Raw genomic sequence first — 139070 nt, forward strand, 5'->3', positions numbered from 1 at the left:
CTCTCATCGCAGCGACCTCCTTCCTTAGCTCCTCCACATTAGCATTCGCCACCTCCTCTTCCGGCTCCTTTTTCACCTTGTCCACATTTTCCCCCACATTGTAGAAGCACAACTCCTGTCCCTCCATGTATAGGAGCCCCTTTTTGAAAAAATATTCCACTCTAAACAGCTCTGGGGGCTTGCACATCGTCACGCTGGGCTCCGCCTTTCCAATTTTCATCACAAAGTTGCGTTCTATGTAGGCGCTCAGGAGATGGCAAGTATACATGTGGCGGGAGGGATTGGTTGTCATCTGGTGGCAAGCTTGGGCCAACCAATAGCCGAGGTGGACCTTGTTGCGCTTTGACATACACCATGTGAAATAGAGCTTAGTGGTGGTGAGGCTGGAACTGGCAGTGCCCATCGGGTTGTAGCCAATGAATTCTTGTGCAAATCGGAGGAGGTGATCAGTGATATGGATTCCTTTGACACACTTGTCTTGAAGGTTCCACTCCTAGCGTGTGTTATAGACTCCCATGCTGTTTGCGGTGTGAATCCAGACGTGTTTCTTGGCAGCCCGTACACTCTGTCATCCCAAATGTCCTCTTCGTCTTCAGCATTTGTAAACAGTCCCATTCTTAGGGACCACTCTCTGACACTCATTGTGTGCTCAATGTTAAAGAGGTGGAAAGAGGTTGAGTTTGCGTCTGGGTCGGTGGTTTGCTTGAAGGGAAAAGTGGAGAAGAACTCTCGTGCTGCATCTACTGGCACCTCCTGCTCGCTGTGTTTTAGCAGCCACTCGAAACCGATATCCCTGATGTGGTCGAGGAACTCCTCCTCCGACTCTATCTGCTTCAGAGAATCTGGGTCATATCGCTTCCCAGACGTGACCAGCTTCCCCACTGCACTCCTGTAACGACCCGCCATCCTAGGGTACAATAATAATGGCGATCGCTATCTAGGAAGACTTAAATGCAACAAAGATCATAGGCTAGGGTCTCATTTAAAGGTAATTTACCAGAGCATTAAATGAACAATTAAATGGGAGAAGAATGATTCCTTAGCAATGAAATCCAACAAAAGGCTATCACAATAAATGGTCCAAAATAGCAAAGGTTCCAAAATAATCTCATCTGTTTCATATCCAAAATATTCCCACGAAATAAAAGTATTCAACCCAACCAAAAGATCACAAGTTTTCATAATATAGCGGAAGCGACCAAGAGAGAAGTGAAGCTATGTATGGAGACATAACGACACTTAAAGTTTCAACAGATCACGTTATTGTTTCCTACTCAACACCGCCGCCCGCTCGTCACCGCTCAACCTGCACATAGGGAAAACATATGCAGGGCTGAGTACTATAATCATACTCAGTGGACTCATTGCCGAAAACAGTTTTATCACAAAAGTAGTTATCATGCCATTTTCAAGTGTCCATCGGGGTTTTATCTTTAGAAAGGCCTGAGGCACCACAATATATATTCTTTATCAAATATCACGGTTGCGCAACCATTTTTCACATCGACGTTTACCATATCCTCATTCTACATGACAAGGAATGCGGCCGCAATCCAGGTCACTAGACCGGCCGACCCGTACGCCAACACTCGGTCTAACATTGGTGTACACTAACCCAAGTAGAGTTTGCGGCTCTACAAGGATCCGAATTCGATTAAATCAATAGTGGCATAGCCATGAGGGATAGACACGACAAAACAAATCAAGGCATGATAACACATATCTCATTCTCATCAATATCAGTTTAGGACAATGTCCTTATTTTAAAAGAAAGCCCACCTCGTCGGCTTAGCTCAAAAGTATTCTCTTCTCCTCGTTTATCACGCTGAGAGCGCGAAGTATCACCTTTAAATTAGGCGTATCACAAATCAGTTTCGAACATTGATTTCAAATCATGCATGTTCCCACATTTCCCTTTTTCCCATCGATAAATCTTTAATATCATCATCCAAAATCAAGATACGATTATCATATCGTTTTTATTCACACAACAACTCCAGATTTATCCTCAAAATATGTCACGCATGAGTGTTTCACCACGCGCATCACACGCACACACCGCACACATGCACGCACGTCGAGGCGTGCGCACACACACACTTATATGCATCCCATTCATCCATTAATTTCCCCTCCACTCAATCTAAATGCATGTGGACTCAAGAACACCGATTGATCAGTAGAAGAAGAGAAGATCAAAATTAAAGTACCTTTTCCAAAAGAACGAACGGTAGAAACAAGTTATAGCCATGATTTTTCAATAAATTCTTGAATTTCAACTTGGATTCTTCTCAATTGATGAAGAAATCTTGAAGAAAGTAGAAGAAAATTTTGGAGAGAGTGGGAGATTGATTTTCGAAAATTTGGGAGGAGTGGGGCGATTTTTATCTGACTCTAGGTTTAGGTTTCTCTCTTATTTATAGAGTGCCAAAATATAATATCTTTAATTAAATAAATTAAAGATTTGGAGAGATCTTAGGGGAAAGTGGCGTTAATTCTAGTGAGAATTAAGGGGGATTCGAAATTTAGGCTATATTAATTAGCTTATGATTTAATTTGAATATTTCACGGAGTAGAATAATATATCACGGAGCAGAATAAAATAATAAAATCCTCTCCAAATAATAGTAGTAGGCGATTTTTATGCCTCTCCCACAAGGAATTTAAATTCAAATCCTAATTTAATTAGGATATGGCAATATCTTCTTAGATATGGCAAGATATGGTAAGATATTCTAGCATATTTATGTTTATTCATGGAAGAGAATAAATAAGAGATCAAATAATATAGTAAATAATTCCTTCTTCCCTAATATATGAGATTTTTGAAAATCTCAAGGAAAGGGGATGGGTTTCGAAAATTCCAAGGTGGAATTAAAGTATAATTGGACTTTGGATTTAATTCGGATAATTATCCCAAGCAAATAATTAAATCCAAGAAAAATAGGATTCCTTCTCCAATAATAGTGATGGTCGAATATTTCAAATAATTGGGTAGGATATTTATGAAAATCCTATTTAATCTATCTCACTCAACCCTTGGGAAAATAATTCACCACAATTACATTACTCCGCATCAAATATTCACATATTCGAATTTTACTTCCACTTCACATTTTCCACGACTTTGACCATTCCGCGACCATGTCATATTTTCCACATCATTGACTTTTCAACGCCACGTCATATTATCAACAAGTTGACTATTCAACTCAATCTCAACTCCCATAAACAATTAGGTCACAAAAACATCATGTAATTAATCACTCATCAATTAATTCACATATCATAGCATTTAAGGCATTTCATGCAAAAATTTTATAACCCGAAAATTAGAGTTTGAAAAAGTGGGGCGTTACAACTCCGGTCCTTGTGTGTCTGTGCCCGCCTGGAGTCATTAAATTTAGCCATAGATCCCAAGAGTTTCTTGGTAATCCAGATTTCTTCCCGTTAGAAATTGGGGACTTCCTCTTCTTCCTCCGACTCTTTCCCTGACTCGCTCTCAACATTACCAGGTCCAGAATATTTGGGTAGTGTACGAGGAGATTCCCTGACGGAGGAGGTTCTCTGTGACTTCCTGTTCTGAGGAGTGGCTACCTTCTTGCCCTTCCTCTTGCGTTCCATAGCCACTCGACGCTCCTCGGCAGCGTCTACCTCTCCTTCTGACCCAGGTGTCTCTCCCTCCTGCACACTCCCTGCCCTCGGGGCAAGGAATCCCGATTCCCTGGACTGTTCTCCGTCGTCCACCTCATCCAGCGTGCTCCTCCGCGCCATTCTTCTTGATGCCCTTGGTTTCACCGGTGAGTATTCTGGTACCTCGTCCAGATCTACAATAATGGGGACCTCATCCCCTCCAGACTTTTTAGGGATTTTTCCCTCAGCAAACATGGTCGGGGTTTCCCCCTTAGATAGTTTCGGAGTCTCCTCCTTAGTGTTATTCGGGGTTTCCCCCTCAGATATTTCAGGGATCTCTCCCTCAGCAGACATGGTCGGGGTTTCTCCCTTAGATTCAAACGGGGTTCCCCCCTCAATATACAGACTCGGGGTTTCCCCCTCCACAGACTTCAACACAGGGGTTCCCCCCTCAACAGACTTCACAATAGGGTTTTCCCCCTCAACAGACTGTAATACAGATGTGTTACCTTCCATCGCAGCTTCATCCACAGAGTAGTCCACCGTCATCCTATCAATCTCGTCCACAAAACCGCTGACGCTCTCCTCTTCAGGTCCGCCACCACCCTTTCCCTGTTCTCCGATGTCTAGGCTCGGCCCCGTCTCTGCATGTGCCCGATCTAGGGTTTGGGATCCCTCTGAGTGTGAAATAGGCGGCTGCGCTGTCGATTCGTCAGGAATCATCTGCGGTTGTTGGCGGAACGCCAAAAAGCGGGAAAAGAGTTTCATGGCCTCCTCTTTACTGTCAAATTTCTCCTCCAACTCCTTCAAGAATGCCTCTTCTTCAGGGTTTCTGATGGTAGGGGGTTCTGGAACGGAAGACGAGCGCCACTCCGAGCGTATATCTAGGACTGGAAAGGCCGCCAGAACCGGCGGGTGTTTGGACGAATCGTCGGACGGTGGTTTGGTGGCGGGGTTTTCCTTCCTCGCAGTAGGGTCTGTTGGGACTACCGCAGCGGAAGACACGGAAACCAAACAGGTCCTAGACCGGATCTCTCCCTCGTGCAAAGGCACGAGAACAGAGGCAAGAGGGGAGAGAGAGAGCGCCGGTTATGGCGGCTAGGGTTAGGGTTTGTGATGTGTGGAGTGCTTACTAGGGTTTCCCATCTCTACACTATTTATAAGCATGGACTTGTTGGGCTAGGATGGGGATCCATGGAATGACTTAAGTGTTGGGCTCACCCATTAGATAAATTACTAATTAAATCAAATGACCCATGATTTAATATATTATCAATGGAATATTATTTTATTTCACTAAAGAATAATATTGCACTCCCACTTAAATCACCAAATTACAAATAACTTGGGTCCATTTTATTTTATAATATTTCCCGCGTTTAAGATTATCTTGATCCATCAATTTAATTCTTTTGTCTGCTATGTGACTAGAATTAAATTAATTCTCCAAAGAGTTTTTCTAGTTTGAAACTTTATTTATTATTCGTGGAATAAATTCCAACTGCGCAGATTTCTGAATAATAAATTCCTCTTTCAAACACCTCATTGGGGATCACCCTTTTAGGGATTTAATCATACCACACTGGGCACGCGAATTCTATGAAATAATATTCCAATACCTTCATGTTATTCAATTACTACCACCCAAGATATCATGAACTTGAGTTACGTACAAACTCTCACATATTGATAAGTCAAAATGGCGTTTGATTGAATAAACAATATTGATATTAATATCATAGACTAGAAAATACTAAACATTCTTAAATATATTCTTTCAGTAGATAGCAATAAAGAATACATTTCGGATTAGATCCTTTCAATGCTTTACCACACCGGTGTTACTAATCTCTTCTTAGGTAAGAGAGAATTATCACAAACACCGCAACCGTACCAATAGGTAGCCAAAGCCTATCTAGGTTGTGAATACGTTTTTCTTCTTACTAGATCTGGCCAAGTCCCCTACTGGAAAACTCATGAGGAGATTCATCGAATTTCCCTACTTGACCTTCTTAGTAAAAAACCTTAGACTTGTTTATCATATTTCAATAATAAACCATTATATCATATTATTTATTCTCATAATTAGGTAAACAAGTGGACGTGGCGTTTCTCGTATACATGCACAAGCTGACTATACAAAGGCATGTACGCTCGAAGCATCTTTTAGTATACAAACCCCAACAGGGTCTTGTGCTTTTTCCATAGTTTCTTCCTGCACAACACTCGCAAAACCTAGGGTAAATTCGGGTTAGGATTTCAGAGAATTGGGGGAAATTAGAGAGAGTTTTGAGAGTAGAGAGAGAAAAGTCGGTTGAATATGTGATGTGAAAGGGAAGAGTAAAGGCGATGGGCTTTTCAGGATGGGCAGGCGAACGGTTGCATGGTGATGTAAGCAACCGTACGCCCCCTAGAAAAATGAATTTTGAATTTTGAATTGTAACCATCTTCCCTCCAAATTCTCACTTGTGAAATTTCTTCCTCCCCCTAGCAACTCACAATTCCATAAGAAAAAAAACAAAGGTGAAACACCAAATTCTCGGGGCTAGGGGTATGAGTGAAAAAAATTTCCCGAAGAGTTTAGTGTTTCGAAAATATTTTTGGAAAATTAAATTTTTTCTTTGTTTGGATTTTTTTTTATATTAGAAAGAACTTAAACTATTTACACTTGCAAACGAGTATTCTCAAGATTCCCTAGGTCAGTGTACAGATAAACTTTCATTCCCCATTTTACCTGACCTAGGAGTTCATTGAGAATAGCCATTTGCCTGACCAATTAGGAAATAATAGCAGATGCATGCAGTGGAGTTTCTTCCACCACATGCAGATCCGCATTATCCCTATATACCTTCACCCTGTGTCCATTGACTAGGAAAGGAACAGAATTTGGGGCGCTTCCTTGGATCTCAACTTCCCAGGCATCAGCTTAAGCGGAGATTGAAAAAGAAGTAATTTCTGCCCTACTCGTAGTTCCTTGACCCGGAGGTTTTTATCATGCCAGAGCTTTGTCTTTTCCTTATACCACATTGCTGAGTCAAATGACTCTAGCCTTAGCTCCTCCAATTCTTGTAGTTGCAGCTTCCGTTCTTCTTCACAGGCCGACGCCCTCATATTCATCTCTTTTATGGCCCAGTATGCCTTGTGTTCCACTTCCATGGACAGATGGCACATTTTCCCTGTTGAAAATGCCTTCAGAAATTTAGCTACTTCCTTCGATTCACAGGTGGGTGTAGTCTTTGCCTCTATCCATTTGGACACATAGTCCACTGCAACCAAGATGTAAGTGTTACCATGAGAAGATGGGAACTGTCCAATAAAATTCATTCCCCAGACGTTAAAAATTTCACAAACTATTATTGGCACTTGAGGCATCTCATCTCTCCTTGAAATCCCTCCTGTCTGTTGACATCTTTCGCAAACTTGACAGAGTTCGAAAGAATCCTTGTTCAGGGTTGGCCAATAGAATCCGCTATCCAAGACCTTTCTGGCAGTTTTCCTGGGTCCAAAATGACCTCCACACGCCAGGGCGTGACAATGGTTGAGCACATCCCTCTGTTCCCACTCTGGAATGCATCGTCGAATTACTTGGTCTGAGCACATCTTCCAGAGGTAAGGATCGTCCCATAAATAATATCTAGCCTCACTCCTTAGCTTCATCTTCTGGGCCCGGGAAATTTCTTGGGAACCTAGCATTTCTCCTGTGACTAAGTAATTAGCCAGATCAGCGAACCACGGCTCTGTATTCAACGGATGCTTCCCTTTGTCTGATGTTCCTGGACCTGTTACCGCCAACACTGCTTCCCAGTTGATAAGTCTAGCAGATTTCCATAGATAATAAAGATGCTCCTCGGGGAAGGCATTAGATATAGCTTCGTCTGTGTCCCCTTGAAATATTCGACTTAAATGATCTGCAACTTGCAGTAGTAGCACCCACCTAATCAACCTTGGTTTAGACTTTCTCTTGGCCAGGAGATACTTAATGGCTGCGTGATCAGTGTAGACTATCACCTTTGACCCTAGTAAGTACGGTCGAAATTTCTCAAATGAGTATACCACGGCCAAAATCTCATTCTCTGTGGTATCATAGTTCTTCTGAGCCTGGTTGAGGGTCTTCGAGGCATAGAAAATGACATAACTTTTCCCGTCGATCTTCTGACACAGGACCGCTCCTACCGCAAAATCACTTGCATTGCACATTACCTCAAAAGGGTGATTCCAATCTGGTGCTCTAATTATTGGTGTCGAGACGAGTTTATCCTTCAGCATTTGAAATGCTTTCTTGCAATCTTCATTAAAAATGAACTCCACGTCATTGTGCAAGAGATGAGTGAGCGGTTATGCAATCCTCGCGAAATCTCTGATGAATCTTCTATAGAAGAAAACACAATTTCTCATTATTGTAATTTTCGAAAATCCCTCTCCTAAGCTGAGGAGAATTTCGAAATCCTCTCCTATTCCAAAAAGGATTTCTTCTGTCTTCTTTATTTAAGTCCTAGTATTCTAGTAAGATCAGCCCACACTGATATTGGAGTACAGTTCGGGAACCAGAGAGAAGATTTGTGGTCTAGTACTCAAAGCATCACGTGGAGAAGTAGCTAGCCATCTTCAATTCTTTGGAGAATTAATTAGGTATTTTTCTACTCCGTAGAAAAGCATGTTTTAGGTTTTCAATATTCTTAAAGCATGATTAATTCAAGTTATGAGCATGATACATGTGATAATTACGCGAATAGATTTTGTCTAAATAATCTGCTAAATAGATCTGATTATTATGTGATTTATTATGAAACGCACGCTTCCGCTGCCGGCACCAACATCTTCTATAGAATCCTGCATGCCCCAAGAATCCTCTAACCTCCTTCTGATTCGTGGGGTAGGGTAACGTCGAGATCACATCCACTTTAGCCTTATCCACTTGAATTCCTCTCTCAGAGACCACATGACCTAGGACTATTCCTTCTGCCACCATGAAATGGCATTTCTCAAAATTTAGGACTAGATTCTTCTCCTGACATCTTCTCAGTACCAGATCTAAATTGGCCAAGCACGAATCAAAAGAATTTCCATACACCGTGAAATCATCCATAAAAATTTCAATACACACTTCCAGCAAATCTGAGAAGATGCTCATCATACAACGCTGGAATGTGCCCAGTGCATTGCATAAACCAAATGACATTCTTCTGTATGCATAAGTGCCGAATGTACAGGTAAAGGTTTTCTTCTCCTGGTCTTCAGGATCCACATATATCTGGAAGTATCCACTGTATTCTTCTAGGAAGCAAAAGTATTGCTTTCCATTCAATCTTTCCAACATCTGGTCAATAAAGGGTAAAGGAAAATGGTCCTTCCTGGTGGCTTCATTAAGCTTTCGGTAGTCAATGCACATCCTCCATCCAGTCACCAATCGAGTAGGTACCAACTCATTCTTATCGTTCTCTATCACTTGTATTCCTGACTTCTTTGGCACCATGTGAACTGGGCTGACCCATTCACTGTCTGGAATGGAGTAAATAATACCCAAGGACGGCAACTTCAGGACTTCCTTCAGAACTTCCTCCCTCATGTTTGGGTTCAGCTTACGCTGCGGGTCTCTATGAGCCTTTGCCACTTCTTCCAGTCTGGTGTGATGCATACAAAGGTCAGGGCTGATTCCCACCAGGTCTGAGAGAGTCCATCCAATGGCCATCTTGTTTATCCGGATTACTTCCAGTAGATCTTTCTTCTGCTCTGCTGTCAAGTGGTTGTTGATTATCACTGGGAACGTTTCATCTTCCCCAAGGTAGGCATACTTTAGGCTCTCGGGCAATTTCTTCAACTCCTTCTTTGGTGTGATGGCTTCTTGGGGCAGGGGATTTTTCTCCAGGCTCCTGGTTGCCATTTCCCCCAAGTCAGTTCCCTTGTTTGGGCTTCTCACTTGAATAGACCCCGTCCACTCGAATGACAGTGGTTGGTGGCAGAATGTCGTGATCGCTTCATTGATCTGCTCGTCTGTCAGGTTCCGAGTTAATAGGGTTTCACACCACCCTGCTACCTCCTTGTCAACAGACTGACTCAACTACGAATTGTTGAACTGTTCCTGCATTAATTCAGTTTCAAGGTATTCCTGGACCAGGGGGTTAACAACATGCAAATTTTCCACATCCAATGGTTTCTTCATGGCTTCATCAATGATAAAGGTGTATTTCTCCCCATGGTAGTCTAGGCATATAGTCCCGTCAAACACATCAACAATAGTCTTAGCGGTGCGTAGGAATGGTCTTCCTAAAAGCAAAGTGAACATACATGGGTCTGTGCATTTTGATGGCATTCTCCTTTTCTGTATCACAGCTGACACATTTTCTCCAATTACTATCTTCCCGTCGGGTTTGGTTTTTCCAGCTATGAACTCCTTGATGAATTTGCTGAAAGTAGGTAGCTTCAAAGCCTGTAGGAACGGTAAGTTTATTTCCAGTTTGCCAAAGATCTCCATGAAGTCTTTAGTGTCATCCTTATTCTTCTTAGCCTCCCCTCGGTGAGGAAATGGCTTCATGCGCTTCAACGTTCCTGCTGGACCCCCGACTGAAGATTCTCCGATTTCTTTTCTTACTTCGTCAATCTCCACTTCAGGCTCTGAGTCCAAGAAAAATGGATCAGCCATACGAGGTAGTGGCTTCTCCAAATCACCTTTTTGAAGGCCATCATCTACCCTGATGTTCCTTATCTCAGTGTCCCCTTGATCAGTGGTTAGTTTCTCATCTTCCTTGCTTGTCACAGGAGGTACACTCTCATCATCTTTCATCACTGGACCCTCATAGCCCCGTCCTGACTTCAGAGTAATCTGACTGATGTTTGCCCGATCAGGTGGTTTCACTGAAGCTGGTATCCTTCCCTCGTGTCCCCTCATCTCATTCAACAAAGTGGCCAATTGCGACATTTGCTTGGCTAACATATGCATGGCAGACTTTTGCTCTTGTTGTGCATCTTGAATTTTGTGTACCACATCATTGTTCACCTGCATTTTATTCTGCATATGTTGTTGAGAGCTGACTAGGTCGTGTACCATATCATCCAAATTCCTCTGAGGCTTATAGTTCGGCTGATTGAAACTCGACCCTTGATTATGGCGCAGTCCACTCCCCTTATTTGGGCGATAGTTCCCTTGACCTCCTTGATTGTTGCTGAACTGACTCCCTGATCCTTGATTTCCCTGGTGTGTATGCTTAGAAATTCTGATTGTTTCCCGTGGTGTTCCTCTGGTGTGGTGGCACATAAGAACTCTCTTGATTACTCTGGTTCCTATTGTTCCAATTGGGTTGGTCCCCTTGATTGCGATAACTCCAGTTGTTTGGCCCTTCCTGATTCTTCCCTGACCAGTTCGAATTATGTTGTGGTCCTTCTTGACTACGGTTAGGTCAATTCTGCTGGGCTTCTGCTGGACCTAGGTACTGTAGTTGGAGCTGTTGGTTCCCATCGACCCACCTGAAACAGGGGTTGTCTCTCCATGGTGCCTCCTTAATCTTCCACCGATTCCAACTTGTATTCTGATTATTCTGATTTCAATTCCCCACTGCATTCACCTGGGCTTGGAATTCTCCATTGGGCGGTGGACCATAATAGAGTTGGAGTTGATTTTCCTCTGGACCTGGAGGTTTCTCTTTCTCCTGCTAGGTAGGGGAATTCTTCTTTTTAATTGCACTTAGAAGTGCCTTCTCCAACCGATCTATCCTGTCCCCGACTGCTTCTCCTTCTTGTTCCTTTACTGCATTAGCCGAACCTCTCCTCATGATAGCACGTGGGTTATCGTACGCCTTCTTTGCATCGATCAGCCTTCCCAAAATCTGACGTGCTTCACTTGCCTTATTCTTAGTAAAACTCCCCCTGCTCGAGGAATTCATTCATTAGGACAAGCGTCGAGCAGCCCCTTAAACCGAGACCAGTATTGGCCCAAGGACTCATCGTAGTCCTGCTTACATTCCTGAATCTCCTTCTTTAAGGCACTTGTTTTGTTGGACGGGAAGAAATAGTACAGGAATTCCAGTTTGAAATCCTTTCATTTGTTGATCGAGTCGGGTGGAAGCCTCAGCAGCCATGTATTGGTCTCCCCTTTTAGGGCAAATGGGACTGCACGCAGGCGGTAGTCCTCCTCAGTGGCATCGTTGGGCCCCTTTTGGATGCTGCACAGCTTACTAAACTCGTTTAGGAACTCGTAAGGACATTCATTCCTCCATCCAGAAAATGTAGGTAAAACGCCCAACACGTTTGTCTTAATATCAATAGACCTCTGTCGCTAATTCGAGACTATGACATGGGCGGGTTCACCATCCAGATACGCGGTGAGTGAACCGATCTCTGGATCAGGGTCCACTAAGAGTGCCATATCTACGTCTGTCTCCTCCCTTGCTTCGGAGTGCTCTGTTTCTGAAGACGACTTCGGGTCCTCTTCTCCTGACGAATTCCACTCTTTCTCACTTTCTGATTCAAAAGGAAATGGATCTACTGTTGTAAACCATGATCTGGTGGTGACTGTGGATACTGATTCCTTGACCTGCCACCTGACTTGAGCATTCCTCGACCCAGACGGGTTACTCCAGTTTCCAAACCGTGAGCCTCTGCTCATAAACTGTCAAGAAAAATAAATAAAAGAAGGTTAAAACTATATACGTCAAAGCTCTAAGCACGTAAACAAACTATGCCATCCATCCCCGGCAACGACGCCATTTGAAGTGGTGCGAAGGGTGAGAGTTGTGTGTTGCTGTGTAAAATGAAACTTCCCCGATCCAGAGAATCCACTAGACACTGGGTCTAGGAACTCAGAGAATCTCGGGTTACCTGTCGTTGGGCACACAATCACTTCCTTCTCCCTTCAAAACCCTCAACCCGCTATGCTAAAATGATTAGTACGGGGAAGCAGGGATCGAATCCACAGAGACAGATGCGTAAATAAACATGCTGAAAGACTTGGAAACTATTTTTGGTTGCTGCCACGCAATTTTCTCGGGGTTGAGAGTTAATTCCTAGACTCTGGAAATAAGATGACCTATCCTAACAGCTAGATCTAGGCAGAGATATCAGAACATGCATAATGGTGATCGAATAAGCTTGAAATCACTACTAGATGGGGTAAACGGCTTCCTAAACTAACCTAGACACAGGAAAACTCAGCATGTGGGGATCATTTCCCTAAACGGCATAGTACGACGGAAAAAAGTTGCAGATTAACCAACTAAAGGACTAACTAACAGCGACATCATCTTCTCTAACTTTTATCACGAAATAACAGATGAAAAACAGAGCAAAACAAGGATCGGAAGCAAGGCAAACAAAATTAAACTGATTAACACAATTAACTACTGAAACTAAAGCAGATCTACAATTTCTACACGTGGTAAACAAGTAAACAGAATTTAAATGTCACAACCATGCAAACATGAACAGATCTACATGCTGGATGCTTCATCCACTCCGGATCCAAGCCATCTACAACAATCCAACACAATTTCTGTAACATCCCTAACCTAAAAATATAATTTTGTAACAACTTATAACTACTACTATTGCTATTAGCAATACAACCACATTTTTCGGATATAATGGAAGATGTTTTATTCAATCATGGAGAATAGATATAATTGTACGTAGCATTCAAATTATTTGAGAATAGATATAATTGTACGTAGCATTCAAATTATTTATCATAGTATGTATTTACATGTGATCAAAACAAAAATATGGACTATTATATATATAGACTATGAGGTAGGGGAGTGATCAATTGTTAACTCATCATTTAATTGTTAACTACAACTAATTTAAGGCCACATGATTTTAAAAAACGTATGGTCTACAATTTGCCACGTGTAATTTTTGTTTTTATTAATTAAATCGAAAAAAATTAAAAAAAAAAACGCCAAATTAGGATTTTGGATGAAAATGTCAATATAGTGTTTCGAAAATATCAACACAATGCTTTGAAAATGTCAACACAAATTTAGGATTGACATTATATATGTTTTATATTGACATATTATCTTAGCTGTATTGACATTAGCATGTGTACGAAAAATACGAAAATTCTAAATTTTTTTTTTCAAATTTTGACGTCGGAACATATGCATGTAGTATATCGTTAGAATCGTTATAAAATTATCTTTAATTTGATATATGTTATATGAATTTAAAATTTTGGGATCTCTTTTAAAAGTTAGTTATAACTAACTTGACATTAATATCCCTATTGATTTTTATTGGAATTAATCCTATAGCTTTATTGACGTTTTTTGTTGATCGTATTGATATTTTGTGGTTAATAATCTAGGCCTTTAATTTGAATATCTAATAGCTATTATTGAGTTGTAATTAGTAATTAAGCATTGAGTTAGCAATATAACACTTCCCCTATGAGGTAACTAGTTTAATTATAATGATTATATATGGATAAATATAGTGGTGCATGCATGGAAATTTGTACATAAAACGTGTATATTTATACACGTTGGCCTTACTAGAATAGGAAATTATGACATGCTTTAATATAGATAGTATACGTGTTTAAAGTAAAATTCATACGTGTGTTGTATGCATGAGGTGTCATTGTTAAAGATAATTTCAAAATATTTAAATTGGTATCAAAGTATAGATAATTGAAAATATATAGATATATATATGATCAAAAAAAGTGGGGAAAAGGAACCGACTTGGGATAACTTCACCGTATATTACATAATCAGACGAAAGGAAGGGGAGGGAAGAAAAAAGCAAGTGAAGAAAGGAAATAAAAATTACGAATATAGACGCAGTTGTAATATACGCATGAAGGTGGTGGATAGAAGTAAGAGTTTCATTTAAATATATCGTAGTATCACTCTTTAATTTAATATGATGCCTTATGTGTTTATTTGTTATATATTCAGATAAAGTGAATAATTGGATTATATGATATGAAAAATATGATAGACACGTATGATTGATGCAATTGATATGTTTTATATATGATTTTGAATTATATGAATCACATGATTAAAGAGGATCTGTAACAATTTTGCCTTGGATCTGAAATTACAAAGGGATCTTCGGATCATAGAGGGACCTATGAGTCCAATACAGAGGGACCTTCGGGTCATAGAGGGACCTGTGAGTCCAATTCAGAGGGACCTTTGGATCATAGAGGGACCTATGAGTCCAATACAGAGGGACCTTCGGGTCATAGAGGGACCTATGAGTTCAATTACAGAGGGACCTTTGGGTCATAGAGGAATCCCGGACAGATACCAGGCTTGATGTGTCACAGAATAATAAATTGATCAGAGAGGCATATGCATATGGAAATGAAATTATTATTTATGATATATGCTTTGTATTGTGTATGATTACATACGTTATTATAATATGGATAAATATAGTGGTGCATGCATGGAAATTTGTACATAAAACGTGTATATTTATAAGAATAGGAAATTATGACATGCTTTAATATAGATAGTATACGTGTTTAAAGTAAAATTCATACGTGTGTTGTATGCATGAGGTGTCATTGTTAAAGATAATTTCAAAATATTTAAATTGGTCTCAAAGTATAGATAATTGAAAATATATAGATATATATATGATAAAAAAAAGTGGGAAAAAGGAACCGACTTGGGATAACTTCACTATATATTACATAATCAGACGAAAGGAAGGGGAGGGAAGAAAAAAGCAAGTGAAGAAAGGAAATAAAAATTACGAATATAGACGCAGTTGTAATATACGCATGAGGGTGGTGAATAGAAGTAAGAGTTTCATTTAAATATATCGTAGTATCACTCTTAAGAGTTTCATTTAAATATATCGTAGTATCACTCTTTAATTTAATATAGATGCCTTATGTGCTTATTTGTTACGTGTTTAAATAAAGTGAATAATTGGATTATATAATATGAAAAATATGATAGACATATATGATTGGTGCAATTGATATGTTTTATATATGATTTTGAATTATATGAATCACATGATTAAAGAGGATCTGTGACAATCTTACCCTGGATCTGAAATTACAGAGGGACCTTCGGGTCATAGAGGGATCTGTGAGGCCAATACAGAGGGACCTTCGGGTCATAGAGGGACTATGAGTCCGATACAGAGGGACCTTCGGGTCATAGAGGGACCTATGAGTCCAATACAGAGGGACCTTCGGGTCATAGAGGGACCTATGAGTTCAATTACAGAGGGACCTTCGGGTCATAGAGGAATCCCGGGCAGATACCAGGCTTGATGTGTCACAGAATAATAAATTGATCAGAGAGGCATATGCATATGGAAATTAAATTATTATTATGATATATGCTTTGTATTGTGTATGATTACATACGTTATTTTGTGGTTAATGAAGAGAGAGAGTAAAGTAAGTTAAAGGAAAAAGTAGAGATGATATTGTTTTTATATTTATGAATTTTGTTTATGGAACAGAAAGAATTTTTTTTTATTACAAATGTGTACGTCAGAGGGATGAGGTGGGACAATTTCCATCTCCGATCTTCGCAGATTCAACCGGATTCAACCGATCAACTACAAATCTCCATGCAATTCAAACTCCACCCCAGATTAATCAACAATATCCACCAAAAACAAACAGATAATGCAACAATATCATAACAGAAACCAAAGTAGCAAATTCCATAGCAAAATACGCAATATCCAACGAGAAAGTAGCAAAACACGACCGAGCTTCGAACAGCGAAGACTCGGAAAATCCAAAACACAAACAAAACAAATGAAGGATTGTATCTTCGCCTCCCTTGGAGACGGTGTTACACAATGACGGAACTGAAACGTAAACCCCTAAGATGATTCCCCTAAAAGTGTGTGTAAGAGAAAATGGAAAAGTTAAGCTAAGAGATGATGATCAGAAAGTCTGTTTCATGTTGAATACGTGCTCTTATTTATAAGGGCGGGGCTTCTAGGCTCTTCCTGGTGTTTTCCATTTTGCCCTCCTTGTGGATGCTCCTTCGTCTAGTAAACTCTTTCCTTTTTCTGCTCACTTTTCCCGCCAGCTTCTTCCTCCAGGTAATTCTTTCTTTCTTCCTGGGGCTGACATTTTCTCTACACACCTGGCTTATAAAACTTTGTTAGACCCAGAAAATCACAGAACATAACCAATGCATGAAATTAGCCTTATCAAGTTGTTATCCTCTATTTTGGTAGCTTTCTTCATTTTTCATTTCTCTTTTCTTTTCAAATACTCACTTAAAACCCTTTCTTGAAGTACAAAGCGTGCACATGCATGTTGCAACAGAGTTCGATAATGTTATTTTACAAATCTGAAATTACTTTACAACATTACAGATATTGATATGAAAGAGATATCGTCTCCAACAAACTAGAGATACATCTCTAGTGCAAAAAAAGAAGAAGAAAGAGAAACAAGGAAACTTATGATCAAACAACTTTGACATTTTTTAAGACCATGCTACTTAGTTTTATTGCCTACATACATAAAATAGTAGCAACTACTATTACACACTTATAATATTTTGAGGTTTTGTTTTTCAAGGAATTTCATCTCCAATTATACCAGTGCCCTCTCTAACTCCCCCTTCATATCTGTAACCACTCTCTTCACCAATTCCTTCACCAATACCTTCACCAATTCCTCCACCAACATATGGATCCTGAACTATAACCACGTCCTTTTCGTCGTTGAGGTCAGAACCACCAAGCTTTCTTGCAGTGGAAGCGCAAACAAGAGCACACATCACAACAAAAATAAGAACCATCTTTGAAGCCATAGTTTAGATGTAGTATATAGTAGTAGTATAATTTTATATATTGTTACAAGTTTGTATTTTCTCTTAAATCTTTGATGATGGAAGAGTAAATGGGAGATTTTATTTATAGGCAATGAAATCTGATAAACGAATTATTATTGGATAATTGTGTTAAATAATGCAAAATACACTTGTTGGGATTCTAGTGATGGAGGTGATATATAGCCTAGCTAGGGTTAACTTCTTGAATTCTATGACTTCATTTAGATCTTTAAAACTGCAAGAGAGATTACGGCCTTAAATATTTTTGCTAGTTCTGTTTAAAAAGTCAATTTGGTGATAATTCAAATCATTATCAGCCATGTATTTGTTTAAAAATTCAAAGTTTGGCACCGAAAATGATAATATATGATGCAAGACGCCGCCTTTGAACCCTAGGGTTTAAGGCTTCACGGCTTCACCTCTCTCTCGCTCTCTCTCTCATTTGTTAATGGTATTCATCCATTTCTTTATGTTCTTATCCATAGATATATCACATATTTTAAATTATATAAATAAAAAAATGTTTTGGTATATGTGATGTATATTTTCGAATTAATTCTTGATATTATACACTGTCTACGTCGAAGAAAATTTAGTGGCACGATTAATAATTTTGATTAATTGTTTTTAGTAAAGAAATTAAGGATCCCACATTAATTATTTATGTAATATTGAGTGATGTATATGATAAATTTATATCTATAATCCACATTGGATTCAGTTGACCAGCTACACACTCTACTCTTTCTACCGATTTGCATATTTTTTATGAATAAGAGATATCAAACAACATCATTTTGAGATTATTTTATAAAAAACTTATATCATATGTCTGACAAGCATACTGAGATAATCAAATGTTGAGAACAAACAAAACAATTGGGTTAATATAAATTAATCATAAAATTAAAGATATACTTATATTCTCATTGACTATCTTGTATAGCAATCATTTTTTTATATTCGAAAGGTGAGCATTAACATCTCAATGCCAAACTTCGAATTTTTCTACACATATTCGGGGCTCATAATTTTTCACGAATTTTTATGGACGAAGGTAGTACTATATACTACATCTAAACTATGGCTTCAAAGATGGTTCTTGTTTTTGTTGTGATGTGTGCTCTTGTTTGCGCTTCCACTGCAAGAAAACTTGGTGGTTGACCTCAACGACGAAAAGGACGTGAAAATAATCTCAAAGTGATGTTGTTTGATATCTCTTATTCATAAAAAAATATGCAAATCGGTAGAAAGAGTAGAGTGTGTAGCTGGTCAACTGAATCCAATGTGGATAATAGATATAAATTTATCATATACATCACTCAAAGTTACATAAATAATTAATGTGGGATCCTTAATTTCTTTACTAAAAACAATTAGTAAAAGGTAGGTAGAAAAAAGTTATGAAATATAGGTCTCACTTGTATATATTAGTTTTAAATGAAACGTGAGTGGAATGAGTTAGTGGAAGGTGGGACCCTATTACCATTTATGGTAAAAGTAAACCAGGACTCCTATTCGCGGATAGACTAAAATGGAAAAATGGGACTCCTATTCGCGGACGGAAGGAGTATATAAATGGAAGACACATTCCACTAACTTATTCAATCCACTTTTCTTTACATTTCTTAAAACTTGTGCTCAAACCAATTCCTATTGTGGGGCGGAGGGAGTAGTTTTTAGGTCATTTTATAAAATCCAGATTTAAGATTATTTTTAGATTATCTAGGTCAGGAAAATGATTAATACTACAAAAATTGATCTCAATACCAAATCCAGACCAAATCATGACCAACTGATTTGGCAATCTAATGGTCAACAATCAAACAAAAACACGGAGGGTCATTATAAAGCAGTTTTAGGTCATTTTATTAAATTCGTGTTTAAGGTCATGTTAAGATCATTTTATGTCATACTTACTATAATGATCTAAAAATAAGCTACCAATGACCTAAAAATGACCTCTATATACTTGGTTTTGTACTCCCTCCGTCCCGGCTAAGATGACACATTGCTTAGCCGGCACGGGATTTTAGGAGTTATTGGTTAAAGTGTTTAATTGGAGAGAGAAGGTGGATGTAAGTATTAAAGTAGAGAGATAAAGAAAGATGGATATTTTAATAGAAGTGAGAAAAAGTGGTTGAGTGTATTAATTGGAGAGAGAAAGTTACCAAAAAAGGAAATGTGTCATCTTAGTTGGGACAAACTAAAAGGGAAAATGTGTCATCTTAAGCGGGACGGAGAAAGTATTTTTTTTTATTATTAAGAATGAGTTCGCATAGATCTAAACCCATCTAGGTCATCTTTAAAAATTAAAAACAAACTTACAATGACTTCAGTTATATCTAAAAATAGCCTCCATAATTTTGAATTAGTATTTTATAACAAGATTGAATTTTGCATGGATCATGACCCCTAATACATATGTTTAATTAATATAGGGAGTATTTGATTTTAGCATGTTTTACTCTAGTAGTATATGGAGTACTAAATCTTGAATGATTTTAGCATGTTATAGTTTTGCACAAATTAATAATGCATTAATAGTCACTATTCAATAATTGATGATCGATGATCTTTACAATCTCCCATTAACTCTCATCATTAATACATATGGGGCAAAACACATTCTTAGATCCTTACACTTTAATCAAAATGTTCATTAGGTCCTCGTACAATTTTTTTGTTTTAATAGGTCCTTATACCTTTCTCATAAATTTCATCACATCTTCGTACAATTTTTTCGTTTTAGTAGGTCCTTATACTTTGATTATAACTTTTATTAGGTCCTTATACAATTTTTTATTTTAAGATATTCTTTTACTTTTATCTTAGATAATAATTTATATTAAATTAAATTTAATGAATCTTTTATTTTTATTATTTAACTTATCTTATGATTATAAATATTGGGAAACGTATCTTTCAATATAAATATAAATAATCAATTGAAAATTCGGATAGTTATTCTGAAAAAAAAAACTTTGATTGTAATCATGAATCATCACGGTTAATCTTTTTATTATTCTCTACAAGTTATTGAGATAATTGGATAACAAGATGATATTATCTTTATAGACTATGCTAAGTTAAACAATGGAATATTAAAAAGATCATTAAGTTTAATTAAATTTAGATTATTATCCAAGATAAATGTAAAAAAAGTCCCTAAAATAAAAGATTGTACAAGGACCTAATGAATGTTATAATAAAAGTATAAGGACCTACTAAAACAAAAAATTGTACGAGGATCTGATAAAAATATTGTGAAAAGTATAAGGACCTATTAAAACGAAAAAATTGTACAAGGACCTAATGAACATTTTGATTGAAGTATAAGGACCTAAGAATGTGTTTTGCCATACATATGGCTTCAAAGTTGTTTCTTGTTTTTGTTCCGTGCGTTCTTGTTTGCACCGCTGCCGCCGCCCGGAACCTCGGTGGTTCGGACAGCGGTATTTCTGTCGGTGACAAAAAGCTATAGATTGTGGAGTAGTATGTTGTATGTAATAAAAGTAGCATGGTCTTAATAAAAGTAAGTTACACAGTTTGTTTGATAGTTTATGCTAAATTAATAGTAGTACTATATTTGTGTGTTACTCTAAGTGTTGAACAAGGCTGGAAATTATGGGTTAATGATGACCCAATTAATAGTTTATAAGCATATTATAATATATGAAAATGTTTTGGTGTATGTGTGAATCATGATATGATATCAATATTCTCAAGCTCATGTTGGAATTAATACATTGATTTTTGTGGTATTAATTCTTGATATCAATACGTTGAAAGATTTAGTGGCACGATTAATAATTTGATTAATTGTATTTAGTAAAGATATTAAGGATCCCACATTAATTAGTAACTTTGAGGGATATATGTAGTATATGATAAATTTATAAATACAATCCAAACTAAATAATTATTTAAATTTGAATTTGTTCGACCTTCTTATTCGAAAAAAATTAAATGTACTTAAACCTTATTGATTAAGGCTTTAAATGTTTTTGCTAAATTAGTTTTAAGAAGTGATATAATTTGGTGGTAAGTCAACTCATTATCAGCCTAAAGTTATAAAAAGTGAATTTGGTGGTAAGTCAACTCATTATCATCTAGTTTATGTTAAATGTTGTACTATGAGCTAGAATCTTACTCATATTAAAATTCTGGATATAAAAAATTAGGGGAATATACTATTTTTATGTATTACTTTTATAACAAATATTAATAGTGAGAGATCTATTATTACAATAATAATAAATTAAACAATTATTAATAGATAGACCGAAAGAATGAGACAATATTCACTTACAAAAATGTACTACTGTATAAAAAGTTCTTTAACTATAAATTAACTTCACCTATGCACAATTACTTTAAGCATAAAAATGTAATTCAATAACCTATAATTCTAGCCAAATCCACAATAAATGCTTCTTCAAAAATTGATGGTCGATGTCTATAAATACTGCATTCTCTCAATTAACACTCGTCACCAAGACTTGTTTGTAAAATAATCTCTTTAATTTTTCAGCAAATGGCTTCAAAGTTGGTTCTTGTTTTTGTTCTAAGCATTCTTGTTTGCACTGCCACCGCCGGCAGGAACCTTATCAGCGTCGACATCGACCTTGGCACCGGCCTGGGCGTGGACCTGGACTTCGGCGACCCTAGTGGCGCCGCCAGGAGCGGCATTCGCGTCGACACTAGCACCAGCATAAATGCCGGACTGGGCGGATCAGGAATTCCATGAAAAGATGAAGCTATATATACACACTGTATGATGGTAATAAATAAATATATGATCTTGATAAAAATAAGTTATTTCAATTAATTTTAAATTATATGCCGGAAATTAAGTTTCAAACATAGTTGGAAATTAAGGGTTTATGATTACACTAATTAATAGTTTAGTATAGTATATAAATAAATGAGTGAATTAATAATCAGAAGTAAAAATCATGAATTTCGGTCAAATTTTGATCTCAGGCCATAATTTTTTAAAATCAGCCAAAAAAATCATGAATTTTGGATGAACTATGGTGTCACCCCATAAGTCACAACTTTAAATAGTAACTGTAAAAACCATGAATTTAACATTTTTTGTTTTCAATTTTCTCATGATGAAATATTCGATTTCTTATTTATAATATGTTGACTTGATGTGCATGTGTTCAAATGATGGTGTAATTGAGTTATTTACTAAGTGTGTTGTAAAATAATAAAATCCGTCCTTGTAGAATTTGCCGGATGCCACATCAAATACAATTTGACCCAATTTACGGAGCTTTAATAATTTTGGATTTGGTTATAATTTTAGTAGAAAGGATCCTAAATCCTAAATTATTTTTGTACTCCAATACATTTACTTTGATATAAATGACAAATTATAAAAATAATTCAAACTTTTATTGTTTAGTTTTATGAAGTAAATAATTCTGAACTTGTTTAATCATCTTATTCTTTATGTACTTAAGTAATATTGTGCCAATCTGCCAAGTAGTCTAAGTCAATGCGAAGGAAAAGGATAAAGAAATAATTAATTTTGATGAATTAATATTTTTCCGCTGGATAATTACTTACAAGAGAATTAAATAGTGTAATATAACGAGGGATATAGTAGTATATTAGCATTGTCTTGTTATTACATAAATACTTTTGTTCTATTGGACTCGACCCTCGAGATATTTTAATGATATAGATATAATAGAAACTCTTGTTTCTTAATTCAAAATATATTTACAGTATTGATCAAAACTAATCGCAAAACAATGAAATGTGTTTGAAAACCCAATGAGCTTAAAAATAAAAAATAAAACAAAATTATGGACATTATAGAAACACCAAAAAAAAATTAATTTAATGACTATATCACCTCTTTCGAAGTCAAATGACCAAATTCCAAGCGTACATACAGCTACGTACATCATGGCAAAGGCGTTGGGTCTGACTCGTCAATTTCATATGCACCAGGCAAATTTCACCTCGTTACATGCATCAATTAAGTTGATATCTTAACTCTCCTCTATTTTGATTCATTTCTCTTTTCTTTTCAAATATCACTTAAAATCCTTTCTTGAACTTCAAATCGTGCACATGTTGCAACACAAATACACAATTATAATATTGTTATTTTACAAATCAGAAATTAATTTACAGCACTGCTTGACACTATGCTGGATTACAACATTACAGATATATATGGATATGAAATAGATATAGTCTCCAACAAATTAGAGATGCAGATCAAACAGTAAACTGAGTCAAATTTATTAATACCATGCTACTTAGTTTTATTACGTAATTACACATCAAATAGTAGCACCTGTCACACATACATAATATTTTTGAGGTTTTGTTTTATCAAGGAATTTCAGTGCCCTCTGTAACTCCCCCTTCATATCTGTAACCACTCTCTTCACCAATTCCTTCACCAATTCCTTCTCCAGTTCCTCCAATTCCTTCACCAATTCCTCCACCAACATATGGATCCCGAACTATAATCACGTCCTTTTCGTTGTTGAGGTCAGAACCACCAAGCTTTCTTGCAGTGGAAGCACAAACAAGAGCACACATCACAACAAAAACAAGAACCACCTTTGAAGCCATAGTTTAGATATACTATAATCTTTATGTATTGTTATAAGTTTGTATTTTCTCTTAAATCTTGATGATGGAAGAGTAAATGGGAGAATGTATTTATAGGCAATGAAATCTGATCATGAATTATTATTGGATAATTGTGTTAAATAATGCAAAATACAGTTGTTGGGATTCTAGTGATGGATGAGATAGCTAGGGTTAACTTCTTCAATTTTATGACTTCAATTTTGATCTTTAAAACTGCAAGAGAGATTATGGCCTTAAATGTTTTTGCTAATTCATGTTTAAAAAGTCAATTTGGTGATAATTCAAATCATTATCAGCCATTTATTTGTTTAAAAAGTCAATTTGGTGATAATTCAAATCATTATCAGCCATGTATTTGTTTTAAAATTCAAAGTTTGGCACCGAAAATATTTATAAGTATGATGCAAGACGCCACCTTTGAACCCTAGGGTTTAGGGTTCATCTCTCTCTTTCTCATTTGTTAATGGTATTCATCCATTTTTTATGTTCTAATCCATAGATATATCACATATTTTAAAGCATAGGTGAAATCCAATCTTTTATTAATTAAGATTATTAAGTTATGTTAAAATTCTAATATCTTGTCTCACATCGGTTTGGTAACGATCCTATCTCACCTATAAAAGTATGGATAACTCTCCCCCTTATAAGGCTTTTAAGGGTGAGTGTTACATTTCTAATATGGTATCAGAGCGGACATCGGCTCGGTAACCTATAAAAGTATGGATAACCCTCCCCCTTATAAGCTCTTTTAAGGGGTGAGTGGCTCATTTCTAATAAGTTAGAGTTTAAATTTTGATACAAGAAAAATATCCCTCATTATACACACATTCGAGCATAGATGAAAATTTTGAAAAATTGTAAATTCTTGTAATTGTGTTATTAATAATAATCAAACATGCTATAAGAATGACGAACTGCATCACAACCAATCCCAAAACTTGGATGGCCTAGCTACCATACATAGCATACATAATTCTTTTCTTTAATTTCATTAATTACCATTTAGCAACGTGGTTTAGCATGACAAAATGTATAACACTTGAATAATACATGAGTAGTTCTTCAATAATTGATGATCGATCGTTGCCTATAAATTCAAATCCACATTAATTAACTCTCATCACCAAGAATCCAAGATCTAATTAAATTCCCAAATAATCCCTTTTACTCAGCATATGGCTTCAAAGTTAGTTATGGTTTTTGTTCTGAGCATTCTTGTTTGCACCGCCAACGCCGCCAGCCGGAACCTTGGCGGCTCGGTGAGCGGTTCTGTCAATGACGAAAAGTGCATAACTGATCCGGTAACTGACGGCGGAATTGGTGTTGAAGGTGGTGTTGGTGAGGGCACTGTCGGAGGCGGCGTTGGCGTTGATGAGGGCATTGTCGGTGGGGACGTTGGCGTTGGCGTCGGCATCGATATGGGTGTAGGAATTCCCTGAAAAGACGAAGATATTAAAATAATAGTATACTCCTTAATTCCGTACACGATATATAGTCGCTAGAAATATATAGTGTCTAGCTGATAGATTGATAGATTGTATGCAAGTAATAAAAGTTGCATGGTCTTAATAAAATACTACTACTAAATTAATATATTTGCGTTTGTCAGGTGTTATTTTGATGGACTAATTAATTATAATTTTGTCAATCTATTTTCATGAATTAGTTATTTTTTAACTTGATAAACGAAGTTCTTGAAAGATTCTTTGTGCTTGATAAGAGAAATAGACATAGGACCCATCCATAGTTGCTAATTAGTACTTCCTCTGTCCCGTTTAAGATGACACATTTTTCTTTTTAGTTTGTCCCAACTAAGATGACACATTTCCTTTTTTGGTAATTTTCTCTCTCCAATTAATACACTCAACCACTTTTTCTCACTCCTATTAAAACATCCATCTTTCTTTATCTCTCTACTTTAATACTTACATCCACCTTCTCTCTCTCCAATTAAACACTTTAACCAATAACTCCTAAAATCCCGTGCCGGCTAAGCAATGTGTCATCTTAGCCGGGACGGAGGGAGTAGTAAGTATATTTTAATATAATGGTGGATAGATTGGTTTTAATTGAGGGATACGTATCAGCTTTCTCTTTCTTGTCTTTCTTCAAATTTTCGGTGCTTTTCAAAATATTAAAAACCCTTCTTAAAGTTATGAAAGGTGCACAATTAGATAAAGTTAGAGTATTATATTTATCTAATCACATATTACAAATTTGAAATTAATACTCCCTCTATTTCATAATAATAGAGTCATTTTGCAATTTTGGTACGTTCCATAGTAATAGAGTCATTTCCCTTATTAGTAAAAGTCAATACATTTTTCCACACCTATTTTATTCTCTCTTACTTTTTTCTCTCTTCTTTTCTCTACCTTTTTCATTTTCCACTTTATTCTTCCTTCATCTAACACAATTTTTCTTAATATTTGTGCCGAAAAGAAACGCCTCCATAACTATGGAACGAAGGGAATATGTTGGATTACACTATTACATGTATTGATGCAGCCGACAACGTAAAAAATTTTGTTATATTTTCGTTTGGAGTTCTAAGAGCATCCGCATCGCCATCTCGATGCGGGCTCGGACTCGTCTCGACGAGACGAGCCAGCATCGAGATAGTGATGCAGCCCTCCCGTCGCGTCGTGTGTCCCTCCGCCTCGATGAAGCTGGCAAGCTCTGGCGCGAGGCGTGACGCCGACTCACAGGCCCGCGAGTAGGCGTCGTCATGCTGGCGCATTAAATAATTTTTAAAAAAAATAATTTTTTGAAAAACAAATTAAAAATTAAAATTTTAAAAACGGTAATATTATCGTTTGAATTTAATATTTTTTTAAAGATTTTAATAATGTGTTTTTTTATTTTTTTTAGGATTTTAAATTGTAATTTTCTTTTGTTTAATGAAGTGTCTTTTTATTAATTGAATTTGTTGGAAATAAAAATAAAAAATGAAATTGAATGAATAGTTAAGAAATGAGATGGTTAAGAGATGAAGGGTTGCAAGTGTTGTCTCTTAGTTAAGAGATGAGATAAAGAGTGCAGTGGAACTCATGAATAGTTAAGGGATGAGACGGTATTGAGATAAGGATGTGGATGGCCTAAGGTCTCCGAACCACTTATGGAATAATATAATGGCTTTGTATTCTCCATCAGTTTCAACATTCTTGTGGGATGTGGTATTAAATGTCTCATTTTTCTTTTCTTTTTTTCGTCCGCTAATAAATATCTGATTACATTTTTACAATATTTGGTAAGTGGATCCTACATTCCACTAATTCATTCCACTTACAAATCAATATATAAAAGTAGGTCTCACATTCCACTCACACTTTTCTATCCACTTTATTGCATAAAATCAAATAATTTCTTAAAAACCGTGCCGATCAAATATGTGACATTTAATCATGGACGGAGGGAGTATTTTGCATATATAAATATAAAAAAGAGATAGAAACAAGGAAACTTTGATCAAGCCACTGAAATGAAAACATTTATTAAGACCATGCTACTTAACTTTATTAGCTACATACATATCAAATAGTAACTGTCTTCAAGGAATTCCACCAATTCCTATACCAAATCCTCCATTTCCTCCACCAATATCTATACCAATTCCTCCACCAACTCCACCATTTCCTCCACCATCAATATCTATACCAATTAATCCTCCGTTAGCTCCTCCTCCTCCTTCACCAATATCTATACCGATATCTCCACCAATAAATGGAGGAACTACAATCTGCTTTTCATCAGAAACACCAAGGTTTCTTGCAGTGGAAGAAGTGAAAATATTAGCACTCATCACAACAAAAAAAACAAGAACCAACTTTAAAGCCATGTTGATACAGATGTAATCTTATTGTAACAAGTTTGTACTGACTCTTAAATCTTGATGGTGGAAGACAGTAAATGGGCCGGGGACTATATTTATAGACAACAAATCATGAATTATTGGGTAGTTATGGTTTTTTAATGTCTTTGCTAAATTGGGGTTTAAAAAGTCAATTTGGTGGTAATTCTGAAGTTCGGCACCGAAAATGTTTATAGGGGCTAGCATTAGGATGCTACAGTGGTGTTCGGTTTCATAGATAAAATAATATCAAGATATAATCTAGGATTGAGTTGTAGAATTATTTTAGTCATAGAAGGTTAGTTATAACTAATCCGAGATATAATCTTGCAAACCAAACACCCCATGTATATAGAAAATTAGGCACAATACGTATTTGAATAAAAAGTGCCTTGATTATAAATTAACTACTATACGTCTATTAATTATACTCCTACTCCATAATTATTTTAAAGAACTTAAGTTTAATAGTACTCCCTCCGTTCCATAGTAATAGAGTCATTTTGTCATTTTGGTACGTTCCATAATAAATGAGTTATTTCATTTTTAGTAAAAGTATGTTGGGTTACAAACTCATCCCACATCGGATGAGTGAGAGAAGTTGGAAAGTGTATATAATTCTTGTCCAATCCCAATTAGTTTGAGGCTTTTTTAGAGTGACCCAAAAATAAATCCGTACGGGCTTTGACCCAAAGCGAACAATATCAAACTAATGTTGCAGTCGACTGTCCTAACAAGTGGTATCAGAGCCCAGGTGGCTTTGGGTTGTGCCTGGATGAGCCCTGGTAAGGGTCGGGCCCTGAAAGACTCGGGTTAGAGTCGGGCCCTAGATGACCCAGGGGCCAGGGCTGGAACAACCCATGTTTGTCTCGACTGCGTTCCCGATGTGGTCTTGGTTTGAGGGGAGGTTTGTTGGGTTACAAACTCATCCCACATTGGATGAGTGAGGGAAGTTGGAAGGTGTATATAATTCTTGTTCAACCCAATTAGTTTGAGGCTTTTTTAGAGTGACCCAAAAACAAATCCGTGCGGGCTTTAACCCAAAGCGGACAATATCAAACTAATGTTGCAGTTGACGGTCCTACCAAAGTCAACACATTTTTCCACACCTACTTTGCTCCCTCTTACTTTTTTCTCTCTTCATCTCTCTACCTTTTTCATTTTCCACTTTATTCTCCCTTTACTTAACACACCTAACCCAATTTTTCTGAATCTCCGTACTGAAAAGAAACGCCTCCATTATTATAGAACGGAGGGAGTAGCATTCAAGATAGTATTATATACTCCCTTCGTCCACAAAAAATAGATCACAATTACCATATTTGGCCGTCCACGAAAAATAGACCACGATCATTTATGGAAAGATTCTCTCTTACTTTTTCTCATTCTCTCTTATTTTTTTCCTCCTTCTCTCTTACCTCACATTCCACTAACACTATTTCTCTCTTATTTTTTTTCTTTTTCTCTCTTACTTTACCAATTCTATATTAAAACTTGTACCATATACAAAGTGATCTATTGTTTGTGAACGAAGGGAGTGTTTATCATAAGTTGAACAAGAGCAACACCAGTTCTAACCTAAAATAGAAATGGGATAGGTATCCTTGATTCGTGAAGACAAAAATGTGAAAAACTAGCCTTTTGGTGATAAAAGATCTTGAATACTCTTGCCAGCTAGTTACTACTTCCTCTGTCCCTGAAAGTTTGTCACACTTTTTTTCTACACTCATTTTATACGAATATATTAATTAATAATTAGTGGAGAGAGTGTAAAGTAAGAGAGTAAATAATTTAGTTAAGACTTTTTTCTACATTAATCTCTCTCTTACTTTACCATCCCTCCACTTTAACTATTTATTATTATTTTTATAAAACGAGTGCAGAAAAAAATTGTGACAAACTTTTAGGGACAGAGGAAATAATAAATCTGTTTTGTAGTAATTAATAAGAATTTGGAATGATTTCATAAAAAAAAAAAGAAATAACAAGCCAAGATATAATATTTGGAATATTGAGATAATACTGAGATACAATATGTGATGACTTAAAAGAGATTTTATCACGAATTAACTTAATACATGGGTATACGTGAAGAGAGATTTTGGAAAAATGGGTCTCAATTCGCAAGTCTTTCAAAATTTGAGATTAAATTCGCTGATTTTTCGGAGTATGGGATCATGCATGGCACGCAGATTTTTCGGAATAAAGGATTTTTAAATATTTTTATCTATTTTCTCTTTTTTTTATCCCACAATATTTGCAAATTGACCTGATTACCCTCTAATAATTTTTTTTTTTACTTTCTTAATGGTTATACGTATCCAATCTAAATATTTCACCACAATTTAGAATTGTTTTACACCAATTTTATTTTCACTCAATTCTCTTGTTCCTCCTACTTCCCCAACTATCATGTTCCACCTATGACCAAAAATCTTTTGCTCCATACGTTTAGAAGAGAAGAAGAAGAAGAAGCAGCAGCTCGGAGAAATGGCTATGGAGATAGTAGTACTATTATTTAAAGGTGAATGCTTGTTGATTTATCTATGGTGTCACACCATAAGTCACAACTTTAAATATTAACCGAAAAAATCATGAATTTAACATTTTTTTTTCCCAATTTTCTCATGAAGAAATATTCGATTTCTTATTTATAATATGTTTTTGATGATTAGACCCGCATGTGTTTCAAATGAATGGTGTGATTGAGTTATTAACAAGTGTGTTGAGAAAATATAAAATTCACATGCGATATCTTCCTTCTAGAATTTTTCGGATGTCACATTAAATACAATTCGACCCAAATTAGACTTTATGAGAAATTTAAGAAAATTGTTAAAATTCAAAATTTTGACGGTTGATTTTCTAAGTTGCGGAATGATAATTTGATCAAAATTTACGAAGCTTTAATAATTTTGGTTAAATAATTTTAGTAATTAAAAGGGTCCTAAATCCTAAATTATTTTTGTACTCCGATACATTTACTTTGATATAAATGATAAATTATAAAAATAATTCAAACTTTTATTGTTTAGTTTTATGAAGTAAATAATTCTGAACTTGTTTAATCATCTTATTCTTAATGTACTTAAGTAATATTTGTTGGGTGCAAATTTATCCCACATCGGATGAGTAAGGGAAGTTGGATTAGTATATAAGTGTTATTCATCTCTAATTAGTCCCTTCTCTTTTTTATTTTAATTTTATTCTTCGTAATACATATTAATATATCTTCTCTCGAAGTTCAAGTCGGCTAATTTTTATAGCCTAATTTTATATATGAGGTGGCATCACAAGGGACTTCATAGAGTGCCACGCTATTACCACTTCTCAAAAGATTTGCATTATCTAATTGATCGGAAATGGTACAATATGATATCTTTTTAAGTGTTGTACAAATTGAGAAAACCCAATTCTCATTAAATAATTGAGCGTATCCTAACATAAATATAAACTTCAATCCATGCATTATTCATCTTCTTTTACTTTTAACTATTTCCTACACATCATATTTTCACACTATCATTTCACATGTACACACGTTACATATTTATATGCACGCATATATATACTTGTAAACCATTTACATGGCTCACATGCACCCATATACGCGCACTTTTATGATTAGTTCTTACTGTAAGCATATAGGGATGTATTCATATCTTTTTTTTATTTTTTTTTCTTTTTTGTTTTCAATCTTGGTCATTCAATTAAAAGATCTAATGGCCTAAAATAGAGCCACTTGTATTAATTAAAATATTAAAAAATTTGAAAAAGGATAGAAAAGAATATTGACATGTTGACCATTTATTTTCATTCCATAATTCACGCCTCCCATTCATAATTCACACCTCCCATGATTTGGTAGTTATATTGCATTAATTTATTTTTCTTTTTTAATTTTGAATATAATAGTTGATTAACTTAATTATTTTTGCAGCATCTTTATATCAACTGGACAACTCGTAATTTTGCAGAAAGTAATGTACGATTTTAGTTATTTAATGTACCAATAGTATCTAATAATGTGCACGGATCAGTGAATAATGCACAAATTGAAGAGAATAATGTTGAAAGGAAATTGAATTCATGTCCTTTGGGTTTAGCAATCCAATGGGTTAGGTTGTAGTACCCACTCACAAAGAGCATAGAGTATTAGAGTTTGAATCATTCCCATTGGGTTTGGCAACCCATGGGGCTAGGTTATAGCACCACAACATGAATTAAATTTTATTTTTTAATGCATTTAAGATTTGGTATAGTAAATAATGTACCAATAGTATCTAATAATGTGCACGGATCAGTGAATAATGCACAGATTGAAGATAATAATGTTGAAAGGAAATTGAATTCATGCCCTTTGGGTTTAGCAATCCATAAGGCTAGGTTGTAGTACCCACTCACAAACAGAACCATCACAAAGGACAGAGAGTTTGAATCATTCCCCTTGGGTGTAGCAACCCATGGGGCTAGGGTATAACACCACCACATGAATTAAATTTCATTTTTTAATGCGTTTAAGATTTGGTACAGTAAATAATGTACCAATAGTATCTAATAATGTGCACGGGTCATTGAATAATGTACAGACATGTGTTCCATTAGTATTCTATAATGCTTAAAATCTTGCATATTCATGTTAACACATGAGGGGCTAATGAATAAAAACATATTTAACCGAGGCATAGATATACACCAATTCTGAATAATTTAAAATTTCTACTGTGTAATGCAATATATCAACATAATAATGCATGATATTAAGAAGGAAATAGTATCTAAAGGGGTAAAAGGAGCTTCCACCACCCCTTAAAATAACACCATACCACCATTTCTAGCCAATCATTTGTACACGTGGACGAATAATAAGCTGCCACGTGGCAAAAAAAATAAAAATATATCTGAAAAAGACGGCCAGCAATTTGTTGGTCTTTATCCAGCAATTTTTCTTTTCTCTTGTCCAGCAATATCCAACACACTATACAGCAATCTATAGATTGTTGTGCAGTGTTTGTAATATTGTTGTGTAGCGTTTATAATATTGCTGTATAAGTGGTGTCACGGTGTCACTTGAGGAGGGGTTGTCATTTTAACACAAACCTATATATACACTAGGGTGCCACCATAGATAGGATAACACCATACCACCAATATAGTCCGTTAGATCTCGTTTATGGACGCCTAGGATTAAGTTTCGTGAAAAAACACGGGTTTGCAGTCTACTGTATTAGATATTGCAGTCTACTGTATTAGATATTGCAGTCGTGGTAAACTGCAATATTGTTGTGGTAAGACTGCAATATTTAATGAACAACACTGCAATCTGGTAACGTAAAATTAGAAATTTCATATTTTACCCCTCCGTGTTTTTACACGTGGCAGCATGACAAGCACACGATTTTCAGATCCAATGGCCTAAAATGGTGGTATGGTGTTACAATAAAGAAGGTTGTCATCTTAATACATCCCTATATATATATATATATATTTCATATGAACAACCTATAATTTAGGTACCATTATTTATAGTTATATTAATTTTTCAGTAACTAAAAATAGAAAAAAATGCTACCCTAAATGATGTCCGTTTAATGTCTGTATAATTCAAAGGATAATAAAATGTGCAAAACATAATAAAATGCACAAATATGCAAATATGATGCATGTTTTAGGTCATGGATGTCACATGGGCCCTGGATGACTCTAGTTTGAGTCGAGCCCGTAATGTCTCGATGTTTCGACTATGTATTCCCGATGTGGTCTCGGTTTAAGGGGAGGTTTGTTGGGTGCAAACCTATCCCAATATCAACATCGACTATGTGTTCCCGATGTGGTCTCAGTTTGAGGGGAGGTTTGTTGGATGCAAACCTATCCCAATATCAAACTAATGTACAATCGATGATCCCAAAAACTGGTATCAGAACCAAGGTGGCTTTGGGTTGGGCCATGTGTGACCAAAGGGTCGGGCCTGGATGACCCATGATCGAGTGGGGCCTTGGATGACTCTAGTTTAAGTCGGGCCCGTAATGTCTCGATGTTTCAACTATGTGTTCTCGAGGGGAAGTTTGTTGGGTGCAAACCTATCTCACATCGGACGAGTGAGGGAAGTTGGATTAGTATATAAGTGCTATCCATCCCTAATTAATTTGAGACCTTTTGGAGGTGACCTAAAAACAAATCCATACGGGCTTGGCTCCATCAGCGAACAATATCGGTCGATGATCCCTACAATATTTTTCCAATCTATCATGTCATTCAAAATTAATAGGCAAAACACATTCTTAGGTCCTTATACTTTAATCAAATTGTTCATTAGGTCCTCGTACAATTTTTTCGTTTTAATAGATCCTTATACCTTTCTCATAAATTTCATTACATCCTTGTACAATTTTTTCGTTTTAATAGGTCCTTATACTTTGATTATAAATTTTATTAGGTCCTTATACAATTTTTTATTTTAAGATATTTTTTACTTTTATCTTAGATAATAATTTATATTTAATTAATTAAATTTAATGAACCTTTTCATTTTATTATTTAACTTATCTTATGATTATAAATATTCAGGGAAAAGTATCTTTCAATATAAATATAAATAATCAATTGAAAATTCGGATAGTTATTCTAAAAAAAACTTCGATTTTAATATTCAATCATCACGGTTAATCTTTTTATTATTCTCTACAATTTATTGAGATTATTGGATAACAAGATAATATTATCTTTATAGACTATGCTAAGTTAAATAATGGAATATTAAAAAGTTCATTAAGTTTAATTAAATTTATACTATTATCCAAGATAAATGTAAAAAAGACCCTAAAATAAAAGATTGTACAAGGACCTAATGAAAATTATGATAAAAGTATAAGGACCTACTAAAACGAAAAATCGTACGAGGACCTGATAAAAATATTGTGAAAAGTATAAGGACCTAGTAAAACGAAAAAATTGTACAAGGACCTAATTAACATTTTGACTAAAGTATAAGGACCTAAGAATGTGTTTTGCCAAATTAATATATGCAGTTAAAGGCATTAAAATTGTCATCAATAATGTGAGGAAGCTGCCAAGTAGTTAGTCAATGCGAAGGAAAAGGAAAAACAAATAATTAATTTTGATGAATTAATATTTTTCCGCTTGATAAGTACTTACAAGAGAAATTAAATCGTGTAATATAACGGGGGATATATATTAGCATTGTCTTGTTATTACAATACACAAATACTTTTGTTCTATTGGACTCGACCCTCTAGGAATTTTAATGATATAGATATAATAGAAACTCTTGTTTCTTAATTCAAAATATATTAATATTGATAAAAACTAATCGCAAAACGATGAAATGTGTTTGAAAACCCAATGAACTTTATAAAAAAAAAAAAAAAAAAAAAAAAAAAAAAAAAAAAAAAATTATGGAATATAGAAAAACAAAAAAATAATAATTTAATGACTATTTCACCTCTTTCGAAGTCAAATGACCAAAATTCAAGCGTACAACTACATCATGGCAAAGGCGATGGGTCTGGCTCATTGATTTCGTAAGCACCATGCAAATTTCACCTCGTTACGTCAATTAAGTTGATATCTTAATTCTCCTCTATTTTGATAGCTTTCTTCATTTTTCATTTCTCTTTTCTTTTCAAATAGCACTTAAAATCCTTTCTTGAATTTCAAAGCGTGCACATGTTGCAACACAATTAGATAATATTGTTATTGTAAAAATCTGAAATTACTTTACGTATGCTGGATTGATATGGATATGAAATAGATAATAGTCTCCAACAAACTAGAGATGCAGATCAAACAGCTTAAGTGAGTCACATTTTTAATACCATTCTACTTAGTTTTATTACCTAAATACATTATCAAATAGTAGCACCTGTCACATATACATAATATTTTTGAGGTTTTGTTTTATCAAGGAATTTCAGTGCCCTCTGTAACTCCCCCTTCATATCTGTAACCACTCTCTTCACCAATTCCTCCACCAATTCCTTCACCAATTCTTCCAATTCCTTCACCAATTCCTCCACCAACATATGGATCCCGAACTATAACCACGTCCTTTTCGTCGTTGAGGTCAGAACCACCAAGCTTTCTTGCGGTGGAAGCGCAAACAAGAGCACACATCACAACAAAAATAAGAACCATCTTTGAAGCCATAGTTTAGATGTATAATCTTATAGTATATTGTTACAAGTTTGTATTTTCTCTTAAATCTTGATGATGGAAAAGTAAATGGGAGATTGTATTTATAGGCAATGAAATCTTATCATGAATTATTATTGGATAATTGTGTTAAATAATGCAAAATATACTTGTTGGGATTCTAGTGATGGAGGTGATATATAGCTAGAGCCAGGGTTAACTTCTTCAATTTTATGACTTCAATTTTGATCTTTAAAACTGCAAGAGAGATTATGGCCTTAAATGTTTTTGCTAATTCATGTTTAAAAAGTCAATTTGGTGATAATTCAAATCATTATCAGCCATGTATTTGTTTTAAAATTCAAAGTTTGGCACCGAAAATATTTATAAGTATGATGCAAGACGTCACCTTTGAGCCCTAGGGTTTAGGGTTCATCTCTCTCTGTCTCTCTCTCTCATTTGTAAATGGTATTCATCCATTTTTTATGTTCTAATCCATAGATATATCACATATTTTAGAGTATAGGTGAAATCCAATCTTTTATTAATTATGATTATTAAGTTAGAGTCCACATTTTGATACAAGAAAAATAACCCTCATTATACACACATTCGATCGAGCATAAATGAAAATTTTGAAAAATTGTAAATTCTTGTAATTGTGTTATTAATAATAATCAAACATGCTTTAAGAATGACGAACTGCATCACAACCAATCCCAAAACTTGGATGGCCTAGCTACCATACATAGCATACATAATTCTTTTCTTTAATTTCATTAATTACCATTTAGCAACGTGGTTTAAGCATGACAAAATGTATAACACTTGAATAATACATACATGAGTAGTTCTTCAATAATTGATGATCGATCGTTGCCTATAAATTCAAATCCACGTTAATTAACTCTCATTAGTCATCACCAAGAATCCAAGATCTAATTAAATTCCCAAGACTTGTTTGTAAAATAATCCCTTTTACTCAGCATATGGCTTCAAAGTTAGTTATGGTTTTTGTTCTGAGCATTCTTGTTTGCACCGCCAACGCCGCCAGCCGGAACCTTGGCGGCTCGGTGGGCGGTTCTGTCAGTGACGAAAGGTGCATAACTGATCCGGTAATTGACGGCGGAATTGGCGTGGAAGGTGGTGTCGGTGAGGGCACTCTCGGAGGCGGAATTGGTGCGGAAGGTGGTGTCGGTGAGGGCACTCTCGGAGGCGGAATTGGTGCAGAAGGTGGAGTCGGTGAGGGCACTGTCGGAGGCGGCGTTGGCGTTGGTGAGGGCACTGTCGGTGGGGGCGTTGGCGTCGGCGTCGGCATCGGCATCGGTACCCCTATTAGTGTAGGAATTCCATGAAAAACGAAGATATTAAAATAATAATATACTCCTTAATTCCGTCCACGATATACAGTCGCTAGACCAGCTGATAGCTGATAGATTTATGCAGTAATAAAAGTTACATGGTCTTAGATCTAAATAAAATAGCAGTTTGATAGTATATGGTTTGTGCTAAATTAATATATTTGCTTTTGTCATGTGTTAATTTGATGGATTAATTAATTACAATTTTGTCAATCTACTTTGATGAATTATTTATTTTTTTAACTTGATAAACGAAGCTTTGAAAGATTCTTTGTGCTTGATAACAAAAAATAGACATAGGACCCTCCATATTTGCTTATTAGTAGAAGTTTATAGATTGCTTTTAATTGAAGGATATATATTAGCTTTCTCTTTCTTGTCTTTCTTCAAATTTTCTTTTCTTTTCAAAATATTAAAGCCCTTCTTTAAGATATTGCACAATTAGATAAAGTTAGAGTATTATCTAATCACATATTACAAATATGAAATTCATATGTTGGATTACATTGTTACTCCCTCCGTCCCACTTTAGGAATCCCGGTTGAGTTCGGCACAGGTATTAAGAAATGTAAAGGAAAGTTGGTGAAAAAAGATAGTGGAATGTGGGTCCTATTATTTTATAAGATTTGTTTTATAATAAAATGTGAGTGGAAAAGGGTTAGTGGAATGTGGGGCCTAATACCATTTTAATCGTGACTCCTAAAGTGGGACACCCAAAAATAGTAAACCGGGACTCCTAAAGTGGGACGGAGGGAGTACATATATTGATGCCACCGACAAGGTAAAAAATGTCAATTGTGTTAGAGTGATTTTAAACTTGAATGGTGCTTGTGAAACAACTGAGGATCAAAGTCATTGGTATACGATGTTGTATGGTATATTCTGGCTGTCTAGCATCGTTTAAGAGATGAAATCATCATTTTATTATTTTTTAGATTTTTTATAATTTCGTTTTATATTCTTTTGGAGTTCTAAGGTCTATGGACCACTTATGGAATAGTATAATGACTTTGTATTCTCCACAATTTCAACATTTCTTGTGGGCTGTGGGGTATATTTTGCAGCAGGTACAGATATAAAAAGAGATAGAAACAAGGGAACTTTGATCAAGCCACAGAATACATTTATTAAGACCATGCTACTTAGAGCATCTGCAGCGGTTTCGTTTTGTCGTCCGTCCGTCCGTGCCGCTGAGCATGAGTTCGTCCGTTCGCCGATGAGAATTGTCCGTCCGTGCCAGCGGCACGGCGCTGCTCTTAGCTAAGAGCACGTCCGTGCCGCTGAGCAGCCATACGTGCCGTTGACAAATTCGATTTTTATTTTTTTAAAAAAAAAAAAAAATCATAAATAATTCAAAATAATACCAAAAAAAAAAAAAAATTGGATTCCCAAAAAAATAGAGCCGTTTATAGACGTTTTTTTTTTGGATTTTTGCGATTTTTTTTTATCCCAAAATCATCTATAAATACACACATTCATCATCCACTTTTCACATCAAATTATCTCTAATTCATACTTTTTCACTAAATCATCTACATCTTCCTCTCTCACCCAAACTCTCTCTAAAAAATTCAAAAATGGATTTCACCAATCTCATTGCGAAAGCGGAGCGCGAAGAACAAGAATATTATGAACAATATATCATGCCGCCTATGAAGCCTATGTCGCCGCCAATACCCCTGCCCCTCCTCCTCAACCAACTAGAGCAAAACGTCGCTACATCCCTCGTGATCGAGAGGGAGCCCATGAAAGGCTCGTTGCCGACTATTTTTCCAACCAGCCGCGGTATCCAGAAGATTACTTTCGGCGCCGTTTTCGCATGTCAAAATGGTTGTTTATGCGTATTGTCAACACATTGTCCACCCGCGTTGAATATTTTCAAGAAGGTGCAGACGCAACCGGTCGGCAAAGTCTCACGGCGTTGAAAAAGTGTACTTGTCTTAACTTTATTACCTACGTACATATCAAATAGCAACTGTCACACACGCACGCGCACACACACCTAATCTATTGGAGCTTTTGGTTTTTCAAGGAATTCCACCAATTCCTATACCAAATCCTCCATTTCCTCCACCAGTATCTATACCAATTCCTCCATTAGCTCCTGCTCCACCACCACCAATACTTATACCAAATCCTCCATTAGCTCCTCCTCCTCCTCCACCAATATCTACACCAATATCTCCACCAAAAACTGGAGGAACTACAATCTGCTTTTCGTCAGAAACACCAAGGTTTCTTGCAGTGGAAGAAGTGAAAATAAGAGCACTCATCACAACAAAAACAAGAACCAACTTTAAAGCCATGTTGATACAGATGTAACAAGTTTGTATGCCTCTTAAATCTTGATGGTGGAAGAGAGTAAATGGGAGATTATATTTATAGACAACAAATCATGAATTATTGGGTAGTTATGGCTTTTTAATGTCTTTGCTATAAAAAGTCAATTTGGTGGTAATTCTAAAGTTCGGCACCTAAAATGTTTATATATAAGAGCTAGCATTAGCATGCTATATATAGAAAATTAGGCACAGTACGTATTTGAATAAAAAGTGCCTTGATTACAAATTAACTACGTCTATTACTTATACTCCTACTACATGATTATTCTAAAGAATTTTAAGTTTAATGCTCTCTCCGTCCACAAAAATTTATCACTAATTAAATCGATTTTTTGGGGGAATATTGATGGAATGGAGGCGTGCTATTTATACGCCGTGCTGGCGTGCTCTCACACGTGCCAACTCGCTACAAAATTAAACGCGCGAACTTTATTTCTTCAACAGATTTGAAAGTATCTCTGCGCTTCAGTGTACGGATTCAAGCTCGAAATCATGGAAGAGGTTGACGAAACAGATGCCCTACCTCAGGTTTTATTCCATTCTCTCTTCTCCGATGTCTTTATCTTCGCAGCGATTTGGAGTTTGTTTTCAGTAAAGTAGCTGAAACTTCAAATACGAATTGTTACATCGCCGTCGCTCGATACAAATCCCGTTATACCTCGTTCAGCTGATTTTAGGCAATTTATCTCTGGTCAGTCCAGGAGTGTTGGCTCAGGCTGTTTGAAAGAGCAAATTGAGGATCAATTCCTTATACCTATATTTGCAGAAATATTTGTGTTGTACCGTTCAGCGGCTAATCCGCCTTCATTTTCCAATTTGCTGGATCTAGAATAATAAATGTCAATTGCACTCGGAAATAGTTATTCTCCGTTAATCGTAGCTTAATTAGCTTTTTCGGTCACATTTTTTGATGTGGAGTATGGAGATTTCTCCGATCTCATGAATCGTCCTGTTTCATTGCTTCATTTTTCAGGTGTATATGGCATGCATCATGCACGGTCGAAGGTAACCCTCTGTAGTTCATGAATCATCTTTATAGTTTAAAAATCATTGATGTGATTGTGATTGTGGCCTTTCTACAGAGTTGGAATCTCTTATTATGATTCCAGTATATGCCATCTCCATGTTATGGAATTTTGGGAAGATGAGGATGAAGATTTTCCTATGGTTGAGATGGGTACTGGAAAAGGAAATGTTCAAGTAGCTTCACTCTGGTTTTGTGCCTTACATATAATAATCTTTTTAATCTTTTTCAATGTAGTAAAATATCAAGCTCAGCCTTGTGTTATCTATACCAGCACTAAGAGTGAAGAGTCCTTCTTGAATGCTTTACAAAGCAACGGTACACTACTTAATAACTGATATCTCATTTGGGCAGCTAGTTCCATTGTTTTATCTTTTATATAATTTCGTGAGTTGAACAGACGGAGAAACCGAAGCTCCAACAGTGAAGCTTGTGAAAAGTTCATTATTCACCTATGAGCAAGCATGGCACAGGTAAAACCATAATAGCAGAACTTTGTAACTGCATTTTTTCCCAAACTTTAAATTTTACCATTAGGTGTTTCACAGTACGCTCTTAATGATAGTTTTAGCTATTCTGGTTAACTTCAGTAATCTTAATCTTCTCATCTCGATTTCTCAAAAAAATATTTTAATATGTTGTCTGTGATGCATTTCTAGAAAGATGTATTGACAAATGAACTTAGAGTAATTCATGTATCCTAGAAGATTAGCATAATTAATACATGCTGATCATGTGTTCCTGATGGCAGAGCTTTGTATCCTTATTCTTTATTTCAATTGATTACTTTCATTTATAGTTGATCAAGCAAGTTGTCCTCCAAGTGAGAATGATTTTGCAATCTGATTAGTTTGGTTATGTGGGACAATGGGGTTTCTGGATAGAAGTTTTATAAGGTGCATACTGATGACATCATATCCAAAATGTATTTGCTTTCCTGAAAGTCATGCGATGACATCTTCTTTTGTTCTATGGTATGGAAAAGAGCAGGGATTGAAGGATCACATTAGTGGTTTTAGTATAAATGCTGAAGTTTTACTGTTTGGCCCTGTGTTTATATCTTTGGACTACTTTTTCTGGCAACATCCTTTTTGTAATAAGACTTTTTAGACTCTCTGTTTTGGCCTATATTGCCTAAACCAGGCTAATGTACCTGCGTGTTGCCGGAATGGATGAAGGATTCAATATTAAGGAAAGGATCTCTTTTGTAAGTTGAATTTTTCTTGATTTAGTGCTGTGTTTTATTTGCACCCTTAATTGTTTCATCATTTCTTGCTGTTACACTAGATATCCACTTTCCAGTTCTTACCTGTCAGTATTCATGATTATCTGTGAACTAAATTATACTATTACACTCTTAGGAGCATGTCATGACTTGAATTGTGTCCACCTCATGTACATAATACTGCTTTTTATTAACATTAAGCTATTTGGTATGGCATTGTCAACTGAATTGAATAACTCAACTATCTCTCTTTTAGTTTGTTTTTGTTATTATTTCTCGTGAAGTTGAATCATATATGCATTGTGTGTGTTATTATTCACCTGACATACCAATGCCTTGTTTGATTCATTTGTCACATTTGTTAATAAACAAATCTGTGTCAGAGGCCGTGATAATCGGAGATAGCCCTTGTTACCAAATGCCAAATCAGATCTATAGATATCTGAATTCTCCAATAGATACCGAAAACAGAGTTTATAACAATAATAAATGACAACGTCGCATATACACATCTGATCCCAGACTTATATGTTGTCAGAATATCGACTCCATTCTCATTTAATCTTCTATTGCAAGTTGATTTATTCTTTTGTTGAATTGTAGCTCAGTTCAATGATGGACATCCGAAGTGATGTTCAAGTTCGTGTCAGTGGGGGACTTCTTGCCATATTAGAGAGTGAAAGGTTAATAGACACGCTTGAGCAGAAAGAGTCTCTGAACCCATCAATTGCAATAAATTCCATATCTCAAATTTCACTGTATCCTTTGCAGTCTTTAAGGCTTCAGTTCAACTTAATTCCTTAGGTAAAGCTCTTTCATTGTATGTCTATGCATTTTTGTTGAGAAAAGCTAGTCTCAATGTGTTGACTCCACACCTTAACAAACAAGATCAGGCAAAATTTCCTTAAAGTTGACTCCACTGCTCATGAGGCACTACAAATATTTCAAACTGACAAGCATCCCAGCCATATGGGCATTGGTAGATCAAAGGAAGGGTAAAATCTGAAATATGCTTTCGCTCTTTTGCTAAAAAAATTGTCCAAGCTGCACAAGCATAGTTAGAGCGAAAGAATTTTAAGAGAAAATAAGACATGTTCACAAAGTGTTTACTGATGTTACTGATTGCAGGTTCTCTGTATACGGAATGATGAATAAGGTGCTATTAGACTTCTGTATTTATGTTTGCTGAATGATAACATATCATATGATTTCAAGACAACTGGAACTGATTATTTTGCATATTTCAGTGTGTAACACCCATGGGCAGACGTCTATTAAGGTAAGAAACTCCCAGCCGATGTAAACACTGCCTTATCTAGCTGAGTTTTCATCTAATGTTCCCATTTGATTAGGAACTGGTTCCTGAGGCCAATAGTGGACCTTGAAAAGCTTAATGTTCGTCTTGATACTGTATCCTTCTCTAGGCACGTCTGTATGATGCTTTAATTTTTTTCTTGGTTTTGTCCATCTGACTTGTGAAGTGCCCGCATGAAAAAACACTACAGACTCCATAAGACTGACAGCTTTGAATGAGCAAACTGCAATGTGTCTTCACAGTGATATCCGTCGAATGCTGATCAACATATGAGTTTTCTTCATATGAATCTTCTTGATTTGGATATTTCAAGCATGAATGGTGTTTCTTGTTAGCAATGGTAGTTTGCATGCACCTTTTATTAAAATTGAGTTTTTACTCGTGTGAAGTCTGCATGCTCATCTCTGATCGTGTTTTGAGTACGAACGTTATATGCTTAAGCGCTTCGTGCAGCTTCTCCTCTCAATAAATCTAGATATCTTTCTTTGTTGGTGCTGAAGAACTTATGGTTTCGATACGTCAGACCCTGAAGTCTGTGAAAGATATTCCTCACTTACTCAAGGTGCAACAGTCTTCTCTTAGCTGTTCTGGTGAATGTATTTTTAACACTTTTATGCCCATGTTATCTTTATTATATGTAAAATCAACAATATGTTTATCATTATGGCATTCCCTTTATACCTTACTAACCATGCACTCTTTGTATTTTTTAATTATTTTTTATTATCATCCTTTATGTTCACTCTTTGTATTTTTTTAATATTTTGGGGTAGGGGGGTTATAAGGGACATTGTTTTCTCTTTGTTGTGTGCTATCTAATCTCCACTTTTGTGGTTCTGATTCAGATATCTTTTGTATCTGTTACAGAAAATCAACTCTCCGAGTTCTGTATGTACAAATAGTGATTGGGCTACCTTTCTGAGGGTAGGAGAGATGTATACATCAACTCACCAAGTTATACTTGTACTTTTGGATGAACTTTGTGGTGAAATAACTGTGGACGATATTTTGTTTTCTAGAGCATATGCTCGCTGCTGCACATCAACAAGATATTTGAAGTAGGTATCTCTGAAACACTCCAAGAGCAATTGAAGTATTTGAACTTGGACATAATTGAGAAGGTGTAACGGCTACTACTGATCATTATTTTAATTGCATACCATAATCTTGAAAATATCCTTCTTCTTCATATTGTTTTAACACTGCAGGCTGGTCTTCACATCACTGCAGATCTGGCCTACGTATATGAACTGGTATGGGTTGTTTTCTTTCCCATATGTTTTTCTTCTATTGATCTGGTAGGTTACACATTTAATATTAAGCAGACTAATCACTCAATTATTAGTTGACTTCATTTTTTTCCCAGTTGTAGTTTAAGAACCTAGCTATGTGGATCTTTTTAACCTTGAAGGATGAAGAAGTGCAGTTTTATACGTCATACTTAAATTGCTGATCAACATCATCTTTGTTGTTGCTATACTGCACTGTATTTATTAGCTTTATATGTTTACTCGAACCTTTTGTAGGTTATTGGAGTTATAGATCTAAATCGAGGTAAAGAAAAGGGTTATGAGACAATAGTGAAAGACAACTTTTGTGGTGAGGTGAGAAAGCTTTATTGTAAGGAAGCAGATCTAGAGATTTTAATCTGAATCATCAGATCATTACAGTTTATTATTTTGCTCTTAGTTTGTTAGGAGTATAATTTAGTTACTCCATTCCATGCAGTTGGACGAGCTGAGGCAAATTTATGAGGAATTGCCTGAATTTCTTGAAGAGGTGCTACATTTTCTGTTTATCATGTTAATGAGAATCTAAACCATGATTTTGACATGAAGATATTACCTGCACTTACAGGTGTCATCATTGGAACTTGCACGTTTGCCTTATATGTCGGGGGAAAAATTTATTCCGTGTATTGTTTATATACACCAAATAGGTTGGTCTGAGAGGATGCGTTCATTTGTTGAAACACTTCCTGCAACTAATAAAATTTCAGTAGGATCAATTGCAGTTTTTTCCAGTTCTTTTTGTGTAGACAAATACTAACTAAATTGGTTTGATTTTGTCATTTATTGTTCACATCTGAAATTTGAAAGACTGGTTTTGCTATATTTTGTTACAATTACTTTATTTACACAATAAGTTAGTTTTACACATGATGTAGGCTACTTAATGTGCCTTTTTGAAGAAAAACTTGATGATGATGTTCTGGAGAAACTTCAGGATTTTGAATTTGCTGTAAGTGATAACATATTAGTTTATCAATTTGACTCAATACATTGTATTCTTGCTTCACCTGAATATGCATATTTTCTGGTTGATTCATAGTTCTCCGACGAAGATAAAGACTGCAAGAAATTTTTCTATCGCACTGCAAAGACAAGGGAATTGGATAACCTTCTTGGAGATGTATATCACAAGATTCTTGGTAAGTAAACCACCTATATGATCGACCTTAATGTTTCTTTTATCTATTGCCTATCCCTAGCAAGAAAAATAGATATTTTGGTATAGGAATATTGACTTTGAGAATGAGCTGTAAGACAAATGGTCAAAGCAGCTTGGTTTTCCAAGGCTGCTCAGCTTTTTAAGGCAATTATTTCTGCAAGAAGCATATTTGTTTTAATCACGTAGCATTCCCATCTCTGATGCTCTATCTATGTCTATTCTTTTTACCTTTCTCAAGACATGGAGAGAGCAATTACCAGAGACCTCATCACGCATATTCTTGAATTCTATGTTCCACTACTGAAAGCTGTTAATTTTGCAGCTGAGCTGGATTGGTTAGTTTACTTAAGTTTAGTGGCACATTCAATTTCGTGGATTTTCTTCATGAGCTTCCCTTGTTTCTTCTCCTATTTTCCCTTTATTCTGACCTCTATGTGATTGTTCTAGCACTTTGTCATTAGCATTAGTTGCTCGTCAGAACAACTATGCGAGGCCCATTTTAACTTCAGAAAGCATGATTGACATAAGAAATGGAAGGTTTGAGCAGTTATGTCCTATGAGTTGCACTTTGTTTACATTGAGAATATTTTATAAATCTATCTTCTTCTGGCTATCAGGCATGTTTTGCAGGAAATGACTGTCGATACATTTATTCCCAATGATACAATAATTATGGATGAAGGTGCTTTCGAGAAACTTGTCCTGTTTAATTGATCAGCTTTTGGTTTCATCACTAATATTGGCTATTAAAGAGATATCATGGATATTCAGGAAGAATCAGTATCATTACTGGGCCAAATTATTCTGGAAAAAGTGTCTACATAAAACAGGTTAACAAAAACTTCTTAACTTTTCCCTCTAGATATTTTACCAAGAAATATTGTCCAGTCTGTTTTGGCGCTTAATAAAGTCACCATCAAGGCTGCAAATAGTCACCAACATATTACAACACTTACAGACGTAATGGTTGATCACATCTTTTAAGATCCTCAGTATGCGAGATGTTCTCTGTGTAGATGCTGTTTTTTCTGTGAGGGGAGTGACATGAATCCACATTCAAATATAACCTGTGACAGACGTCAGGAGAGTGACTAATCCGGTCGTGCAATAGATTCAACAAAGTCTTGAGTCATAAACAAACTGATCTCATGTCATGATTATGAAATGTGTATATACAAGTGTAGTGTTGCATAGTATGACCATTACAACAGATCAAGATTGCTGTAGATTTTTTTTTTTTGGTTGAATTTCATATTTTTGTATACATTGTCAAAAAGAGTGGATGAATATATTTTTTATTTTAAAGTCCACTTCTCCATCTCAGGTTGCCTTGATTGTTTTCCTTTCCCATATTGGGAGTTTTGTACCAGCAGATGCAGCAACAGTGGGTGTGACTGATAGGTTGCGTCTGTTGTTTCCCAATCTTCATTGTCCTTCTCTAGTGACACTTGTTTATTTTATTTTATTGGAGAAGATTTAATGCTATCATCCTTTAAAACAGGATATTCTGTGCAATGGGAAGCAAGTATATGACTGCTGAGCAATCTACATTTATGATTGATCTCCAACAAATAGGCATGATGTTGAGGCAAGTTAAGTTTAAATTGATAAGAATTATATCCAATGAGATCTTAAACATCACTTCTTTTTCCTTGTTTTTTTAAGGAGTATTCCATTAATGATGTAGTTTTGAACTATGAAGTAATTCATATATGTATAAAATTCCTAAAACGACTATATCCTTCAGGCATGCCAGTTCTCGGTCTTTGTGTTTGGTTGATGAATTCGGAAAAGGAACTCTTTCTGCAGGTTAGCTACTGCAATAATGCAGGACTCCTTAATCTTTTAAGGTTGCTGCTGACACTATCTCTAACATCCTTTATGTCAATTCCAGATGGCATTGGTCTCCTCGGTGGAACCATAAATTATTTTGCCTCATATGATAATCCCCCAAAGGTTTGGTATCGACTCCCTTTCTTCATCTCAGATTACAGGAAACTGCTTATTACATCCTTCATCAGAAATTGTAATTGCTTCCATTCAGTAGTTAGCGCATCCTGTATGCCTTTTCTCTTCAAAACGGAGAAACCTTGTCCTTCTTATTCAAATTGATGAAGTCCCATCCCGTTAAACTCACTACTACTTTCGGACATTCACATTAAGGAGTATTCAAACAACTTCTTATCTGACATATCAAGATTCTCCATGTTTTTGCAGGTTCTGCTCTCCACTCACTTAAGTGAGATATTTGAAGATGGTTATTTAGTGGAGGTAACATAATTTGTATTCATGTTTCCTATTTTCAAATTTGAGCTTCTGCAACTTTCTAGATGTGGTATGACTCAAGCATTATGTAATTTCTTCAGTCAAGAAAGATCAAGCATTTCACTATGAGTGTGCTGAGCCCAGCTGAAAAATGCACAGACGCCGAAGACATTGTGTTTCTATACAGGTACTTGCGCTGTTTCTAATCAGGTTTGGAAATAAAGCTCATTCTTTGAAACGCAAAACTAGCTCACAGTGTTGAGCCAATAATCTATGTTATGCTTAATTTTCCTTACAACTTTTTGGTGTTTATATTTGCTTAAATGATTATGGAGAGACCGTCTTCGTTGACAGTCTTGTTCTTTGCCTGTCAGGTTGGTTCCCGGACGTGCACTTCTTAGCTATGGTGAGTGACCTACCATCACAAAAACAAGAGATTCACATTCCCTTTCTAAAAAGAATTGCTATAATTTGTTTTGCAGGGCTGCACTGTGCATTACTTGCTGGTACATCTCGATTCATAACAAAATCTCAAGATTTCGTAATTCAGGATCGTTGCGTGTATTTCTATTCAGCAGTCGAGTCAGCCTATTTTCGTCTGATTTTAAGTTTTTTAATCTAAACCACTTTAGGTGTTTCTGAGAAAGTTGTAGAGAGAGCAGCACACCTACTTGTTTCAATAGAGAATAACAAGAATGCTGAGAGACTCGTCAACGAGAGCATATCCGCGCAGGATCAGCAGTATCAGGTGTAGTTTACGCGCATTTTTCATTGTGGTCCGCCTTAGTTTGTCAAGCCATATTGAAGTATTGAAATCTGTGCAGGAGGCTGTTAAGAAGTTGTTGGCATTTGATACTTCTAATGGAGATATTAAGCTTTTCTTTGAAGATATATTGCCTTAGAAACATTACAATCTTGGATTGTCAGTTTTCATGGGGCTTCATTTGGCATATTGTGTGTGGTGCTCTGTAATTATCAATCGTTTGTGCAAAGACATGTTTTGGAATCACAAATCACAAAATTCTTCTATAATTCTTTTTTTTTTAAACTTAAAACCATGATGTTGAAATAAAACAGAAAAAATTACGAATTTAATGGTGTTTGGTAATAGCATTGATCCAAAATGAGTCGTGGCATTTAATTGTAGAGTTACTACTTTGTTTTGTTTAATTTTATACATTTATTTTAATTTTAATATCTTTAAATTATTAATTTACAGATTAATTAAAGCTTAATTTAGTAGTTATTACACAACATTTCCCTATTTTCTCCGATTGTTTAGTTATGTGCTTAAGTAAAATTAGATATATATTCTCTTTGTCAATAAAAAATAGGAGTATTATTTTTTTCATTTCTGTCTGCCAACCAAAATTAATCTTACTGAAAATGAAATTTATTTCTAATTTATTAATCACTTTTTATTTTTCTCTTTTTTATTTTCTCTATATTTTCTCCTTTCTCCTATTTTATCCCATTTATCTTTTTCTTTTTAAAATTTTGCTCACGTCAAATGTGTGTCATCCACTAATCAAACTGTTTTTTATAGACACAGTTTTTCTTAGACCACAGTAGACAAAGCATTATTTTATTTATTATTTTCATTTATTTTGTTATTTATTATTATTGTTTTTTTTTTATTGGCAGTCTACAAGGCGTTGTGCATAATTTGATAACATTATCCACACAAACTAAAAATTTGAGAATATTGAGGGATGATTTCCATCAAGCATCCATCTCCACCATTCCCACTCCGTCCGCACACAATCTGGGTGCCCAAATACAAAGCTCGCATGCTGCACCTCACCACCACGGCGGCGCTTCCTTGTATTATCCTCGCAGCCACCGCTCCGCCGGCTGGGAAGCTCTCGGTTCTTCTTCAGACAGGGTTCGTCTTCTGCCCCTCCAACTCTCCAACCTCTTTTTCTTACTTTCACTAATGAATAGTAAATGATGGGCAGTGGTGTATGCCTAGTTGCGTATTGGGTTGCAAATTTCGTGGTGCCGGAAATCGTTCTCAAGGATCTTCAATCCAAAGAGAAAGAGGAGAATTCAAATGAAGACGAAAGTTGACTCAAACTAGTTTCGACATAGATTTATTTCTATTTCTAGGAAGAATTCATGCGTTGCTCTCTCTTTCACTACAAATCATGCCTTATTCATTTTGTTTTATGAAATTTATCTTTATCTAGTTACTTGTTCTTCACTTTCTTATTTATATTGGGGTGTTAGGAAATAAACACCTTGTGGACATGACAAAATGACCAAATGAATTGAGTTACAGTGGGAGAACAACTCTCTGTATAAAAGCAATACAGAGAGACTTGATTATATTAACACTAGGAAACATATCATAGAGCCTAAAATACATCAACGGTAAGCCTTTTACATTATAAATTTGCAAATACTTCTAAAGAGTTTAATTTATAAGCTCGTATAATTTTTTTAAGGAGCTTAGTTAAAAGGTTAGCCAAACACATTTTGAATTCGAAAAACTTATCATAGTTAACTCAAACAATTGAGACTCAAATGTCTCATGCTTTAACCACTTTATTGCTAGATCGTCAACATATGACTTCATATGAAATTGTTTAATTAACGCGATTACATGAACCTTTAGTTTTTGCATGAATATGACTTCACAAGAATTTTCCAATCATCGACCCTAATTGTAAGTTTTACTAGTCATCGATTCATCCAAAAAAATGACGTTGCCGTTGAGTTAGATTTTGAGTTTGATTACTTGTCTTTTTTGAAAAGTTGTTAGTGCCAAGGCTCGTATTCGATTGTACATGTGAAAACCGAAGGTTCATATGACTGTACAAATTGAATTGTTTTAGATGATTTATATTTATATAACGCACAATTGCTTAATTTAATCATGTGATCTCGCTTTTCGCACGAATGTAAGTTTATAAATTATTTTGATGCATATTATTATTTTAAAATAGTCGATATATACAAAATGGGCGAAAATTTATAGCACTAGTACTTAAACTTTATGTTTCGGTTAACTATTATTTTCACTATATTCAAATACTCAAGAAATTAAATTCAAGCAAATAGAATATAGCGATGATAGCTCAGCTGGAGGAGCAATAGATTCTTAATCTAATGGTCGCGTGTTCGATCCACGCTCATCGCAATATTTTTAATCATATCAAACTTACTATACTCGTATTTTCATCATTTGCAAATACTCTCAAAAGTTTATAAGCTCTCTCATGCATTAACCACTTTATTGATAGGTCGTCGACACACATATACCTGATTTATATGAAATTGTTTAATTAACATGATCACATGAACCTTTTATTTTTGCGTGAATATGACCTCGCATAGAATTTTTCAATCTTTGACCCTAATAATGAGTTTTACTAGTCATTGATTCATCCAAAAAATATGACGTGGTCGCCGTCGGAGCATAGATGCTAGGCTTGATTGCTTATCTTTTCCGAACGTTCATATGATTTGTTCAATTGTACATGTGAAAATCAAAGGTCCGTATAATAGAGTTGGTTGAATTGTTTTAGACGATTTACATTGTATATCACGCAAAATCGCTTAACTTAATCATTTGGTCGTGAGAGACTTTGCTTTTCGTACGAATGTAGATTATAAAATTATTTTGATTGCATATTGGAGTATTAGGTTAAAGTAGTCTATTTACACATAATGGGGCTAAAATAGTCTCTTTTGATTGCATATTATTAGGTTAAAGTAGTCTATTTACACAGAATGGGGCTAAAATTATTGTACTAATGCTTAAAAGTTAAAACTTTCCCTGTTTAACTATGTTTCATTATACTAAATAAATAGCGTACAAGGATTATTTGTATAGCGATGATAGCTCAGCTGGCGGAGCAACAGATTTTTAATCTAATGGTCGCGTGTTCGATCCACGCTCATCGCACTTATTTTTTGCTGTCAATTTTTAAGTTGCAAAAATAGTTTATTTATTTATTTTGAATATTTAACTGAAGATGCTTTTAGCTGTATTTTGTAACCCAAATCAATAAACACTTTTGTCGTTACATATTCATCTCAAACTTACTCTAAATCCCCAAAAAACAGAGAAACATAAACATATCAACAACCAAGGTCTAAAATGAGAATTTCAATCTTGATCACATGAATAATCAAGAAACAGCACCACATTCTTTCAAAATCAATTCATATACACTAGAAATCTAGATCAAAGGTCATTTCATTCATCAATAATCCTATGTATATATAAACATGGATGATATTTTTATAACAAAGCAAAGCATATCAAACCCTCATATATCATCTCAATCCTTTCTTGTCGAAACCCTATAAAACGGAATCCGAACACTTAGCTTTTGATCATTCTTCTTCGAAGCCGAAGCCTGTTGTTGTGATGCCCTTGTTTTTAGATAACACACATCTCCTTCACACACGTACCCACTCCTCTCCGGTTTCTCGGAAAAGCACCTCTTCAAGATGTCGAACGAAGGCATCGCCATGCTCTTGAATCTTGATCTCTCAAATATTTCCAACTACAACTTCTTTCTTTGTATTGAAAACTCCTCTTTCTTTATATTGATGCCTTCAAAGCTTTCTCTACTTATGTTTGGTGGGAAAGGCTATATATTTTGAGGTGCAACAACCAACTACCTATCTCTACATCATTGAATTATTCCAACGTTATGGTCAAGACATGACTGCAGCGTGCATGTAATTTAGCCACTTTTTTTATTTGTATTTTAGGAATTTAATATTGTCAAAGAGGGAACACAATTACACAATATTGATTTGTGAGTTAGATTTGTACACGTTTCCTAATGGAGAATCAATGGATATGTTGCAACACGGCTTTCTTCTTTTCTTTAATGAGAAGTCAAATTGCAAAATGTGCTGGCTTTCCATTAAAGCAGTACATACCCTATTTTCTTTTATTAATTGATTTAATGGTGTGCACACATCATGTATTATTTGATACTACTATTTTAGTTTCAAATAAGAAGAAAAAGATTAATGCTATCTGCCTATCTCTAAAGAAAGTACATGATTAATGTTATGGTTCTTTGGCACCAAATTAATGGGTTTGTTCATTGACCATATATTCAAAATAAGACTAATAATGTAAAATGATTATCGAATAAAAAACATACAAAGTTAAATGGGATGTCCCAAATATGAATATTGGTATAAGTCGAATTGCAAGAATGAATTCATCCAAGAAATATAAAAAGAGATTCAAATTCATTAACTTGGGCATTAAATTGGGGTCAACATTTGACAATATATTATTGCCGTCCTATACTTTGCTTCCCGAATTATATTTGTTTTTTACGAAAACTCAAATAGTGTAAAATAGAGAGGTTTGAAAATTGACTACTACTACTATTATTTTGGAATGAAAGTAAGCGCCCACTTAAAAAATTGTGACATTTCAATTCATATTAAATACTGCATGCGTTTCATAATAGGAGTCTCATTTAGTATGGGCATGAATTTTAAAAAATATAAAAAAATATATTTAATAAATTAATGGACTATATGTCTCACTTATCTATACTCTATTAATTCTATACTCCTTCCGTCCCACTTAAGACGATCCATTTTTCATTTTGATTTGTCTCAATCAAGATGGTCATTACTAAAAATAGAAACACTTTATTCTCTATCTTATTTTACTAATTCCACTTAACACACAAACTTAAACCGCATAAAATCTCATGGAAAAGGTCATCTTCATGACTCTTATTATGAAGTAAACCGAATTGACAAAATGTGACTCTTATGGTGGAACAGAAGTAGTACAAAGCAAAATGACAACATTTTCAAATTAAAATTCTGATTTAATCCTCAAACCTAAACAACGATGCTTATTTATATCGAAATTGCATACTGATAAGCTGAAAAGCATAAGTGGTAGGAGATGTGAAGATTGATACATACTGGAAACGGTAGATATGCATTGAAATTCACCATAGAATATGAATAACAACATTCAAATCCATAAGTTTAACGAAATCATCAAAGACCCATCCTTTTGGGAGAATAACGCTTAGAGAGAATTCAAGAGATTTTTACAAAGATTTTGTTCGAGGATATACAAGGCCCAGTTCGACCTTTGTTTTCAAAGCGATCCAAAGGTATTCTCTCCACTGTAGGTCATGTATAGGAAGCCATCTTCGTCTTTGTTTTCCTCGTAGATAGCAGACATCATTGCAGCTGCAGTTATATAAGGCACATTTCGACATCAGAAAAGAACTTAACAACACTACATCACGTAGAGAAGGGCTCTATTGAAGTTTGTATCATTACCAGTGGGAGGGAGAATGTTCTTGACAAAAACAAATATGGCTTTCTCAGCACTGAGCTTGATTCTTTTCCGGACAACGTACACAAACTGCCCTACAGTCAGATCAGCAGGAACAAGATACCTGTATTTTTTGTTGGAAAGGGAAAATCATTACCAAAATATAGCAGAGAATAAAGAGAATGAGTTTTGTAATTGATAAATTTGCTAAAGTGTTCCAAGTCAAGTATCATATCACATTGAAACTGAAGATGCAGAATTAACAAGCTTTGCTGTCAAAGAATGAAAGATCCCAACAGAGGATGATACGGCAGAAAAAAAAATTCTCGAATGAACCTTAGCACAATTGATATCACAAGTCTTGACAGACCACACAAGAACCAAGTTGTAGAAAATAACCAAGGTTTACTGACTTTTTCTTGTCAATATTTTATTGAAAAGGGAAAATAATTACCAAGATATAGCTGAAAATAAAGAGAATGAGTTTTGCAGTTGAAAATTTTCCAAGAGGGTCATATAAATTGAAAGTGAAGCTGCAAAATAAACAAGGGTTTGCTATCAAAGAATGAAATATCATAACAGAGTCTGTTATGACACGGCAGAGAAAAAATTTCGAATACACCTTAGCACAACTGATAACTCAGCAAGTCAAGACAGACCAGACAACAACAAAGTAGGAAAAAGTAGCCAAGGTTTACTGACTTTTTCTTGTCGATATCAGGTATGTCACTTCTTTCAGCCTTTTCCACAATGACCTACATTACAAAACATATAGACACCATCAAAAATTGGTTAAAGTTAAACAGGGAAAACATCATACATCAAGCGGCACTCATAAACCAAATTTGTTTTGTTAATACCGGAATTCTGTCTGGGTACTTCTCCCTAATACGGGCAGCTTCAGCCTGTCGCCTCTCTGCAATTCGGTAAGAGCAATACGATTATAATGTCTCCATAAAATACACAAGCAACAATATTTGCATAATGCTAATGCCTTCTAATGGGAAAAAGCAACTTCAAATGCTGCTGGTTCTGTCCTAATAAAATCTCTACATATAACATAAAACATAAACCAAAATTAAAATGGGAAGAAGAGAGCTCAAGTTCCCAGTACTGTACAAACATAAACCATAGCAAAAGAGAATATTCTCCACACATTTAGAAAGCACTGCACAAACTAAAATACAAGCAACCGATAGGATCAATAACATAAGTAAAAAATAAAATGAAAATTAAATTGATAAGGGTTGAGAAGTAGTAATTCAATTCCACAATTTCGCAAAACAACGGTATTACTCAGGCAACCAAGAGGCATGGGATCCCCAAAACCCAAAAACAAACTAACATATTAAATCACAATCATAAAATTCAATTCATTTCCTCCAACCATACCAAATATTCTTCACAAAAACCCCCTTCAACTATACAAATAAATCATCACGAAAAAAATCTAAATAAATGAAAATCCAGATCATGTAAACTCCAATTAATCGTAAATTTGGAGTGGCAATATTTAGGAAGAATTCAAAGCAATAGCATCAAACCAGCTACAAAAACTTAATCGAAACGAAAATTAGGGGTAAGTTGACCGATGATCGGAGTGTGGAGACAATACCGAGGGGGTGTTCCAGCTTGAAGGAGCTCTTGGCCATGGCGTGGGATGATTGGCTGCGATCGGGAGCAAAAAGAAGGTGAATGAATGAAATTAGGGTTCACAAAGCGAATCTAAAGTAGAGTGAAAGATAAAGAGATTACCAAACTTGAGAGAATTTGGGGGAAACTAAAAATCTATACGTCGCTCCAAATCCAATTGTGATTATCCAAATATTTGGAAATGGATTGCGTAAGGAATATGCCTTCTCTTTTTTCTTTTCTTTTTTTTAATGTTATCAATTCATATATGTCACCTCATTTATAGCTACATTGAACCGATTCCGCAATGAAATGATGATTTTGGTATTTGTAAATTTAATTATACCAATTAACTGTCTAATATTGTTCTAACAATTCTGAATCTAAATTGGATTGATTGAATTGACATATCAATTATAAGATTTAGATGCAATTCCAATTCCAAATCCAATTTTAACCTATAATCTGAATTAAACTATTAAACTAATATTCCTAGATTCAATCTGAGGCGAATGGAATATCACGAATAGCTCGTGAAAAGTTGTAGTGTTGCCTCGAAAATCAAATTTATTAGCCCTATTAAGTGATTTATTACACAATATCTCTACACTATAACTCTCTTAATTATTTTTCATAATTATGAAAATAAAATTAAACTGAATATCATTATTTATAATCTAAAAAATTATTTATTTATCCAAGATCATTATATTATTATAAATATTATAAATTATAAACAATCTCAATATATTTATACATATTATGTACTTAACATACAATTATTACAATCTCAAGAAATTAAGAGAGAACTCTAGACATTAAAGTACATACATATCTTAATAATTATAGATTGTATAGAGCGCAATATTTTCTCTCTTTTTTTTGGCAATTTCTTCTCTTCTAGCTTTTTTAAATAGTACACTTGTGCCTGAGAGATTGAAGCAACTACACGACAGTAATGGAATTTGAACCCAGACTCATTGCAGCAAAATCTGTCCCTTCGTTACCAACTGCACTACGCCGCAGCGGGCTACTCCCCTTATTCATCATTCAATATCTCATAGTATTTCATTTTCTATTCATATGTTGCTAAATGTGTTATTTCATTATTGTTTTTTATTTCACTCTCTTTTGTATACTAAAATAATTTTTTAAACTCATTGATCCAATATGTAATACTAGTACTATTTATTTCCGGACAAAGGAGCATATTTTAATTTTCATTTTTATAATTGTCCCTTCACTTTTTAAATTTGCATTGAATCTAAAATGAGGAAAATATTAGCATTCATTTATTCAAACTGTAGTATAAATTCATTTTTTGGTTTCTGAAATCCCTTTAATTATAATAATAATTATTATAAATAGTAACAAGAGAATATAAATTTAATGGCATGTTGGTGTTACGTGAACTCGGCACCTCATACAATAATGTCTAAGCATTTTACCGCTAGGTCAAAGGCTTTGGACTTATTCGGGAAAATTAAGTTGGTTCCATATATAATGCAAGAAGGGAACATTAAGTTGCTAAAATAACCACACCATAAATAACACGGAGAGACCTCGGGACGAGGAAACACAATTTAGTTGGTAAAACACTTCCACTTCAACCAATAGGTCGGCGGTTGAAAAAAAGAGGCATCAAAACCTCAGCAAACATACATTTATTACGAGTTTCGCTACCAATCCTAAACACACTAATTTATACGTATAGTTGCTATAACGACCCATCTTCTCGACTAAAACAGAGCAGATACGCATATATTACAGGTCGACTCTACGCGGAAATATAGAAAGAATCGTGTATAACGAGCAAATTCCTAAGATAAGACACGAGGATGTTTCATCCCGTAACTACAAGCCGTGGAGCAATCTAACCTTCCATTAGATGCAGGCTCAGTGACTGGTCGGAAGAGAATCAGAAAGACGCGTTCCACACAGCACTCTCGCCTTCTCCACACCGGCGGTGCACCTCCTTGATTCTATCCGCAGAATTGCAGATCCCGCTGCAGCTCCAGTCGAACGAGGCAACACATATGTTGCCTGCCTGGGCCTTCCACTCGCAATCTGCAGTTTCGCAAGCTTGATTAAGAGCTCAAACGTGGCGTTTATAATAACATATTGATTCGATAACTTGAGCTATGTAGTGCTATATGTGGGGAAAAGGATACCAGGTGGTGTGCCACAACATAATCTACGGTCGTCTATATGTTCCACATCCAATCCGATGAACCAAGATCCCAACGAGACATCCTCGTTTGCGTATTTGTGAAGTACATGCCTACCACAATAAAGCTTATTAGATAAACGATCGATTTATATACACCATAAAAGTAACACAAGAGCGAAAAACCTACTGGTTTATTGATATATACGAGGCTAAATCTCTTGAAATAGCGTACAATTGCCCTGTAGCGTGACGGAAGTACTTGTTTCCATTTTCGCCAAACTTCCAATACTCGGGTTCATGATATCTTACTCCCCTGTTAATAAGAAAGAGGTGAGGGAAAGAAATGGGAACATTCGGGACAACAGAACGTGAAGTAGCCATAATCGGGATAGCAACGTGAGATGCTTACTTCTGAGCCAGGACCGGACCAGATTTCATGCATCCTATGTACACCCTCGGTTTGGAACGATGCCTAGCCAGAGTCGCTCCCAACGTCGCTGCAATTAAAAGAACATAAGTCCACATGCTCTTAAAGCAAGAAAAGCGCAAGGATATACGTATTTTTGCTTCAATGGGAGGTGAATAGAAGAAATATTTTCTTCTAACCTATGTTTACATGCACGTCATCGTCAACTTTGACGTAGAAATCGGCATCCCAAAGTTGAACTGCAGTGGTGAAATAGGTTTTCGTCTTGGCTGATAGTTCAAGGTATCCTTCGACATGATCCTGGAAAATAAGGTAGTCTTAGGCGGTGATATGAGGTCAACGAATTAAAATAAGTAAATAAATTACCAGTCTTAGAAAATCTCCATGTTTTCGATCTTCGGCTTCAATAGCTCTGTCAAGAATTCCACCGGATGTTGCACTGGTGATTCGAGGATCAAACAAGCAAATGTGAAATTAGACATAAATTGTTGCCAAAAAACAAGTGAGGGGAATAAATGATACGGAGGCAGCTTCCAAAAATGGTTTAGCCGACTAAAAATGCATTAAATTATATAAATGCTCAGAATCACAAACATTTACTATTACTTACCTGTGACCAATCACAAATCGAATAATAATTCCCTTTTCCTCCTCAAGCTGTTTCCGTTTCCCGCCTGAATTTATTCAGTGGATATGGCATGAATTACAAATCATTTCTCCATCCAATATGGCATGCAGACAAATTTGCTAGAGACGAAAATAAGATAATATACGAAAGAAGGATGGAGCACCTTGTAGCATCCAAGTAGCGCGAACCGAGTCTCTTCTCTTTCGACTACTAAAAGCTGTGTTGATGCCTACGACCATCAAGTACTTTCTTTTTTTGGTCAATTCAGGTATTTTCAGGTCTTCAGATATCGGGGAACCACTGAGTAAGGAATCCTGTACAGCCCTAGCCGCAGCTAGCTCCGTTTCCAAATTTGAAATTGTTTTATCGAGAGTCCTGCATTGTTGCAGCAGGTAACTATGAGTTATGCACTTTGCTGTATAACATAAACATCCAAAGACGCGAAGTATACTTACTCGGGTGTCCTTAATACATCCTTCGAACCCCATTTCACATCCTTCTGACAAAGCAACAAATTGACATTATATGCTAATCTCCAAATAAAAAAACTAAATCTTGAAATTTTGTACTCACAACTTTTGGATCACAATCATCTGAGACTAACTGAAGCTTCTCGTCGGAAACCCCTCTCAACCTAGACATATCTTTAGCTTCTGGAACTGCCCACATCCTGCCAAATATTAAAACATTCAGCTCCTCGTACGAGGCTGTTATAACCAAAGAACTTCTGACGTAAGTGGAAAAATTTATCACCGATCGCATGATACACCGTTACTTCCAGGAAGTAGTGATCAGGAAGATAAAAACACGAACACAAACGTTCTTATTTCGTTATATAAATTGTTCCATAAACAGCACATCAGTCCCTAAACTAGACTCCTTGAGTTTGCACAATAGATTGAGTCAAACATCAGCATTGGAGCTATTCGCAATATGCAGCCCGAAACGTACCCTAGACTTGTCACAATATACTTAAAACATTACCGGACATCCCTAGTTCATCCCGAATTCCCATGTTAAAGTAGGCAAATCTTGAATATTGGGCAGATCTAACTGAATTTCCTTCTTATAATCCATTGAAATAGTCATGAATCTCCCCATGAAAGGGGTTTATCAAGGTCAACTCCAATCCCCCTAGCTCAATTAATACCAAATCACATCTATTCAAATCAACTCTCATCATTAGATGCTAAAAAGTGAGCTACACTTCGCAATTGGATTGCAGATCAGCTGAATGATGAAAGTCATCAATGAGTTCAACACCAAATCACCAATCATAGCCACTCTATAAGCCTAACACTATGATCAAAATCAGAATTAACAAAAAAATAAAATCAAAGATCAAACCTGTCGGTGAAGAGCATCCCAGCGCAGAAGCAGCCAACGCAGAGAAGAAGAGCGAGATTCCTCGAAACAAAACTCTTCGAATTCGACTCAACTCCTCTGCTCTTCCAAGACATCCTTCCCCCCTTCAAATTAGCCTCTCAATCTCTCAAATCAAGCATTCCCCATCCCAATTTCCACCCAAAATTCAAAATTAAAGCAAGATCTTCTGCTAATAGCAACTAAAAAAGGCGGGAGGAGTTAATTTTGGTGTAGTGAAAAGAACGTATGAGTACAATGATGGGAATTTGGGGATGATTGGTCTTTTAGAGAAATGGGGCTTCCCAAAATGTGACCTTTTCAGTAGCGCATAAATGGATATGTGCTTAGATGATGCACGCAAAAAAGGGGATGGCTAATGTGAATAGGTGGAGGTGTATATTCGGAAATGGGGAGGGAGGATTGATGGAGAAGATGAAGTAGGAGTGGTGGTGTGTGGAATTTGAGAAGAAATGGAAGGGAAGAATTCGAGAATAGACCCACCACCTCTCCTACCCAACTGAAATCTCTTCCAAGTCTTCTTCTTCTTTTTCCTTTTCTTTTTTTTCTTTGTGAACAAATTACAGCGCCATTATTATCAAACAGTGCTTCGTCAGCTAAAATGTCGGTGCGCTGTCTTAATTAATTATCTTAAGATTGTTCGAGATTAAATTTTAGATTAGTTTTGTGATAAATGGAAGTCAAAAATATTTGTAGTAGTATAATATTGTCTCGAGATTAAGTAAGGAGGCATATCGTTGTATATGGGTGATAAAATACGGAAATGACTTATAGTGAAACATGAAAGGCCAACCAAGAAGTGCGGCTTATTTGGAAAGCTAATTTTTCTTGAAATTTATTTTAAATGAACGTGTGATGTCAATCAAATAATATTCATAAAATTTAAATTTATATAATCCATCAAAGACTAATGGATTCAATTTGTTCCATCTATATAATTTCTTTTAGTACTTCATTATTCTTTTTGGAGGAATACATGTCAAACAAAAGTTACACCCTCTCGGCTCATTTCATATAAAGACTATAATAATGTTAAATTTGAAAGAAAGGCATCAAATAATTAGTTTAGGTAGTAAGATATGATGATATAGCTTATGCTTCTGCACAAAAAAGAGACATCATTCCTAATGTCTGTAGTAAAGATATGGAGATGGGGATGATTGTACACGTGGTACACGTGTGAAAACACATGCATCTGTTCTATATCATCATATGTTTACAGATCATATTTCTACAACTTTTCAATCATTTACGTACTCAAACCCATCACTTATATCGTAAATAAAGGTGTAATTGAATTTATTATTATTAAGTGATGTTCTAAACTCTAAAGTCGATGCATGTTACTACTAATTAATAGAGCCTTGCATGCACAAATTAATAATCATAAAATTACTCAATGCAAAAAAATGCTATACTAATTAAATTTATCAAATAAGTATAGAATTAATATATGGGCGATTAATTGTTAGATGGTCCTAATTAATACTTTAGTATTGAGGATTTGAAGATTATTTAGAATATTGTAAAGAGAAATTGGCCATTGTTTAACTCTCAAAAGTGAATGGTTTTAATTTGGAAAAGAAAGACTTTTAGATTTAATTAAAAGTTTGCGTAAATATAAAATAAAAATTATCTCAATATATCTAAGTGCATTTAATCATGTTTTTTGAAATATTAGTGAATATCTTCGTTATGCTAGTTGTTAATAACTAGTGCTTGTTGTATCCCTATATATTAAGAAAAGTTTTAATTGTTGTATTCTTTCTTTCTTTTCTTTTTCTTGAATTTGTATCAACTCCATCTCATTATGTGTGCTAGGATTAAATCTGCAAAAAAACATTATCATGTTCTAGTAAAAGTCATTCTTACTTTCCATAAAGAATAAAATACCATTAAATTGACCACCACAATTAGTTGTCGTTATATGGGACCAAACATGTGATGCTTAGGTGCATATTTTTTGACATTTTTTATGCACATGGTCACCAAAATAAATGACTTTTAATAAAAGTGAGGGAAAGTATGAGTGAAAAAATAAAAAAATATATATTGTGGGTGAATAAATCAATAGAGAATGGTCTCGGTATAAAACTAATACGATTATTTACTATAAATGAAAAATAAGAATTTTTAGTGAATGGATCAAAATTATAAAATTGACTATGTTTTTGGGTGGATGAATCATGAATGTAGATAAGTGAAAATGTTTGGCAAGGGCTAAGTAATGCAAATAGCATAAGGGCCTGTTCATTTTACTAGATATGGATTTGGGAGAATAAAATCTAATCCAGATTTAGCACTGTTCAATTATGATAATTAATGAAGGTTTAGGGTGTTCATTTTTTTCGAAATTGATCAAGAAATGGTCTGCATGAATTTATTAATATATTCCCACATGGGTAGTGTGACCATAATACCACCGCTTTTTCTATGTTTTCAGAGAATTCAAAGGGTACATTAGTCAATTTAACTCTATTTCTTGGCTCAAGCTTCAATGCAGATTTGTAAACCACGGTGTGGAACAGATTTGATTTAAGAGTATTACACAGCCCAACAGTGCGGGCCTTCCAATTCTGATCAGGCTCTCCAGATATATTCAATGAAACATGAACATCATTTAATAGTTAGAAATCACCCTATTTCTCATCATTTCTAGGAACTTGAACACGCCCTAATACTACTAATAACGGCAATATGAAAAAAATTATATATTTTAAAAGGGATTTCTCTTAATAGTAGTAGTACTACTATCTGTTATAGTGGGTGAGTAGGTGAACCAAACTCCATATCATTGATTAAATATATTCATAAACTAATTTTAGAATCAATATTTATCAATTCTAATTGATTTATGCATCCACCATAAAAAGGAATTATATGTATATACTATAGTCTGTTGCAACTGGACTTGCGTTATATAAGAGGCTATTGCAATACATTAGCATTTCATATTTAAAAGCAACTAACAAAAAAAAATATCCAACCACTGCTGTAAAAAAAAAAGAGCTCAAGAAAATCAGATTAAATATTGAGATGAAAGTTACAAACAACAATCACACACAAATCGATTGAAATATCAGTATAGTAATTCTTAATACTAACTCACACGCTTCATCTAACTATCCACATTTGACAAATTGAGATTTTATTTGATTGTGTGATTTTAGGGATATCGATTGATAGTACAGATTAACAGGTTTGCCCTATTAAATATTTAGCCTAAAAACAATAATTCATTATAAGTCTAACAATAGAAAGTTCCAAGCAAGTGGTGTAGGAATTTATATACTTTTAATAAGTAGGTAAGTAAGTAGGTCAACGGTGGATATTTATTTGGATCTTAATAACTTAATTATATCAAACTAAAAAGAGAATATTTTTAAAATATGTTGAAAATAATTACACATATTTAATGTTTTGTGGACCTCAATTGTATACTATCTACCAGTTGACAATTGAAAATTTCAATACTTTGAGATTCTTGAGATTATAGGGATGTAAAGTAGTATGTTAATAGGAAAGCAAAATGATACCGATGTGATTATTTCAAAGTTATATCAACATATACACGTACCCTTTTTCAATAGTGTCTAGAGTGGGCTTCATAGTATAAGCCCTTTAGTTGCATTTGAATGGGCCATTAGTTTGGGTCAAATTAAATTAACTATATACTCCCAAAGTATGAATCAAATTGCAACTCTATTTTCCCTAAGTGTACGTATACCCATCTCCAATCAAATGTTTATATACACATCTCCAATCAAATTACAATTTCAATTTCAATTTCGGTAGCTTATAATAGGGAGAGTCATATAATTTAGTCATAGAAAAAATAAACTTTATTGAACGTTCTATATTGTAGAAAAAAATCTTAATTGAATGTGCTATATGGTGAGATATTCACATTTGAGTCGTCTCATATTGAAAGTGTGAAGTCAAAGAGATCAACTAATTGTTAAATTCATGGAAGACCAGTGTTTTAAAAACCGGACCGGACCGGCCGGTTCAACCGCGAATCGGCAGGTAGTCCGGTCCGGTTTACCCCTAAAAACCGCTAGTACATTGAATCGCCGTGAACCGGTGGAATCGGCCGGTCAGACCGGTCCGACCGTGAACCGGAAACCGGTTTTTCACCTTTTCAAAATATTTTTTTTAAAATTTGTTGTTGTTAGGCTTGAACACATGACCTCCTCTCTAAATACCAACTCCTTTACCACTCCACCACATCATCATTTTGTAATATTATGAACATTAATTATTCTTATACATTAAATCTGAAATTCTTTTTCCAATAAACTAATAATTCATTTTAATTTTATATTATTTTAAGAGAATGTTAATTATAATATATTTCTTATATTTTAATTATACTTTTACAATCACTAATATTTTACAATATATGAGTTTATAATTGTAAATAGAGTTTAATATTAGTTTTTAATATTGTGTATTATAATTTATTATTGTATTTAAACATATGGTCATTAAAATTATAATATACTAATACAAGACTTGTTTTCTATAATAATACTATTAAATATATAACACTATAATATTTATTGATAAAATATTTAATTAAATCTTATTATTTACTACTACTAAATAAACAAATATATATATATATATATATATAGGGGTGTATTCAGATGAAAACCATAATGTATATTAAAACATCAAACCATGTAAATAATGTACATTATACACACTAATAATGTACATTTTATTCATGTATAATGTACTGTTCTAAATATTGTACACACTAATAATGTACATTTACATTATATGAATTCTGTACATTATGCTGACAGTACATTATACATGAATAAAATGTACATTATTAGTGTGTATAATATACATTATTTTACATGGTTTGATGTTTTAATATACATTATGGTTTTAATCTGAATACACCCCTATATATATATATATATATATAAACAGTATTCCGGTTCAACCAATGGTTCGACTAGTGAACCGGTTGAACCAGTGAACCAGTAACAACGCCGGTTCGCCGGCCGATCCGATTTTTAAAACATTGTGGAAGACCATATAGCCAGCGAAGCCCGAAATCGGTCATTAAGACTCAAATTTACTATAAGTGATATCATATTTTTTGTCAGTGTCGATCATATAGTCTTCTAAGATCTACAACACATAATATGATCTATAATAATTTAAAATAAAAGGGACAATATGACATACTATGTGAAATCGACTATTGGATAGGAAAAGGACAATAAGATGTAAAAGAAATATAGTACTACAAGCATTGAATATTAATCAATATACAAACCCAGTAGAGTACTACTCCATAAATTATTGAGGGAAACTCACAATTAAAAACTACTAGCATATAGTTTCGCAACGCACATTAATTATATTGTACTCCACCATTAAATATAGTTTATATTATCCGCACAACATAAACGACCCAGATTTCTTGCAGTCCTCAGTTTCCCCTATACCCAACATTATTCAACATCTTATTAAATAGTACTCCAAGCACATGTACAAAAACCATAGGAAGATTAAATAAATCTCACATCCAAATTTGGCGTGCTTCTCGTGTCATGCTAGATAAAATCCAATTTAAAAACCGTCCGGGTCGAATCGATCGAATTATTAATTCATAATCGAACCGGTCAAACCGATCTAACCACTATTCAGATTCCTAACTCTATAAATACCAATGGCTTTCCCCTCATTTCCCAACCCACAAAAATGGCCAGCTCTCACTCCATTTCCCTCCACAACACAATCAAAACCTCCATCAATCTCTCCTATGCCAAGTCCAACTCTTGCCTTCCCCCGAAACTAACACCAAATTTCAGCCATTCGACGCGGCCGCACTGTATAAAGCTGTCAGTAGTCGCCCAAAATCAACCGTACTGGCACGCGATAGAATCCGAAATCGACGCTTTTCTCGATAGATCCATCCCCATAAGGAAGCCCGAGGCCGTCTTCGAGCCCATGCGCCACCTCACCTTCGCGGCCCCGAGGACCGTGGCCTCGGCCCTGTGCGTGGCCGCGTGCGAGCTCGTGGGCGGCAACCGGAGCCACGCCATGGCCGCGGCGGCCGCGGTCCACCTCGTGCACGCGGCGGCCTACGCCCACGAGCACCTCCCCCTGACCGACCGGACGGGCCCCGGGCCGAGGCCCGAAGTCGAGCACAAGTACGGCCCGAACATCGAGCTGCTGACCGGGGACGGGATCGTCCCGTTCGGGTTCGAGCTGCTGGCCCGGTCCGTCGGCCCGGCCCGGCCGGAGAGGGTCCTCCGGGTTATGATCGAGATCAGCCGGGCCGGCGGGTCGGAGGGGATCATGGACGGGCTGTATAAGGAGGGGGAGATCGTTGATGAGAATTCAAGATTTGAGTTCATCGAGTATGTGTGTAAGAAGAAGTACGGCGAGATTCATGGTTGTGCGGCGGCGTCTGGAGCCATATTGGGCGGCGGAAGCGACGGCGAAATACAGAGGCTGAGGAATTTCGGGCTTTATGCGGGAACGGTGAGAGGATTGATGGAGAGGAAAAGTAGTGTTGAAATTGAAAATATAGTTAGGAAATTGAGGGATTTGGCTCTCAAGGAGCTTGAAGGATTCCATGGAAAGAGGAATGTTGAGCTTTTAACGAGCCTTGTAGCCGAGCCGAGCCTCTGCTCGGCTTAGACTTAAAAGTTGGAGCCGCGAAGACGACCGGTGATTATTGAAACAAGAGAAGAAATAGTCTGAATTTCTTTTACAATAAACATATGTAGCTATATTATTCCATTCTACACAAGTTTAACTCAATGTATATTATATTATAAGAGAGATAATCTTTATTCAAATTATGAATATCCATTAAATTCTAGTCAATTCTCCTAAGATTTGAAATCATACTATTAAATAATGAAATTTTAGTTTACTTCAATCTTCTATAAGTTCAAAACGACTTCTTTTCATTAAATAAGAAAAATGAAAGAAAAGCAAAGTTTCAATGTTAATGAAGTGAAGTCATTTTAAACATCATCAAAGAAGTTGTTTTATATATAAACGAGACAATTGCAGATAAAAAATAAAAAGCTTTGTGATTCACTGTACAGTTTTCAAATTTTGAAATTAACCAAATTTCTAGATTCAAATGACTATTAACCCTTCACAAATTAATAATAAATTATTATTTAAATAGTTTTATTTACTTATGATCTTCCATTAATTTCGAATAGATATTATGATTACTAATTTACTTTTCCTTACACTTTCCACCAAAATTTAGCTATAAACAAAAACTAAATTAGTACGAGCTATAGTAGTTAATTTTTTATTATTTCATTTTAATACTTTATAATATTTTCAAATCTTTTAAAATTTACTACTATTTATAAGGTTGAAACCTTAGAAATGATAAAAAAAATTTCTGATTATTCATTTATTTATTCATTTCAATATGTGTGGGCAATCATATGGCTTTTTAATATCACATGTTTTTTAATTTTTTGTGTGTGGTAATGAATCATTGTTATATTGTAATGAAACATGTGACTCTTGCCGTCTTGCGATAATTCACAGATAACTCATTGGTGGGCCTTTGCTAGTGACGTTGATATAAGGTGTAACGTCCATGGAAGTTGGCCTACCAAAATCACTCCAACTTAGTTTTCTATTTTTAACTAGGAGTATAATGGAGTAATTGTTAAGTTATTTTATTTTAAGAGTAACATTACGTCGAGTACGATGGCTTTTGTGTTTTTCAAACATCACTTGTAGTACTCCATAAAGTAGTATAAACGTTTTAATATAAAGAAATATGCCTTTCACATCACCATTTAAATGATTAAGCAATAGTGGTCTGAATATGTGACATTTACTTGGGTGTGTGGATTCGAAGATATTGGTGTTCGATGTTCCCCTTTTATCTGGGACATAAATTTGATAAGGGGTGTAACATTAAAGTATGGTTTGAAATTTCAAAATTATGAGAAGTTGAGATAAAGTGAATTTATCTACTATATATTATGCGTTTAGTGTCTTAGTGTTGGCTTGTGGTGAGGATGCATGTTTCTATGCTATTAGTGTTAGCTTGTGGTGAGGATGCATGTTTCTATGCTATGTGGTTGATTTGATTGCTTAGGGCGTGTTGGTGAGTATTTAGGAGTAGGAGTATTTTCGCATTGGATGGTGTTTTGGACTGTTAATTTATGATGTCTATTTTTTCACGATCCTGGTGCGTATAAATATGTTTGATTTTTGTCCTTCCTTATTGGATAAGTATAGAAGTATTTGCTCGAAGCAATTATTTGTAACTTCAAGATCATTATTCAATCGAAGAAAATCTGATAAAAATAGAGTACTATTATTAGACTACAAATGAAACAACCTTAGCTCATACGATATGGCTTATTAAGAATTTGGTATATCTCAAAATCCCAATTAATCTGAATGAATAAAGATTAACCTGAATATTTTTATTTAAGTAAACGACCACAATTGATTATCCATACCTCAACAAATTATTAACAAACAGTACTTATATAAATTTCTAAATTAACAGTTTATGCTAATAATTTGGTCAATATTCGGCCAAATTAACTTGACTTTAATAGCTATTATCACTATATTAAGCTTCTGTAGAGTACAATTATTTAGTTGAATTTAGGTATCTTGTTCCCTATGTTCATTCATTCAAATTCAAACTCTTTTTGTTGAATGTAGATTTTTTGACGAATAATTTTATTATACAGTTTCTATATACACGGTATATATATATATAGCTTCCTCAATTATTGCTACAAACATGTCGGCGGATCCCTAAATGACCAAGTTGCCGTTTTATGATCATATATAATGTGTACATCGACATGCTACGTGCATGAAAGATAATCATTTATCCCGACTGGTTAGCCCAAAATTGGATGGGTTAGTGTTAGGTCAATATACTTAAACTTGATATAGGAACAGCTTGAATAGCTCTACTTTCAGGTAAAGCAAAATATGAGGAAAATGTTGCTATCTTCATAAAAATGGGCCATAAAGTTGGGCATTTTACACCTGTTTTTGCAAATAGTGACATTCTCCAATTTAGGTCCACTTAAATCCAACTTGATGATTGAGACTTTTTATCTATAATACTCCACTAACATCTATCCATCCAGCCTGCAATTTACATTAAATCCTTACAGACAGATATCAAATATTATAAATATTGTCAATATTTATCTTCGTTGTTAACTTAATAACTCGAGTCAAACATGTTTTTTTTTTCAAAATTTTGATTATCTTTGGTACAGATTTCAATTTAATATAAATAGCCTAGAAAGGACCTTAAGAAATATCTCCCTCCTTATTTTATTTATTTAATTGGTACTTATGTATTATCTTTCGTTTTACCGTACTAACCACAAAAAAAAAACGAGACACCATAGTAAATTTGTTTAAAAATATGAATAGACCAAATAATTTAATTTGGTAACCTCGAAAAAAATACTAACTAAATTGTGTGGGCTTGGATGTGAGCTTTAGATAGATGATTTGTGGATTTTCTTAAGTGACAACTTGCAACTTAATTGGGCTTTTACATGTTTCATAATAGCCCAAGATTCATAATTATGAAAATAAAAATATGGGCTCATGTTTTGGACAATTTCATTACCAAATCAATAACTAGTTATTAATAGAAAGAATTAAATTATCCAAGAAATTCAATTGATATCCGAAGATTAACATAATGTCGTCTGCGTGGCGTTTGGTGTTCCAGATAAAATAATAGCAAGATATAATATATAATTAAATTATAAAATTATTAAGTAGGGGATTGATCATAACTAATTATCATATAAGGACCCGTTTGATAAGTTAATAATGCCTAGATATAGATACTTATATGACTATTTCTAAGTGTTTGATATCATAGTTAATCTATTATGCCAGCCCGTGGTTTTCTCTATGGCCCATCCGAATCCGCAAATTTTTTCTTAAAATACAAAGATATGTATCTCACAAATTTGGTCGGATAGCATTTCTAACTCATTTATTATAATTTATTAATACAAAATCTAGATAATTTCTTGTCTACCAAACAATAACGAAAAAACCTTCATCCGAGCTTATCTTGACACGAAGCCCGCATTTTTTATCTTATTTAACAAATCTTGTTATATCTCATCTTTCTTATCAATCGAGCCCTAATTATCTATATAAGATTAAGTTATGAAATTCAATCTCATAAATCAACCACAATATAAACTTAATCACGTGATATAATCTTTCAAATCAAACACTCCCAAGTATGAAACTAATACTAACTATAATAAGATTTTAATGAGATTTCATAAGATTAACTGTGAATCATTTATTAGTAGTTAATTAATGAACTTCCTAATTCTTCATTAGTGATTTATTATTCTACTTGTTAGGACTAGGAGTATCATCATGTTATCAAAAAATAAAATATTGATTACAGCATGGAATAAACCATTTATTGAATTTATCGAATTTCATAGGATAATGTATATCTTTCACTCGCATGTGGATGACATGTATGATGACAAGACCATGTGTCCCCATCACAAAAAGATAAAAAATCTTCATACATCTGGGTCCAATCTCAGCCGTCCACCGTCATATCCAACGGTCCAGATCAGCCACTTGATCACCAACCACCCACTACAATCAAGACGCACTGAATAGTTGAATACTATGATACCTCCGCCTCTGGTATATTCCAATAAATAAATAAATTAATTAAATAAAAGAAAAAATAAAAAACAGAAGCTCGTTGATCACACACGCACTCCCGCCATGTATAGATACACATTTCCGTATGTATAGACGGTAACAAAAAAGAGGCATTTTTATGATTTATCACTCCCTTTTTAGGGTTTGTGACCATAAATATCTATTTTAATCGGTTCTATGTTCTTATCCACCTACTACGCTTCACCGTCAACCTCTTCATCACCGTCTCCCCTTTTCAGAGCTCGCGCGCTTCGTTTCGCTTCCTCTCTCTCTCCTGCGCCTTCTAGAACCTTCGCGCCGAGCTTCTCTTCGGCTCTCCCGTGGAGTCGCGGAGCTGATTCGCGGCCGCGTGTCACTCTCAGAGCTCAGATCGGAGCTGCCTCGCCTGCTATCGACCGGAAGATCGCTGCCATGGGTATGACGGATGTGTGCTCACTGATTTTGACTTCTGTTGTGATCTAATCGCTGATTGCTAGCGTAGAGTTTGTTTTGTGATTTGACGACTTCCAGAGCTTGTAATTGATGTGATTCCGCTGATCGGGGTGTTTTTGAAGTGTAGTTTGTAGCGAGGCTTTCTGATTTTGGCGGAGTGGTTGTAAATTTGTAATTGCTGTTCAAACGCTTCTTATCTGATTTCGATTGATTCGTTTCAATATGTATGTGTTAGACATGAAATGCTAGTGTTGATGGGGAGTATTGCTAAGATCAGCTGGAGAACTAATTTTTTTTTAACTGTTCTGGACTTCTGGAGAAATGTTAAGTAATTGATGCATGGGTGTTAACGAAGGAAGATACATCAAGATTGTTTTTTGATACTACTTGATAGCTATTGTATATTTGGATCAATTCTACTTATACGGAAGGTGTCTGGACTTAATAAAATTTTGACCTTTTAAATGACATGCTTGCATGGATGATTATATTGTAATTTGTGAGGGCTAATTAAGGTAACTGCTTGATTTGTTGTCAAGTGTATGTATGCACACAAATACATATATGCACACATATGAAGCCATGTATGTCTAGTGATCAGTTCTAGATGCTATCATATTGTCATTGAGAAAAGTAACTGGGCATTTTTCCAGCTTGTTCTTTTGTAGTTTTTGTTATGGTTTTAATATAAGGTTTATCTAAACATGCAGCTTCAGAACATCCCTTCAATGGAATTTTATCTGGACTTCCAAGGCCTGCAGGAGGTGAATTTGGGAAATTCTATAGCCTTCCTGCCCTTAACGATCCTAGAATTGGTAAGGATGCATTTTTGAGGTTCCTCTGTTTTTTCTTTCTTCTTCCAGTGTCACTCTTAGTTTTATTTTTTAGTCCTGTAACAAGAATTCATTTTTTTCTTCTAATGATGGTGTCATGCTGCAGAAAAACTTCCATTTTCCATCAAGATACTCCTAGAGTCAGCCATCAGAAACTGTGACAACTTCCAAGTCACCAAGGAGGATGTGGAAAAAATTATTGATTGGGAAAAGTCTGCACCGAAGCAAGTTGAGATCCCTTTCAAGCCAGCTCGTGTTCTGCTACAGGTGGGGGAAATTTGAAATGATCTTGGTGATGCGTACACAATTCTAGTACTGACAATTGGTGTATACACTCTGGTTTGTTCTTTTAACTTGTCTTTTGGATTATGTTCTGTAGGACTTCACTGGAGTTCCAGCTGTAGTTGACCTTGCTTCTATGCGGGAGGCTATCAAGGACCTTGGTAGCAATCCTGACAAAATCAATCCTTTGGTAAGTATCTTCATCTTTTGTGCTATAATCTTCTATTTAGGTACTTGCTGAAGGATAATAGTTAGATTTAAGCAATTGTGTATTGTTATGTGACCATCTACACATGCCATTGAAAGTTCTAGTTGCATGAAATGATGTGTATAGACATGTTTTCTTGTGTAATCTCCTTCGTATAATGGCTCCTGATGATGTCTTTATCTGTGTACCAAATGTCTCCAGGTTCCTGTAGATCTTGTCATCGATCACTCAGTTCAGGTTGATGTAGCCAGATCAGAAAATGCTGTTCAGGCTAACATGGACCTTGAATTCAAGAGAAACAAAGAAAGGTTTGCTTTTCTTAAATGGGGATCCACTGCCTTCCGCAACATGCTTGTTGTCCCTCCCGGTTCTGGTATTGTCCATCAGGTATCCCAAATATCATTGGTTGTGTTTATGATAAAATCAAAAATCTATTTTAGCTTGATCTTGATCTCAAGTTATGTACCTGAATATCTTCCAGATATGGGAGCTTGTAATATGGGCATAACACTTGTACTTTGTACAATACTTCAATCTCACATTGATGAAATGTAAAAAAAAACAGGTGAATCTTGAGTATCTTGGACGGGTTGTTTTCAATACTGAAGGCATCCTTTACCCAGATAGTGTTGTCGGTACCGATTCTCATACCACCATGATTGATGGATTGGGTGTTGCTGGATGGGGAGTTGGTGGAATTGAAGCTGAGGCTACTATGCTTGGGCAGGTAAGCTGTGGCTGTTTTTGACATGTACTATACCATTTATACTTTTGTTGATTCTGCAGATTGTGTAGAGATTTAGTACTTTTTAGTGAAGATGTATTTGAAGTGTTTATTCTGGTATCTGAACCGGTTTATTCTATACCTATTTTTATAGGAGATGTATTTTGCCATCACCTCAATGATAGTGTAATAGTAATACTGTGCTATTATTTTGCATAACCATCTCTTATTTTTCTCTTGAAATTGACTACATGTGATTTTCTCATCAAAATACAAATCTAGTGTAGCAAATTTTCTCTCTTATGTCTATGGATGTGTAACTTTAGTTACTTTGCAATTTCCTCTCATATTCATTTTCATATTTTTCCAATCAGTTTAATATCACTCTTGTTCCTTGTACTAATTGTAGCCAATGAGCATGGTTCTGCCCGGTGTTGTTGGTTTTAAGCTTTCTGGGAAATTGCATGATGGGGTAACTGCAACTGATTTGGTTTTAACAGTCACCCAAATGCTGAGAAAACATGGTGTGGTCGGAAAGTTTGTTGAGTTCTATGGTAATTCTGCTGTGAACTGAATGGTTATATACGTTTTTGTAATGGTTTAGAAGTGTCTATTTATTAATCTCCATTTTATAGGCGAGGGAATGGGTCAGTTATCCTTGGCGGATAGGGCGACTATTGCAAATATGTCTCCTGAGTATGGAGCTACCATGGGATTCTTCCCAGTTGATCATGTAACATTAGAATACCTGAAGTTGACTGGGAGGAGTGATGAGACGGTTGGTATTCATATTTTTATGTTGCAATAATGCCCACAACTTTTGAGTCCAGGGATCATGGAGTTCTTTCCTTAACTTATCTAGGTTGAAATGATAGAGGCGTACTTGCGTGCAAACAAAATGTTCATAGACTACAAGGAGGTACAATAATAACATTTTGGTTTTTAGTCTTAGTTGTTTCGTAATAATGATGGAGAACTGTGGCTTACTCAAGAGTATTGGTTGCACAGCCTCAACAAGAGAGACAGTACTCATCATATCTGGAGTTGGATCTTGCTGAAGTCGTGCCGTGTATTTCAGGTCCTAAAAGGTATGCTAAATGTTTTTCTGGCATAGAATTGTTTGAGTTATAATGATTTCTCTCATCGTAAAATGGAAACGAGTTGACAAAAACACTCATAATAAATCCTTTTTGTGTTATGCAGGCCTCATGATCGAGTTCCTTTGAAAGATATGAAATCTGATTGGCACGCGTGTCTGGATAATAAAGTTGGATTCAAGGTAGATAAACTTTTTATAAGATTTTCCTTTGGATGACTAGTAGATATGAAAAATACAGACCATATTATTCTCATGTGGCATAGACATTATTTATATATTTATTATTATTATTATCATTATTTCCTTTTATTAATTTCTGATCGGGTTTTGTTTGGTTCTGTAACTTTCTTTTCTATTCATTCAGGGTTTTGCTGTACCCAAGGAACAACAAGAGAAGGTAGTGAAGTTCTCATTCCAAGGGCAACCTGCAGAACTGAGGCATGGAAGTGTTGTTATTGCAGCTATTACAAGTTGCACAAACACATCGAACCCGAGTGTCATGCTTGGAGCTGCTCTTGTTGCAAAGAAGGCTTGTGAGCTGGGGTTAGAGGTTATATGCTTGTCTTTTGTTTTATTTGTTCTTTCTATTCAATTCTGTTGAGTTTCACTTATGGTGAGATTCTTCCTGCTACGATTTCTGATGTGTAGTGCAATAACTATTGGACAGGTAAAGCCATGGGTAAAAACAAGTCTTGCCCCAGGTTCCGGTGTTGTGACAAAATATTTGCTCCAGAGGTACTATATTTTCTATTGGATCTCATATGGGGATTCCCCCCTGCTTGGGTTCGATACCTTTGCCATCAGTACTAATTTTTCTTTACTTCTTGTAGCGGTTTGCAAAAGTACTTGAACCAACAAGGATTTAATATTGTTGGCTATGGTTGCACAACCTGTATTGGAAATTCTGGAGATCTTGATGAATCAGTTTCTTCAATTATAGCTGACAATGGTATTATGTGTTTCACTCTCTTAGACTTTTTGATAAAATTGTCCATTGATTGTTTTGTCCTCCTTGATTGATCAACACAACAGTCACTTGACCAAAATTTAATGGCTATAGATTTCAATATTTTTTATTAACAAAATTTAGGTATGTTGGAAGTATACTGCTGAACTGCCCTGGATATAGCACCGATCTTTGACTATGGGTGGGAATGGGTGTTATTGAGTGCTGAATGCATGTAGTCAATATAAAATGCACGAATTTATGCTATGTGGGTCTCTCAACTTTCAATTTTTGTATTGTACTGAAGTACCTTCTTCTGATTTGTCAGACCTTGTTGCTGCTGCCGTGCTTTCTGGAAATAGGAACTTTGAGGGCCGTGTTCATCCACTGACCCGAGCTAACTATCTTGCTTCACCTCCATTAGTTGTGGCTTATGCACTAGCTGGAACGGTATGCCTTAAGTTCTGATTAAATGCTGTTATAATAGCAATCTTTATTTCATAAAACTCATTGTATGCATTGGATAATTTATTTAGCATAATTAAATTAATTAATGGGGTGGGCCCTGGCTGTGGTGTGTCCGGCTGCACCCTCAACCACTTCTTTCATTTACAAATAAAAAAGATGTGATCAGGTTTAATATACTATCCAGTGGCCCTTGCTTAAGTATTTGAATCAGTTACAGATAGGCAGTCAGATATATAGATCTCAAATTATGTTGTAATATGACCCTTCGGCCTTTTCTGCTCAAGCAAAAGTTTGGTGGGCTAGATGTGTTGGTTTTCTGTTCTTTGGTCAGAAACCATTCATAAAATTATGAGGGTTATATTTAATGTAGTTGCCAGGTGGGCCATGGAATTTGCCAAAAATATTTACCTTGTTTCTCCTTCTTGTGCTGTATTTTCCAGGTTGATATCGACTTTGAGAAAGAGCCAATTGGAACTGGAAAAGATGGGAAAAGTGTTTATTTCAGGGATATCTGGCCTAGCAGTGAAGAAATTGCACAGGCATATTTTTCTTATCCATATTTGTTGATAATATATAGATTGGGACCAATATGTAAATTGGATTTGAATTGTACTTGTGCAGGTTGTTCAGTCGAGCGTCCTTCCTGAAATGTTCAAGAGTACTTATGAGGCCATTACTAAGGGAAATGAATTTTGGAATCAGTTAGCTGTACCTTCATCGAGTCTTTATGGATGGGACCCAAACTCAACATACATACACAAGCCTCCATATTTCTCTGGCATGACGATGGACCCACCTGGTGCCCGTGGAGTGAAGGATGCATATTGCTTGCTGCTGTTTGGTGATAGTATCACTACTGACCACATCTCTCCTGCTGGTAGTATCCACAAAGATAGCCCTGCTGCAAAGTATTTAATGGAGCGTGGCGTTGACCGAAGGGATTTCAACTCCTATGGTAGCCGTCGTGGTAATGATGAGGTTATGGCCAGGGGTACCTTCGCCAATATTAGAATAGTGAACAAACTGCTGAACGGCGAAGTGGGACCAAAGACCATTCACATTCCAACAGGGGAGAAACTGTCTGTGTACGATGCTGCAATGGTGCGTTTTTGTGCTTTAATATGCACACAAACACACACACACAACATACTTTTTAGAGGGGTCGGGGAGGAGAGTTTCTTGTTAAAAATAAGCAACTGTTGGGTTATATAGATATTTTGACTGAAGTTGTCTTGTGATTTTATATGATCTTTCCTCAGAGATACAAGTCAGCTGGGCAGGATACCATTGTTATTGCTGGAGCAGAGTATGGTAGCGGTAGTTCTCGGGATTGGGCTGCCAAGGGGCCAATGCTCCAGGTGAGTGTTATTTGCAATACTGTCTTTATATGTTATCTGTAGTTTTGTTCTTATTCAGAATTAGTCGTTGACTCTATTCTCGTCGACCATTCTTTAAACCAGGGTGTCAAAGCTGTGATATCTAAGAGTTTTGAGAGGATTCATCGCAGTAATTTAGTTGGCATGGGTATAGTTCCACTTTGCTTCAAGGCTGGTGAGGATGCAGAAACACTTGGTTTAACCGGACATGAGCGCTACACCATTGATCTTCCAGCGAAGGTCAGCGATATTAGGCCTGGACAAGATATTACTGTGACAACAGATGCCGGAAAATCTTTCACATGTACCTTGCGGTTTGACACTGAGGTACGAACTTGCTCTTTTTCCTTGCAACTCCAGATCTCGTTCGTTTCCTAGGTTATCAAAATAGGAAAGACACCTAATATGATTTAGGTGGAGTGTGTGACCGAGTTATTTTGATTCTGCAGGTCGAACTGGCTTACTTTGACCATGGAGGTATCCTTCAGTATGTCATTCGTAATTTAAGCAAACACTGAGGAGATTTTGGGTGTATCGATATTCTGGGTGAAAATTGCTTGCTCGAAATTCAGTGGAAGCTTACATTCCCATCCGAGGGGTTCAATAAAATTGGGAGGTTCGCATATCTCAAGGAGGAAGTATCATTTGTTTCAGTTATGGATATTGTGCCAATTGTTGAAATGAAACAAAACTACCAAACTGTTGGGTTATATATAAGACTGTGTTGTTGATTAAATTGTTCCATTCTGATGGCTTCTCATCATTTTAATTTCATTTCAATATTACTGAGTAACGTCGTTTCAATTTTTAGAATTCATGTGTAAAACCGAAAGCACCTGAAGTTTGTGCTGCCAATACCCCTTCACTAAATACGGAGGTGAAAGATAAATAATACTATCTCCGTCTCCTAAATTTTGACACACTAAATTTGACACACTTTGACCTGACACGGGTTATGGAAAGTGAGTTGAAAAAGTTGGTGGGATGTGAGTCTTATTTTTAAAGTATTAGTTTTATAATAAAATGTGAGTAGAAATAAGTTAGTGGAATATGAGGTCCACTATAAAAAATAGTAAATAGTGAAGTGTGTCAAATTTTCAGGGACGGATCGAAATAGTAAATTGTGTCAAAATTTGGGGACGAGGAGGTAGTAACCAACACGATATAAATTTATACCTTCGTTAAATAGTTGTAATGATATTCTAAATCAACTGCAAAATCATAGCTATACCAATGATCTAAAAATATAGTTGACTATTGAAACAGTAAAAATACAGTACAATTGGAGTATAGTGGAGATGCCCTAACAAATGCAAAGGCAAAGAAACCTCAAACATGAAACCAACTCACATGTACATCACACCCCATTCCCATTTATAATCTTATATGGCCAAAAGTTGGACAAAAAACCATCCAAAGTGAGTTTTGAGCCACAAGTTTCGGCTCACAAATTCCGGTGGTTCATTGATTTATTAGCCTTGGAAGCAAGTGCCAATGCTTTTGCCTTCATATCCGTCGTCACCCATTCCCTCTCAGCACGCCGTTGGTGTTGCCTAGTGTTTTTGGCTCTCTTTGGTGCCAACCGAGTATCTCTATCCAGGAACGCTAGCCTAAATTTTTCAGCAATGGATAGTTCATTAGGAGATGCAGCTGGTAGAAGTGGAGTCCTAGATGGCTTACATCCAGAAACTGCCCACGTTTTCGGATCAATATCTTCAACAATAGGGTCATCTAATGCAAGGTGCATTGCTGCTTCTCGTGGAACTTCAGTTCCTCGGTAACCCAAAAGAGATGGCTTTGGATTGACCACAATCCGCGGACATTCAGAAGTTAAGGTCTCCTGGGAATTCTTGTCGATTGTTGGCTGTAAAATAGTGGTTGGTGAGTTAGCAAGATTGTAGACTTGGTAAACTACCACATGTCACAGATATGGATGTCGAGTGAAAAGAAACAGCATACCCAGACAAGCCAACGAAGCGAGGCACCTTGAATCAGCTCCACTGCATCAAGATCCTCCCACGAGTCTCCCCCTACGTCATTGAGGTTGGGCTCTAAGAGACTCAAACATCTACGAACGACATAGTCACTCCTTGTGCAACCTCTGCAATACTAACTTTTGGTTCATTTCCAGTTAGGAGGTTTATTCTCCGTGTCAAAACCCAATAAAATGGACCACACGATGACAAAATGCATAGCCAGAGGAATTAGCAATCAAATGCATCAATTTCTTTAGAAGTAGCTGTCAGCAAAATTAACGTTCATGACTAGTTCATGGAAGGAGAAAGATAAACATCAAATCTCCATCGATTGTCTAAAGCTCCTCATCCCATTCCCACCTCCCTATTTAGTAGCCTACCCTTATTGGCTACTCCATAAGACTTTTTTCCACTGGTGTTCCTAAGCTTAACCATGGAATATCACTATGTGATGTGACACATCATTGTGCCATAAGCCATATTATGCCTCTTGACACTTTTATGAATTTGTCTACAGTGTATGCCTAGTTGGCTACCATCAGTATTAAAATAATGTATTATTGCATCAACATATGCATAAAATCATTATGATCCTTTGCACTTCCCACCAAAAACTAATCTCTATGAAATATGTAAAAGCACTGAGACAATAAAAGCATAATGCACTTACCCCCATCTTAATATCTGTAGTGATCGACAACGCTGTAGAAGCTCAGAAACTCCTGTTGGTGTCAGTCTTGTGCAAAGCCTGAAACAGAGATATGTCTAGTTAGAACTAAAATGTAGAATTTGCTGCAAACTGAGCTTCAACTGTCGAATGAAAGACACGGAGCATGCCAGTATGTGAGTGGTCATGGGCACAAGCTTAAGCAACTGAAAGAAATTTTGACAGAAATTTGCCGAATTTAAAATGACTACAATATTATCTATCTCCTGTGAATTAATGCCATCAAGGAAGCTAAAGTGGCGAGTTAATGCCATCGTCATTAACGTAAACATCCAGCTACATTGTTCACTAAATTGATCGTATAAGCCATGTAAACATTCAGGTGTCCAGCTGAGTATTAATTTGGAGACAATCGACAACCGCATGAAAAATCAAAACTATCAAAAGTTTATGTATTTGGAGGTGAATTTTTAGCTCATGTGCACTAGAATCTGGTGAAAGCTCTTGTATTAGGCTCAATCACCACTTATTTCAACAATAAAAGCCTCTTTTCTAAGTAACTATGCACAATTAGATGCAATGAGACCAAAGATTCAATGACAGCTACCTAATATCGATTGCTTTAAGGTTATGGCAGATGTTGACAACATGACAAAGCCCGGAATCCGAAACATCCGAACCAGACACATCTAATATCTCCCATGAACTATCAGCTAATGCAATCAACACATCATCATTCAGCAGCTTCCTTCTTCTCGCAATAGCCACCAATACCATCTACAAATCACAAATCAAAACCCCAATAAGAAGAAATTCAGCTGATTGAAAAATCAAAAAACCGAATTTGCTGAAAATCCCCAATTTTACACCTTGATATCGGAAGGGAAAGCGACGGCAATCTCGGCAAGGTCATCGATGATGTCTTCGAGATTGCAACCCACTACTCCTAGGCACAAACTCAGCAAAGCTGGAGCCTTTCTCCTATTGGAGCTCAGCGATTCTGCAAAGATCAAAGAAATTTCAAGAATTTCGGAACCCTAGAAAATTAATAAAAGGGGAAACAAGCGCTTACGAGATTGGCGGGAGAAAGAAAAGGAATTTGGAATTGGGGTTGAATTAGAATAATGATTATCCAAGTGGAGAACCCGCAAAGAAGTGGTGACTGTTCCTGCAGAATCTTTGGATTTCCCCTTTTCCATGAAAGAAGCTAACGAAATTTTGCAGGCGAAAATGTAGGAATTTGGGGCTGAGAATTGGTTGTTATAACGATGTTTGTCTCCGCCGTCGCATTTCCGCCGACGTACATTTTCATGTCACTCTGGTTAAAATTTTTTAAACTTTTTACAAATATTTTGTGAATTTGAAATATAAGGAGTGAATTTTTTAGTATTCAATGTAAATTGTTTGATTTCTATTAATATTAAGTACTCCTATTTAATTTTTTAATTGTTTATTAGTTGTAAATATTTGAAAAATAAGAAATGTTCTCTATTTTTTGAAGATGAAAGCACTTTCTCTTAAACGACGCCGTTTGGCAATCCCCCATTTGTATTTAGAAACCGGCGAGATTCACAGACAGCATTGATATTTGTTGGATTGAACTCAAATTGAAGCTACTGATATTCATCAATGGCGAAGATATTTGCTTCGCAAAATCTTCCCTCTGACGTCGCTCAAGTTATGGATCAGCTGGAGCGCCATTGTTTGGCGCCTGACGGCTCTCTCATTTCCAAATCCACCTACTACGATCTCCAGCTCGTACTGTCCAATTTATCCCGCTTCTAATGTTCTTCTCTCGTGATCGAATTCAATTTCCGTATTTTTGATTGATTTGGCAATGCAGGCGAGAGAAGAGATGTGTAAGGAGAGGCAGCGTTATTTGGAAGCCATGGTACTATTTATGCGATTTTTTCCTCTAATTGCAGTGGCGGATTCGGAGGTTTCCTCGTTTTAATCAGGATGAGTGTCGGTGCAATTTTGCAGGCGATTTACATAGAGGCAATTGCGATGGTGGAGGAGTATCAGCAAGCGGTTTCCGTGGCTAATTTGGGCGGTATTCGCGATATTCAGGGACTTTATCCGCAGCTGGGCTTGAAGAGCTTGCCTCAGGTTTCAAACAGTTTGCTAACGTCGAATTACGAGTAATATTTAGGTTTGGTAGACATTTGAAAGTGAATGGATGTGATTTGTTGCAAACATGTGCACAAAATTATGTCAATTAGAGTCTGAACTGAAGTATTAACATATACGATTAAAGCTTCTGATGCTGTGTTTATATGTATGTTTCTGTTTGGTTTAGTCCAATGTGTTGTTAAGTTGAGGTTGAATGAGATGGATGAGAAGTGGCTTTGGATATTATATTTAAGACCTGGGCTGAAGGAGATGGCTGAAATAGAGTTATTTTCAGGTTTACGAGACCCTTGAGCATCGGATGGTTGTTGCTGAAGCTGCTCAAAAATTGAGGCTTCCTCTGATCTCCAAAGATGGTGAGATTCATGAGGAAGAAATTGAAAAATGGAGTGTCGTATCGAGGAGCTCGCTTGATAGTACAAGTACTGGTGTCACTATCAGCTCAAGTACAAATTCGACTAATCATACAAATTTATCTGCCATTGGAGCGGGGACATCTGCAAACATTCCAGTTTCATTCGGAGCAACCGACTCGTCCGAACCTGAGGTTGGTGGTGTCCCTAATAGGTTCCTTGGGATAACTCCAGCCTATTTATGGCAAACCCAACTTCAGCAGGCACCACTATCAATGGTATGTCAACGCACAATAAAGGACAATCATGTATGTTACTGTCTACAAGCAATTTGTAACAGCATGAAAATTCTTCCCCTGACTTCATTTCTAGAATTGAAGTTTCAATAATCTGAACTTTATTGCTTAGTATTATTACAGCAGTGTTTATGGTTTAAAAGTGTTTCCACTTTACTGAAATGTAGGACATTACAGAATACCAGGTGTTGCTTGCCCGTGAGATTGCCAGCAGGTTAGATGCCAAGTGTGACAGGGTAGCTGAAGCCATTGTGATAGATGACATTGGTTAGTCTACATTTTATCTCTACTCTCCACATTGTAAATGAGTTATGGTCAGTGCCATTCATGCTCTTGATATTGGTTTGCATCAGAACTGTTTAACGTTTTATGCATTGAGTTTTTCGTTCATAGTAGTACTTAATATTGTAAAGATCTATCTTGTAATTGGACTATCTTTGACATTGGATTCCTAGATTCACGAACTGGTCACCAGAGCATGACTTCTCGACTTCCAGAAAGGTCTCTCTCTCTCTCTCTCACACACACACACATACACACTCTGCAAAATGACATGCATGCAGCATGCTTTCCTTCCAGATTTTAGCAATCATAGATCGAAACATGTTTAACCTATTCGACATATCACAGGGTAAAGTTGATTATTGAAGAGATAGAAAGAGAAGAATTAGCATGGAGAGAGGATCTATATTCTTCTGACAGAAAATTTGCGGAATACTACAATGTAAGCAGAGCTGTTGTACTTTCTTGATGATCTATTATCCTTATATGACTTATTTTACCTGACTATGCGTAATCATTAATGTTGGAGTCGTGATCTGCATGTAATTTCAAATATATTTTCTATCCAAGGTTTTGGAGCAGATTCTTGGGGTGCTTATTAAGCTCGTAAAAGATGTAAAACTCCGGCATCAACATAAATATGTAAGTTTTTGTATCACAGTTGTCTCAAAATACACCTTGGCCTTTCTTTTGGGCTATTCGTAGCACTTTCTGTCTCTGAGAGACTCCTGTGGGCTGTGAGCAATATGCTAATTGTTCTGCCTTTTATAGGATGAACTACAAAAGACTTGGCTATGCAAGAGATGTGAGACGATGAGTGCTAAATTAAGGTCTTTCTTTCCTGCTGCTGACATTTCTCTTGGAATTGAATTTCAACATATAGACATTGTTTATGGAATGTCCCATTTAAGGAGGATTGTTTTGCTAACAAATTGTTTTGATTTGTTATTGAAGAGTTCTAGAGCATATTCTCCTGCTTGAAACTTATACTAGGGAAACCATTCCCGCACTCCATAAAATCAGGTAATTATTATATACTTGAAATAATACTTGGTTAACTGTTGGCCAGCTGTGTTTACGTACTTTGCTTTCACCAGGAAATATTTGGTTGAATCAACTGAAGAAGCTTCACTTGCATACAATAAAGCGGTGAGCTTCCATATTCTTGTAGTGTGTGTTGAGCTATGATCAGATTAAGTTCTTGTTTGCATTGCACATATAACTCATTTGCTGGTTAATTTAACGGTCCTTGAAATATGAGATAATGTAGAGGACTATCGTGCATTGTTGCTGACCTGCTATGCACATCACTCTTCCTAGCTGAAGGTGTCGATTTGTGGAGTTATCAAATTATATCCAGATATTACATGAGGGCTAAATTGATTGTTTTTTTCTTTTGACAGACAAGAATTACTAATACTACATATAATTGTAGTCTCCAGAGTTACATCAATACTACTTATAAAATTTAAAAGTTTGTGAAGATCTACAGGCTTAAAATAAATTTACTTTTGAAGTGCTGCCTCATTCCCCATGCTTCAAACTATTCTATTAATCAACACGACTTTGAGTGTACGGTTTTTTCAGTCTATCTTCCACACACATCTGATTTGTAGTCGGAGATTGCACTTTTTATGTGAGGATATACAAGTAGACAGAGATCATTGTAGCTAACCGGAAATAGGAAAACTAAAAACAAATGTGTGTTTCAATTTCTTTACCAGGTCACACGGCTTCGTGAGTACCAAGGTGTCGATCCTCATTTTGATACCATTGCCAGGCAATACCATGACATAGTGAAGGTAAGATCTGGAGCAACTTCAATTCTTACTTATGATGCCTTCACTTTGCATGTAAATTTATCATGGGAAAACGAGGGAAAAGAAAATCCCACTCTTTAAATATCCACTTTCTTTTTCTGCATTTTCCCTGATAAATTTACAACCAAAGAGAACGTACCATTCGATGCTAGGCTGCACTACCGAACCCCCCCTCTAATTTTCTGGGAAAATTCCCCTTGCAGAAATTGGAAAACATGCAATGGACCATTCATCAGGTGGAAATGGACTTGAAACGTGATCAACCCACCACCTAACTTTTTTATAAGACAAACTTTCACCTGTGTGTAAATAATATAATGATACTACTACATTATTTGGGTTTTTATTTCATGTTTTGTCACAGAGAGAGTTATTCGAATCTTCTATTGCTTTCTTTTATTCACGAGTCCCATGTTTATTTTTCTCTTAAATTTTTTACACGTTGTAAGAGGGTCTATATGCGGGTCTGAGTTGGTGGCATAATGTATCAAAATATAAGTTGTATACGAAAATATTAATATTTAGTTTATTAAAGATCGAGATAGATTCGATCAGTGACCGTTGTCTAAGCTAACCAATAACTGCCCGAAGCTGCATTTGGAATACTACATCAGGAGACCAATGTTGTAAGAAAAGGAATGTGTAAGAAAAGGAATGTGTAATCTTCCATGTTAGTATAAAGGAAGACAAAAAAAGAAGTAAAGAGTAGAATCATGGGAAAGAGAATAATTGGGATTTGTATAATCTATAGTATATGATACAATTGCCATTTGCAGCAGATAAAATTCACCAACTAGAAGAGATTGGCTTGATGCTGGTTTCCAGTTCTCATCATAGTACAAAACTCTTCATAATTAATTCTTCCATCCTGCAAAAAGAAAAAGGCAATTGAAACGATGTAGTTCGATCGTGTCCTCATTACGACATCGTTTTGTGCTATGTCATTTAAAAAACCAGAATTGGATTGTAAACAATGTCTGTGTCCTTTTTCGATCCTTGAAACTTATAGTTTTAAAACAACCCCTTAATTTAATAATTAGATGATAGTTATATTAAAAAGCACCATTAATTAAAATATGAGGAAGTTAATTAAGCTTACATTGTCTGAGTCTACTTCAGCAATGATCTCCTTTATGGTTGCTGGATCTCCCATCCCATGTTCTTGCATACCTGTTTCCAGTTCATCTCTTGTAATGAACCTATCAACATAAAAAACACAACCATTAATTATCCTTCAATAAAATATGCAAATTAATTTTCTTAAAAAATCCTATAATAGAGATGCTTACCCACTATTATCTTTGTCAAAGTATTGAAATGCTTTATAAAGATTTTCCTCCCTTTCTAATCTGTGTCTGTGCATAGTTGCTGTTATGAACTCAATGTAATCAATTGTCCCATTTCCATCCACATCAGCCTGCATAAATGTTGTCATAAATTAAACCTAAGTTTTTCCAAAAACTCAAAAGTCAATGCAGCGTGCTCTGTACTTTGCCAAATAAAGCGAATTCGCGATATAAATTAATGCATTGTAGTACTCTGTACTTTGCTAAATATCGCGAATTCGCGATATAGGTTCAACGCAGAATTCTCACAGTAGTAGATGACAACTTATGGGGGAACCAAGGGTTGTTGTTTTTGTTACCGCGTCCATTAACTGCCTGACTTCAGTCTCGGTGAGTTTAGATCCGAGCCGAGCTAAGCCGGCTTTGAGTTCTTCATAAGTGATAGTGCCACTCTTGTCAGTGTCCATATTTGTGAACATTGCTTTCAGACCATGTATTTCCTCTGTAGAAAGATTTTCTGCTATCACCTGCATATTGCAACAATTTTGAATTACTCTTAGGGCCATTTAGTATTTAACAGTAATTTAATTTAGAGGCACTTTCCCGTGCGCGAGTAAAAACTTCGTGATCTATACATATTGCCATGTGATGTGTCCAACCAATTACAGTTGCAGAAAGATAATAAGGAGACAAAATATATTGTAATAGGTCGGAGATTCAAGACATTTTTAGTGTGCATAATTCTAAAACGATAATTGGAACATAGATAAAAGCTAGACACATTAGATGACGATGAAATAACTTAATTGGTAAAACGTTTCCCCTTTAATCAATAGATCTATCAGGGGTTGAGTCACTTCGATTGCGCATATTAATGAAGGTATCAAGTGTGTGTGAGTTGTAATTCATACCTTGAGTGCTAGCTTCTTAAGTTTGTTCATTGCTCTAAATTGCTTCATCCTAGTGAGAACCGCGCTGTCTATTGGTTTGTCAGACGCTTCCCCTCCTTCTTTAAGCCAAGGATGCTCTAATAAGTCCAAAACAAGAGTTAATCTTAATCTAAGAAACAAATATGTTAAGGTAACAAAATTAGAAGGTAATGTCTATGTATTAATACATACCAAGAACTTGTGCAGCAGTAATTCTCTTCTTTGGGTCCATTGTAAGCATTTTACGCACAAGGTCCTTTGCACTCTCCGATATTGATGGCCAAGGTTTCGTCTCGAAATCCACATTCCCCCTCAACACGGAGTCGAATATGGCACGCTCATTATCTACACGTAGCGATAAAGCTGTTAGGAGCGTTTATTTTTTGAGGAATTATCCTAAATATATAAAATGCGGGGCCAGAGGAATTCCAGCAATTATGATAAAGTTAAATATGTATCGTAATCGTATCAGTCATGAAAAGTAAACACGGTGAGGTAGTTTACCGCCCCAAAAAGGAGGTACGCCGCTGAGTAATATGTAGAGCATGACTCCGGCACTCCAGACATCGGCTTCCTTCCCGTATTTACGACGGAGCACCTCCGGAGCCACGTAATAAGCGCTCCCCACTACATCCTTGTATGTCTTGCCTGAATCCCACAACACCAAAACACATACATTATCAATTTTCAATCGTTGACACAAAAAAAATGATATAGAGCTTATGCTTTTTAAAATTTAGATAATAATATAATTTTGATAAAGACACTATAAAAGAAAAAAAAGTAAAATTATAAATTTGATAGGAATTTAAGCCCCTTCACCATTTTATTCGTTTCTATTTCACATAAATTTGGTCAAAATTATGATGTCAACATACTATAAGGTTTTGATGAAAATTTTAAAATTGTTAAGTATTAAATTTAACTACTTTAGTTAACTAATGCTTCATCCCGAAATGTACCTAATCCCTTAGTACCCAATGTTAATATGACATCAGATGATTACCAAATCGATGAGGATCGTACTAGTAACGTTTTCCGACAATTTACTTAAAATTAGCAGAAATTCCAATTTAAGTTTGAACTCTCCCAAAACTATTTTCCTGTGTTGTACAAAGTGACACAAAACGCAGCGTTTAAAGAGTAAAAACAAGCACATTACCTTCCTCAATAAAGACGGAGAGGCCGAAATCGGTGGCCTTGAGCAGCGCCTCCTCGGTCTTATCGGAAAGCAAGAAATTCTCGGGCTTGAGATCGCGATGCATGACCCCCATGAAATGGCAAATCTGCACCACCCCAACAATGCTCCTGCAAATCCCGGCCGCCTTCCTCTCGCTGTAGTGGCCCTTTGCAATGATCCGGTCGAAGAGCTCCCCGCCCTCGCAGAGCTCCATGACGAGATGGACCGAGTGCTTGTCCTCGTAGGCGCCTTTGAACTCGACGATGTTGGGCTGGCCGCTGAGGTGCTGCATGATCTGAATCTCGCGCCTCATGTCGTCCTTGTCGCTGCGGGTGACGAGCTTCTTCTTGGAGATGGATTTGCAGGCGAAGTGGCGCCCCGTGGCGGAGGAGGTGCAGAGGTGGGTCACGCCGAACTGGCCGCGCCCGAGCTCCTTGCCGAGGGTGTAGTGGGATTTCACGTCGGAGAGGGGCTTGCCGAGGATGGTGTTGGCTGTTTTTGCCGGGGGAGGGGAGGGGGAGGGGAGGTGGGCCGCCGCCGCGTAGCCGGGGGAGATGGAGAATTGGATCGGGGTTTGGTGTTGGTGGTGGTGGTTGCCGGTGGTGTTGGTGGAGGGTTTGGGGTTTTGCTTGCTTATGCAAAGCCCCATTATTTTTTTTTGGGAGAGGGAATGAAAGGATTGTTGGTAGATGGTAATGGATTGGATGTGTTGTGTTTTTGTATTTGTTATTAGGAGATTGTTTGAGAGTGGAGAGGGAATTTGTCAACGTGAGGGGCTATGGAGGAAAAGATCTAAGAGATTAGTTTATACTCCCTCCGTCCGCGTCCGCGAATAGGAATCCGTTTTTCATTTTAGTCCGTTCGCGAATAAAAGTCCCGATTCATTTTTATCATATGATAATAGAGTCTCACCTTCCATTAACTCATTTCACTCATATTTTATTTAAAACTAATATCTAATATATAAAGGTGGGACTCCTATTTCACTAAATTTTTTTCACTCATTTTTCTTAACATTTCTTAAAATCAATGCCACCAAGAAATGAGACTCTTGATGGCAGACGGATGGAGTACCTTATAGGGCTATTCTAGTGATTTTTAGGTCCTGGCTTTGTCTGTCTAAACACGTCTTACTTTTTAGTGACTTGAGTGTAGATGATGTGCCGGTGAAAGATGTTGGAATGTTAGTTTGCCTTTGAGTAAATGTTGTGCTCTAGCTTCTTTTTTGTTTGTGTAATGGAAAATGTTGAATTTCATTTTTTGAATAAAGTAAACGGTTGTTAATGCATTTAGCCATATTTTCTTTCTCTTAATTATGTCTCTATGCATTAACTATCTATTTAACACTAAATAACAATTTCTAAATTTCTGTACCGCCTTCCAAATGTGAATCAAATGTACTACTATTAATTTTGTGAAAATAGTATTGTAATTACAGCCTGTATTTATGTAGTATGTTATTTACCTAATAATGACTGAGTCTTTCGAGAGATTTTATTGATTTATTTAATTTTAATGGATGGAAATTTAAATGTCGCATTTATGAGAAATACTATCAAACTAGGCCAAAGTTTGTAATTTTAGTGATTAATAGTCTTATTTAGAATTTATTCTCTATCATGATCTCTTTCACGAAATATTTTATTTTAGACGATATTCATGTCATGCTTATTTAATTTATTTGTTACATTAAATGTGAGTGGCCAAATATTTTATGTGTTTTAATTAAATAAAATTTCAGATCCAAGTGCTCATATTTAGGAGATTTAGTCCCTAATATCTCAAAATATTATGGTGAAAGCATATTTGGACTATGATTTAAAGTGAAGTATTATTATTGGTTTTATATTGACTTGCCACGATTAAATATGGTTGGAAAAGTTCACATACACGTTGAATTGAATTAATCTAGATTGCCAACCAACGAGGAAGTATTATATATGAGAAATAATGAATCAACAGTGGGAGATCGGAAAGAGGAACGAAGGCTGTTATTTGATTTATTAATTAATTGAATTGTTCGCATCTACGATGTAATTACAACGCAAAGGCCTACTCTAAGAGATTTATTTAATTTGATACTCATTCTTCACTTTCATTGATATAATCAAATATTATGATTCTTGTCATCTGTTAATCACGCATTTATATTGTATAGTGTGATAAAATAACTATACTTTATCGCCGGCCAACTTTTCATAACTGTACTGTTTTTCTTTTTGTTTCTTCTTTTTGGGTTTCGAGAAAGAGAATGAGATACGTAATCGGTAATACGTTGGTTTATTTTCACTACTAGTCCATGATTTAAATTATTATTTTAAATTAATTCAAGTGTTAAAAAAATATGAAAAAGTGGAGGAAAAATCAGGAAAATATATATTTATAATTAATAGTATTAAATCAATCTAAAAATACTTATAAAATAATCACATATATAAAATATTAACTTGTATGTAAATGTCTAATGTATAATTAAATAAGTCATTATTAGAATTATATAATTTTAATATCAAAACAGGGAATACAATAAAAACATGAAGCAACAGATTAGATATGTGCCACCTATAAGGGGAATTTCCACTTTTCCAACATGAATTTAGAATATATATGAAAGAGAGAAACTCCAAAATAGTGATTCGCACACCTTTTATTCTCTCAAAGCTTTTTATCTTTAGATGTAGAAAAAAATGATTCCATTAATTTTTTTAATAATATTATAATTATTTCAATTATAATTTGTTAAATTTAATGAAACATGGTCTCATTGCGTCTTTTATTTTTAAAAACTATCACTGGTTATTCTACATTCATCACGTAATTATTCGATTTGAACGTTATTTTATTAATTAAAAAAAAATTCTTATCAATTAAAGTTATGCTTTATAGTCGGTCACAACGCGTAGGACGTTTCTACGTGAGGTGCCTAATAAAGAATCAAATTTATGTTGCTTTGACACCTTGACACACTATGCAAAACATTCGTGGATACTTAGTTATGATTTTAATTCTTTCTTAGTTGTATTTTTTGGATAATATTAATTATTTTTGTTGGAGTTAAATAATGGAGTACTACTAATTCTTATGGAATACTAGTATTATGCAAGTCACATGGCTACGATCTAAAATTTTAGATTGTTTATATGAATATATGATGGTGATGCAACATGGAATTCCAAGAAATGGGAAGCAATCAAACGTTGATGAGATTACAAAATATATAGTACTATACTATTGAATTTAATTATATACAAGGAGTATAAAACTATATAATTATTTTATTAATCATTCATCGCCCGAGTGCTATTTATTGACCAAGAATAGATGAATTAAATATGTCACGCGGAAGTGGTCTTTGAGTAGTGAATTACACGTCTTTTGTTTCACGAGCATTATGTGAAAATGATTATCATACTTTGGTCATAATATTTTATAAAATATCAACTTATTTTCACTTAAACTTCAATTATTGGTCGAATTTATATTTTAAAAAAATTCCAATGCATGGTGCAGAACCTAACTAGCTAGGAGTAATATAATATGTCTAATACTATAGTTTTGATTAATGTTCGAACTCAACCCATGATTCGATTTGAAAACAATTTATTTTTATTTTATTAAGGATCTATGAGTTTTGGATTGAGGTATTTATTTATACAATAATTTTAGTTAAAAACTCATTAATTAATTAAAACAATTTTAGCCATAAAATATTTTTAGCAGGGTTAGAGGGCCCAAAATGTGATCTAGCTGAAGAACTTGGATTAATTCCAAACTACAAGCCCAAGAGTATACAATGACTATTTTTAAAATAAAAGGCCCACTGATAATTCAACATATTTAAACCGATCACTCTCTCTCTAGGCCCATACATTCAAGAAATTATCTTATAGTAGTAGTACTTTTTTTTTATCATATAATCCTCTGCTATAAATATTTTTTTCTTACATGCCTATGAAGCCACATTCAACATTACATTTATGCTTAAATGTCCTTTAATAATTTAACACTTTACCAAGGTTTTTTAAAATTTCTTTTAATTACAACTCATACACAATTACAATACATATGAGCGAATAAAACCTTGACCTAATCAAACAACGCCCACATAATAAACAACACAATCTCCTACAACCACTATTCTTATTCATTGAAACTTCATTCAAAACCGTCAAAGTTAAAATACCAATCCAATGGATCAAATAAATACATGGTACAACACCCCTAGGCAAGAACAATTTCATAAATGAGGACTTTCAATCCTTTTCTAGTTTCCCCAATTAAAACAAATCTACTTCTCACCATACCACATTTAATTTAAGCAAATGTCCATATCGTACCCATATTCCATATTAATTGCGAAATCAGCGGGGCCGACCGACCCCTCTACTCACCCAAGATGGTAAAAAAACTCTATTAAATCTGGCATTCAGAGTTGCTACATAAAATCTCACATTAGGGTTCACTTACGTCTTCGTCCATTGTATATCGTGGCTTGTGAGCAACAATCGCTTCACCTGTCTTCTGATGCCAACGACAACTTTCTTTAATCTTGAAAACTAAAGGTCTTGAATTCGAATCCGCTATATTTATATACTAAGAATAGGAGGATGGAAAATATCTAAGCAACAATAAATGCAGAGTGAATAATGGAGACCAATAAACAATGAATCCTAGTCAGCTTGAGGCTTGAGCACACAGATAAGGTGAAATTTCAGGTAACGGCGCCTGGTTTTGTAGATCTCATGCATTTACTCTCAGGATACCATATATTTTTTTTTTAATAGTATAAAACTGTTCACATTGGCCTATGGGATGTTAATTGTACCACATGTAAAAATAATATTATAATAATACTAAACACAGTATAGTATAATGAAATTAGGTTGTGGGGAGATAATTGAGTTTGGTGTGATCGGTATTTTCAACGTGTAAACAACTAAAATTGGAGATATGTTGCTTGTTTATCCTTTTAAAGGGATGATCGCAGTTCTATTTTCATCCATATTGTGTGTACAGTTATAAACAGGCACAATTTTTAAGAAAATTATTGTTTCTTATTGCTGAGCTGATAAAACTTTCTCGCTTAATTAGTACTTCCTCTGTCCCACTACAAGTGAGGCGTTTCTTTTCGGCAGTTATTTTGTGAAGATGATAATAAATAGTTTAAGTGAAGAGAAAGTAAAGTACGATTAAGAATAATAGAAAGAAGTCATGACTCATGTATACATTATTATTTTACTTACTTTATCTCTTCTCTAGCTATTTATTACCATTTTTGCAAAATAACATCCGAATAGAAACACTTCACTTGTAATGGGACGGAGGAGTACTATTATTGTATTTGTGCTAAATGATTGTAAATAAATCGTGATGGTAATTATTGTATCAATTTGTGGAATGGAAACTTAAAATAAAAGTTCATTTTAAGAGAGGAAAGAAAAGGGAAACAAATTTATTTTCGCGGTGAACGCAGATTGATAATGTTTAACTAATTTATACTATTTTCTACACAGTAATAAAATGACATAGTGTAGGTGACAAAATTCGAATTTGAGAGTAGATTTGTAAAACAGCAATGTTATTAGTGTTTCTAATAGATTTGCCATGCCAATTAAATTGGCCTGTTTCAAAACCAAATTTAATGTCGTTTTGGCAATTCCATTGACAATCAATAGGCCTAACACCGTTTTTCAATGCACACCACCGACTTCCTTGGCTTGCCACACATGATGAGCAACATCGGCATGGTTATGAGGCCTTCAAATTGAATCCTGAGAATCATAGATAAGTTGATTGTTGTTTTTTAATAAATTTAGGTCAAGAAATAACAAGCATTTCATTTGACGCGATTCCCATTTTCTGAAAGCAGAACAAATTTCGGGGTAAATACATAACTCATACAAAATGTATCACCTTTGTTATATATTAGTACAAAGAGTTTGAAGTTTACATAAATTATAAAAAAAGTTTCATTCGTGTTTCAATTTAGTGCATTTCGTTATATGTGTTAGACGGTGTTAATTTTTTACTTATATGACGTACAAACTATAAAACAACGATGAGATCTTTTGTACCAATACTAAACAATCATTAAACTTTTTGTATCAATATGAAACAATGATGAAACATTTTGTATTTTACATAGACAAAGAGTTAATGCCGTTTAAATACATATAATGGAGAACATTTGGTCGTTGTTAGGCCAGACTATACAAAATAAGCATGCGAATCCAAAGCGTTGGTGAAGCGGCCCAAGAATGATGGTGGGATGCGTACCTTTATAGCGGTAGTGCCTCGCCACGTTGGGGGATTCTTCCCGCGCTCATCTGATCGATCTTGCCGAGCATCCCGGAAGCCGTGGGTCCTCCGGTGCGATCCAGGAAGGGCCGCGTATACAACGTCCCGGCGAAAGGGCTTCCCCAATATCTCTGCACGCCGCGAGAAATTCTTGAGGCACTCGTTGCCGGTCGTCTCGGCATTGCGGTACTCTGGCTGTCGGGGGACCTCCATCCAAGCTTGGGATGGCGCGGTGCATTACGGCAGGGCGTGTCGGGCTTCCCGCGCGTCTGTGGGCCGGAACTTCGAGTGCGCGAGACAACGCATTAACAATGCGCGGGAAGAAGGGCGGCGCTTTCCCAGACGGCGGCAAGCAAAACTGCCGGATAACGTGGTTCCTCCGGATATAGTTGTTGATTGGGTTGTTGGCGAAACCCGCTACATCCCATCCGGTGGGAGCGGAGGTACCTCTTCTTCGGAAGAAGAATGTGATATTTCCTCGTCGGACTGAGCACGAGACGATGAATCAGAACTCATTTAATAAAGATGGAGAGAAAAAAGATTGAAAATTTGTGTGAATGAAGTTTGTGGGTGATGAATGGAGGAAGAGGATGAAATATTTATAGGGGTGGGATAAAATAGCCGTTCGGCCAAAAAAAAAAAAAAAAAAAAAATTTTAAAAATCGCCGATTATCGCCGAGCGTCGCCCACAGTGGCCGGCGATCGCTCGGCGATAATCAATCGGCGATCAGATACTCAGCGAAGCCACTCGGTAAACAATCATTAAACTTTTTGTATCAATATGAAACAATGATGAAACATTTTGTATTTTACATAGACAAAGAGTTAATGCCGTTTAAATACATATAATGGAATGTACTAAATTGAAACACAAATGAAACTATTTGTATAATTTATGTAAACTTCAAACATTTTGTATGACTTATGTATTTACCCCCACAATTTTCCCATAAACTCTACCAAAATTCGGAAAAGCCGAAACTATACTTATATAACGAGTTACTACGGTCTGGACATGGCCAAACCAAACCGGCCCACCGGTTAACCGCCGGTTCGGAACCGGAACCGGAACCGGACGACGGTTCCGGTTCGAAATCCGGTTACGGTTCGACATACGGTTCGGTTACGGTTCAACAAAATTCGAAACCGTAACCGGCGGTTAACCGCCGGTTAACCGAAAATAAATGGTCATCGCCGGTAGGTTCAGTAGGGTCGGAAAAGGACGGTTAACCGCCGGTTTTCGGTCAGAAACCGGCGGTTCGTGTCGGAAAACCGGCGGTTTCTGACACAAAACCGCCGGTTTCTGACGGTTCGGGGGGGTTGCAGCGTAGGCCTGAAAAGGTGTCGGAAACCGCCGGTTTCTGACAAAAAACCGGCGGTTCCGACCATTTCCAAAATTTGAATTTCAAAATTTAAATTTAAGTTGAGCTCAAGTCATTTTCCTTTTTTTTCTTTTTTTCTCTAATTGTTTCAACTTTACTTTTAATATATTTTTTGTAAATTGTAATTTTGTATCTATATTTTAAATTCAAGTGTATAGTTGTATAGTTGTATTGTTGTATTTTGTAACTTGTAAGTTGTAACTTGTAATTGTATTGTAGAAATTTACATTCAAAGTTTCAAATCAATAAAATTGCAATTCTTTATCGTTATCAATTTCTCTTTGGATTGTACTATAGAATTTAGAAGTAATAACTATAAGATTTAAGGAAAAAAAAAAAAAAAAACAAAAACAAACCGGTACCGAACCGGAACCGGCGAAAAATCGGCGGTACCGGAACCGCCGTGACCGCCGGTTAAACCGGAACCGGAACCGGAACCGTCATAGCCGGGCCGGTTACGGTTCAAGCATGTCATGAACCGGAACCGGCGGTTTTACGAATCGTGGCCACGTCTACTACGGTCGCCGTCTATTAAAATTTTACTTAGAATAACGACCCAAGAGCATCTGCAATAGCGGACGAACGCACGCCCTAGCAACCAACTAGCGGCTCGGGTGTCGCGTTCGTCCGCTATTGGAGTCGGCTAGCGCGAGGTAGACAAACGGCATGGACGAGTGATTAGGCGTTAGTCGATCGCTCGTCCGCTATTGTACTTTCTTTGTCCGTATTCATGTCGAATTTTAAATTCGTCCTAATAATGCAGAATGTGTTTTTAGTTAGTCCTAATGCTAGGCTATTGGCTAGTCCTACCTACCATGAATGTTTTAAGAAAATGAGACGTATCACAACCAATTCCGATTTTGCCCCTCATAGGATTCGAACTCCTTCGACACGTGTGTGGTAGCTCATGAGCTCCCAACCAGATATAAATGCGCTCCTATAAAATTCAATCCCTCACCGGTTTTATTCCCATTTCCATTTCAAAGAGTCGCAAAGAAAAAAGAAAAAAAAAAGGGGGCCTCTCCCAAATTAGCGCCAACAGTCTCTCTCAACACTTAAATGTTGATCTGCTATCAGCTCATCCAACGGTGGGCTTCCGCCGCCGCCTCTCGGATTCACACTCAGCTCCGCCGCTCCCAATTTCTGCTCCTCTTCGCACTGCTCAAGAAATCCGCCGTTGCTCTACTCACCTGCGTCTTCGCTCTCGGTAACGAATCCAGCCCCCTTTTCACCTCTTCGATTTCGATTGATTTTCAAATTCGGCTCAATTTCATACCGTTTTCGGTCCAATTAGGAGAAATTCGATGCATCTGCTTGTTTCGTGCTTCAATTGCTAACTAATTTGAGCATTTTGGGGAAAATTTGTGTGTGTAGGTGGAGCTATTGTAGGGGTAATTAGCGGAGCGCTGAAAGGGCAGACCACAGAAACCGGTCTGCTGCGTGGGGTTGGTGTAGGGGCGGTGGCTGGCGCCATCACCGCCGTGCAGCTCATGGAGCTCATACTAAATGGGGAGCATTTTTCCAAGGTGATATATTCTTTGCCTCCATTGTTAACAAGTTTAGTGTCCCCACATCGATTGGTTAAAGACGGTTGGTGTGGGGTTTATAGATTTAACGAGCTGTCTCTCCGATAGATTAGTTTTTTGGGACTAGCTCTCCTAACTCGGAGTGGTGGTCTGATAAAGGAATCAGCTGTAACCAAACATGATATGGTGCGAGGTTTATGGATTAAACGAGCTGTGTCTATAGATTAGTTCTTTTGGGATGAGCTCTCTGTATGGTTTGTAACATGAAATGTTTGAAAGCTAACTCAGAGTGGTGGCCTGATAAAGGAATCGGCCGTGACCAACACGATAGGGCACTTTGTTGGGGTGTATGAATGTGAATAAATTGGATTCTTAGTCACTTTGTTGAAGAAAGAGGGGATTACAAGAAATTGAAGTCATGTTTTTTTTTTTCAGGCAGCACTAATATGTAGTCTTGTGAATGGGAAGATATTTATGGAGTGGGTAAGCCCTGCAGTGTTAAAAGCATACCAATGGCAGGTAAAGTTTGATTCTTTATTATTTGGAATTCCTGAATTTTATGTTTTTTGAAGTGCTAGGTAAGTTGAACTTTGTTTGAAAATGTTCAGATCAGCACTATGGAGACAGGTTTGATGGAGATTTCAGACATTTTTGAGGTGAATACCATTAGGGGATTATCTCAGGATGCCATTAAAGGACTACCAAGCTTTGAGTTTAATAGTGCTGAGACTTCCAACACTAATTGTGCCATTTGCTTACAGGTACATAGATCTTATTAGCATTAATGTTTGGTCCATTTAAAGCATAAGTTGGAGTATAACAAGTCTGATATGTTTTTTATGTGTTATTTCTATGGTTAATTTTAGTTTATGGTATGGAATTTGGAGGGATTAAGAAACATCCTGAATTTTGAAAAAATGCAAAAAGTTGCATTTGGTTGTATCGTTAGAAAACGAGGATAATATTTTTCCCTTTGTATTTCTCGTTTCCCCTCCCCCCCCCCCCCCCCCTTATCTTCTATAAGGGCTCTGTTTGGTAGTCATGTTTCGCTGGGATCATGGAATTATCTTGGCTCTACTTGCTGTTTGGTTTGCAAATTAATTTAACCGCATAACCCTCTCCTTGGCCTTTAAGAACCCGTGTTTTTTTCTTGGTTTTCCTGGGTTATTTGAACACTCCAATTTGGTGGGTTATTTTATTCGGCTTGAAATTCGAACCCATGTCTCTTATTCGTCCTATTCAATCCAATGAGGATAGTATTATCACACCAAGCTTGCACACTTAGGCTCGAACTATGACATTAAAGCTAGTGCTCAAGCTTGAGACCAAGTCTTGGATTCACCCCTATACAACTTTTTCTCCATGTATCTAGTGTTCTCATGTGTGATTGATGTTTATTTTCAAACATGATTGTAACAAAAAGTTTCATTTTTTGAAAACTAGTGTTCACCCTGTTTCTTGGCAGGATTTGACGGATGGCGAATCTACTCGGTTGCTGCCTAGCTGTAGGCATTTCTTCCACATACATTGTATAGATGAATGGCTCATCCGACAAGCAACCTGCCCGGTTTGCAGAAAAGACGTTTGAGGACTCTCAGAAGACGAAAATGAGTTGGAAAAGGTAACTCGGAGCCCTTGGAACAGTTAAGGGGGCTAGAAAAAGAGGCGGAAATGATGCAAGGATGTCTGTTTCATGAACTGGGACTTGCTGGATTAGTATAAATGAAGTTATAACCGTTGTTTGTCTATAAAGAAAAGGAGACATCTATGTATGATATCGGCGTCGCCTCTATGTTGATAAAAGCTTTTCTTTTTCACTGCATTTTGTGCAATGTGTCATATCTGATCCAACACGTGAGTACTTAAAAAAATGCATCTTGCTTATGGTGAACGGAGAGCGTACTAGTATTATGCAATTACAATTTTCATCTATATATACTCACATTCTCCTTCTTTGCATTCCTATAATTTTTATTTTTAATTTCATAGATTTTTTAAAATTCCTTCCTTATGTAAGGTAACCAACTTGGATATGAATTGATGGGTGGAGGTATGGGTTCTCTGTTAAGGAAAAATCAAATGCACCAACCTCTTTTGCTTATTATAGAATGCTGGATTGAATAAATAGTGCCTTTTAGAATGATGGGTTGATCCAATGCTACATAAGATTTCTATGATGATTGGTTGGACATTAAATACCTACATTAAACTGGATCATGTTTCCATTGGTCAGTTGTAAATAAATTTGAACTGATTAAATGAATCATGGGAATCTCAATATCAACCTTATCTATTTGTCAGGATAAAGGATAATCTCACCATTATCATAAAATATATCTATGCACAAAATCATACTCTTGCATGAAATAAATACATAAATCAGTTGGAAAGTGAAAACATAATCTGATAGGGTGTATAATATAACTATGACAACCTAATATCTTATCTGAAAAGTAGAAGTCAAGAGTAAGTATTTCTTCAAATATCTAAAAGTAGAGTCTTGATCAATCTCCACATCCAACAATCAAAATACAATACAATTCAGGCATTTAAAATCATATAAACATAGGAGATTAACAAACAAATAAGAACTTGTAGACTCCACAGCACTATCTTTTAAATCATCCAACCAGATTAGCCTACACCTTCTTTGGTAAAAGTTTTATAACCATATCAAATAGCACACTATCTTTACCTTCCCTTCGTAGAGGTTCACTCAACTCCGAAATAGTGGCGACGCTAAGTGTGCATCCACCTCTTGCATTCATCTCTTTCAATACAATAATCACATCGTCCATCTTGTTCTGTTTGAGAAGGCCTTGAACAAAAACATTGTACGTCAAACTATTGGGCAAGCAACCTTGGTTCACCATTTGTGTCATCATATCCTTAGCCTCTCCCATCCGTCCTCTTTCGCAAAGTGCAGCAATAAGGACAGTATATGTTACAACATCAGGCAAGCAACCTTTGTTCGCCATTTGCGTCATCAAACCCTTAGCTTCTCCTATCTGCCCTTTTTGGAAAAATGCACGGATAAGAATTGTATGTGTTACAACATCAGGCTCCAAATTTTTGGAAGGAAGATCGTCAAACACATCCTTTGCTCGTTTGAGTTTATCATCTTTCCACAATCCTTCAATGAGGATATTGTAAGTTACTATATCTGGAATGATGCCTTTGTTTTCCATGGTACGCAACATGGAAAACGCTTCATCAATACGGCGAGCATTGCACAAACCATGTAGCAAGATATTGTATGTCACTCTATTAGGACACACAGGTAGAGCGCCCGCCTCCATCTCACTGAATAACTTCAAGCCATCTTCACATCGGCCTTCACAAAACAAGGCCTCAAGCATTGTGTTATAAGAAACCACGTTGTGCTCTAACCCTTTAGCAGAGGTAAAAAAATGACAAACTTCATCTACTTGTCCCATTTTAGAGTACCCATTCATCATAATAGTGTAGCTTCTAAGATCAGGCTTGATGCCAGATTTCATTGCTAATTGCAAAATGTTTCTAGCTTTCTCCATCTCTCCCAGCAAACAATATCCATACATCAAAATATTGTATGTGAAAATGTCGGGTTGAACATCAATTTGAAGCATAGTGACCAACATATGCCCGGCCTCTTCCATCCTTCCCTCTCGGCAAAGAGCATCTATATAAATACTACAAGTAACTACATCCGGGCGGACCTTATACGATATCATCTTCCTTAAAATGTCTTCAGCCTCATTCCTTCTACTATTATCGCATAACCCCTTGATTATCGAACTATATGTCACAACATTAGGTGAAATCCCCTTATCTCCCAAGGTGGAGAATAGTTGGAGAGCCTCGTCGACTTTTCCATCTTTGCACAGACCATCAATGACTATGTTGTAAGCATACACATCCGGTTTGCAGCTTCCATTTCCCATTCTACTAAGCTTTGTCGACTTTTCCATCTTTGCACAGACCATCAATGACTATGTTGTAAGCATACACATCCGGTTTGCAGCTTCCATTTCCCATTCTACTAAGCAGTTCAAGCGCCTTGTGAGTAGCTCCAGCTTTGCATAACCCATTAATCATCGTATTATATGTACGTTCATTGGGATTGCACAGCTGCTCTGCAGACAACTTGAGCAATAACTTTGCAGCCTCTGGGATCCTTCCGACCAATACAAGACCTTTGAGGAGAGTGGTAAAAGTGACCACATTAGGCTCGTACCCACGCTTGAAGAAACTGCCTAAAATAGCAAACCCAGGTCTTTTAAGTTGACAGAAGCAGTCAATCGCAATACTCAAGGTGAAGTGATTTACGGGAGAACCCCTTTGAAGCATTGTGTCGAACAGGTGAAGGGCAAGTGCGTATTGCTGCGTCTTGACGACTGCACTCAAAAACTTGGTGAAATCAATAACAGAAGGGGGCGGATTCATTCTCAACATGTCCCGGAATTGATCAATGGCATCATCGGGATCACGTATGCGGCTGAAATCGAATGTGGGATAGGCGGAAAAACATCTAATTTGGTGGCTGGTGTTTGGAAATGAGTGAAAATGTAAGGGTTTAAACGAACAATTTGACAAGGAGAAGATCTTGGCTGAACTGAAAGGCATGATGCTGGGTTAATTTGGGCACCTCTCTCTGTCTCTCTTTCTGGATTGGAATTTAGGGGATTCTTGGCTCGTAGGTGCATAGCTCTACCTCCATTCATTTTGAAAATTTTTTACAAGTAATTAATTAATTTTATATTGAAATTATAATACAAATATATTACTATTAGTAATAATTTCAACTTTTTTAACCGCTTGTTTAAAAGTTAACTAAAGCCTTATCTCTCTATTGAAAAATGGATCTGTGTAATATGATCTATTAAGGCCTAATTAATTTTATATTGAAATTATAATACAAAAATATTACTATTAGTAATAATTTCAACTTTTTTAACCGCTTGTTTAAAAGTTAACTAAAGCCTTATCTCTCTATTGAAAAATGGATCTGTGTAATATGATCTATTAAGGCCTAAAATTTGGAATTTTGAAATGACACAGATTTAAAATGGATAAAGTAAGATAGATAAAAACAATCATAAAATAAGAGAAAGAGAGAAGGAAAGAAAGTAGAATTTGCAAAAAGATTAAGATTCCAACCCCAAGAATCCTCCACGTCCTGCCCCACGGTATTGTGAGAGGTGTTTTCAATCAGCATACCCAATAATCCACTTAGGAGGATGGTCGTAATCCACTGGCCTGTTAGAAGCCCACGTCTCGAGGCTTTACACATTTAACACGAGAGATGTTATAAAATTAGATTACATGTTAACTCACTCTAAATATCTATCAAATGATCCCTCAGTCTCAAGTGCAAAGTGCACGTAGATACTACTATTATTAATTTTAAATATGGTTTATTTGTCGCAATTACACCCACCATAACAATTAGCCTTTTGGGTTTAAGAAGGATTTTGGGCCAATAAATTTGTACCATCTCGTTCTATATTGGGTGAAGCCCATTTATAAAATCTACAGAACCATACTCGTTATCATTGTGGGCCTAGGCCTAATAAAAGAATAGTAGTATAGTTTAGAACATACTCATGACTTTCTTATAAATAACACTACATTCCATAGTTGTTTAGTTCTCTAGCATTATGAACTAATATCAATGGAAAACCCAATCCATTTATCTCTTAGTTTCATTTTTCTAATCTAAATTGTCTCCAGCTTCGTTATCAAGATTTCATCAATACAAATATTCTCGACATCACGCATATATATGGCTCGGTCGATCAATTAATTACCCAATCCATATGCACGCGTCCCTCATCTTCTATTTCCCCTGAAACTTTTCCTACTCATTGATATCGTAACATCCTCCCCTTCTCCACTGAAGCCGGCTCCCTACCTCGGATCCAGGGTCAGATGGTCTGCGCGCATGTGAGTTCATTTTTGTAATGAAATAACAATTACTCCCTCCGTCCGCGAATAGGAGTTCCGTTTTTCCATTTTAGTCCATCCGCAAATAGGAGTCCCGGTTCACTTTTACTAATAAATGGTAATATGGTCACACCTTCCACTAACTCATTCCACCCCCATTTCATTTAAAACTAATATATACAAATGAGACTCCTATTCCACTAATTTTTTTTCACTCATTTTTCATAACATTTTTTAAAATTCGTACCGCCTATAAATGAGATTTCTAATGGCGGACGGAGGGAGTATATGTCTGTTTTAAGTTTGTCGCAAAAATCTACTTGTACCTTTCAAACAACAATTGTATCAAGAGCCCATTTTTGTGATTTTCTTAACCCATTTTTCATTTTCACATCCATATATTTATTCAGGTCTCCTCAATAGATGTCAGGTAAATTGTAGAACAGTGACAACATGAATTTCTAACCATTGAAAATATCTTAAAAAATCAATGATAGACAAACAATTCATTAAATAGTGAAAAATCGATATATAAGACGTTTTATCCTTTGACTAGCTTCCAACGTGGAAGTTTTCTAATAATTTGAGTCAGTCAGGGGATTGCTGTCACTAATTGTCCAATTCCAGTGTAGTGGATAAACATTGCCACAAAAATTAAATTAAATGTCATAATTATTTTCCTAATTGATTAATTATGATAAGATAATGGAAAAGCGAAGCCACGGTGGGAGCCGCGTTCAAATCCAAATCAATCCAAGTGCCACATAGATTCTAGATTCCTTGCCTCTTGGCTTTTCACACGGAGCCGGCTTGAGTGAGCTGAGCCGTGGCTCATGTTCTTATTTCTAGATTAGTAAGCTATGTTATTAATTAATCTTATCTTAATTATGGGGCTAATAATTATTGTGGCAGGCATATTACGGAGTAGTAATTGTTAAGCCAAGTCCATGTTTATTATCTAAGAAATGATCTTTGTATGACATGCCATAGAAAGGATAGTTGTGTATAAAAAAATAGCTACAAACCTCCAATTTTTATGTAGCTGTCAATTTATTATAATCACTGATAAGAGGACGATTGAAACGTGTATATAATTTATAGTGCAACTTAATTACTAAACAATATGTTAATTGTCAATTAACAAATTACAATGATATTAATTTGTCAATTCAGTTAATCATGATTGGTCTAATCTGAATGTTATTAACTTTCCTCTGAAAGATCTAGAGAAAATAAAAGTTTGTGTATTTTAAACTTTTAGTTCATGTACTCGTAATGTAATGAATGTTCATGCCGTGTATTTACTCATTAAAAGTGACAATTTCGCATGTTTATAAGACTATCTTCGTCAACGATTATAGAATTTATACTATTGAGGCTTGAGCCCCAAAATATAAATATATGGTAAAAGTGAATAGATATTTAATATTTATAGTTATTTTGTCATTTATGCGTGATCCTACCATAAATATTAAATATCTAAAAAAGAGTCACGCATAAAAGACAAAATAACCATAAATATTAAATATCTATTCATTTTCACCGTATATTTATATTTTAGGGCTCAAGCCTCAATAGTATAAATTCATTCGTAAGAATAGATAGTCAAACAAACAATTATCATTTCAATTTTAGAAATCACAAAAATAATGATAAAAAATGGAAGATAAACTCGAGAAATTAACACCTCATGATAAGTTTGAAACAATCTGTCCGTACCTTTGGCTGCTGATATGATGTGGCGAATTTTCATTCATCCAAAGTCAAAAAAGTCCAAAATTCGTTCAACGCAGCGGTATGTTATCCTAGGGGTGAAAGTTCGGGTACCCGGGTACCCAAACCCAAAAATTCGGGTACCCGAACCCGAAATCTCAAAAATATCATACCCAATACCCGACCCGTATGTGAATTCGGATACCCGGGTACCCGAACCCAACTAATCGGGTACCCATAAACCCGGAATTATTATATTTAAAATTTATTCTTTTATATAAATTAAATTGTGATGAGAATAGAAATTATTAAAATCACACAATACTTATACTATTTATTGACTATAATTCTATATTATATAAAATAGACCTTAGACAAATAGACACTATTTAATTTTAAAATAAATTTTTTTGGGTATAAATTGAAACATAAAAGGGATTATTAAAAGAGATTAAAACAGCTTTTTAAGACATTAAATGAACATGTAAATAAAATGGAGAAATAACTAATTAACTAAATATTTTCAAAAGATAACAAGTAAGAACATAAATAATGCAACATGAACCAAACATGAATGTAAAGAAGAGAGCAAACGGCAAAAAGAGAGCAGCAGCAGCGGCGTGAAGGAAACTTGAAAAAGTGAGGCATACGAAAAATTTATAAATCTACATGTGATTAAATAAAGTACCCTAGATTTACCTTACGGGCCATAGGCCCTATACTAAATAAAAATATTTATCACAAATACATAATTAATCGGGTTTAATCGGGTATTAGTCGGGTACCCTAATACGGGTTTCGGGTACCCTAAACCCGAAAAATCCTAACATTAACTACCCAAACCCGTACCCGAATCCATTATTTCGGGTTTCGGATACCCATAACCCGTCGGGTATTGGGACTGGGTCGGGAATACCCGAAACCCGCGGATTAAATTTTCAGGCCTAGTTAACCATATACTTGACCCATATAAAAAAGTTCATCTATCCGTAATTTTGAAAATTAATTAGCAAACTATGTTTGTATTTACAATACATTATCGATATTTTTTAATAAAATAAAGTTGTTTTCTTATATATTGCATTTGTTTCATAAAAATAAAGATTTTAAGGACAATTGATGAGTAGAAGAGAGCTAAAAAGAAAATATAATTCAAAAGCTAATAGAGAATAAGACTAGTCTTCAAAAAGAGAAAAACTCATTAAATATAAAAGAAACTACTTTTTTTAGATATAGTAAAATAAAAAATAAATTATTTTTATAGAACGGAAAAAATATATTCAGCAACGATGCAATATAATTTCTCAATTGTTATAATAACAAATTGAAATAAGAAAACAGGCAGCCGACATACAGGAAGAGCCGCCGCAGCCGACAACTTAAGCTCAACAACAACACCTCAACCCGCTCCGAGCCAACCCAAAATAGGTGGAGCGGGCCCCACACGCGAACAACCACCCCCTCCCTTTGCATATATCACCCACTCTTTCTCTTATATTCACCAAAAATCGATCTTCCAAAATCCAATAACCAATACATCATTAATATGGGAAACTGCATAAGGAAAGGATCGTCGACGGAATGGGGCGGCGACGACTGGGCCTCGTTCGGGTCGGGTCACGACAAGGACGAAGCCGGGCTGCCCGCGGCGGAGAGCGTTTTGCCTTGTTCCATGGAGGTGAAGATCAAGATATCGAAGAAGGAGCTGCAGAAGCTGTTGAACGTGGAAGGGATGTCGGTGGAGAAGGTGTTGGCGCAGCTCGTCGCCGCCGCAGCCGGAGAGGAGAATCAGCGGCCGTGGAGGCCGGCTCTTGGCAGTATACCGGAATATGATGGTGCATGAAATTACTAGTAAATTTGATTTTGTACAAAATGTTTGTATCTATTGTGTAAAGATTGTAGTTGTAACTTGTAGGTAGGAAGTTGGGTAGAAGATGGGTTCTATTTATTTTTTTTATTTTTTTATTTTTGAAGTTTGGATTTGTAAATTTTGTGGGATAGTGAAAATTGTTTCGATTTATTGTTTCTAACTAATATTAAGAACTTTACATGTAATTTTGTTTAGTGCGATCAAAAGTTAGAGAGAGAGGAGGCGAGGAGCAACTTATGCTACTAATCTTATTACTTGTCATAATTTCAATTTTATCTTTTCATTCTAGATCTATACTAATATGTAACAAGTGGTGGTACTTGAGTTACAGGAGGAGGAGGTGGCGGTGATGGAGAAGGAAGGTTGCGCATTTCGAGCTGCAGAGGTGTAGCTTTTGAAATCAAGCCGCATGCGGACCTCTTTGCCATTCCGGACCGAGGCCGATTGACTAACCAGTCTCGCAGCCGCAGATCTTGGGCTCAATGGAGGAGCAGCTTTGCTCGGATCATTCCATCCTCCGACCTCATTGAGAGGTCTCTCAGCCGCGAAAGCAGCCATTTCTGCGATCTAGACGAGGATGAGGATGAAGATGAAGATGTCGAAACCCTTGCCGACATTGAAGAAAGCCACGAGGAAGGTATTGTTAGTAATTCATGTCATTATCTAATGATAGAAAAAAAAAAGCAAAAATTTGAATGTTATCTAGATTCATAATATATACAGTATATTGTTTGTTTAGTATTTAAACACGTGCATGCCAATTCGATGAAGAAAACAGAAGTTTAAATAAATCGATGCTGATTTTTTTTTAAAAAAATATTTAAATCTTAAATTTTATAAAATATTAGATGATATAATTGTGTTTGACAAGTCGCCTTTACCAATTTTATTATATTCTCCCGACCAAATCTGTCTTATAAGTTTGAAAAATTGTCATAGTAATAAATTTTAAAGTTTGATAGTTATGAAAATTTGAGAAAACTAAATAATTGTAATGATTAGATTTGAGAAAATTATATTTATTGAGTTAATTAAGTGAGGAGGAAATAAAATATGAGAGAAAATAAAGTAGAAATCGAGATATAGATAGTGTGATGCAGTTCTAGAATATAAGATTTCGATGCTAAGGAAATTATATTTTTGGGTTTTATTTATTTCCTAGTTACTCCCTCCGTCCGCGAATAGGAGTCCCGTTTTTTCATTTTAGTCTGTCGCGAATAAGAGTCCCAGTTCACTTTTACCATAAATGGTAATAGAGTTACACCTTCACCTAACTCATTCCACTCACATTTCATTTAAAACTAATATATATACAAGTGATACCCTTATTCCACTAATTACTTCTTTCCACCCACTTTTATTAACATTTCTTAAAACCCGTACTGCCAAGAAATGAGATTTCTAATGGCGGATGGAATGAGTATTATAATAAGCAGAAGGAAAAATATTAATTGTTTTTCCTTCTACCAAATTAGGATTTTCTTTTTGTTTATTTTTCTTTTAATTATTTGCTTTAAGTTTTATTTTTTCATAAATTTGGATTTCCTTTGCCTATAAAGACGTCATTGTTGATGGTCTTTTAAAAATAGAAATCAATCATTTGTAGTGGAACAAAGGTTTTAAAATATAAAACTCTATCCCTCTTTCCTATCCAATCTCAATCTCTCTTCTTCGATTAAAGCCTAAAGATCGAAGGTTAGACATGAACATAGAATGTGGTGCTAATGGTCTAGCATCGGCCAAGCTCCCATTGGAGGCCCAAGGTAGATCCATCAATGCCCAATGCATAGTTCAATTAGAAAGCTAAGAAATTTCTAATTGAACTTACATGCTTCATTTTGCAATGCTTATTAATTATTATACTCTAATTGAACTTACCAATAATACAATATCTTAATCTAAGTCATACTCCATATTTTTCAGGTAAATCCGACCAAACTCCACCGCACCATCTTCTTCCTCCGCCCTTCACCCGATCCGATCATCATCCCCCGCCTCAATCCGCCGCCAAGAAGAAGCCTCCCTCGTCGCGCCTCTCCGTGATCCTCCTCGACCAAGGCCTTTTCACCGTTTACAAGCGCCTCTTCGCACTCTGCTTGGCACTCAACATCACCGCCTTAGTCCTCGCCGCCACCGGCAAATTCCCCTACGCCGCAGCCCGCCCCGCCCTCTTCTCCATCGCCAACATCTTCGCCTTGGTCCTATGCCGCAGCGAGGCCGTTCTACGCCTCGTTTTCTGGCTCGCGGTGGCCGCCCTAGGCCACCCGTGGATCCCCCTCCGCCTCAAAACCATGACCACCGCTCTCCTCCAATCCCTCGGCGGAATCCACAGCGGCTGCGGGATTTCCTCCGCCGCCTGGCTCATTTACGCATTAGTCCTCACTCTCAAACACAGACACACCACCTCACCAGCGATCATCGCGGTCGCATCCGTGATCCTTGGCCTTTTAAGCCTCGCTTCCGCAGCGGCTTTCCCTCTCGTCCGACACCTCCACCACAACTTCTTCGAGCGGACCCACCGCTTCACGGGGTGGGCCGCTCTGGCCCTCCTCTGGGCCTATGTCACCCTCACCGCTACATACAATCCCTCAATTAATAACTACAAAATTCTAAATTCAGATTTGACCGCTTTTCCGGAATTCTGGTTGACCACTGGCATCACCGTCTTGATCATCCTCCCCTGGCTGACCGTGAGGCGGGTCCCGGTCCGCGTCACGTCCCCGTCCGGCCACGCCACGATCATCAGGTTCCAGGGCGGCGTGGAGGCGGGGATCCTGGGGAGGATCAGCCCATCCCCGCTTTCAGAATGGCATGCATTCGGGATCATTTCAGACAACAAGAAAGAGCACATGATGCTGGCGGGAGCGGTGGGCGACTTCACGAGGTCTCTCGTGTCGAGCCCTCCCCGGACCCTGTGGGTCCGGGGAGTGCGGTTCGCGGGCCTTCCGTATTTAACGAACATGTACGGGAGGGTGCTTTTAGTGGCGACCGGGTCGGGGATTTGTGTGTTTTTGTCTTTCTTGCTGCAGCCGTGTAAGGCGGAGGTTTGCTTGCTGTGGGTGACGAAAGGGGTGGAGGAGAATTTTGGGAGGGAGATTAAGGAGTGGGTGAGCGGAAAGGAGAGGGTGATTGTTCACGACACGGCGGTGCTGGGGCGGCCGAACGTGGCGGAGATGAGCGTCGAGGCGGCGAAGAGGTTTGGGGCGGAGGTGGTGATTGTGACGAGTAATCCGGAGGGGAGTAGGGATGTGGTTGATGCATGCAAGGCTAGTGGGATTGCTGCTTTTGGCCCTATTTGGGATTCTTGAATCTTTGTACCCATATCGAGTCAAAGTGAGACTATGAATCGCGGAATTAGGAGGGAGTATGATTTTATGTTGTAATTATATCTATATATGTTGCTCTATTGTATGGTTATATGAGGATGTGCCGGTTGAATCCTAGCTAATCAACCATTATTAATATTGTCTCCCTCTGTCCGCAAAATATTGTTGTTGTTTGATTCGGTAAATTTTTAAGAAATGTGAAGAAAAATGTATGAAAAAAGTTAATAGAATAAATGCTCCATATTTATATACTAGTATTAGTTATATAATAGAATGTGAGTATATATAATGAGTTGGTGGAAAGTAGGGGTCCATTTAGCAAAAATAGAAAGAAAAAAAAAAAAGCAAAGTGAACAATATTTCGCGGATGGACCGAAATGGTAAAACTGGACAACATTTCACTGACGGAAGGAGTACATAATTGTACTTGCACTGCATACAAATTGACCATGTTAACATAGACCGTTAGTTAAGCACAACTTGGTTGGTAAGATGTTTTTTTCTTAGTTTAATGGTTTCAAGTCATCTACGGGAATAAGTAGAAGTTCTTGTAACGCCTAATAAAACGTAGCGTTAAATACATACATGAACAAATATTGTGTATTGGATAATTAAACACAATAATTAGCAAAGTTACTTATATTATTATACGTTTTCGGATCACTACTTTAGTAGTATCATGTGTACGTCAATTTGACGCATAAACAATTCTCCATGTATAATTCAATTGAAAATAATATAAACCGTACCATAGAATCAATCGCTGATATTTTTATTGTCGAATTGAACATACATATTATTATCTCATAGAAGAAAGATTATAAATCTACTAAGCAAGCCCAAAGAGAAATTTATAAGGCATAAATAGGGGAAAATGTGGGCCTTGGAGTAGTGAAGGATCCATTAAGCAAGCCCAAAGCAATGGAGCGGTAAGCAGCCTCAGTTAAATGGACCCCATCCCAATTTGCATAGCCCTTTGAATCTGAACACACCGTTGATCCAACGTGGCCGCATCTCGCTGAATTATTGAAATTGTAGGGGCCACCTCCTCCACAGCATGACACTAGCGTCTCCGTAAAACCTAACAAACCATGCGTGTCGGATCGTTATACAAAGTAAAGCCTAAATTCGGCCGAACAAATAAACTCATGATGCAAACACAAATTGAGTTTGGATTTATGCAACTTACAAAATTAACAATTTCAACAATTTTTTAAATAATAGAATTAAATATATAAAACAAATAATTAATGTTAAACCCGAATTTATGTGAAAATCCTAGATTTGCACTTACCGTAATGCTTGGGAGCATGGAAGAATCTCTTAGCAGCACCATAGTAATCAGCATAGCTGATTTTTGCATGTGGATATTTTTGCCTCAACTTGTCCAAAGCAATTTTGAGTTGAGAATTGTGGTACTTAGAGAAAGCGTTATACGCTTTCAGACACCCGTTTTTGTCGTAGGCTCTTACATCGCTTGTCCCGAACAACGTTAGATACACTGCGTTGCACCCAATCGGCAAATTCCCAGGCACTATCAGTTCTACTGCACCTTCCTCTATTAGCATCTGTCATATAAAAGGGACACAGTTAGCAAAGGCTCAGGGCTTTCGGAAGGTGGGGGTTGAAAGTGATAGTTTTGTTGGAGTATCTATGATTGTAGGATGTTTTGAGGTGTACGTATTTTATTGCAAGAATTGTCATGAGATGATTGCGTGCAAACCTAAATTTTATGATATCCATATTCGATTTTCCATCTATTTATATTGGATACAATTTCACAAAAAAAATCGTCATGAGATGATTGCGTACAAACCTAAATTTTATGATTTTTTCAATTGTTTTTTAAATTATAGGATAGATCAGAATTTGACCGAGCTTCGCACTGTTTGAAGCAATTCATCATAAAGAGAATAAGGGAGTAGCTTACTGAAGTAGCTGAGGAAACGGCTCCAACAACCAAAGGTACCATTGCCTTAAGCTGAGTAATATTTCCACCAACAAAGAATGGGTAGTTGTAGTCATTACCACCAATCTCCCCCACCAAAAATAGACTTCTTTTGAAATATTTGTCACAATCTGTTCCAACAGTACACAATATAACTATTTCCTTAGTTCCCATCAAATATAATTTGTTTTACTGCGAATGCAATGACTTTATACATAAAATTTTCGCGCAGTTGAGTTAGTTGTAAAAGGTGAGACCTTGTTTGAGGGAACAAAGAGTGGACTTGAGGTTGTTGAACCAGCCAAGTTGAACAGCTAATGAATCGTTTGTCCAAAGGAACTGCCCGATGTTGCGGTCGTGGAAGAATTTTGAGTCGAGAGCAGTAGCTCCCGCGACTGCGAAATTCACCCCTTGTGAAAACTTTTCAATTTTACCGTGCGATAAATACGGTGGTAAATATGGCAAACCATATGCCTCCGCTGCAATGTCACAAGCAAGAGACCCTAGTTATATGTTAAGTTCGTCCCAATTTTTTTTTTTTTGTTATTTTTATAGGTCAATAAATGTGATTCACTGATGGAACTAGAGGGGATGAGATCCCTTGCTGTGCACAGCAGGAGGGGCTGTGCTATTAAGCACACACACATCAAATTCTTTTATAATAAAAGATATTAATATTTTAATATTATTATTTTTAAATAAAATATTAGCATGGGTGGAACAACACCCCCTGCTGTGCTATTAGCCACAACAAAATCCCATGGTGAGACGTGGTGTTAGAATGCTATGAAAGGACTTTTTGGAAAGTTTGACTCCACTACTATTCACAATAGTTACTATTTTTATTTAGGGATTTTGGCATTTAATATAATGAATTTTTTTAAAAATAAAAATTCACAAACTTTTAAACTTGACATATGCATATAATATAACAAACTTAAATAGTTGTTTAATACAGTATTTTTCACCAGCGACAAAATCCAACTACATTAAAATGAGATGGATAACCATATCTGTCAGTGAGAAAAATTAAACAACTACTTTTGTTTGTAATATTATATGTCTAAGTTTAAAGTTCGTGGAAAAAAAAAAGCAAATTTTATAAAATTTTGTAATATTACTCGCCAATATCCACTTATATATCCACCAATTTTCACTCATAATACATTAATAATTATTACCAATATTATTCTCAATTAACTTACATTCCAACATCCACTTTGACCTCTTTTTTAAGGGCTACGTACGGAAGCATATAGGAAATCATCTTGTGTTTCACTACTTGATAACATGCTACATATAAGTATCAAATTGACAATTGGATAAGAAGGTTATTACTATTAGTATAATAGTATGTACCTATAAAGTCGACAATGAGGCGGCCGTCGGAGCAGCGGCCGGTGGCGTGGCGGAAAAATGTTTGGCCGTAGGGAAGTTGCCCGATAACCGGAAACTTGAGGGCCCCGGAAAGTAGGAAGTTTCCGGTGTCGGCGAGTGAATCGCCAAAGCTGAAAATTGAGTCATACTTGGGAAGAGGGCTGCATAAAACAGTGATCGAAAAGGAAAGTACTAAGAAGAAAACGATTTTCATGTTACCTAGATTGGTAGTAAGATTCAAGAGAATTTTCAACTAAGAAACAAACAAGTGTTGGATTTGGGCCACTCATCAATTAATACTATGACCAGCCTTAATTATATAGCCAACACCCCAACTGCTCTGCTGTGAATTTTAGTTGGGCTGTGAATATTAAAATGGCTAATATAGTACTCCTCGTCCACGAAAAATAGACAAATTTTACCATTTTAGTTCGTCCAAAAAAATAGACTAAATTTAAAAAGAAAAGTTTTCAGCCAAACATGGTTAAATCAAAACCGACTTATTGATTATATTGACCTGGATTCTGATTACAATTAATACTTTAAAACCGGTAAAAAACAATTGATTTTGAACCGAAACTATAAAATTTCTTCTTGAGCCGGTTCCGGTTCCAGTTCCAACTTTCACTCGGAACCAACAGTGTTTAAAAAGGAACATTATGGCTAAATAATGTCTCACTATATGCAAGATGCATGGTTAAATCAGAACTAACTTATTGAATCTTTCGATTCAATTTTGAAACTATAATTTTTTTTCCTTGTGCCTGTTCCGTTCCAATTCCAATTTTCTGTCAAAATGGGAACTGCGGTTTTTTCAAAAGGACATGGAAAAATTCAACACTGTATAAAGTGAAAAAAATTTGAATAGTAGTTCAACTAACTCCTATTTTTTGACTAATTAATGCCTCATATTTTGATCATATTACAACGCGAGCCACTTGTCTTCTACAAGAAATAGGCTATAGTAATTAAATTAGGAGGACCAATTGAGCAATTGCAAGGCAAATTAATTAACAAAATAAAAACCAGTGAGTGATAGCAACTTTGTAACTGAATCCAACTCCATATAATTGTTTAGGTATGTCTACTCATGCAAGATTGCAATTTTATATACAACTGCGTATCCAATGAGGTTTCTAATATTTTAACTAAAATCCTACTAGAAACAATTTTTAGCCTGTTTAGTGTTATTATAGGGGTGTAAATTCGGGTACCCGTGGGTACCCAAACCCGAAAATTCGGGTACCCGAACCCGAAATCTCAAAAATATCATACTCAATATCCGACCCGTATGTGAATTCGGGTACCCTAATATCCGATGCGGGTACCCGAACCCAACTAATCGGGTACCCATAAACCCAAAATTATTATATTTGAAATTTATTCTTTTATATAAATTAAATTGTGATGAGAATATAAATTCTTAAAATAACACAATACCTATACTATTTTTTGACTATAATTCTACTCCTATATTATATAAAATGGACACTAGACAAATAGACACTACTTAATTTAAAATAAATTTTTTTTGATATAAATTGAAACATAAAAGAGATTAATTTTTTAAGACATTAACTGAACATGTAAATAAAATGGAGAAAGCATAACTAATTAACTATATATTTTCAAAAGATAACAAGTAAGAACATAAATAATGCAACATGAACCGAACACGAATGTAAAGAAACAATGAAATGTCAAAGCAACCAAACATAATCCAAATAGTAAACTAATAACTTTATAACCCAAAATATTTATCACAAATACATAATTAATCGTTTATTAGTCGGGTACCCTAATACGGGTTTCAGGTACCCTAAACCCGAAGAATCCTAACATTAACTACCCAAACCCGTACCCGAACCCATAATTTCGGGTTTCGGGTACCCAAAATCCATCGGGTATTGGGACTGGGTCGGGAATACCCGAAACACGCGGATTAAATTTTCAAGCCTAGTTATTAAACTTACTTTGTGAAATTACAATTTTACCTGCTTATTAAAGTAAAAACACAATCATTCACTCTCTTATGTTCGTTCATTCCATTCTGCAAATTTTAATTTTAATTTTTAGTTTTTAATTTTAATTTCCAAAATTTCCAATTATTTTCCTTTTGAATTTTTAGGATTGTCGGAAGTAGAAAGAAAAATTGTTTTTGTAGTCAGTTTTTTATTTGAACATTTTGTTTTTCACTTTGATAGTAAACATAAAAATTGATCCGAACTTTCATAAGAGAATGAAAATCCAATTGATTCAATTTTTTTAATTAATGCATTTAAAATGCTAAAAGCCAAGATTCGCAATTTTCTTGCAGTACATAAAAATGTAGCCGAACATTGGCGTATATATATAATTGGAAGAAAAATTATAGTACGATTCTTGGAGGATTAGCATACGTTCTATTGAACATATGGTTTGCGCAGACTTGCTCAATTTGAGGAATAGTATACGATTCTTTGATCAAACCCTTTGCTATGATACTATAAGCTGATTCCGTCAAATGCAAACCATCCCAACTCACGTACTGTGGTGGGACGTGGCACGTTTCCGCATCGGGATTATCCAGTTTGTACGGCGCGCATTTCGGGCAACAAGCCGTGAGCGCTCCTTTTGAAAACCCTAGACACAAAAATCGATCCACCATCAATTTCATTTTCCACTCACAATACTCACACTTCTTTTTTATCGAAACTCGTGTCACTCCAAAACAAGATGCCTAATTACCATATTTTTTTGGGTTGAGATAGAATCGCATTGCAGCATTGTAGTAATCCGCGTAGATTATGTCGGTGTGAGGATTCTCTTTTTGAATGAGATCCAATTGTGCTCGAAGCTGTGTATTGTGGTTGCTGACAAATTCGTTCAACCAATTGAGGCAACCTGTTTTTTGTTTTTGACGCACATATTAAATGAGGAACTATTATTATCATTTTTCAAAATTTCAAAAAAAAAAAAAAAAAAAAAAAAAAAAAAAAAAAAAACTGTTTTGGGGTTGTAATCGCTTTTGTTAGAGCTTTTGAATTGCGAGAGGTAAGTGGCTGAACACCCAATCGGTAGGTTTCCAGGAACAAACAATGTCCTTGCACCTTGGTTAATCAATTCCTGAATTATATACATGTTAGAAAATTATAACACGGTCTAACATAATTTCTTAAATGTTGTCTAATTGACTCTAACTTGGGACCTTTAGCATTAGGCATTAAACGTAACCGAATGTACTACATGTGAAGGAATTTGGTAAGTTACCCTGACAGTTGAACTGATGGCTCCGACAACATCAGGTACAAATGTAAAAACCAAATCTTTGCTTGCACCATCAAGTAATGCATGATTATAATCATTGCCTCCAACCTCCCCGACTAACACCAACGCCGATCTTAGAAAGCTTTGTTGATCTGAATTAAGATAAATTAATAATGCAAAGATTATAGTAGGTAATAAGGAGAGAATGCATGCATTCTATAATAAAAATTACTATTTGCTTAATTTTGAATTCAAAATCATGTTACATTAACTACTTTGTGATTTATAACATAATATATACGGAGTGTTATTCTACAAATCGAACACAAACTATAAACTAGGATTCATTTTGAGCCCTTAATTAGATCAAGAAGATCTGCAAGCAATCCATCACCTTGTTGAATGAATTCATGGTTGTAGATTCGAATCTCAAAGATGATGAAATTCTCAATTTTTGAATGCGTGCAATTTCCCTTTAAAAGATATATCCATGAAATCACAAATCGCTTTTATACTAGTATAAACTATAAACCATAAATTTGCTGTGAAATATCTATGAATTCTTTGCACAAATGTCTTAATCAAAAATTAATATTTTCACCTAAGAATCCAAACGCATGGCCACAAATTCATGCAACAAGGTTATGAACTCCCGGATTTAGGAGTTGTTATTTATATTCTTAAATAACATTTTAATTTAGCAGCCCTAATTAAGGATTTTCAAAATGCTAGATTTCCACATTGAAAAATAAGTAAATTAAAGTTTTCAAAAGAAACAAAATGTGTAAATACATTTCTACATTGATGTCATCATGTAGGTTTATTATAACATCAAATCTTAAATCACTAATTACCAAAAGTTAATGAGAAATATTTCACAAATCAGCGTATCAATTAAAATTATATATTTTTAATTAATAGATATATAGAGTAATTTGCATGATCCGATATTATCGGCTTATAGATGTGCTAATTATAAAGACTAAAATTATAATCACACAAAGGCTCCCTTCCCTAAAATTGTCACATTTGGTTACTTGAGAATTATATATTAAGAAAAAATGTGTAACTGAAAATAACAAACCTTCGAGACATTGAAATTTGGGCAAGAATTTATTCTTAAACCAGCCCAACTGATCCCACAGAGAAACATTTGCCTGACGAATCGCGATCCCTTTGCTCAAAAAGTAAGAATCCGGCAGCGCGCTTGCTCCGGCCACTGCAAAATTCACACTACCTACGTCGCTCGAATTTTTCCCATCGTAAAACGGCGGTACCAGATGAAGGCCCAGGTATTGAGCTGCATAGACGCAGAAAAAAATATTCATAGAATCTCTTATGTTTTCTTACTATAGTTCAATAAGGACTAAAACATTTTTTTTTATAATTTTATAGTCTAAAATAAAAATAATTAATTAGTAGTGCCTCCTTACGCCACTGTCATAGCTATAAAAGGTAAATATATTGCAATGAATTTATGTAAATTTTGAAATAAAAAATATTTTTATCGGACGGAAAGAATAATAATTAGTATGGGCTTAAGCAGTTAGTGCCTCATTACTGGTTCCGCCCGTGTTATATAAAATTTAAAAAGGTGAATATATACCAATGAAATCGATTATAAGGCGGCCGTTAGAGCATCTTCCGGTGGGATGGTGGAAGAAGGTTTCTCCGTAGGGCGGGCGGTACATGAACATAGGCGGGTCCGAGGGATACAGGGTACCTAGGTTGCCGGTATCCGCTAGTGAATCGCCGAAGCCAATTATGTGATCGTAGCATGCAGACAAAGACCAAGGTGAAGAAGAAGCATGTTTGGTTAGTGATGATAAAAATAATAGAAAGAAACATATGATCATGGGATTGGTTGAGGAAGAAGAAGAAGAAGCCATTGTAGAAAAGTGAGATGAATGTAGTATCACCAATATCTTATATATAGGACATACCATTTGAATGGGATGAATGAATTTTAAATTTATTAGATACGTTGGGGTATCTGATTAAGTGAATTTCATTTGTTTAATTCGATCATATTTAGTATAATTAGCATGAAATGTAAATGTGAAAATCTTTTTTCTAAAATTGCATGGTTTACTTTATTTGTAGGTTGACTGAAATAAATATGGCATTAAGTCTTTGCATAATCAGAGCAAATATGGTGTTTAATTAAAGCGCATAATTATATTAATGGCACATTGCCAGAAAAACTATAAAGGGTCTATATAATTATTTTAATGGAAAATTTCCAGAAAAGTTAAGAAATTAAAAGGGTCTATATACTAAAATTTAAGAAATTTGCTAAAAAATCGTGAATTTTGAATATGTTTGCAATTATTAATTCTTCAACAAAAAAATATCTGGCACCGTCGCATACTCATTATATATTATTGATGTTTTCAACTAAACGATAGTCATTTTTTAATAACTACTATGATGACATTGTTTAACTCACCGAAAGTTATATCGAAGTATGATATCTTGGTTGGTATATTAAATAGAATATAAAAAAAAATCGCCATGACATAATTGCTTCATTGTTATTATGAATTTTACCCTTTTATTTGTTAAAAAAAACCTGCCATATCATGTATTTGGACTGAACTTTTATTTGTAATATAGACAGGTTTTTTATATTATAATTGTATGTATATCAAATTTTAAATCAACCGCAAGAAATAAAGAAATTTAATCATTTAACATAAGTGTTCTTCATTTCTTAGATATTCACAGTTGAAAGTGAATGCTTGATTAAAAGAAATTCAAACTACCTCCCAAAAAATAAGAATGTCAAATTAATTCTATTATTGTGCAAATTATACTAGGAATGTTGATTTTATTAATGATTTTAAAATAAAATTAAACAATAGGTGTATGTATCAGTCAAACTTTTATCCACATTATTATTATCTATCTAAAGGCAGAAAGAATCATACTATCAAATTTATTTTATAAGAATAGCTTTTTTACTTCTGAGCATCATCATCTCCCAAAAAGTAACTTATGAGATAAATATCTCATAAATACCTTAAAATCTCATAAAAGTTTATATGGAGTATGTTTTAAACACCATTCTGTATGGAGTTTAGACAATCTATTTCTAATTATGGGCATCAATCTTATTTAAAACTTAAAAGATCGGCATCATCTCAATCTTGTGAAACTTAAAATATATCATAACTAACTTGGTAGCACAATCTAATCCAGAACTTTCAGACTTAAATATTAACATGTGATTAATTTATTCACAGTTACTGAAAAGACTATTTATTTGACCAAAATTAATTCTTTTTAGCTATATCAAATTCAGAAATTATTTGACCAAAAAGTTATCAATGTAATAATTAGATATAAATAGAAGAGATGCTAGTTAGCCACAGCCCAAGACCCGGTATAGGTGGACTCATGCCATCAATGAAATAAAGTGAGTCTGGACTGGGCTCGTTAGTTGAAGTAAGTATCAATTGTACCCTTTTTTCAAATCCAGACTCCGGCCCATCAGAACTCAACCCAAACCCAAATAAGATTCGATAACTACAAATTCTATAGTATTGCAAATATAATCATTCTAACCAAACAGTTTATTTTATCCAATATTCGGTTTTTATATATCCCATATTGTATCTCGGTATTATATTATTTAAGCAATCGAACGACACCTTAGTGTTATTATATTAATTTTATTTTTACAAAATTCCTCCTCACAATTGAGATTTCTAAAAATTAATTGCAATAAGATCAATTTGAATTTACATATTTAATTAAATATAATAATGAACTACAATATAAATCAAGTCACCATAATCATGGTTTTTGAAGGCAAAACACATAACTCAGAGAGCGGAGGAATGGTAAAAGATCCCCCTAGCAAACTATCTGCAATTACTCCGTAAGCCGCCTCTGTCAAATGGAGACCATCCCAACTCACGTGCAAGGATGGATCCTCGCACGTGCTACATCCTTCGAAACCGCAGAAGGACGTCTGATTATAGTTGTACGGTCCTCCACATCCGCAGCAGGCTATAAGGGCTCCTTCTATGAATCCTACAACATCACTAATCAATCACTTAAAAATATTGAGATATTCACACGTGAGCTATCAATAATGCGAAGTAAAAAAAAAAAAAAAAAAAAAAAAAAAAAAAAAAAACTTAAATAGCCGGTGAACCACTAGAATTATTATATTCACCATATTTTTGTGGGGACTTGTAAAACGGCATTGCAGCATTGTAATAGTCCGCGTAGACTATGTTGATTTTTGTGTTCTGCTGTCGGATCCGGTTGAGTTCTGTCTGAAGCAGTTCGTTGTGGTGGCGAAAAACCGCATTTAACCAGTTGAGACAGCCTGTTTTGGGGTCGTAGAATGTTTGATTCGAGGTTTTGAAGTAAGTAAGATAAACTGCCGAACATCCCATAGGCAAATTACCAGGAACCAATATGGTCTTTGCTCCAAGCTTGATCAATTCCTGCATTACAACAAAAATTTCTACTTATGAAGGGATTTTTCAATGGTTAAATTACATTGATTACTCATGATTAATCATACATTTATTGTTGAGCTGATTGCTTTTACAACTTTAGGAACAAGTGCTAGTGTTGATTGGAAGCTTTTTCCTCCAAGCAATGCATGTTTGTAGTCATTGCCTCCTATCTCTCCCACCACAGTAAGGGAGGTTTCTAGATAATTCTTGCAATCTGCCATTAATATTTTCAACATATATAAACATTTTATTGATACATATTTTGTGCAACAAGTACTAAAAAATGGGAATTATAATGAGACTGAATTTATTAACTAAATTCTAAAATTTATGAGATTGATGTGTGCGTGTGCGTGTCGCGTGAAACACAAAAAATTGAAAATAATGGCAATAAACGAAAAATAAACATAAAAATTAAACAATACTATAAGCTAATAAAGAATTGAATATAACATTTTTTAAAAAACAAGAAATAAAAAATATTTAAACTCTAAGAAAACGAAAATAAGTAGCAAAAAGTCAAATAGTAAAGGAAGCAACACAAAAATTAATATACTTCGTCCGTCTGCTATTAATTGGCTCACTTTGCGTTGATTCGGATTTTAAGAAATGTATAGAATAGTTAGTAAGAATAAATTCGTAAATTATGTATTTTACTTTTATATATTAATTTTATAATAAACTATGAGCGAGTGATGGAATGTGAAGTCCATTTATATAAAAAAAGTTAAAGATAAATGAAACAATTATAAACCGCGAACGGACGAGAATGACAAGTTAAGATGATAAAAGACGGGTAGAGGAAGTATATATACATAAGTGAAATTGTATCATGACCTCTTCAATTAGGGGTACGAGTACGAATTTTATAATAAAATAAATACACATGAGTAGTATATTAAAAATAATTTATAATGATAAAATTTAAAGTCACATATATCATAAAAAATTGCAAACTAGTAATAAAAAAAAAGGACTGAAAATTGAATACTTTAAAATTCATGCCAGATATTAAAACGTTAACTAAAATAAAAGGCAATTGTGCATTAATACGTTGAATTCATGCTAGATATTCATTTTTTTCATTCTCTTTCTTACTTTACTAATTTTTTTCTCTTATTTTACCAATTGTACATTAAAATCCATGTCATTTCAAATGTATTTATTTTTTAAATACGGATTAAGGATTAAGGAGAGAATTATTTGGGGGTACAGGCTGGATGTTCTAATTTTGTTCTCAAGTGAGGAGTTACCTGAAGGGGTGTGGCAAAATTTGGGCAAAAACAGTTCCTTAAACCAACTCAACTGATCAGCAAGAGACGTATTTGCCAACCAAACCTGGATCCCCTCCTCCGCCCAAAACGAGTCCGCCAGCGCCGTGCATCCCGCCACCGCGAAATTCACACCCCCGCTGAAATCGCAGCTGCTTGGACGAAAAAATGGTTGCACAAACGGAAGCCCCAAAGCGTCAGCTGCAAACATGGGCGGACGCAAAAAAAAAAAAAAAATGAGTTTGGAATTTTGAGATAATATTTTCTTATAAATGCTTTTAACAATTCGCACAAAATATCGATAATTTTATAATAATAGGAGTATATAAATAAGAAAAGATTTTTTTAAGTAGGCATGTGAGGATTAAAAATTTAGTATAAACATATTGTCGTGTAATGTATTCAGTCAATTATATATAATCGTGAAAAATTGAATTAAGGGAAGTGAGATTGGGGATCGGAACCGATGAAATCAATGATGAGGCGGCCGTCGGAGGCCCTCCCGGTGGGACGGTGGAAGAAAGTTTGTCCATACGGCAGCATGGCGGAGTACGGATAAGTGTCGGATGGAGCGAGATGGATTGCGTTGCCGGTATCGGCAAGCGAATCTCCGAAGCTGATGATGGATTTGAAGCACGCTGAAGAAGCTTGATTGCTTGCTGATATTAAAATCAGCAGAATGGCGATTGTGTAGTTCATCCTCATCGCTGCGCTAGTGGAATTGTTATGTACTTTTTCTCTATGAAAGATATGAGTTTGTGGTTGTTACTTATCGACGACGTGATCATACTAATTTATTATGTGCCCATGTTAGTGGCAATGGCATTGTGAGGTAGGACCATGACGTACAGACATTGACATCCACTCATTTCATACGGTCTTTCACGCTAAAAAATTTCTTATCGGTAAAAATTGGGCTCGAGTCATCACGTAATAGTTGAAGGTACGTAGTTATACTTTTCATACCAGATATTTTATCATTGTTTCATATTCATACAAAATGTTTGAGATTTATACATAAACTTTTATTTCAGTTTCGTTTTAATACATTCTGTCTTGTAAGTTTAAATCATTTTAACTTTTTAGCCTAAGTGATGTAGGTACAAAGCATGAAATAATTATGAAACTTTTTGTAGCAACATGAGATAATAAACAGTTGATGTTGTCTAAACACAAATGGCGGAATATACTAAATTGAAACACAAATGAATCTTTTGCACTCCATGCATTCAAAAAAATTATTCTCATCTTCTCATTTCCATCAATCCATCAAAATTATTCTCATACTAAAAAATAGAAAATTATTCCCAATTTATTAATCTTTTTTTTTTATCATTCTCTCTCATATTTTATCAATTTGGTATTAAAACTCGTGTATCCTACCAATAAGACTATTTTTGGTGAACGAAAGAGAGTGATACTATTATTTATGCAAGCTTTAAATTTTATCAGCATAAAAGAGTATAATACGGAGTTTTATAAAATAAAATAATTTGATTGATATTATATTTTCTAAATTTTATTTAAAAATATTTTATATGTACTTGGTTCGATTATAATTATATGTCCCACACTGATTCAATTTAGATTTTAAAATTTAAAAGAATATAGAAATAAAATAATTGGGCGTACCATCCATTTGGGCCAGATTTCCATTTTAAAATGAACTGTTATTGGGCCAATATTGATTCAAATGCACGTTGATTTTCGTCTAAATATTTAATTCGAATTTCTAAATATAAAATCTGTAATTTTTAGGATTTTCAAAGTATGGCGGAGCAAACCACCGCCGCTGCTGGGGCCGGCTCCTCAGTTTCAGCTTCACCGCCGCTGATTCAGAACTTCCCGGACGATATCTCAATCCAGATCCTTGCCAGAGTGCCACGCTTCCGCCACCCCTTCCTCTCTCTAGTCTCAAAATCGTGGCGCGCCGCTGTCAATTCGCCGGAACTCTTCCACACACGATCTCTCCTCCGTACATCCCAATCCTCTCTTTACCTCAATCTCCGGATCAATTCTTCGTTTAACTGGTATTCCGAGCGAAACCCCCAAAATTCGAAACGCAGTTTCACTCCCATCCCCTCAATCCCTCAGCACCCCGTTGGATCATCAGTTTTAGCCCTAGGCCCCAAAATTTACGTAATCGGCGGCTCTCTTAGCGATATTCCTTCGAACAATGTCTGGATCTTCGATTGTCGGTCGAATAATTGGGAATTAGGGCCTAGAATGAGGGTTTCTCGGGAATTTTCCGCGTCGGGGGAATTGGACGGGAAGATATATGTAATGGGCGGGTGTAATGTCGATAACTGGTCTCGATCGATCAATTGGGCGGAGGTTTTTGATCCGGCGACGGGGCTGTGGGCTGCGATTCCGAGTGAGATTGAGCTGAGGGATAAGTGGATGCACGCGAGCGCGGTGATTGGGACTAGGTTATATGCAATGGCGGATAGAGGTGGTGTGGTGCTCGACATCGGGCGGGGCGGGTGGGGGAGTGTGCCTAAGAGGCTGGATTTGGGGTGGAGGGGCCGGGCCGCGGTGGTGGACAATGTGCTGTATTGTTACGATTATTTGGGGAAGATTCGCGGGTATGATGTGGAGGAGGATGTGTGGAAGGAGCTGAGAGGGGTGGAGAAAGGGCTGCCGAAGTTCTTGTGCAGCTCGACAATGGTGAATTTGGATGGGAAGCTGTGTGTTGTGTGGGAAGGGAAAGGGAAAGGGAATGGGAAGGAGGTGGATATAATGTGTGCGGAGATTGAGGTGAGGAGGGATGGAGACGGAGGGCTGAGTGGCGTGATATTGAGGTCGGATGTGATTCTCGCCGTGCCTAAAGGGGCTACCATCTCTCATTGCTTGGCTGTTGAGTTTTGACGGGTATGGGGTGGAGGGGTTGGTATGTGGTGGTGGACAGTGTGCTGTATTAATACGATTATATGGGTAAGATTCGCGGGTGTGATGTGGAGCAGGATGTGTTGAAGGAGCTGAGAGGGGTGGAGAAAGGGCTGCGTAAGTTCTTGAGCAGCTCGACAGTGGTGAATTTGGATGGGAAGCTGTGTGGTGTGGGAAGGGATGGAGATGGAGGGCTGAGTGGCGTGATATTGAGGTTGGATGTGATTCTTGTCGTGCCTAAAGGAGCTACTATCTCGCATTGCTTGGCCGTTGAGTTTTGACGTCCAAGCATTGCTCGGATTTGATGATAAGGTTAGGCAGCGCCTTCATCTTCTTCTTTGTTTGTGTCTGTTTTGATCAGTATGTTTCACCATTTTATGATGTCTTTGAAATTGTGTAGTGATATGTATTTGTGTCAATAAAGATTGTTACTGTTACTACACTTACTTTAGCAAGATTTTGTTGGATTTGATACTAATTAGTGATGAAGTACTGAGCAAAACATCTTAATGCTATGAAAGAAGTAATCTTTTCATCTTTTGATTATTAGATTTGGAAATCTACAAATATGCTATGTTATTCAAGATACACTCAACACATAGAAGTAACAAGAATGTCGATTGAGAGATGGCTGTTTTATCGAAGGTCTATTTCTGAAATAGTTTAAACACTCTGCTAACATTTGGCAACAGTAGTTTTAGGTGTTTCAAAGTGCAATTTATTTGTTAAGATGTTTCACCTCCAACGATATGTCGTAGGTTCGAGTCACCGTAATCAGGATGAACGAGGCAGCATATTTGAAGGTGGAACACAAAACGCATTCAACGGAGGAATAGTAAAAGATCCTCTCAGCAAACCATCTGCAATCACTCTGTACGCTGCCTCTGTCCAATGGATACCGTCCCAACTAACATGCAACGACGGATCCTCGCTGGTGCTAGATCCTTTGGATCCGCACATGGATGTGGGATCAAAGTTGTATGGTCCTCCACTGCCACAACATGCTATAAGGGCTCCTTTTGTGAATCCTGCGACATCATTAATCAATCACTACGTCCTTTATTCTGCATATATTCATATATGAGTTGTCTCACGTCAAAAATGTGAAGTAAAAATAGATCAACAAGAATTCACCATATTTTTTCGGGAATCAGATTAAAACTGCATTGAGGCATTGTAATAGTCCGCATAGACTATGTTGATGCTTGGGTTCTGCTTCTGGATGAAGTCAAGTTCTGTCTGAAGCAATTTGTTATGGTGGCGAACAAACCTGTTTAGCCGGTTGAGACCACCTGTTTTGGGGTTGTAGTATGTTTGGTTCGAGGTTATGAAGTAAGTAAGATAAAGAGCCGAACATCCCATAGGAAAATTCTCAGGAACCACAAGAGTCTTAGCTCCGAGCTTGATCATTTCCTACATTACTTCAAAGATCTACAATTTATCAAGAGATTTTTCATTCTAAGAGATGAAATCATATTTCTCAAGTTAAATCTTACATTGATTGTTGAGATAATTGCTTTAATAACTTTAGGAACGATTGCTCGTACTGATTTGAAGTTTTTTCCCTCAAGAATTGCAGAGTTGTAGTCATTGACTCCTATCTCTCCCACCAAAACAAGGGAGGTTTTAAGAAAATTCTTACAATTTGTCATCAATCAACAACTTTTTCAACTTTCGTTTTAAATGAATTACTTCTCAACAACTTTTCCCATGGTCAATGGGTTACTAAGAGCATCCGCAGCAGCGCCCTTCCCATCAGACGTCGGCGAGGCTTCCGGGAAGGGCGTCGGGGACGTCCGCCATTGTGCCTGCGTGGGAAGGACGCGGACGTCCCTTAAGGACAAGGGAGGGCCGCGGTCTTCGTCGAAAGGGCGTGCAGACGTCCGCCATTGCGGCGACTCGCGGACGTCCTCATTTAATTATTATTTTTAATTCTATATATACGGCTCGTTGAACTTGATTTCATTCGCACCACTTGTGTTAACAAGTTTCCCTTTCCCTAAATTTCTATTCTCAAGTATATCTAGAATGACTAGTAGTGGTGCGGGTGGTAGTGGCGGATGCGATAGTGATAGTGATAGTAACGAAGAATTGCAGGCCGCTATGACAGGGGCGATAGATCGCCTGCTACGCGAGGCGATTGAAAGGTAGGAATTTTGCACGCATGTCGTTTGCACGTGTCCCTTCCTATTCAACAAGATTTATAAGTTCCCACTTTCCAAAAGTCTATTAATTAGCATATGGTAAGTTAGGGTGTCGAACCCACGAGGAACGGTAGCATCCGTTATGTATTTCTACACTTAGAAAGGTTTTGGCGATGCCACCACGCTCTAAATTGTGGGGTGGAAACTAAACTACGGAATATAAATAACAACAAGATTGGGAACTAAAGGTGCAAACAACATGCAAGTAATAGAAAGCATTTAAACTAGAACGCAGACTGGGCAATCTGATAAACTGGACAACTTAACAGGAAATAAATGTAGTAGGGAGAAAATATGGAGGAGAAAGAGAGTAGATGACTGCTACATAATTAAAAATGCAAGAGAAACACAAAAAATCATCAAGTAAACTACCTAATCATGAAAACACCAAATGAAAAGCTGAAACTTAAAGATTCATTGAGGAAGATAAATAAAGCTTAAGAACACTTAAGCATGGTGGAAGAACACTCAAGAACCGAGCTCATCAATCTCATGCAAAATCATGCGAAAATGACACCCGACAAGGCACCGAAAACACACAATAACCATGACTGATTTTTTGAAACTTTTCCAACTCTTTCTCTACGTTTACAGACTAACTAAGAAAATGCTTGAGAAACTGATTTTAAAAGCTTGAAAGAAGTTTTAACTAAACAAGAACATAACCAACACTAGAACTAAACAACAAGCTAAAACCGGAAATAAACAAGATCTAAACTTTAAAGCACATTAACTACACAAACACTTAGAGAAATTACTACTTGAAATAAGCTTTTAAAACAAGTCCAACAACAATAACTAAGAGTGAGATTAGTGCAAAAGAACTTCAAAAGTTAAGAACAAGCAAACTAGAGAAAATAAACACTACTACTAAATTACTACTACTTCAACCCATGGTGAACAATGATCTTGGCAGCCTTTTTGAAATCTCTCTTCTTAAGGAAGAGAGGAAAGTTCCTAGAGAGATATTCGGGGATTGGTATATTCGGAAGTCTAGCCCTGCAGACTGCCAGCAGCTGATAGATATGCACGGGTCGGTGCACGGGTTTCCCGGGATGTTGAGCAGCATAGATTGTATGCATTGGGAGTGGAAGAACTGCCCCACCACCTGGAAATTGATGTACACTACCGGCTTCAAAGGCAAGCATCCCACAGTGATCCTTGAAGTTGTAGCTGACTACCGACTGTGGATATGCCAAGCTTATTTTGGAGTAGCCGGGTCGAACAACGACATCAACGTCCTCCAGTCGTCACCCCTATTCAACGATCAGTGCAATGACGTTGGTCCCGCCATCGGTTTTGTCGCCAACGACAACCAGCACAATATGGATACTATTTGGCGGATGAGATATACCCAAACTGGCCCGTCTTTGTGAAGACGATCAGATGCCCATTAGAAGATAAGAAGATCTGCTTTGCGGGTTGATAAGTCGTATTCTAAGCCTTGGTTAATGGTCAAGATGTCGTGAAATGCATGTATTATCTGCAAAACAGTTGCTCAAGTGTGCAGGATTAAGGGATCCAAGTCAGTAGGAGACGATTCAGGTGACGCAAGTGAATGGAGCGCTAGAAGGGTGCAATACTGACCAGGATGCATGCCGAGAAAAGGCTCGAGATGGAGAAGAAGGATAGCTGGGATGATCATTAACAAGGGCAGAAAAGTCAAATCGTGAAGGAAGTCTACCCTAAAAAGCAAGAGCAAGCCTCCCTATAAAAGAAGCCACTTGGAGAGAGAAAGAGAGTTCGGTTCGGAGTTTGCAAGCTCTCGGTTCTCATACACACTTAGTAGAATTCTCTCTAGAAGATCAGTCCTTCAACATTATCCAATCTCTCATTCCTCGCCACAACTATGGTCACTTGACGTCCAAGAGTCTGCCGGAGAAGTCATCAATCTACCGTTCCAGCCAGTTTGCCGTAGTAGTATAGCAGTATCACCGCCTTGAGTGACAAAACAATCGTTATTTGCTTTCTAGTTTAATTTTTACCTGCTTACTTCGTTGGATCTGTTGCAAACATTTATCTTTGTTGCCTTTTGAAGTACTTGGTAAAGATCCAAACGTTTAAGTTATGAAATTTCTATTCCGAATGTCTCTTTGGTTTGAGTTTGCTTCATTTTGCCTAGGAAAGCTAGATCTAGTTATCGCCTTTAATTTCTAAGTGCGTGCATGTATTTTCTTTCGAGTAGGCTAGATCTGTAGTTGTTGATCGAAATTTGTAGTTATGTCTCAGTTTGAGTTTTCGTGCATGAGTTTCCTGTTCTGTACCGTGATCACCACCTTGCATGTTAGTCAGTAGAGGTAGTCTGCAATTTCAGCTGTTCATCTTAAGTTAAGCATTTTAATCAATGGATCTTGAGTTTGAAATTATGAATCTGAGTTTAGTCATGGAGTCTGTGTTCATATGATTTCTGTTAATGCTTGGTGAAGAAGAAAACGTCAAATCAACTTTAGCGTTGGACCACTTTTACTTTTTGAGTTACTTTTGCTTTTGTCCCCCACTTTTCAGTTGTACCTTCCAGACCTGTCAGAAAGCCAACTAGCCACCAGATATACCTTGTTGTCTAAATTTCCTCTTTTAGTAACCGTCTACTTTTCACATACCTCTGAGATACCTTGTCCCATAATTTCACGGACACAACCACATGCCTGTTATTTTCACGCCTACTAGTCAGTAGAGTACCATCTTTATCTGGAAAAATCTTAACCCGAGCGTGGTAGCTAACCAAAAACACCCAGGAAAGTCACTGCAGTTATCCGAACGTGTCCATACTTGTGGGATTCGACCCTTACCTCCACTATACTAATCAGTAGAAGTGGGTTGAAGAAACTTGTTTGAAATCAGGTTTCGGTTGTCGTGCCAACGACTCAGCTAGGTCGGGAATATTATCCTGATCAGTTGGATACATTCTTGCAGTTACACACTCGACCGAAACCTGCACCTTTCACGGGCGCAAGGACGCGGAGCGAACATTTGGTGTGCTCCAGAGTCGATGGGCGGTAGTGAAGGGTCCTTCACGGATGTAGTATATTGACAGCATCGGCAATGTCATGTAAGCATGTATTATTATGCACAACATGATTGTCGAAAGTGAAGGTCCTGAACTTACTCGACTCAGTGGACCAATGAAGATGCTATGGGTGCCGGTCCAAGCCACGGCGTGGCCACCGTGAATGTACATATGGGGGTACCTCATGGAGAGGTCGATTGGATTCGCGCATTTGCCAACATGCGCCAAACACAAGCCCATATACAACTTCAGAACGATATCGTGGAAGAGCTTTGGATGCGGAGGGGTAGACGTTGATATTTTAATTTTCTTTTGTTTGCATTGTACTCCCTCCGTCCGCGAATAGGAGTCCCGGTTGGCCATTTTCATCCGTCCGCCATTAGGAGTCCCGGTTAGATATTTTATCTTGGGAGTATAAAAAATGACCCCACTTTTCCCTTAATTTAGAAGCTGTAATTAATTTTAATCCACTTTGATTGCAAAAAATAATATAAATGGGTCCCACATTCCACTATCACACACTTAAATTATTACACTCAAACTTTTCTTAAAACCCGCACCCAACTCAATTGGGACTCCTATTCGCGGACGGAGGGAGTAATTATTTTTGTATATAATTATGTATGTTTTTTTTTTCAATGAAGTTGTTGCATTTTTCTTGTCCGATTCCATATCGAAAATTTAATTCCGTAATGTAAATTGAATATTGTGAATTTGCAAATGTTTTTTTATTGCGGGAAGTCCGCGCGGGAAGGGCGATGGGATGTCCGGATTGAGCAGTGGGAAGTCCTTATAACATGGCAGTAGGGTGGGAAGTCCTTATGACGTGGCAGGAGGTGTTTTTGGAAGTCCGACAGGAAGTGCGATGTGAAGCCCGTAGCATTGGAGATGCTCTAAACTACTAATGCTAAGCATTAGTAGCTAGATAGTGTCATTGATGAATAAGAGGAAGCAATTAATACGTAAACTATTGTATATAGAAATTCGACCAATTGTTTCTAAATTAGTAGCTATAAACTTTATATAATCAAGTTCATTTATAATTTATCAAATCGAATGAAGGTTGCGTAATATATTCTAATTCAATTTCAAATAAATGGGGAATTGTATTAGAAATGAAAATCTATAAAAATTGAATTTGAAGTTGCATTATTTTAGTTTGATTCTAAATTAATTGGTAAATTAAATAATTAATATAGACTTTAATTCTATTTTTTTAAAATTCTTTGTTTGGTAAATAAATAAATTAATCAAAATTTGACACTGACTTTCATTTAAAATATTTTTTAATTATTTAAATACATTATATGTATGCATTACTATTTATGTTTGTATTTTGAGTTGTGCATTGTTGTGTTTCATAGTCCAAATAATAGATTTGTTCCGAAATGATAAAATGAAATAGTACTGTATTACTTATGTGCTTATGGATGAGCAGTATTACTATTACCTGAGTGTGTATGACAAAATTTGGGCAAAAACAGTTCCTTAAACCAACATATATAACTGATCAGCAAGAGACACATTCGCTAAATCAATCTTGATCCCCTCATCCGCCCAAAACGAGTCCCGCAGTGCATCCCGCCACCGCGAAATTCACACTACCGCTGAAATCGCTGCCACCGAAAAACGGCTGCACCAACGGAAGCCCCAAAGCCTCAGCAGCAAATCAATCGACGGAATTATTGTAAATATTTTATTTAATCATTTTTTTAAGACTCTTTACATAATTATAGTAGTAAAAAAATCTAAGGAAACAAATAAGGAGTACTAAATCATAAAATAAGCTAAATAATTATACGTACAAACAGTTCACTTATTAGCGATCGAAATTGAAAGCAAGAGGGATTAGAGATATTAGAATCATTTTAAATGAATACAAAAAATAAATGCTATCGAGGATTAAGCAAGATACAAGAACAAAAATAAGTGCAATTTATTTGTTAAGATGCTTCGCCTCCAACCGATAAATCAGGGCTTCGAGTCACCGTAGTAGTAATGGGGATAAATGGAGCGGCATTAATTGAAGGCGGAGAACAAAACGAGTAGAGCGGAGGAATGGTAAAAGATCCTCGCAGTAATCCATCTGCAATTACTCCGTAAGCCGCCTCTGTCAAATGGATGCCATCCCAGCTCACGTGCAACGACGGATCCTCACACGTGCTAGATCCTTTGGAACCGCAGGTGTACGTGTGATTAACGTGGTACGGTCCTCCACTGCCACAACAAGCTATAAGTGCTCCTTTTGTGAATCCTGCAACATCATTAATCAATCACTACATCCAAAGTTCTGCAGAGCAGATATTCATGTATTAGTTGTCTCACGTTAAAAATATGAAGTAAAAATAGATCAACAAGAATTCACCATATTTTTCGGGGAATTGGTAAAACTGCATTGCAGCATTGTAATAGTCTGCATAGACTATGTTGATGCTCGGGTTCTGCTTTTGGATGAAGTCAAGTTCCGTTTGAAGTAGTTTGTTATGGTGGCGAGCAAACCTGTTTAGCCAGTTGAGACAACCTGTTTCAGGGTCGTAGTATGTTTGATTCGAGGTTATGAAGTAAATAAGATATTGAATCGAACATCCCATAGGCAAATTCCCAGGAACCACAAGAGTCTTAGCTCCAAGCTTGATCAGTTCCTACATTACATCAAATATTTTATCAAGGGATTTTTCAATGGAGAAATAATATTTCTCATAGTTAATCTTACATTGATCGTTAAGCTTATTGCTTTAACAACTTTAGGAACGATTGCTAGTACTGATTCGAAGCTTTTCCCCTGAAGGAATGCATAATTGTAGTCATTGCCTCCTATCTCTCCCACCAAAACCAAGGACGTTTCAAGGAAATTCTTACAATCTGAAAGCAATATTTTCAACAACTTTTTAAACTTTAGTATCAATATGGCTCACTTTTTAACAACTTTAATATGAATCATTTTTCAACTTTAGTAACAACTCTTTTAACTTTAGTATTACTATGAATCATTCTTTTAACAACTTTAATTTTCCATGGTCACAAACTCTTTTTCATGTTAACACAAATGACTAATTAAAAGAATGCTATGCACAAATAAATTGTGCCATTTGATGAATAAGAGGGAGGAAAATAAAATAATACTACTACATAAACTTGTATGTAGAAATTATACAAATTATTTCTAAATTAGTAGCTAGAATACAAATCAGTATCTGAAATTTATAATTCATCAAATGACAAGAGGGTTGCATAAAATATTATAATTCAGTTCCAATTTTTTTATCTAAAAATTGGAACTGTATTGGAATTGAAATTCTATCAAAATTAAATTTGAATTAATAAAATTTAAATTTAATTCTAAAGTCTGTTTGGTAAGTTTAAATAATTCGTATAATGTTTCTAATTACTCCATTATTTATGTATATTATAATTAATAGTACTAATACATAGTGTGTTTGTCGTGTGTGCATGGAGTGTGCAGTATGATTGTATGAATATAGTTTGAGAGTTTGTGTTTCAAAGGTATTTGGCTTTATAACTATTTGGAATTTAATTAATTTGGTTATAAAATTTGAATGGTAGAAGTAGGATCTAATCTGGTTATAATTTGAAATTTATTTAATTTAATTTGGTTATAATTAAAATTCAATATTAAATTTAAATATTTTTTGCATGTAACAACAATTTGGAATGGTAAGAGTATTACCGGAAGGGGTGTGGCAAAATTTGGGCAAAAACAGTTCTTTAAACCAACTCAACTGAGCAGCTAGAGACGTATTGGCCAAATCAATCTGGATCCCCTCCTCCGCCCAAATCGAGTCTCGCAGCGCCGTGCATCCCCCCACCGCGAAATTCACTCCGCTGTCGAAATCGCTGCCACCGAAAAACGGCTGCACCAACGGAAGCCCCAAAGCCTCAGCTGCAGATAATTAATCAATCAACGCTGAGAAATTGCAATTGAAATTAAAATTGAAATCGATTGTGAATTAATGCGAACCGATGAAATCGATGACGAGGCGGCCGTCGGACCACCTCCCCGTGGGGCGGTGGAAGAAAGTTTTTCCGTAGGGCGGCGAGGCGGAGGGCGGAGGAGTGTTGGAGGGAGCGAGGTGGATTTCGTTGCCGGTGTCGGCGAGCGAATCGCCGAAGCTGATGATGGATTTGAAGCACGCGGAAGAAGCTTGATTGCTTGCTGATATTAAAATCAGGAGAATGGCGATTGAGTAATTCATCTTCATTTTTGCGCCAATGGATTATAATTTTTAGATAATCTTTTTTATGCGTCGGAAAAGATGTAGAGTGTAACTAACAAGTGATTGCTAATCATCATTTATTACGTGCACCTAAGATCCCGTCGGCAACTTTTTCAAAAAGTTAGGTAGGAGTAGTTGGAGTGTTTATGATACTCCCTTCCTTCTGTCTTTAAATTTTGTCATATTTTGATTGAACATTAGTTTTAAGAAATGTAATGGAAAATGAATTGAAAAAGCTAGTGTAAAGTGAGTCTTACTTTTATATATTAGTTTTATAATAAAATATGAGTTAGAATGAGTTAGTGAGCATTTCATTTTCCGTACATTATTTTATGTAATGTTGTTTTATGAGTTAAATGGAGAAAATAAAGCAAGAGAGGCAAAAAAAAAAAAAAAATTAGAGAGAGGAATATGTTACTTAAAGTGAGACATACCAAAAAGGGTAATAATATATCACTTAGAATGTGACAGAGATATCATTTATCACGTGTTCCTAAGATCCTTCTAGTAGTATAGAATTATTTTTTATGGATGAATTAAAATGAAAAAATGAAATTATTTTTCATGATCAACAGAAGTATATAAAGTGGCACCACATTCTTGTAGCATTTTCCACTCACATTTTTTCGCATCTCTTGAAATACATGCAGTCAAAAAGTAGGACGTGTAATCACGGACAAATAGAGTATGTAATAATTACTCAAATTTGAATTCAAATACTCCGTAAATAAAATAGAGCCAAAATCCCTTAGCATTATGAAATTCTTTTGTATGAAAAGTAAGATTTTGGTTCGAGGTTATAAACATGGGCGGATCTAGCTTGGTTGAAGCTTATAATTTTGACCCTCTTATAATGAAATCCTGGCTTCGCCCCCTGTTATGAAATAAGTAAGATGAAGAGCCGAACATCCTATTGGCAAATTCCCAAGAACCACAAGAGTCTTAGCTCCGAGCATGATCAGTTCCTACATTACATCAAACATCTACAATTTATCAAGGGACTTTTCAAAGGAGAAGTCATATTTCTCCTAGATAAATCTTACATTGATTGTACTAGTTAAATCTTACATTGATTGTTGAGCTTATTGCTTTAATAACTTTAGGAACGATTGCTTATACTGATTTGAAGCTTTTTCCTTAAGAATTGCAAAATTGTAGTCATTAACTCCTATCTCTCCCACCAAAACAAGGGAGGTTTCAAGAAAATTCTTACAATCTGCCATCAATCAACAACTTATTCAAACTTTAGCTCTCGGCAACTTTTTCCATGGTCACAAACTCTTTTTTATGCTAATCACGAATGAGTAACTAAAATAATGCTATGCATAAGTAGATAGTGTCATTGATGAATAAGAGGAAGCAATTAATACATCAACTATGTGTATAGAAATTCGACCAATTGTTTCTAAATTAGTAGCTATAAACTTTATATAATGAAAGTTCATTTGTAATTTATCAAATCAAGTGAAGGTCAAGTGAAGGTTGCGTAAAATATTCTAATTCAATTTCAAATCTTTTGTCAGTATATGATTGATATAATAAATGGGGAATTGTGTTAGAATTGAAAATCCATAAAAATTGAATTTGAAGTTACATTATTTGAAATTGATTCTAAATTATTTGGTAAATTAAATAATTAATATAAACTTTAATTCTATTTTTTTAAACTCTTTGTTTGGTAAATAAATTAATCAAAATTTGACACTGACGTTTATGTAAAATATTTTAAAATTATTTAAATACATTATATGTATGCATTACTATTTATTTTTGTATTTTGAGTTGTGCATTGTTGTGTTTCATAATCCAAATAATAGATTTGTTATGAAATGATAAAATGAAATAGTACTATACTACTATACAGCTAGAGACACATCCGCTAAATCAATCTGGATCCCCTCCTCCGCCCAAAACGAGTCCAGCGCCGTGCATCCCGCCGCCACCGCACACTACCGCCGATAAAAGTAGTGACACCAATAAATATTTATAAGATATCAGAATCATTTTAATTGAATACATCAAAAATATATGTAAAATACTACCCTCTGTCCCGGCTAAGATGACACATCTCTTGGCCGGTACGAGATTTTAGGATTTACTCCCTCCATTCCATGGTAATGGAGGCGTTTCTTTTCAGCACGGAGATTAAGAAAAATTGTATTAGGTGAGTTAAGTAAATGGAGAGTAAAGTGGAAAATGAAAAAGGTATAGAGATGAAGAGAGAATAAAGTAAGAGAGAGTAAAGTATGAGTGGAAAAATGTGTTGACTTTTACTAAAAAGGAGAATGACTCTATTACTATTGAACGTACCAAAATGGCAAAATGACTCTATTACTATGGAACAGAGAGAATATTAGTTAAAGTGTTTAATTGGAGAGAGAAAATGTGGGTGTAAGTATTAAAATTGAGAGAGAAAGAAAGATCAATATTTTAATAGGAATGAGAAAAAGTAGTTGGGATATTAATTGGAGAGAGAAAATTTCCAAAAAATGAAATGTATCATCTTAGTTGGGACAAACTAAAAAAAACCTGTCATTTTAAACGGGATGGAGTGAGTAACATTTTTCTATATCATATACAAAAGGAGAGTTCAAGCGAAAAGAATTTATAGAAAGTTTAGTTTTTAGTTTTACAAAGTGCAATTTATTTGTAAGATGCTTCGCCTCCAACCGATAAATCAGGGCTTCGAGTCACCGTAGTAGTCAAGGGGGTGAATGGATCGGCATTATTTGAAGGCGGAGCACAAAACGCATAGAGCGGAGGACTAGTAAAAGATCCTTGCAGTAATCCATCTGCAATTACTCCGTAAGCCGTCTCTGTCAAATGGAGACCATCCCAGCTCACGTACAACGAAGGATCCTCGCACGTGCTACATCCTTCGGAACCGCAGGTGGACGTGCCATTAACGTTGTACGGTCCTCCACTGCCACAACATGCTATAAGTGCTCCTTCTGAGAATCCTGCAACATCATAGTCAATCACTCCATCCAAAATTCTGCAGATATTCACATGTGAGTTGTCTCGCGGTAAAAATGTATCAGTAAAAATAGATCAACAAGAATTCACCATATTTTGTTGGGAATCGGTAAAACTGCATTGCAGCATTGTAATAGTCTGCATACACAACGTTGATGCTCGGGTTCTGCTTTTGGATGAAGTCAAGTTCTGTCTGAAGCAATTTGTTATGGTGGCGAGCGAACCTGTTTAGCCAGTCGAGGCAACCTGTTTCGGGGTCGTAGTATGTTTGATTCGAGGTTATGAAGTAAGTAAGATAAACAGGCAAACATCCGATAGGCAAATCCCCAGGAACTACAAGAGTCTTAGCTCCGAGCTTGATCAGTTCCTGCATTGCATCAATTATTTACAATTTATCAAGGGATTTTTCAATGGAGAAATAATTTTTCTCATAGTTAAATCTTACATTGATTGTTAAGCTTATTGCTTTAACAACTTTAGGAACGATTGCTAGTACTGATTTGAAGCTTTTCCCTTGAAGGAATGCATAGTTGTAGTCATTGCCTTCTATCTCTCCCACCAAAACCAGGGAGGTTTTTAGAAAATTCTTACAATCTGCTAGCAATATTTTCAACAACTATTTCAACTTTAGTATCAAACTCTTATCAATATGGCTCACTTTTCAACAACTTTTTTAACTTTAGTAACAACTCTTTTAACTTTAATATTAATATGAACACTTTTCAATATGCACAAATAAATTGTGCCATTTGATGAATAAGAGGGAGGAAAATAAAATAAAATAAATTCTTTAATGTTTGGTAAAATTTAATAATTGATAGTATAATGTTTTATTATAATTATAAATTCTTATTGTAAATA

At 36.0% G+C, this 139070-nt stretch overlaps 21 protein-coding genes and 1 non-coding gene across 28 annotated transcripts in view; 10 read left to right on the top strand and 12 right to left on the bottom strand.

Annotated features, from left to right (window-relative positions):
* Window positions 1-27582: 27582 nt before the first annotated feature.
* On the bottom strand, window positions 27583-27870 carry LOC125189247 (glycine-rich protein 5-like). The gene has a single exon (XM_048086544.1). The coding sequence runs from the start codon at window positions 27868-27870 to the stop codon at window positions 27583-27585; it is 288 nt and encodes a 95-aa protein (XP_047942501.1).
* A 9164-nt stretch (window positions 27871-37034) lies between these two features.
* LOC125189256 (merozoite surface antigen 2, allelic form 2-like) lies at window positions 37035-39700 on the bottom strand. Its single transcript, XM_048086551.1, has 3 exons — window positions 39448-39700; window positions 37453-37462; window positions 37035-37365 (listed from the first exon to the last, which is right to left on the bottom strand). Exons 1-3 carry the CDS (start codon window positions 39698-39700, stop codon window positions 37035-37037), a joined length of 594 nt encoding a protein of 197 aa, XP_047942508.1.
* Window positions 39701-40075: 375 nt separating this feature from the next.
* On the top strand, window positions 40076-50204 carry LOC125209938 (DNA mismatch repair protein MSH5). Of its 4 annotated transcripts, none has more exons than XM_048109515.1 (36): window positions 40076-40264; window positions 40710-40741; window positions 40819-40913; window positions 40998-41078; window positions 41161-41233; window positions 41904-41967; window positions 42589-42743; window positions 42879-42980; window positions 43114-43141; window positions 43233-43264; window positions 43338-43395; window positions 43776-43862; window positions 44168-44224; window positions 44320-44421; window positions 44509-44553; window positions 44827-44904; window positions 45029-45079; window positions 45158-45239; window positions 45468-45541; window positions 45632-45731; window positions 45990-46086; window positions 46199-46288; window positions 46369-46433; window positions 46523-46581; window positions 47076-47152; window positions 47253-47339; window positions 47499-47560; window positions 47646-47707; window positions 47969-48022; window positions 48118-48203; window positions 48391-48422; window positions 48499-48522; window positions 48649-48764; window positions 48841-48938; window positions 49661-49901; window positions 49975-50204. In XM_048109515.1, exons 1-34 carry the CDS (start codon window positions 40229-40231, stop codon window positions 48916-48918), a joined length of 2421 nt encoding a protein of 806 aa, XP_047965472.1. In that variant the 5' UTR covers window positions 40076-40228; the 3' UTR covers window positions 48919-48938; window positions 49661-49901; window positions 49975-50204. The 4 variants fall into 4 exon arrangements, with proteins under 4 accessions (XP_047965472.1, XP_047965489.1, XP_047965485.1 ...); XM_048109532.1 differs by having other exon boundaries at window positions 46074-46086; XM_048109528.1 differs by having other exon boundaries at window positions 44320-44358.
* Window positions 50205-51085: 881 nt separating this feature from the next.
* On the top strand, window positions 51086-51158 carry TRNAK-CUU. The gene has a single exon. It is a non-coding gene; the product is annotated as a tRNA-Lys (tRNA).
* A 2777-nt stretch (window positions 51159-53935) lies between these two features.
* LOC125202162 (autophagy-related protein 8C-like) lies at window positions 53936-56201 on the bottom strand. The gene is made up of 6 exons (XM_048100515.1): window positions 56058-56201; window positions 55918-55970; window positions 55163-55218; window positions 55005-55057; window positions 54308-54426; window positions 53936-54214 (listed from the first exon to the last, which is right to left on the bottom strand). The coding sequence occupies exons 2-6, from the start codon at window positions 55952-55954 to the stop codon at window positions 54120-54122; spliced, it is 360 nt and encodes a 119-aa protein (XP_047956472.1). The 5' UTR covers window positions 55955-55970; window positions 56058-56201; the 3' UTR covers window positions 53936-54119.
* Window positions 56202-57516: 1315 nt separating this feature from the next.
* LOC125201194 (probable beta-1,3-galactosyltransferase 2) lies at window positions 57517-61084 on the bottom strand. Of its 2 annotated transcripts, none has more exons than XM_048099206.1 (11): window positions 60507-61084; window positions 59733-59829; window positions 59615-59655; window positions 59323-59534; window positions 59142-59205; window positions 58898-58970; window positions 58711-58831; window positions 58514-58601; window positions 58292-58417; window positions 58106-58215; window positions 57517-58001 (listed from the first exon to the last, which is right to left on the bottom strand). In XM_048099206.1, the coding sequence occupies exons 1-11, from the start codon at window positions 60617-60619 to the stop codon at window positions 57853-57855; spliced, it is 1194 nt and encodes a 397-aa protein (XP_047955163.1). In that variant the 5' UTR covers window positions 60620-61084; the 3' UTR covers window positions 57517-57852. The 2 variants fall into 2 exon arrangements, with proteins under 2 accessions (XP_047955163.1, XP_047955162.1); XM_048099205.1 differs by having other exon boundaries at window positions 59615-59658.
* Window positions 61085-66230: 5146 nt separating this feature from the next.
* Window positions 66231-67400, top strand: LOC125207631 (heterodimeric geranylgeranyl pyrophosphate synthase small subunit, chloroplastic-like). Its single transcript, XM_048107057.1, has one exon. It carries the CDS (start codon window positions 66267-66269, stop codon window positions 67209-67211), a length of 945 nt encoding a protein of 314 aa, XP_047963014.1. The 5' UTR covers window positions 66231-66266; the 3' UTR covers window positions 67212-67400.
* Window positions 67401-71411: 4011 nt separating this feature from the next.
* LOC125203286 (aconitate hydratase, cytoplasmic-like) lies at window positions 71412-78362 on the top strand. Its single transcript, XM_048101600.1, has 20 exons — window positions 71412-71673; window positions 72401-72505; window positions 72630-72790; window positions 72903-72995; window positions 73215-73400; window positions 73579-73740; window positions 74147-74291; window positions 74373-74515; window positions 74600-74656; window positions 74746-74825; window positions 74941-75016; window positions 75201-75386; window positions 75504-75571; window positions 75667-75785; window positions 76111-76232; window positions 76691-76789; window positions 76872-77351; window positions 77510-77608; window positions 77711-77953; window positions 78076-78362. Exons 1-20 carry the CDS (start codon window positions 71436-71438, stop codon window positions 78142-78144), a joined length of 2931 nt encoding a protein of 976 aa, XP_047957557.1. The 5' UTR covers window positions 71412-71435; the 3' UTR covers window positions 78145-78362.
* Window positions 78363-78860: 498 nt separating this feature from the next.
* On the bottom strand, window positions 78861-81600 carry LOC125205954. Of its 2 annotated transcripts, XM_048105192.1 has the most exons (7): window positions 81342-81600; window positions 81139-81269; window positions 80877-81046; window positions 80273-80350; window positions 79586-79727; window positions 79307-79490; window positions 79097-79236 (listed from the first exon to the last, which is right to left on the bottom strand). In XM_048105192.1, the coding sequence occupies exons 1-7, from the start codon at window positions 81466-81468 to the stop codon at window positions 79232-79234; spliced, it is 837 nt and encodes a 278-aa protein (XP_047961149.1). In that variant the 5' UTR covers window positions 81469-81600; the 3' UTR covers window positions 79097-79231. The 2 variants fall into 2 exon arrangements, with proteins under 2 accessions (XP_047961140.1, XP_047961149.1); XM_048105183.1 differs by having other exon boundaries at window positions 78861-79490; window positions 81342-81599.
* Window positions 81601-81805: 205 nt separating this feature from the next.
* LOC125200629 (AUGMIN subunit 4) lies at window positions 81806-85549 on the top strand. The gene is made up of 13 exons (XM_048098313.1): window positions 81806-82027; window positions 82113-82160; window positions 82253-82378; window positions 82677-83030; window positions 83216-83315; window positions 83504-83549; window positions 83679-83772; window positions 83901-83972; window positions 84102-84160; window positions 84285-84353; window positions 84428-84479; window positions 85055-85132; window positions 85354-85549. Exons 1-13 carry the CDS (start codon window positions 81899-81901, stop codon window positions 85423-85425), a joined length of 1299 nt encoding a protein of 432 aa, XP_047954270.1. The 5' UTR covers window positions 81806-81898; the 3' UTR covers window positions 85426-85549.
* Window positions 85550-85861: 312 nt separating this feature from the next.
* On the bottom strand, window positions 85862-89305 carry LOC125200628 (calcium-dependent protein kinase 2-like). The gene is made up of 8 exons (XM_048098311.1): window positions 88528-89305; window positions 87870-88013; window positions 87558-87710; window positions 87348-87463; window positions 86796-86963; window positions 86440-86567; window positions 86250-86349; window positions 85862-86018 (listed from the first exon to the last, which is right to left on the bottom strand). Exons 1-8 carry the CDS (start codon window positions 89192-89194, stop codon window positions 85944-85946), a joined length of 1551 nt encoding a protein of 516 aa, XP_047954268.1. The 5' UTR covers window positions 89195-89305; the 3' UTR covers window positions 85862-85943.
* A 7885-nt stretch (window positions 89306-97190) lies between these two features.
* Window positions 97191-99572, top strand: LOC125200761 (NEP1-interacting protein-like 1). Its single transcript, XM_048098525.1, has 5 exons — window positions 97191-97431; window positions 97599-97750; window positions 98186-98269; window positions 98359-98511; window positions 99216-99572. The coding sequence occupies exons 1-5, from the start codon at window positions 97284-97286 to the stop codon at window positions 99336-99338; spliced, it is 660 nt and encodes a 219-aa protein (XP_047954482.1). The 5' UTR covers window positions 97191-97283; the 3' UTR covers window positions 99339-99572.
* A 694-nt stretch (window positions 99573-100266) lies between these two features.
* LOC125214562 (putative pentatricopeptide repeat-containing protein At1g12700, mitochondrial) lies at window positions 100267-102438 on the bottom strand. The gene is made up of 2 exons (XM_048115645.1): window positions 101760-102438; window positions 100267-101671 (listed from the first exon to the last, which is right to left on the bottom strand). Exons 1-2 carry the CDS (start codon window positions 102353-102355, stop codon window positions 100390-100392), a joined length of 1878 nt encoding a protein of 625 aa, XP_047971602.1. The 5' UTR covers window positions 102356-102438; the 3' UTR covers window positions 100267-100389.
* A 4435-nt stretch (window positions 102439-106873) lies between these two features.
* LOC125201711 lies at window positions 106874-107443 on the top strand. The gene has a single exon (XM_048099935.1). It carries the CDS (start codon window positions 106935-106937, stop codon window positions 107229-107231), a length of 297 nt encoding a protein of 98 aa, XP_047955892.1. The 5' UTR covers window positions 106874-106934; the 3' UTR covers window positions 107232-107443.
* LOC125189265 (adenylate-forming reductase 06235-like) lies at window positions 107323-110727 on the top strand. Its single transcript, XM_048086561.1, has 3 exons — window positions 107323-107326; window positions 107590-107895; window positions 109182-110727. Exons 1-3 carry the CDS (start codon window positions 107323-107325, stop codon window positions 110564-110566), a joined length of 1695 nt encoding a protein of 564 aa, XP_047942518.1. The 3' UTR covers window positions 110567-110727.
* A 584-nt stretch (window positions 110728-111311) lies between these two features.
* LOC125206022 (GDSL esterase/lipase At5g45910-like) lies at window positions 111312-114185 on the bottom strand. The gene is made up of 5 exons (XM_048105288.1): window positions 113892-114185; window positions 112790-113011; window positions 112515-112663; window positions 111879-112152; window positions 111312-111665 (listed from the first exon to the last, which is right to left on the bottom strand). Exons 1-5 carry the CDS (start codon window positions 114121-114123, stop codon window positions 111436-111438), a joined length of 1107 nt encoding a protein of 368 aa, XP_047961245.1. The 5' UTR covers window positions 114124-114185; the 3' UTR covers window positions 111312-111435.
* Window positions 114186-116277: 2092 nt separating this feature from the next.
* On the bottom strand, window positions 116278-119044 carry LOC125189276 (GDSL esterase/lipase At1g28580-like). The gene is made up of 6 exons (XM_048086571.1): window positions 118762-119044; window positions 118240-118455; window positions 117159-117307; window positions 116902-117014; window positions 116637-116800; window positions 116278-116531 (listed from the first exon to the last, which is right to left on the bottom strand). Exons 1-6 carry the CDS (start codon window positions 119042-119044, stop codon window positions 116278-116280), a joined length of 1179 nt encoding a protein of 392 aa, XP_047942528.1.
* Window positions 119045-120923: 1879 nt separating this feature from the next.
* Window positions 120924-123653, bottom strand: LOC125206014 (GDSL esterase/lipase At1g28600-like). Its single transcript, XM_048105275.1, has 5 exons — window positions 123366-123653; window positions 122884-123102; window positions 121696-121844; window positions 121339-121615; window positions 120924-121193 (listed from the first exon to the last, which is right to left on the bottom strand). The coding sequence occupies exons 1-5, from the start codon at window positions 123604-123606 to the stop codon at window positions 120940-120942; spliced, it is 1140 nt and encodes a 379-aa protein (XP_047961232.1). The 5' UTR covers window positions 123607-123653; the 3' UTR covers window positions 120924-120939.
* A 1011-nt stretch (window positions 123654-124664) lies between these two features.
* Window positions 124665-127333, top strand: LOC125206030 (F-box/kelch-repeat protein SKIP6). Of its 2 annotated transcripts, none has more exons than XM_048105300.1 (2): window positions 124665-126099; window positions 126546-127333. In XM_048105300.1, the coding sequence occupies exon 1, from the start codon at window positions 124672-124674 to the stop codon at window positions 125767-125769; it is 1098 nt and encodes a 365-aa protein (XP_047961257.1). In that variant the 5' UTR covers window positions 124665-124671; the 3' UTR covers window positions 125770-126099; window positions 126546-127333. The 2 variants fall into 2 exon arrangements, with proteins under 2 accessions (XP_047961257.1, XP_047961266.1); XM_048105309.1 differs by lacking the exon at window positions 126546-127333 and adding an exon at window positions 126338-126516.
* Window positions 127334-128884: 1551 nt separating this feature from the next.
* Window positions 128885-131295, top strand: LOC125189287. Its single transcript, XM_048086582.1, has 3 exons — window positions 128885-129287; window positions 130905-130987; window positions 131107-131295. Exons 1-3 carry the CDS (start codon window positions 128885-128887, stop codon window positions 131293-131295), a joined length of 675 nt encoding a protein of 224 aa, XP_047942539.1.
* A 1452-nt stretch (window positions 131296-132747) lies between these two features.
* On the bottom strand, window positions 132748-135266 carry LOC125206006 (GDSL esterase/lipase At1g28570-like). The gene is made up of 5 exons (XM_048105264.1): window positions 134978-135266; window positions 134687-134899; window positions 133712-133860; window positions 133364-133640; window positions 132748-133252 (listed from the first exon to the last, which is right to left on the bottom strand). The coding sequence occupies exons 1-5, from the start codon at window positions 135216-135218 to the stop codon at window positions 132942-132944; spliced, it is 1191 nt and encodes a 396-aa protein (XP_047961221.1). The 5' UTR covers window positions 135219-135266; the 3' UTR covers window positions 132748-132941.
* A 2487-nt stretch (window positions 135267-137753) lies between these two features.
* Window positions 137754-139070, bottom strand: part of LOC125202451 (GDSL esterase/lipase At1g28600-like) — a 2226-nt gene continuing 909 nt past the window's right edge. The window contains exons 3-5 of the mRNA XM_048100843.1: window positions 138655-138803; window positions 138300-138576; window positions 137754-138193 (exon numbers count right to left, since the gene is read on the bottom strand). Coding sequence (XP_047956800.1) covers window positions 137877-138193; window positions 138300-138576; window positions 138655-138803 — 743 coding nt within the window. The 3' untranslated portion in view covers window positions 137754-137876. The remainder of the gene's footprint in view (window positions 138194-138299; window positions 138577-138654; window positions 138804-139070) is intronic.

This window comes from Salvia hispanica, chromosome 1 (assembly GCF_023119035.1).
Source record: "Salvia hispanica cultivar TCC Black 2014 chromosome 1, UniMelb_Shisp_WGS_1.0, whole genome shotgun sequence".
NCBI lineage: Eukaryota > Viridiplantae > Streptophyta > Magnoliopsida > Lamiales > Lamiaceae > Salvia > Salvia hispanica.

Excerpts from the sequence above, each read along its gene's own strand:
- LOC125189276 (XM_048086571.1), bottom strand. The coding sequence starts at position 119,044 with ATGGCTTCTTCTTCTTCTTCCTCAACCAATCCCATGATCATATGTTTC. Across the intron at positions 117,308-118,239 it reads CAAATTTCAATGTCTCGAAG|ATCAACAAAGCTTTCTAAGA; the intron begins GTTTGTTATTTT and ends ATCTTAATTCAG. Across the intron at positions 117,015-117,158 it reads CCATCAGTTCAACTGTCAGG|GAATTGATTAACCAAGGTGC; the intron begins GTAACTTACCAA and ends TATATAATTCAG.
- LOC125200628 (XM_048098311.1), bottom strand. The coding sequence starts at position 89,194 with ATGGGGCTTTGCATAAGCAAGCAAAACCCCAAACCCTCCACCAACACC. Across the intron at positions 87,711-87,869 it reads CGTACCTCCTTTTTGGGGCG|ATAATGAGCGTGCCATATTC; the intron begins GTAAACTACCTC and ends CGCTACGTGTAG. Across the intron at positions 87,464-87,557 it reads TACTGCTGCACAAGTTCTTG|AGCATCCTTGGCTTAAAGAA; the intron begins GTATGTATTAAT and ends TGGACTTATTAG.
- LOC125189256 (XM_048086551.1), bottom strand. The coding sequence starts at position 39,700 with ATGGCTTTAAAGTTGGTTCTTGTTTTTGTTGTGATGAGTGCTCTTATT.
- LOC125206030 (XM_048105300.1), top strand. The coding sequence starts at position 124,672 with ATGGCGGAGCAAACCACCGCCGCTGCTGGGGCCGGCTCCTCAGTTTCA.
- LOC125206014 (XM_048105275.1), bottom strand. The coding sequence starts at position 123,606 with ATGAGGATGAACTACACAATCGCCATTCTGCTGATTTTAATATCAGCA. Across the intron at positions 123,103-123,365 it reads CCTCATCATTGATTTCATCG|CTGACGCTTTGGGGCTTCCG; the intron begins GTTCCGATCCCC and ends CCATGTTTGCAG. Across the intron at positions 121,616-121,695 it reads CAATCAGCTCAACAATAAAT|GAATTGATCAAGCTTGGAGC; the intron begins GTATGATTAATC and ends GTTGTAATGCAG.
- LOC125201194 (XM_048099205.1), bottom strand. The coding sequence starts at position 60,619 with ATGTCTTGGAAGAGCAGAGGAGTTGAGTCGAATTCGAAGAGTTTTGTT. Across the intron at positions 59,659-59,732 it reads ATGATTGTGATCCAAAAGTT|AAGGATGTGAAATGGGGTTC; the intron begins GTGAGTACAAAA and ends TTGCTTTGTCAG. Across the intron at positions 58,216-58,291 it reads TCGTATATATCAATAAACCA|GCATGTACTTCACAAATACG; the intron begins GTAGGTTTTTCG and ends TTATTGTGGTAG.
- LOC125189247 (XM_048086544.1), bottom strand. The coding sequence starts at position 27,870 with ATGGCTTTAAAGTTGGTTCTTGTTTTTTTTGTTGTGATGAGTGCTAAT.
- LOC125209938 (XM_048109515.1), top strand. The coding sequence starts at position 40,229 with ATGGAAGAGGTTGACGAAACAGATGCCCTACCTCAG. Across the intron at positions 42,744-42,878 it reads TCCATATCTCAAATTTCACT|GCAAAATTTCCTTAAAGTTG; the intron begins GTATCCTTTGCA and ends AAACAAGATCAG. Across the intron at positions 48,023-48,117 it reads AAGATGGTTATTTAGTGGAG|TCAAGAAAGATCAAGCATTT; the intron begins GTAACATAATTT and ends TAATTTCTTCAG.
- LOC125202162 (XM_048100515.1), bottom strand. The coding sequence starts at position 55,954 with ATGGCCAAGAGCTCCTTCAAGCTGGAACACCCCCTCG. Across the intron at positions 55,058-55,162 it reads AGTACCCAGACAGAATTCCG|GTCATTGTGGAAAAGGCTGA; the intron begins GTATTAACAAAA and ends TTTGTAATGTAG. Across the intron at positions 54,427-55,004 it reads CCTGATATCGACAAGAAAAA|GTATCTTGTTCCTGCTGATC; the intron begins GTCAGTAAACCT and ends CAAAAAATACAG.
- LOC125206022 (XM_048105288.1), bottom strand. The coding sequence starts at position 114,123 with ATGAAAATCGTTTTCTTCTTAGTACTTTCCTTTTCGATCACTGTTTTA. Across the intron at positions 112,664-112,789 it reads TCTTTGTTCCCTCAAACAAG|ATTGTGACAAATATTTCAAA; the intron begins GTCTCACCTTTT and ends CTGTTGGAACAG. Across the intron at positions 111,666-111,878 it reads CCATGCTCCCAAGCATTACG|GTTTTACGGAGACGCTAGTG; the intron begins GTAAGTGCAAAT and ends ATGGTTTGTTAG.
- LOC125205954 (XM_048105183.1), bottom strand. The coding sequence starts at position 81,468 with ATGGAAAAGGGGAAATCCAAAGATTCTGCAGGAACAGTCACCACTTCT. Across the intron at positions 81,047-81,138 it reads CTTTCCCTTCCGATATCAAG|ATGGTATTGGTGGCTATTGC; the intron begins GTGTAAAATTGG and ends TGTGATTTGTAG. Across the intron at positions 79,491-79,585 it reads CGCTTCGTTGGCTTGTCTGG|CCAACAATCGACAAGAATTC; the intron begins GTATGCTGTTTC and ends ACTATTTTACAG.
- LOC125201711 (XM_048099935.1), top strand. The coding sequence starts at position 106,935 with ATGGGAAACTGCATAAGGAAAGGATCGTCGACGGAATGGGGCGGCGAC.
- LOC125214562 (XM_048115645.1), bottom strand. The coding sequence starts at position 102,355 with ATGCCTTTCAGTTCAGCCAAGATCTTCTCCTTGTCAAATTGTTCGTTT. Across the intron at positions 101,672-101,759 it reads CTGCTTAGTAGAATGGGAAA|GGGAAATGGAAGCTGCAAAC; the intron begins TGGAAGCTGCAA and ends GCTTAGTAGAAT.
- LOC125200761 (XM_048098525.1), top strand. The coding sequence starts at position 97,284 with ATGTTGATCTGCTATCAGCTCATCCAACGGTGGGCTTCCGCCGCCGCC. Across the intron at positions 97,751-98,185 it reads ATGGGGAGCATTTTTCCAAG|GCAGCACTAATATGTAGTCT; the intron begins GTGATATATTCT and ends TTTTTTTTTCAG. Across the intron at positions 98,512-99,215 it reads ATTGTGCCATTTGCTTACAG|GATTTGACGGATGGCGAATC; the intron begins GTACATAGATCT and ends GTTTCTTGGCAG.
- LOC125207631 (XM_048107057.1), top strand. The coding sequence starts at position 66,267 with ATGGCCAGCTCTCACTCCATTTCCCTCCACAACACAATCAAAACCTCC.
- LOC125206006 (XM_048105264.1), bottom strand. The coding sequence starts at position 135,218 with ATGAAGATGAATTACTCAATCGCCATTCTCCTGATTTTAATATCAGCA. Across the intron at positions 134,900-134,977 it reads CCTCGTCATCGATTTCATCG|CTGAGGCTTTGGGGCTTCCG; the intron begins GTTCGCATTAAT and ends AATTATCTGCAG. Across the intron at positions 133,861-134,686 it reads ATTTTGCCACACCCCTTCCG|ATTGTAAGAATTTCCTTGAA; the intron begins GTAATACTCTTA and ends TATTGCTTTCAG.
- LOC125203286 (XM_048101600.1), top strand. The coding sequence starts at position 71,436 with ATGTTCTTATCCACCTACTACGCTTCACCGTCAACCTCTTCATCACCG. Across the intron at positions 74,657-74,745 it reads TGTTCATAGACTACAAGGAG|CCTCAACAAGAGAGACAGTA; the intron begins GTACAATAATAA and ends TTGGTTGCACAG. Across the intron at positions 75,572-75,666 it reads ACAAAATATTTGCTCCAGAG|CGGTTTGCAAAAGTACTTGA; the intron begins GTACTATATTTT and ends TACTTCTTGTAG.
- LOC125189287 (XM_048086582.1), top strand. The coding sequence starts at position 128,885 with ATGGTGAACAATGATCTTGGCAGCCTTTTTGAAATCTCTCTTCTTAAG. Across the intron at positions 129,288-130,904 it reads TGACGTTGGTCCCGCCATCG|TTACACACTCGACCGAAACC; the intron begins GTTTTGTCGCCA and ends ACATTCTTGCAG. Across the intron at positions 130,988-131,106 it reads TGCTCCAGAGTCGATGGGCG|TGGACCAATGAAGATGCTAT; the intron begins GTAGTGAAGGGT and ends TACTCGACTCAG.
- LOC125189265 (XM_048086561.1), top strand. Across the intron at positions 107,896-109,181 it reads TGAAGAAAGCCACGAGGAAG|GTAAATCCGACCAAACTCCA; the intron begins GTATTGTTAGTA and ends CATATTTTTCAG.
- LOC125200629 (XM_048098313.1), top strand. The coding sequence starts at position 81,899 with ATGGCGAAGATATTTGCTTCGCAAAATCTTCCCTCTGACGTCGCTCAA. Across the intron at positions 83,316-83,503 it reads CATTGTGATAGATGACATTG|ATTCACGAACTGGTCACCAG; the intron begins GTTAGTCTACAT and ends TTGGATTCCTAG. Across the intron at positions 84,480-85,054 it reads CACTTGCATACAATAAAGCG|GTCACACGGCTTCGTGAGTA; the intron begins GTGAGCTTCCAT and ends TTTCTTTACCAG.